Genomic DNA, 129,383 nt, shown 5'->3' with positions numbered 1-129,383 from the left:
CCAGCAGCTACTTTGCCCTTCATCCTTCTTCTCCCTCAGTCCACACCAATGGCATAGCCTGCAGAGCTTTACCCACAAACTGACAAATGTTTGCTGCTGTGCCTAGTGAGCCAACACAGTCCAGGCTTTTACTGAGCCACCTGGGTCTCCCTGACTACTGAAGTATTTCTGATGTATTTCCAGGGGAAGCATGAAGCAAAAACAAGATGAGAGACACATAGAATAATTCGGGGGGGGGGGGGGGGAAGAGGTTTTTGGAGGTCTCTAACCCAAACCCCTGCTACAAGCAAGGCCAGCTTCAAAGCTAGAGCAGGTTGTTTAGGGACTCTCCTGCTGGGTTTTGTGTGTCTCCAAGCACAGCCTCCCGTGGTAGTGCTGACCACCCTGGAGTAAAACGCTTTATTTCTGATAGCCAAGCAGAATTTGGGGGTTGGAACTTGATGACCTTAAGGTCCTTTCCAACCATAACTATTCTGTGATTCTAATTTCCTCATTGCAGCTTGCCCCTTGCCCTTTTGCTATGCACATCTGGAAAGGGTCTGGCTGCCTCTTTGTTCTCCAGACTGAGCCATTCTAGCCCCCCTGCAGCCCTGCTGCTGCCTTCTGTGGCTCTCCACATTGTGGAGCTCTGTCTCACACATCTCAGATAAAATCTACGGCATAACACAGCAATACGTGTGATCTGACAGAAGAGAATAAAAGGTCTGTCCTGCAAACAGCATCCCAGCATTGGGAAAGGCCATTGGAATGGGCCAGGGCTGCAGGCTGTCCTTGAGGAGGGACAGGAGAGAAAGGGGAAAGCCGGTGACCATGACTGTTACAGCAGGAAGAGTTTTCTTCCCTTGTTAATCTGCTTGGGTGAAGCTAATTGCTGTTTCCTTATTATTCTTCCCCATCTTGCAGCCTTGCCCACAAGGGACTTACACAATCCAGGCAGCCTGGGCTGGAAAGGCCCATTTAGATCATCAAATCAGTGTCCCCCTCAGGGTGAATACATCCATGTTTTGCATTTGTATTACAGACCACGTTATGCTCACCCTGCAGAATGCTTGCTGAGAAGATTCATTACCTGGACACCAGCCAGAATCCAGCAGTGCTCATGCTAAAGCACATGTCAGGACATTGTAAAAGCACTGCAGCGCTGGCACTATGATCATGGAAATCATTTGCCAATGGCGAACTCTACAGCTGGATGCAGTCAGGGTTGTGAAAGGGTCCCTTCAGCCTCCTCTGACTCATGGTAATAATTTGGGGTTAGATTTTGCATTTAGCTGCAGCTCTTAATAGAGGGTTGTGGAGAGCTCTGCACCTGCTGAGCTCTGTGCCAGCCCAGGGAAAGGGAATGGGGCAGTGTTGTGGTTTAAGCCCAGCCAGTAACTCAGAAACACATAGCCGCTCGCTCACTGCCCCCCCCCCCTCCTCCCCCCCCCCCCAGCTCCTGGAGGGATGGACAGGAGAATCAAAAGAATGTAACTCCCATGGGTTGAGATAAGAGCAGTCCAGTAACTAAGGTATAACACAAATCACTACTGGTACCACCAATGATAATAATGATAAGGGAAATAACAAGGGAAGAGAATACAACTGCTCACCACCTGCCAACTGATACCCAGCCTGACCGAGCAGTAATCTAACCCTTATGTGTAACTGTCCCCAGTTTATCTAGTGGGCATGACGTGCTGTGGTATGGAATACCTCTTTGGCTAGTTTCGGTCAGGTATCCTGTCTCTGCTTCCTCCCGGCTTCCCCTCCTCCCTGGCAGAGCATGAGACTCAGAAAGTCCTTGGTCAGAGTAAACATTACTGAGCAGTAACTAAACCCATCGGTGTTCCCAGGCCAAAAGACAAAAACACAGCACTGTACCAGCTACTTAAGAAGGAGAAAAAATGACTGCTACTGCTGAACCCAGGACAGGCAGTCCAAAGCACTCCTAATGTCCATCATGTGCCTTTCTAGTTATACCACAGGGATGCCTTTTCCTTACCTATGCTCCTGGCTTGTGCACATTTTACCCAAGGGAACGGGAGACTCCAGCCCTTCCTTGGCATAGCCCACATGCTCCACACTCTCTTTCCAGGGGCAGAGCTAATAGTGCATGGCCTCTTCCTGCCCTGCAGACCTTTCGGTTTGGCTGAATTCAGGGCAGTGACTAAATGCAAGGTGGTCTTAACACCTGTGCCAGTGGAATTGTTTATTTGATTAATTTTTTGCCTGTGAATCATTATTAAATCAGTTTGGGTTAGCTAACGGGCCGTGGGAGCAGCAGCAATCAAATAGAGAAGGAAAGAAAATGTGCGAGTGCAACTTGGGGACTGTCCAGAGCATGAAATAACCAGGCTGCTCACAGTGTTCAGTGTACAAGGGGAAGGACAGGGCTCAGCATCTTCATTGAACTTGCCTCATTAATTCCTCTAGGCCTGGAGATGACATCCTGCCCGTCTACAGCCAGTCCAAGGAGAGCAGCTACAGTGTGAGAGGAGATCTGTTCTGCCTCCTGGAGCTACCCTACAGCCCCAGAGTGAGAAGGGAGCACACCAGGATGATTGAATTTGATTACCTTTCTCTGCTTTGGTCCTAGATCAGGGCAGGAATAACAAGCACCACTATGGGCAGACTATCAATGTGATATTGATGTCTCTCTGTAATTTAAAACAAATTAAGCCACCACTGAGAACACCTTACTATATTGTTTGGTGACCAAAATGTGTCCTCATTCTGTCTTCCTGATCAAGATCTTGATTTAATAATGGTTAAAATAGAAAAAAGTCTGCATTCCCGTCTCCTAAAAATGTGCCAAAGGAAGCAGAAAATAGAAGGGAATATATTGAAGTCTGCAAGAGCTTCTTAGTTGCTATTGAGCACCAGGTACTGCAGAGCCATGTTGTGAAGGCTTCTGTACCCAGAGGTTACTTCTAACTGGTTCTGACTCATTGAGCACTAAAATTTAGACTAATTTTCTTCCCTTCCTTGTAGAATAAAGACATACTGATGAGTATTCTGCATGGGAACCTCATTCCAGAAGAGGAATGAACTAGTAAGAAAAGATGGATTCAGGCCAGAAAGCATTTTTCAGACATTTGATGAGGCTCATGACAAGTCCTCTGCTGTAAACAGCCATTTTACAGGTGGAGGCATGACTGTGCTCCATTGGATGGTGTCCTGCCTGTCTGCAGAGACCTAGGTCTAAACACCATAAATATCCCAGTACCACCAGTGGTCTGACCCAGCAGGACCCCCATTAAGCCCATGGATGAGCCTGGGTGGGGAAATGGAGAGCATAGAGGACTGGTGCTGAGACGTGGCTCATGCAGAGCCTGGTGGATGCCCACAAGACAGTGGATTGCTGCTAAAGGCTTTGCCCGGATGAGCACAGGAGGCAGCACTATTTATTTTGTTTGAATAATATATGACTATTAAGTTAAATAAGAGAAAGCAGAATGAGCTTTCCAGTTAAGCCAAAATGTTTGATGCTTGTTTCCTGGGCATTTGGGGTCTCTGGGAAGCTTTGAAGTGGCCCTAATGAACCTACCAATGTAGATAATGTAAAATACTTTAATAATTTATTTATCAGACAGTGCTGTCTGTGATACATAATCTGGAATGTATGAAACTGCCCTTTCTAAATGTCTCTTTGATCTCAGCTGAAATGGTTCAAGTTCTGTTGCAAAGGTGGTTTATGAAAGCACTTCAATCTACCTTGCTGTAACTAGATTGTCCTAATTGGGCTATCTTTTATGTTCTTATAGTGCTGTATTTGCATCAAATTATGAAAGAGGAAGAAAGATCTAGACAAGTAGCAACCAAACTTGCCCGAGACCAACCTCACTAAGTGACAGAGCCATAAACTCCTTTGTAATCTTTATCTGTATCAAGTGATCAAGGCTGGGAAATAAGCCATAAAAGAACTCCCTTTATCTTATCAACCCTCCTATACCCATGATACCTTTATTGTGGTTTTAACAATTCCATTCACCTTTTCCTGTTGGGCACATGTGAAATTCAGACTCCTGTTTTGCAATCTGATTTCCCAGGCTGACCTCTGCCCACCTCAAGCAAGCCCACAACCTTTTCCTGATTTGAGCTGTTTGACACCTTGGTGAGTCCGTGATATCAGAGGCTGACCAGTTTGTGACTGGGATGCATTTCTTTTGCCCCAGAGCAGCGGTTGTGGTGCAGGATGCTGTGGGAGACAGCAATAGGAAATGGGGATTTGTAGCATGGGGCTGAAGATCTGCATAGCTGTCGCTGAGGACTGGGTATGCTACAGCTCAGCTCACTCTGAGCCTGGCTTTTGGTCCTGCCAGTGGTGGGACATCTCCTGGTGAAAGGATTCTTTCAGCTCCACTTTCCCACTGCAGCCTGTGGGAATGCAAGGGCTGCAGCCATAGGCACCACTGGGCTCTCCCATTGACATGGTCCCACTGTTGCAGCCTCGGCACCGCTTCCAAGACAAGAAATATTTTAGGAGACCCACAGGGGGTTGGGGGGTAGGGGGGGATTGATCCCCCCCTGCCAACACAGGGCCAAAACATACTTTTTACAGTCATAGAATCATAGAATGGTTTTGGTTGGAAAGGACCTTAAGATCATCCCGTTCCAACCCCCCGCCATGGGCAGGAATGCCTCACACTAGACCATGTTGCCCAAGGCTCTGTCCAACCTGGCCTTGCACACCACCAGGGATGGAGCATTTACCACTTCCTTGGGCAACCCATTCCAGTGCCTCACCACCCTCACAGGAAAGAATTTCCTCCTTATAGCCACTCTAAACTTCTTACCCCTTGTCCTATCACTACAGTCCCTAATGAAGAGTCCCTCCCCAGCATCCCTGTAGGCCCCGTTCAGATACTGGAAGGCTGCTATGAGGTCTCCACGCAGCCTTCTCTTCTCCAGACTGAACAGCCCCAACTTTCTCAGCCTGTCTTCACACAGGAGGTGCTCCAGTCCCCTGATCATCCTCGTGGCCCTTCTCTGGACTTGTTCCAACAGTTCCATGTCCTTTTTACGTTGAGGACACCAGAACTGCACACAATACTCCAGGTGAGGTCTCACGAGAGCAGAGTAGAGGGGCAGGATCACCTCCTTCGACCTGCTGGTCATGGTCCTTTTGATGCAGCCCAGGATACAATGTTACACATGGCCAAACCTCCCCTCCCATCTGTGTGACAGCACCAGCATTCCCTGGACGACAACCAGCCCACTTGTGTTTGTGTTCCGCAGGCGCTGTCCTGCAAACTGTCACCTACAAGTTCTTTTACTCACAAAAGCCCTGCAGTGAGTTTGGTCACAATCATGCTTCTTCACCGGCTCAGCAAGCTCACATCCTCCCTGAGGCACACCTATACCCATGTGGGAGACACATACAGCAAGTATGTTAAGTCCTGTTTTCTTCCTATTTCCACCCTAGAAAATTACCTAACAACAAGTAATGATAGTGTTTTGGTTCCGTATAACAGCAGTGCTGTAATGTGCCAAGGCAAGGAAAGGCCTGAAAATGGTTTGACAGTAAACTGCTTGTATTTTAAGCTCTCAGCTCCGAGTTAAATGGAAGTTTCAAACATGTGGCACAAGTCCTTTTGGATCACGTTTAAAATAAATTCTGTGTGTTTGGAAACAGTGAAACTGGAAACTGCGACAACACATGGTGTGTTTGGGGGAAAAGATAGCAGGGAGAGAAGAAACAAGCCTATCTGGAGATCTTATCTGAGGTTTTCTTGGGAGGACAATTTATCCAGCCAGGACTGGAAGTTGATCATGGTTGGGTGGTTCCCAGCAGCTGCACTTGGAAAGGAAAGGGAGGCAGCAGCAGGCCAGGTAGATATCTGAGTAGTTCCACGTCTGCTCCCTTCAGTTAAATACCAGATGTTAGGAATTTGCTTGTAAACCATCAGTGACAAGAATGAAAATGAAGCGTTTGCTGAGTTCTCTGCCTGGCTCTGTTTCAACACCAAACTGAACACACATCCCTGCTTACCTGCACTTGCCTGTTTGCGAGTGAAATGTGATCCTCGTGGCCATTCCCAGCACTTTTTAGTTTTCACTTGTCTGTCCTAGCAGGACAAAAGATGGGAAAAGCTGGATGTACTGCATGCAAGAGGCCACAGTGGTCACTGGTACCCTGGTAAGTGATTTAGAAGATCATTTGTCCAGCTTGCATAAAACTCCATGCTGCTGAGGAGCTATATCCTGACAAACTGGATATATTTATGTATGTATTCCATATTTAAATATGAAAATTATGCTTATTGCATAACAGAGGCTTTTGTTCAGTTCATATGATACTATTCTTCCTCAAAGTCTTCGCTATCACAAACGATAACAGGGTGCAGTGACCTGCCTGTGTTTTGGCCAGACACCTGGGAAGCATTTTTATTACGCAAGGTTTCCTTATCTGCACCAGCAATAAAACTAATGGAGCCAGGTGCCTTTGCCTTCCGTAATGCTGCTTCTCTCCCTGTCTGCCCAGGAGGCAAGCTTGGGATAGTGGCACATCTCTTTCAGGGAACACTAACCCAAGTCTCTGGCACCTGGGATTAGCAGTGAGAGACCAGGTATGGATTTTGTTTCTAATGAACATTTGCAGTATAGTAGAAATCTAATTTTATATATATATTTATAAACATATATTTATAAACATATATTTTTATAAACATAAATCATAGATATTACATAAATATATATATATATGGACCACATGTTATAAGCCCCAACTTGCACCCAAAGTCACTGCCTTTGTGATCAAGACACACTCACCTGCTGAAAAATCCCTTGGGCCTGAATGTGTGGAAATAATTCGGTGTCCTGTGCTATGCAATATATTAAATGAATCACAGTACAAGAAACAGATGTTTATTCCAGTGGGTGCAGGAGTCCAGACACAAAGTATTGGGTTTCTGTCTGTCTCAGATAACGGGACAGAGTGGAAAAGTTGGGATTAAACATTCTACACGTATAAAGCTTAAAAATGCAGCCTGAGTCCTGTAACTGGCCTTACCCTGGCACAACCCTGTGTGCTGGCACATGCCCTGCACATTACACCAAACTCTGAGGCTGTTTGGGTGCTTTAGTTTGGTGCCTGGCCACACTTTTTAACTTCAATGCCCAAGGGACAGGGACCCATAGCCCACATCCATGAGATGTCTGGGACCATCCAAGACCACATCTGTGATATTTCAGGTCTTTGGACACTGCCCTCCTGAAATCTAACTGCACAACTGAGCCCTAGGCTTTCCAATGAGGTGTTTTCCTTAAAGCAAAGGCTCCTTTTGTTCGATCAGTTATTTTTACCTGTGAAACCAAAATTTGATTAGCAGTCAGAAAAGATGGTATTTTTTGCAAATTGAAACATGGAATGCAAGGAGCTCCAGAGAAGTTTGGGGGCTGAGGTGTCCCTGTCAAGTTAGCTGCTCGGTTCTTAGCAACTCAGTATGGAGAATGCTTATTCAGAACTCTGCAAGAGCAAGCAAGAGCCTGGAAAAGCAAATGAAGCAATGAAAAGGGTCCCTGTAGAAAGACAGTGCATATCCAGGGATGCTTCTTGCTTGCAACCTTTTCTGTCATGCACTGATTCTGTTATCATCAGCAGGATATCATTGCTCATGTGGGTCCTTTTTGGGTCATTTCTAAAAGACCTGTGGGTCCAGGTGGTGCTCTGTGCTTGGGGTCCCCAAGGGGCCACAGCCTCTGGTCCCACAGGGTGGCAGGAAAGCAGTGTGACACCAGCCCTCCAGCCCTCCTACCACCCACAACCACTGTCCTTCCCTGACAGCAGTTGTGGGGAATGAAAAGCACCATTTTTATAGTTTAAAATCAGTCAAAACAGAGTTTTGCTCAGACAGAGCTCTGCCTCCTCCCACATTTCACTAAGAGCTGTATCACCACCAGTGCTTCCTGGCTGTGGGAGCTGGGCTTCATTCCTAAAGAAGGAAAGATCTGCTGCTTCTCTTCTGTTCCTGTTTGCATCCCTCACAGTGCTTGAAACGTGCTGTATCCTGAGTTATTCTTAAACAAGCCTTCCCATTGTTCGAGTCATGGGTTATGAATTCCATCCCTTTGAAGAAATATGACCTGTGCAATGGAAAAGTGAGAATGATGTGAAGTCTGCACGAGATACTCATGGCGGTGACATACAGGAAAAGGATGAGTGCTTTGCACTGTCCTCATGAATGAAGCCACAGGAAGGAGGTGTGACAGGGCAGCGGGTGAGCTGCTGGGAAATTTCCATGGTTCCTAAAGCCCCACTGGCTCAATTTACATCCTCACCTTGCATTTCCATTGACTGAAAGTGTTCCTCATAAAGGGCTCCTCTGGCACTGAAAGACATGTCTCTACTAAGAGGTGGTGGGTTTTCTTAATACCTAACATGAGTGATTCAGACCTAATTTGTGACATTTGTGTTGTGATAGCCTGTGCTGAGCAGGGCACATATACATGAGTACACGTCTCTACCTGGGATGGGGTAATCCTGGTGCTGATCTCCTCTCTTTGGTGACCAGCAACAGGACACGAGGAGATGGAATGAAGCTGTGTCAGGGAAAGTTCAGATTGATCATTAGGAAAAGATTCATTACTGGAAGGGTGGTCAATGACTGGAACAGGCTCCCCACAGCACCAAGCATGTCAGAGTTCAAGGAGCATCTGGAGGATGCTCTTAATCATCTGATTTAGTGTTATGTAGTCCTGCGAGGAGCAAGGAGTTGGACTCAATGATCCTTATGGGTCCCTTCCAACTCAAGATCTTCTATGATTCTGTGACAGTCATCAGTCCTTTGCACATCTCCCCACATTAGCACTGCTCCTTTATTCTCATCAGTAAGGCCTGCTGGGTACTTGCAAGGGTGGGAGAAAACATTCGTGCTGCTAGAGACCAAAAGTGCCTCTCTGATGGCTGCAGTCTCCTCCTAAGGACACAGTTACCATCCATGCAGGGTGTATTTGCCACTGCCAAAGGCCTAGTGGAGGCAGGCACTGAGCACCACTGAATGCAGCCTGCAGCCTGGACTGTTTGGGGTTTGCTGCTGGGGCTCTGTGCCCCGCATTGTCCCTGTGGGCACTTGGCTATTTGTTCACTCAGCACCAGTAGCACCTGCACTTGCTGCCACTGGTTGCAATACCTATCGCCCTCAGTGCCTTGCTCCTGGAGGCTGCTATCATGTGCAAAAAGGAAGAAGAAAGCAAAACAAGCACAGCCAGGATCCACATAATACTGCCGCAGCTCTGCCAGGAGACGGACTGTAAAAGTTCCTGTATTTAAAGCCAGGAGATGAGTTTTATTGTTAGTGGTTGTTATAGCAACCCGAGGTGCCTGAGAGTAATACATGCTCAGCGCATTGCAACAGACTCTGACAAGTTCAAGGCTGTTGCCTTGCTGCTAAATCTTGTTGCCAAGGCAATGAAACATAAGGCAAGAGCCTAGAGAAATGAATACTGCTGACAGCTCGTGCCAACAGGCTAGGGCTGATTAAAAGGGAACTTTTGAAACTGATGTTAACTTAAACAGCGCAGCAGCAGCAGAAGGGAAATGGGAGCACAGAGATGGAGGAGAGGATCCAGAGGAGGAGCAGTGGGTTAATGTCAAGCAACAGGTAAAGGAAAGCATTTGATTAAAAAGCAATGTATGTGAATAGGATGTCTTAGCCTGTAATGCAAGAAATGCACCACATTCATGGAGGGAGTTAAAAACCACACAAAATTGTAATTTTTTACATTTGTTTCACTTGGGCAGTGCTGCTGTAACTTGAAGGGGAACTTTGGCTTTTTCCCAATGATGTTGACAGCAAAAATCAGTCTTTTTTCAGTCAATTTGTTGAGTGACGCAGGTATTATTGCTGCAATAGTAAAAAGCCAGGAAATAGCTCAGTTGACTTTCAATTTATGTTCATTTCCAGCCTTTTTAGACATGCTTCATAGCAAAACATTAGCTGGAAAAGAGATGAGGCTGCAAGCTGATTATTTGCTCCTATGATTCACTGTTAATGCTGACAGTATGCTCTGAGTTGAAGGAAGAGTACTACCTGAAGGAGCACAGTCAAAATAGATCATCAGTGCCAAAGCAGTCAGGTAATTAAGTTAACTTCAACTACCAATATAATATTTTGACATGTGCTATGGGATACTAGGATACTAAAATACAATACTACTGAAGTGCCTCGAATAGATACACAGTGATCTCAGATGAACTTGTTGACTTGTCTATTGATTTGTGAATAAAAGCATAATATTTCTTAAACAATTACTGTAGTAGTATTCTGATCCACTCTTACTTACGTCTCATGCATTTTACATTCTCATGGACTGTCAATAGCTAAAAACGATATCATGTTTTCCTATTCAAGGACTGTTTCATCATGTGCATCTTGCAGTACAGCAGCATACAGCAGTATACCTGGGACCACCAAATGCCCTATGGGGGAGTTTGTTCCCCTGGCACCTGGGAAAGTCAGGTTTGCAAGTACTTTGTACTATTTTAAAATGGAAAACTAAGACAAGGGAAGTGATTTGCCAATTGTGGAAATTTTTCGTGTACAATCATGGGCAGAGCCGTCTCTATTGACCTTCAGAAAAGGACAGCTTTTCATTAACTGTGAATTATTTTTGTACTAATTCAAAGATCTTAAGCCATGGGCCCGGAAGCAGGCAGGTGACTAGTCATATGCTCATGACCATCATTGTTTTCCAGCAGCTGAATTATATTCAAAGAAGCTAGCAGTCTGTTACTTGCAACCTTATAACTATGACTGGCATTTTTCCATGGTCACCATAGCTAGCTGTGAGGCATTATGTGGTCAGAAAGAAGAGAAAACCTGGTTCAATTGTGAAGGAAACATGACATTGCCCCAGAGGGTGCTTTAGTTTGAAGACTGTCTATTAGGCAAATAAAATAAGCATTTTAGAACTGGACATTAGCATTTTCTTTTTAATAGGAAAGCAAAAGGAAACTCTATTTTTAGTCTTGGTTGAATTTCTCTGCTGGTGACTCCACACATGGTGTTACTTCTTAATATATCCAGGAGAAGGTTTCAAAGCCTTCCAGTATATCCTTGCTTTTTCCAAGGAGATGCATACACAGAAGTCTGGCTAGTAAAAAGGCAAAACCATATGGACAGGTCACGCAGCAACACCAACACTTACTTGAACTGCAGGATCCCACAGAATTTTCAAGACCTGGCTCGCCTATGTGCAGGTCTCATCTGCCCTTGATGTTTGTGACAGTAGGACCCTTCTTGGAAGGTTTCCCAGACCATCTTTACCACCCCAAGCTTGTTGTGCGATGTCTCCTCCAGGACAGATGGGATACACAGCGGAAGCTCAGACCTCCCCAGAAGAAACCATGGCTGAATCACACTGCAGCTAAGTACACCTTGGCACACGCTCCTAAACATGGAGGCACAACCCAAGGGCATCCTCCTCTGCTTTCTTTTGCCTCCTACCCCTCTCCCCTGCTGTGCCCCTATTTAGTTGTTTGAAGGCCACCCCCAGAGAAGCAATGTGGAGCCGGGACAGTGTGTCATCAAGATAGCTACTGATAGCAGAGTAGACAGAGCTATTTCCAGAATGATTAATACTATTAGCACATGCTGAAGCTTAAGGCTGAACATAAGCTTTAGAGGGATGGATTTTGATGTAAAAAGTGAATAAATGAGACAACTGTCAGAACAATGAGTGATGAACCAAGTAAAGATCCTTAGCAAAGGAGATGCAAAGCACTGCCTACTGGCCTCTTTTCACTGCAGCTGCTGGTAAAATTCCTGTTGCCCTTCAGGCTGGAGAATTAGCCCAGCAATAGCATGTGGCACAGAAGTAACCCAACTAGCAGGCACGAACACTATTCCCACAATTAGCCATATGGCATTTTAGCAGGGCACAGCAATGGTAATGTCCCAGGATCCAAAGCACTGCTCCCCTCCCAGCCCAAACCGTGCACCACTGCTCCTGGAGCATGTTCTGGATATCTTTGTACTGCCCTTTATTGTGCATACCTGGAGTGCCTGCAAGAGTACCAGGCTGAGGGCTTGCCCTGTTGCTGAATAAAAAGCATGTCTTAAAAGAGCCGTCTGATTTACACTATCTTCTCATAATCCCCACTCCAAGGGTCTGAAATGCTGTAATTGAAAACCTGCTGTTCATCTTCTGAAAGTGAGGCTTAACCTGCTGTAGGCAGCTCCCAGAAGGACAGTGTTTTGCATAATCAGGTACATTACAGGGAATATGTTTAGCATTTTTCTGGTTTTCTCCTCCTGACACTTCTCTCACAGGAGAGCAAGCAAACAAAATCTAGTCATAGCTGTGCAATATCCTCTTCCCCAATTCCTTTTTTTTTAACCCCAATCATCGAGGCTACTTGTTTTCCTAAGAATATCATGTGAAAACCCAGAAATGGGGTTTCATTTCTGTTTTGAAAATGTATTCCTCTCTTTTTTACAGGAGATGTCTTAGCAATAGATGTCTTGAATGGATTCACCAAAATCTGGTGGGTTTTATGACCTTAGATCTACGTCTGCAAAGAAGTCATATGCACAGGGTGTTTCTCTGGAGTAGCTAATTCATCTTGGACTGAGCCATATGATCCCCTTTTCCAGTCTTGCCTTATGGCCTCTGTGGAATGTCACATTGGCTGCAAGGGAATTATTAGGTCTTGGCAAGACATGTTAATATCCTCAAAAAGACTTGTTAGGGACCAAGACTTCAGCCTCCAACTATTTCCTCTGATAAAGCAGAGCATTCACAGCAGTTCATTAGTCTTGAATCACCAGTTTGAGAGAAACTAAGGCTTCTCACAAACCAGAAGGACTCTGCAAGTAAAGCTGGCTGGTGTTGCCTGACTGCTAGCTGGTTTTGAAACCAAAGCACAAAGTGTTAAATCCCATTAGAGAAATCAGTGGCTTAGGACACTTCAGTCAAGGGTCGGGAATATGTACACCAAGGTGGAAGATAAGTTATGAATTATGGCAACACCTGATGTGCTGGGATTTGAAAGTCCATCAGAACATCTGAAAACTTCAACTCTCATACGTGGGGACGCACATTTGATGTTTTTTCCTGAAGACCATTCATAGACAAAGTTTGTAGCAGCAACAGAACTACATGTTCAGTCCCTTAGAGCTGTTGTTTTGAGTTGTTTTTTTTTAATACTCGGTGTTATCTTTCCATTAGTGTCCAAAATTACACTGATAATCCTGGAAAGCACCAGAGCATGAGTATCATATCTGCAGCTGGATCTTTCTGCTAGGAAGTCAGCTACACAGCATGGAAAGTATTTTTGTTACCTCATTTTGAATCACTGATAACAACATCACAAGTAAAGGGGCTGTATTTTTCATCCATGAGATGGGGAGGAGCTATTCCCACAATCCCAGCACCATCCCAAGCACCCACTCACAAGGCAGAGAGGCAGGATCTGAGTTATGCATTTTGTAAACCAGGAGGAGCCTTCTCAAATGTGGAGGGCACAGCACTGGTGCAAGTGACAGAGGGTGGATCACAAAACAGGTACCTCCATGCCAGCTTCCCCAAGCATTCGTATCACTGAGTTGAGCTTCAGAGCGTAGCACAGAGGACACACAGTAAAGGAACCTGAGAGCTGGCCCCAGCAGCAGCCACCAGGGTACTCAATCTGAGTAAGGGTATCAATCAGATGCTCAGAAACTCCCAGCTGACTCATGGCCCCATTTCTTGGCTGTGTGCTGGCCTCTTTACACCTCTGGTGTTGTAAAAGGAAGTGAAACAGCTGGTTCTCATGTTCTCATTCAACAGCTTTGAAACCCCCCCAAGTTGTAGAAAAATGAAGCAGAGCTGCAAGGTCTGGAGTTGGTTTCCTAATTGAAAGCCAGGCAGGATGCTGGATCCATAGCTGTCGTTTGGTTTGACAGAAGGCCAACTCCAACATCACCATTCTCATCTGCTTTAATGTCAGCTGAACATTTGTGTGCCATTTACCCACCCAGCAGCACCCAAACCTGTACCAAAGACTAAAGTACCCCCAACTTTCTGTGGAGCGATGGCACAAATTGCAGTTTTGTTCAGTGCCATTTGCTGTCACTCGATCCTTGTTTTTGACACAGGGCTCCAAAGCAGAATCCCAGTTCAGCAGCTACCCTAGGATGTGTCCCATTCCAGCCTCTCTCAGGCTTTGCATATCCATAGTTAGGCGCATGTTTAAATAAATCACTACAGCTATGCTTAAGCCTGGAGAAAAAGTATCCCAGCAGGACAAAGAACTGGCTTGGTCAACCATACACAATGAGATGTGCTCAAGCCAGCTAATGGGTAATCCCGTGTCTATGTACCACAAATACACAGCATAACTCACTGTCCCACTTGGCAGAAAAGTGTTATTGCCTCTTGGGAAACAAGCATTCCTCAGCAAAGACTATTCTTGTAGAATAAAAAATCAAACTAAACTAATGTGTGTATATATATATATATATATTTCACATGGATTTATATGACATGATGCATATGCTAATGTCAGTCCATCTGAGGGGGTAGAAACTGATGAGGAAGTTGTAACTACACGGAAAGAACAGGAATTTTCTGGTGAGCCTCAGTGTGGCAGACAGGCTGTTCTCAGAGGTCGTAAAAGACTTCTGCAGCCTGCTAATTATACACTAGCCAAATCTTATTACAAACAAGTAATAAGTACAGGCACGTTTGTTGGTTTTGCTAATGACATTAATGTCTTTTTTGATGATTTGCAGAGCTACAGGGGGCTACAGACTCAATTTGTACTGATTTATCTCCCACTCTGGTGAAGCTTAGGAGCTCTGTTGATGTTTGATAGCTTTTTGCCATCTATCTTTAAACAATCCAAGGTCTGTTTTCTGCACAGTAGTTTGAGCTGCTTCTTCTGCTGAATAACACTTACACACACTCAGACCTCTACTTAGATAGTGGATCTGTGTATTATTTTCTAGTATATAAGTGATGATACGTAGAATTACACACAACTGTTGTTAAAGGGAATTTTTTACTCGTCCATAGCTTCCTTATGTACCTTAGCAAAACAGCTGTGACACTGCAGTCTGCTGTGCAGATTCATTTATCTCTCCCTTGAGGAGTCCCAGGGAGTTCAGATACCCCGGTTAAAACCACTGACTTTGCAGTTTAGGGTAAGTCATCAGCAGGGAAAGAACTGGTTAAAACACTCTGCAGAATTACCAGGATTTGCCAGGCAAAGCAAAGGTTTTTCCTCACACACTATCCACATACCTCTGTGACTGATTTGTTTTGAGTTTCCAGTGTCTGTTTGCACAGACCTGATCATCAGTCCCGCTGCCTTTATCCACTTCCTGTCTGAGTACAAACCGAGACAGTCAGCAGCAGCAATCTCATGTCCTTTCGTATGAAACACACTGAACACAGTTTGTCCCGCCAGGGAAATCAATGCTTGAAATATGCGAGTAATCCACTGACTTCATAGGAATATCCCCCGATGGATTTTGAAGCGTGCTCTCGATGGCTGCAGTGACAGAAGGACATTGTGCTGAGCACACGCTTGCACGCTGCCGGCAGATGCCAGCAAGCTCTGCTTAGGCGCTGCTGGCCCATGCTGCTCTTTGGGGCTTTTGACCCGGCCATTCCTAGCATTATGCATCCCTGGGAATACGCTCAGAAAATACAGATGAGGTCATTCCCAAGAGTCTGCTTAGGTATTTGGGGCCCTTGACACTGAGAGGAGCTAAAATCTTGTACTCTATGAGTGGTTTTTAAAGGGAAAGTGGAACTCTTTTTATAGTACATTTGCCATTTGTTAATCTTGCATTGGTAAATTATTAACTCCTCTACAATTTGTTCATCCTTATCGTTACAGATTGTGCTAACATATGTTCTTCCTATTTGCTTCAAAAGAGGCTTTGGGAGTAAGAGTTACCTATGCACAATCCAAACATTATTCGTGAATTAGTAGTATTAACACGTATTAACAAATTTGAGGCTGATTTCATCCCTGTGTGGTCCTTTGAAGTGACCCGTCACAAATGAAAAGCAGCAGTTTGCCCAAAAGGCCCTGAATTTGACTTGATGCTCTAAACTTCAAAACTTTTGTCCAGGAAATTGCACCACATGCTCCTCTGCAGGGCCAGAGTTAGAACAACAAGCACAGCATGCAAGGAGGCATCACCACTGAGGGCAAGGGGTGACTCTAGCTTTGTCCTGTGTCCAATTTGTCTTGGGATAATGAAGAAGAAACTGGGAGCTTGCGCTGGAGTCCAGGATAGGTACAGAAGGCCTTGTTCAGAGCTACTGAATCAACACTCGCTTCCCCCAGCTCATGACCTTATGCTCCTGCACTTCCATGTTCCTCTCCCCAGGCAGTTGTACTGGCTTCCCACAAGGTGTGGGTCTGGGAACTGCACACCCCATCAGAAATGGCAATTCAGCTTCAGGTCACAGTTAACACGCTCACAAAGTATCTCTACTTTGTTGTTCAACCCACATAAACCTTTAGTCCCAGTGTAGATGGTGCCAAGCTGCCAAACGTGGGTTTCTTGATGTAAAAGGATGTGCTGTGCTCCAAATGCATCATCAGAATCACAGATTAGAGATGTCTTTTTAAAAATGTGCTCAGAACAAGAGTTTCTGCTTCCAAAAATAACTTGCATTTTACTCGTATTAGAAGAGCAGGATGTTCTTTCCTGTCCTGAAGGGATAAGGAGGAAATGAGAACTGTGGGGCTTTTATACGGTATGAGCTACTATTCTTCTGGACTAGTGCTGTGAGTCTTGATTTTTATTTATTTATTTTTCCCCTAGCCTTAGCATTTTATTCCCCACAGACCTCATTTTGCGTCCATTCATGCTGATGTTACCCCAGTGAAGCTCTCTTTGATTTCAAAGGCATTACTCCGTATTTACAACCTCTCCCATCCTAAGGCATTAGAAGGGAGGCAACGCACTGAAGAGAGCTAATGCTGAATGTCTCAAATCTGTTTTCAAATGAGATAAAGTCAGTCAAGAGATACAAGTGGGGGCAGAAAGCATCCTTTCCTGTCCTCTGTGTTTGAAGGAAAGCGGCTTGGAGGAAATGTGAACGTAATGGACTGTACGTTTGTGCCCCATTGTATTGAGGTCTGACAGGAAACACTTGGGGTTTGATTCAGGAAAAAGTAAATAGTATTCCTTTATAATACTCTCATAACCCTGCTTATCCTGCAGTATTTGACTACATCCCTGTCTTTAATGTATATATTCTCACAGCCCTCTCCAGATGACCAGAAGGAAATCTGGCCACCTGGGAGCAGGGGAGGCATGGGAAGAGACTGTGCAGCAATTTCCATCCGACAGCCCTCCTAAGTGACAGCAAAAGGTCAGCAGCTCTGTCCGTTTCAAACCAAAGAGACTGGAGCAGCTGCCATTATTGACTGCCACAATGGTGGCTCCTTATGGGAAGAAAGCTGTAACTTTGGGTAACATTGGGTAACATCTGAGCAGCCTTCACCAAGCCCATGAGAGCGCTCTCTCACCCTAGGATTTTGCTGTGACATATAGATGGTTGTGGCAAGATCTCCCACCACAAGACCCCAGCAGGCACTGGGGAATCCCTTGGCTAGAGGTTCACCCTGCAGCAGCATGGAAAAGGTTCCAGGCCTCATCATTTAGGAACCTTGTTCCTCATACAGCCATCTGAAGATGAATAGGTCTGTAAGATCAGTGCTGGACCCTGGATATTCCTTTCATTGCTCCTGAGGGATCCTGCCTCCCAGAGCGACCGGGGTCAGGGAGCTGTTACAGTCCTTTGTCCACAGGGAACATGCAGTACCACAAGTGTTTGGCATTTTGTTGTACTGCTAAGGAAGCTGCAAAGACTGCAAAAGAAACTAAAACACCACCCCCCCCCCCCCTCCACTCCATAACCCAGAAGAGACGGGTTGAGGACATAATGCCCTTGATTGAAAAAGGAGGCACCCAGGAAACCTTGTGGCATATATTTCTTTTTAAACTAGAGCTACAGTAATTTGGCATGCATGTCCCCTGAGCTCCTTCCTAAACCACAGCTGCATGAGGAATTATCTAGCTCTTAGCTGAAGTAACTCCTTAAAAATAAAACCAAAATCCACCCTCCATGTAGGTCGTTAAAGTGCTAATAAAAAATGTTGATGAATCTCTGAGCAGTGCTCTGATTATCTCTCTGTGGGGAATGAAGAACTCATTAACATGAGCTCCATGCCACTCCCTCCTCCTTTCTTAGAGTCTGGCATAGAGCAAGGAAACAAATGTTTGTGGTTTGGCCAAGTTTCTAATGAGTGGCTCAGCTTGGGCCAGTGATTAGACACATGGCTTTACAGAGGGTGAAAAGGCTGCAGCACCGTGTAAAGCGGCAAAGTATTTCTGCCAGATTGAGTCCCCAAAACTGAAACACTTTACCTGTTGTGTGGAGTTTTTTACAATATATTTAGCAGTAAATATACAGAGAGAGGGTTTCATTGACACCACAGACAGAGAGCAACACTGTGAGGTCCAGAGAGAGTAACAGAGCCGGATGGATGTCTGAGGACCCACTTGCCAAAAATGCAATGTTGGTGTAGCTTCCTATGGGTTTTGTTTCACTCGTTAAGTGTTTGGGGTTTTGTATACACTAAGCTATAGTCTGAACCCCAAAAGAACAGTCCTGGATGCCATCGTGTCCTCCCTGCTCTTCTACTCCACGGAAGGGTGCCTACACAGCAGCCCCCAGGCACCACAGGAGCCCACAGGCAGGCAGCACAGGCAGGGATCTCCATTTGCTGCATCACATGCAGGAGCTGCAGCACAGAGACCTGCCTAACTAGAACTGTCCCACAGTCCCATTGTCACAGTCACAGGCCAGTGACTCTCCAGGAGCACCTGGCAGTGTTTAAGAAGGAGGGAACAAACCCTCCAGAATTAATGGGAGAAGTTTCTCCCATGCAGGAAAGTTTCTTCTTCATCCTTGTAATCCATTTATAGCCTTATTTATGAGAACTTGTCATCTCCATAATCTTTCCAGGACTAAAGCAAAACTCATCCACATGCCCAGGAGAAGAAAACTCACCCTACAATAAACACAGAAAGCACCTACTAGGCTAAGCAACCTCTGGCTCTGAAATTCAAATCTCAAGGTGTGTGATCAATGTCATGCAGCACCTTAGCACTCAAATCAGCCTACCGAGACATGAAGTCTGTCGCCTGCTGTTGCAGACAATACATCGTATAATGACTTTAATAAATTTCATCTCAAAAGCAGTGAGATTTTTCCATTCCAAATACCTCCCCTGAAAAAAATGAAATTTGATTGCTCTAATGATTAATAACTCTCCTCTAATTTCCAGCTGAAATCTGTGTGTGGCCAGTCCATACCCAATTGCTCATGTGACAGCACGATCTAGCTAAGCAGTTGTCTGGGCCATACAGAGTGCAGAAACTGAAGCAAGTCCCAATCCAACAATTTCATTGCAGTATTACCCTCACTTTCCAAACCACACCTAAAACTTGCTATTTCTTGGCCTTTTAATAAACTTGTGAAAGTTTATTAAACACAGAAACTTGTGTTTAATGTTTTAATAAACTTGTGAAAGTTTATTAAAACATGATACAGATAATAGGAAATAAAAAAGAAGGGCTGAACATGCAAGGAACAGCGCTACTAATTCCATGAGTGAATAAATACACAAATGGGAGAAGCCAATTGCTCCTACCTTCATAGCACACTCCACACGTAAGTATATGTTCTCACAGTGCCCAAGGCAAGTTTTAATTTCCTACAACCACCAGATGGTTAGGGGCCTTTATTAAATAACAGATGCCATACCACCTCATCCCATTATTAGTGGCCAGCATTTACAGGTTTCCAAAGTGCTGGTCTGAGCAAGTGGGACCATCTCAGCGCTGGGTATACATTATGTTCTGCATCCTCTCTCTATGCAAACACCCCATGGCTGGATAGTTTGGTGCCTCAAGCACATTTTCCTCCAAGAACCTCTCTAACTTGCAAGGGACATTGCTTGCCTTTCTCTGATGGACTTGAATCTCCTATACTGATGTGATGGTAGCAGCCAGCAGGGCTGGATCCTCTTTGTTGACTCCATCAGAAGAGGGTCCTGGATATGTAGTGTCTTCACGTTGCCTTTGCTCCAGCCCTGCTCATTTCCCCATTTCCCCATGATCACAGTCCCCAAGGGGCTATTTAAAAGTGAGCAGTATGCAGAATGAAAAGGTTTTGTCCCCAGACCTCCATACACCTCCTTACACCTGTAAGCAATCCTGCTGATTTCAAAGGGAACTTTTAAGCCTTTCCAGTCTGTTTTAGACAACTTCTTACTTTTAGAGATAATTAAAACCGCAATTAAAGCACAGACATTTCAGCACATAAAGGACAACTATCATCCAGTGCTTCTGGAACTTCAAACGGCTGGCCAGAACCGCTCGGAAGTGAGCAAACCAGCCCTGAAACCAAGAAACCGGTAACGTTGGGTGGGGAACCGAGACAGGGATGATTTCAGCTGCGATGCAGAACAATTACAGAAAGCCAAGGGGAAAAAAAATGGGATAGCTTTTGCCAAAACGAGTTTTGTATTTTGTACAGCTTTTTTTAGCCAGGGCCGCGCTTTCTCCCTGCGGATGGTGACTTCTTGGCGGCATGAGCCATCTGGATAAGCCTTCTGCTGCCTTTCAGCCTCAATCTCTCTAATTCTTATCTCAAAACAGGTATTATTTTGCGTTTGGGGGGGTTGATTTTATTTACTGTTCCCTCATAATACACCTCATTTTACAGCCCGTCAGCGGCGCACCGGGCACTGCAGAGCCCACCTCCTCACGGCAGGCCCTGCTCGCCATGGGGAGACAAACGGTCCCCGGAGGATGCCTCGCCAGCGCTGCAGGTACAGCCGCGGCTGAGGCGCGGAGGCGGAGGCCGGGCCAACAATGGAGGGCAACCGGGGCGGAGGGCAGAGCCTGCGGCCACCGGCCCCCCTCACCCTCCTCCGGCTTCAAACTTGGCGGAGGGGTGGCGGGGGAAGGGCGGCGGGCTCGTCCCCGCTGGCTGCCAGATAGTGATCCACGGCGGGCGGGCTGGCGCTGTGGGCGGAGCCCAGGTGTCCCTTCCTGCCACATAGTGCACCGCCCCTTTCCCCGCCCGCCCGCTCTCCGCGGTGGTGCTGGGGCTCCCGCCGCTGGCGGGGAGGGATGGACTGAAGCACAAAGGCGCGGGCCCGCAGAGGTAACGCTCCGGCGGTACGCGGAGGGGAAGAGGGGGGGGGGGACCCTGCCCGCTCGGCGGGGCTGCGGCCGAGCCGCTGCCGGGGAAGCCGGCGGGAGGCCTGGCTCGCTTCCCCTGGTTCCCTTCGCCGCCTCACGGCTGCGGGGCGAGAGCGGGGCCGCGGTTGAGGGGGGGGCTGCGGTCGGGAGCACTTCTCTTCGGGTGTAGGGCAGCTCTCCGGCCGCGGGAGATGCTGCAGTGCTGTCGTTCTGCCTCGGCGCCGAGCTGGGAAGGATGGAGCTTTAAATAATGCGCCTCTCCGCTCCGAGACTGCTAATCGAGGAAAGCTTGGGGAGTCGTTATTACAGCCGCGGGCTGCCCTTGCTCCACCGCAAAGCTCCGCGCCCCCTACGAGGCTCGGGAAACTTGTTAAAATTTGCGTTCTTTATGGGTTTTGTTTCACGTATTTGATCGCGCACGGCTCCGCATTCGTTGCCGATAGTAGTGCGGGAGCCCGGGAAGGCGATTCCCAGGCGCCCGTATTCCGGTCACGGCGCTCGCCGCGCTCAGGGCCGCGGTGGCCTGGAGCGGTTCGGGATTACCGTCCTTGTGCGCTTGTATCAACCGGGGCGAAACTCACGCAGTTGCTGCATGAACTTTAGGCTCCAGAAATGAGGATAGCCATGGGCCTTTTGGGAGTTTGTTCCTCGTTTTCTGTTTCACCCCAAGGCAGTTTCCACCTCGCGTTAGAAAGCTTATTTAGGAATTCAGAGCGCATTTATCAACCGGTGTTCATCCCGGACTACAGGGCAGGCATACACTGCATGGCCAGATGATGTGATTTTTAGCAGGGAAGCCTCGGACTGGCTGTATAAGCAGGGCAGAGCATGCCTCAAAAGCAGCACTACTGCAGCCGGTCGTGGAGGTGGGTTGCTTCTGCTTCTGTCTTCTCAGCATCATTACATTACAGGCAGGTTGAGGCTGAATCTGCTGGTTTTCATCCACAGGTCCTGGAATCATGTCTGGAGGGTAGTGATGTGATACCAAGCAGAGGAAAACTGTGTAGGAATCTGTGTGGTGCCACTATGTGGAGGAGTTAAGTTTTAAAACAGGTAGATAAAATCATTGGCAGTGAATATCTGGGCAAAAAAATAGTTGGCCAAGGGTTATAAAAGCATGAATGTATGAAACTGCTGAATTATTAGTAGTGTGGGAGAAGCTGGTGTAAGTCAACTTTGGTACCAGAGGAATGAAGCTGATAAATGTGACCTCAGCCTTTAAAAAAGGGCTTTGGCACGCCTAGGGCAGCTTCAGGCTGTCTCACCTTGCTCCTGGTCCAGTTGCTGATGACTGGAATACAGCCCAGGTGTAGCAGACTATGGCTGTGGGTGATCTGCTGGGAAAAGGCGGTGGTGGAGCAGCGCAAGCTGGGGCAGATCAGCGCGTGGCTGCCTTGGCAGCAGGTCTGCTCTGAAAGGTTCCTTCCTTCACCTCCCTGCCAGGGTTTGCCAGCAGGTCTCTGGTGCCAGGTTGTTCTCTGGTCTGCACACCCTGTCACATCAGTGGCCTGGCTGGAAATGGTGTGTGAACTCGCTCCAGCCTCCTTGGTGGCATCCAGTACTTAGAGGGAAAGAAGGCTCCTTGGCTGTTATGATAAGCTCCTCAATGCTACCTTGAGTAAGGAGTGCATGCACTCCTCCATGAAACAAAATGATAATTGTGTGATTAATAGCGTGTACCAGTTTTAACTTCAGGAATTGTCATGTTAACACCTTTAGTGATACATTTGTTTTCAGAAGACGTTATTACATGTGTTTAGTTTTTGCTGGGAGATTGTGAAGCCCTGAGCATGGAGGAAGGGGTGGGCTATGTAGGAGCTGAGTGTGTAATGATGGAGGTTAGTAAATGATGATGATGATAAAGCACGTCCTTAATTCTTGACCAATAGATGGAGTGCTGCTACGCTTCAGGATATCTGGGGATTGAATGGTCTCTTGGTTAAATCAGTCATTATCCTTGACTCTTGCCTGAGGATTGAGGCAGATGACTTTTTTATTTAAGGAAATGATGATTTTAGGGTGGTGCCGTTAGGCTGTCATGATCAACCTAAAGAGGAGGTCCAGATGGTGCCATGCACACCAGAGACTTTGCATTGCTGGTAGGGTGAGTGGATTTGAGCAATATGGGTGGTTGGGGTTGTCTCACTGTGGATCTCAGAGGTGTACTGCAGCTCTTTAGTCCACCCTTTGCTGGATATGAAATGTGCATTGGGTGTTTGACAAGGCTGGATGAACCCAGCTGGATTCAGTGGGACTGTGCTGGAACTGTCCCTGTTGCATGTGATGTTAGAGGTGACATTGCATGTGGGGCTGCCTGCCTTTGTTTGGCTTGACTTGCTACAGGCCATATGACCTGGTGTAAGACACTATTTGTGTGAAAATGATCAGAAATTAACATGCAAGAGACAAAGCATGAAGACTATTTTAAGATGGGCCAGTGTTTGTTTCCTTTCATAAGTGTTTTACAGATCAAAAACTGCAATGAAAGAAGGCAGAAGGCTGCTAGATTTTCCCTTGTCAAAATCGTTGTTGCTAGTTAAAACTGCAACAGACATCCTTGCCACACTCTGGGTGATGTCGGAATGATAATCATTTAAAAAAAACGAAGTTTAATTCCAGAGAATAACTTGCGTGACTTTGAGCTGGTGAATAAAATTGCCTATGCTAGGTTTTAAACTGGATAAAAATTGTTGGTTCTTTAAAAAATGTCCTGTAACCTTAGCAGCCATCGCAACCTCTGGCTGTTATTTCCCTTGTAAATCAATTTTGCATTTTCATAGTGCTGCTGTTTCAAAAACAGAGTCTGTCATTGTTTTGGTATTGATTTAGAGAAATACAATCTATATTCTTTAATAACATTGCTTCCCATTACATCACAGGCTTTTCTTCAAGCGATGTTTTGCAATGCTGGTTGCCGTATGAGGGATGTGGACGATGGTGATGTGGCTTTTGGTTGGGTTCTTGGGGGGTAGTTGCCTTTTGTGTAGCACTTTTTGGCAGCTGAAGATGGATAAAAGCTCCTTGACCCCCAGGGAACAAGCAGTAATGTACTCATTGTGTTAGACTCTGTGGCAAACAGATCTACTCTGCTTCCTATATTGAGTCACTTGGTATATGAGGAAACACTTGTATTTCTTTTTTGTATTCAAGATAATGCAAATTATTGTATGTCATAGCAAATGAGATTTTGGAGGTGGTACTTTTAAAGTTATCCTCTCAAGTACAGGAGTGGTTTGTGGATAATTTGTGGTGTGGTTTATTAATTAAGACAAATTTGAATAAATTTGGTTACATAAGAAAGTGTCTTTACCTATGGCATGTTCTTAATCTAGGCTGAGGGGGAGGTCACTTCAAAATCAGCAGTAAACTGGAAAATGTTTGGTACTAAAAGGTTGAGATTTTATTCAGATTCATTGAAAAGTTAGTGAAAGAAGGCTTGAGATCTTCAAAGCTCAGGTTGTATTTTTCCCCCACTGGATCTTCACAGTTTAGTAAGTGTGACGTAGGTGTCAATTTAGTTAGGGCTGTGGGAGCATATTAAGTGTAGTATGTGTCTTATGGTAGCAATGTCAGTTCTGCTTGACAAGCATGCAGTCAGCAGTTACAACGTGCTAATTAGGGAAATGTTATAATAGCCTCTTTTATTGTTCCTGTCTCTTAAACTGTTTTGGTCTTGGCTAGGAAGAAACTCTTTTCTTGCCTTGTATTGTTTAAGGTATTGAAATCCTGGTGACATCAAAGCAGCAGGTATTTTTCATGCGAGTTATCAAGTTGAGGTGAAGATCAGTAAATCACAAGCTGGTATGAGAGTTCCAGCTTGCTCTGTAGATTTTCATGGTGTTTTCTTGACCCACAGCAGCTGATGCCTGGTGAATTGCTTCTCCCTTGTACAGCAGAACCATGTAGAGCTGAAGTACATGGCAATCTTGAATGCTACAGAGTTGATGGCAGCTTACTGCTGCTCTCATTTGTCGCTGTGCTGCCCTGAACAAGTACCTAGCACAGTATTGGCATTAATATTAGCTGGCGCTTCAGCCAAGAGCTGAACTGGCTGCTCTGTTGGCCAAAGAAAGACAATTCTGTGAATTGCTTTGAATCCTTGCTTGCTGTCTTCATCTATACCTGTAATAGTCACCTAGACCTGTAATTGGCTTCAAGATTTATTTTTTATTGTCGCAAAGAGCTATTACACTAAATAAAACATAGTTATGAGGCCAGTTGGATCTGCATCTTGTGTTTGCAGATGCACAGTTCTGGAAGCAGGGTGCTTATCACCCAGCCAAGTGTTCCTGTGCATGTCCTGCACAGACACAGAGTGCAAAGCAGAAAAGCTTGCTTGTTGGATAAGGTTTGCTTTACTTGTTCTAATACAGTAAAAACAAGAAAGGAAAAATGTAATTTGAAATGCATATTCCTGCCCCTGCAAATGTGGACTAGCATTTTCTTGAATAAATGCTTTTTTGATAGGTCTAGATGTCTTGACAGAATGCTGTGGAAGTGATTTTGTCTTTGTGATTCAAATAAATCTAGATCAATAAAAATTATTAGCTGGCTGGGTTCAGGGGAATTGCTGATAGGAACGCAAGTTGTTTCATGGAATCCAGTATCCCAGTACTTCTGTAGCAATCTGTATGACATTTTAGACTTAATGGATTTATACACAAAAAACTTTAAAGAGCGTTAGTAAGGCCACAAATTCAAGTATTTGAAAGCTGGGGAGTGCTTTCCAAAGAAAATATCCCCAACTTAAAATGAAAATTAAATTGTAACTTAGGAAAGCATACTTATGAGCCCTTTTGTCAGGAAGAGCAGAACTGTTCTGGCTCAGACACTTCAGATCTGTCAGACACTTAGCAGAGGCAACCTTCAGCCTAACATATGAAAAATTAGGTGAAAATGAAAATAGGATTTGGGGACAGAAACAGTGGACAATAAGAGACAGTGCATCCAGCTCTGGCTAGAATTGAATACAATGACACAAAAGTAGTAGCCTCAGAAGTACCTCTGTGTTTTCGTGACTCGGATACACAACCATTTTTAGGAGTGCTAATGAAGTGCATAACAATTTCGCCAGGCTCCTGGTCAGTGCTGAAACAGTAGTAGAATACATTTTGAGCCAGCTCTCTTTTAATATACCAGTTGTTGCTACACACCAGACAATATTTGCTGTGTATCCTAATCCAAGAAAACCAAACTTCATTCTTAGAACATACAAACTTTATTTGGTGATTGCATGTTACAGTAGCCTGTGGATGGTAAAATCAAGTAAGTATTCTCTTATGATTGTTTTTCAGCTGTAGTATCTGCAATTTCTATGATGGAAATATGCATGAAATTTAGGTGTGAAATTTGGGGTGCAAGATGCTGTGTACAAAACTAATACCTGGCACTCCCATGTTAACTGGATATGACATTAGCCCCTCTAATGTAGTATTGCTGCCATAATAAATGAATAAATAGTCAAATAGATATTAATAAACGAATAACTATTAAATAGATATTTCAATTATCAGGATTAAACTGGTATAGTGCCCACAACAAGCCTATCATCCTGTTTCAGATCTTCCTCATATCTGGAGTGTGTACTAAATACCCAGTAATTGTCTTTGTGATGTTCACAGTTGATCTGCACAATTTCTGGCTTCCTATGACAGCTGTGTTTAAATGCCTGTTTAAAAGTATATGTGAGGGCAAACTCTTCTCGTAACTCAAATGTTTTTTTGACCCCACTGTCAGAGTAGGAAGCAGAAAGCAAAGATTTTCAGCGTCTTTAATTCATTTACTAAATATAAGCTGTTGCCTCTTAAGACAAACTGTGTATGTTCAGGCAAAAGGTTGTATAATTTTCTCATTCTTAAAATTACAGAGGTTGTGAAAAAGAATCTCTGTGTGTGTGTGCATATATGCATGTTTGTGTATATATGTTCTTTTTTGTCTTTTCCATTCCTGTTGATGGACATAACACTGAATACAAATCTGATTCCTTACTGACATGCTGATTGTTATGGGGTGACTCTCCAGAGCCATTTGTCTTTGATGTGCAGCTGACTTGGCATTCTAAGGCCATGTGCATGTTCTGTGTTAAATGGTTTAAGGACTGGAGTGACACAGCTGGAGAGCTTGGTGGATACCTCTGCATGTGCATGATTTGGAACAGAAAAGTCCATCCTCTGAAGCAAAGTGTCCAAAGTAAATCATTCTGTCAAGTTTTCATAAATATTTTTATTGCAGAGATTTAATCCTGAGCAGCTGAGGAAGAAAACTGAAGTCATGATACATGCTTTAATATTGGTAGTGCAGTGTTTAGTAAAGCAAAGTATGTCTGTAACCGCCAAAGCCCTCTTTATATGTTTGGCTTGTTTCTTATCAATCTGATCAAAATAGTGGGTCTGGTATTGAACAAGAAGTAAGACGTGTGCAGAAGAATTTGCAAATACATTGAAATTTGTAGGATTTAAAAGTAAATAAAACAACCCCCAAACTTGGTGGTCTGGCAGTCAGGTTCCCCTATTTATTTAGCGGTTTTTACTGTTTCAGACTTTTAGTTTTGCAGCATGTGAAGGGATTGAATACATCTGGGTAGTGCTAACATAAGTGAATCTGCACTCAAAAACAGGTTAGCTTGAAAAAAAAATCTTGAAATGAATCCAGGTAGCTTCCTACTTAAAGCATATCAAATAACATAAAGCACGTGAACTCAAGGCAACTCAGTTTAACTATATAAAATGTTGAAGCTGTAAAACATCAGGAACATTTAAGCTGTAAAACATCAGGAGGGGGTTTTATAGATGCCTGGATAATTTGCCCATAGGTGGCAGGGGGGCAGTCGGTTCCCCTTCTGCATCAGCTGTTTTCCTGTTGCACCTGGGGGAAAGCTGAAATACTGCTTCCTCTTGAAATGGCTGTTGCATACAAGTTACGCTCTTTGTTTGTGATCGCTCAAGCCTAGATGTTTTTAAACAGCAGTGTCTCTTATTTTATATACCCTATGACAACTCCTGGTGAAGGGCTGATTTTTCAAAGGCTGTTTAGTTCTTCTCAAGCACCACACCATTCAAAGTAGAAATATTTGCTGTCTGGTCAGCAAAAGTTGTTCTTTTTCTTGCCATTCCTAATGTAAGCGCTTTATTGCATGTCAGTGCTTCTAATCAAATCAAGTGACTTCTAATGTATTGCCAGGTGGAATCCTGTGTGCTTTAAAATAGCTTGAGTATGAATGTCTTCAGTTGTCTGGATCAAGACACTGTCTCTTCGGTGACAGACCCAAAGTGGTCAGTGGAGACCATTAAGTATGGTGGGATGTCTTCTGGACCAGAGAAGTGCCCTCCAGCAAAGGCAGTCAACTTTTCAGGCCTATGCTTTCTAGCATCTTTGCAAACTGAGGACAGGCTTGGCAATCTTCACATTTAAGCAAACACATATGATACGACTCGGAGTGGAAAGGAGGGAAAGCTCTGAGTGGAAACACAGGAAGTAGGAGCACTCTGCTCCATAGACAAGGCAAGCAGGAGCCCCAGCTCACGCAGTGGTTCAAGTGCCAGCAGCTCTGGCTGCCCGGTCTTCTTCTGTAACTGGAAAAATAGACTGCTTAGCTCAAATGTGTCTGCAGAGCAATGTGTGTATGGGCAGCCCTTCTCAAGAACCTCAGTTGCTATATGGCACTTGTCTCTAAGCTTGGGTCTGTGAACTGTTTCACAGGAGCCCACAAGACAGAGCAGAGTATAGCAGTCTGGTTGCCCCAATAACTTGTGTAGAAGATTCTGTCTATCCATGGGAAATGTTCTCTGTTCCCCTGTCGAAAAGGGTTGAAATTCTCTCTGTTGAGAAGGAATAGCAAAAATTTTACAAATCAGCTATATTTCTTCCTTTCCTATTAATATGAGCTTTATGCTTAAGTTGCATAAAAAGCTTTACTGCATGTGCAATGTCGACTAAAAAGAATTAGCTAATGGTGGGGGCGAGAATAAGAGTGTCATATTTATAACCTGGGCTAGCCTTTAACAAGAAAAACTAGCTTGGGGTACACCATGTATCACTAGTGTCGCTACTATCACGCATGCTGAAAACATATAGTAACAGGTATTGTGTGCAGTAAATTTATCTTTGTAGTGGAAACCTGATGTTATTGCTATTCCCAGGGGGTAAGTTGAATTACATTATTACCGGGGCTGAGCTAACAGAGCTTTGCTTATAGTATACATACTATATATATATATGTATACAGACAAAATGGTTCTTCACAGAGAGGTGACCTTTGCTGTATTTTGGTTTCAGATTTCACAGGACCTATTTCAAAGTTTTTTGCTTCAGCCCACACCCTGCTGGCAGTTGGCTGTAAAACTGGCTTTGAAAAAAGGGTAAAAAAAGTCATTTACCCTTTATTACTTTCATCAAGTTCAATGAAGGTCATTTGTTTACTTTTTTTTTTAATATACGCTGCTGCCACTGTTACTTATCAATATAACTGATAGCTCAAAGATGAAATTAAAGCTGCGGAATTACCGGTTACAATGTGCAAATGCATAGTGTAAGTAATGCTATTTTTATAACTCTTCTGTTTATTAGTTAACTTGAAGAATGTGTGCTAGCATGTATTTGTGCTGGGGAAACTGTTACTGCATCATGTAGTGTACTCCTTCCAAGGTTATTCCACCTGCTCTATAAACTTGTTTCGGGTTACTCTCTCTCTTAAATCAATTCAAAGGAGCAAATTAAAGCCCTGTAACCCTATTTAAGAATCCAGTCAAATAAGAAGTCTCCATGTCACCATTCCAATAAATATAATGACCTCTTTAATACAGTCACTCCTCTCTAGGATTCTGACTTCCATCTGATTAGAATGTTTGGGTTGCACATTACAAACAGAAGAGGATATCCTGCTCTTCCCTCCTGGCCTTGTGATCCTGCCACATGTTCTCTTGTGTAAGCCCTGCTGCTCGCTTAACTTGTGCAATTCACCACAAATTGCAGTAGAATATCTTCCTCTCCCTCTCCCCCATCTGCTTTAACTCTTTGTAAGCTGAATTCGCTAAAGAGAGGGTGAGTGCTAGAGTCGGTGTGAGGTGTCTGAGAACCTGCAGGGAAAGGGGAACTGTCAGCATCAAGCTTCAGGTTGACTCCAGCCCCTTAATCCTTCAGTAGTGACAGCTCTGCAGGGTCCCTCCTGCCCACAGTACTGGGAGACAATGAAAAAATCTAAGTAGGTGTTTGTGAGTTGAGCTTTCTGTAAGGGAATTTCTTTGTAAGAAAGCAAGAATGAAAAAGCTGTTTCTCCAGGCTTTGAGATAACAGCATTGCAGCCATTCAGTTACAAGGTTCCCTTTACCCTCCACGTTCCCCCAGAATCTGAGGGGGAATCGGCATGCTTAACGATAAACTCTTTCAGATAAATGTGACGTTTTGGCTTTGAAGTTATTTTAGTTAAAATAATGTCAACATGCTGGGCTGAGCTGCTCTTTGGCTCCCATGTCATGCACCCATATCCAGCTCTGTGAAGCTACTGGTGGGTGACTGCTTTTGGGGGGATTCTATTTCGTAGTTGTGCATAAGAAATGGAGGCTATAGGAAAACATCATTATCAGGTAGGTCACAGTGTCTCTATGTTTAGGAACATACGGAACAAATCACTTTGAGAGGAAAGAATGGGGTTGTTCTTTTTTCTAGTAATCAGCTTATGTATATGTTTACAAGTAAACTTTTTTTATAAAGAAGTAAGAATTGCATTGAGGAAAATGTGAGGAATAAAAAAGAAAAGGAAAGAAAAATGGGAAGAGGGAGCTACCTCCCAAAATGTTGTGTAGCTATAACCTGCGGTCTCCTATATACCTTTGAAAATGGTATTGCTCACTTATCCATCTGTTCAGGTTCTCATCAGTTAAATGATCTGTAAGAAAACCTGGTGTTGCTACCAACAAATTTGGCAGAAGAATCATTGTAGAAGTGTATTGCTGAGTTTCCAACAGCAGAAAGCTGTTTGCTGTTTTAAGTTGACTGAAATTGTTCCAGTTAGCATCTGTGCAGGTGGTGAATGACACAAATTCATAGTGTGAATAGCTATCCCACAGCTAGCAATGTAGGGTTGACAGTGCTGGGTCCTCTTATTTTTTTTTTCTGGATCTCTCTTTCTTTTTTTTCTCTTTTCCTAGTTGCAATGACGCCTTGTCTTCAAAAGATTGTATTTATTTTGTTTGATGTGATATGCAGGCCTTAGTGTAGATACTTAAGGAGTCTTATCAAAATAATACTGGCTCAGTCAGAGTAAAGATGCTTTAGCTAAATAGACTATGGCTGTGTTTAAAAATAACAGCTTGGGCTGTGTCAGCGCTTTGGACGACCTGATACTGACTTCCAACAGAAAGAGCTCTGAAAATTACTTTGCCTGTTGCACGTATCGCCTCCAGTGTGAACTTGTTTTCCGTTGGTAGGATTTCAGTATGAGATGAACCAAAACAGAGCCCCTAAATTTTAAGTGTGATTAGCTCAATGGTTTCAGAAAGAGAGTGTTTTGTTGGGCATCTTTTAAATGCAGGAACAAGAGAGACAGCTCTCGGTCAGATTGTCAAAGCAGTGATGTCTAGGGTTGGATGCAAATGCCATCCTTGTATAAGCTCAGTAGTTTTGGCTTCTCAGCTGTTTGATTTCTGTAGGAAAAGGATGTGCCTATACTCTACAGCCTGGGTCAGTCAGTGTGTGACTGCCATGCTTACACACGTGTAAGCTTCTGCTTTCTTGCAGTACTGAAGCGTGTGGCTCAGTTCCCAAGCAATTGTCTCATCTTGCCCAGCCCTGCTTTGGCTCTGATTTCTGCTGCCTTTCTGAAGACTCATTTGAAGCACTGGTATGTCATAAAGTCTTGGTTAATGAGATCTAAGCCATATGCAGAAAGAAAAAAAAAAAAGGTAAAACTTTCTGAAAACATTATGCATATTTGATGTTTATTCCATTTCTTATGGTTCTTGTTCTTGTGTGGGTTTTCTGTCCTTCTTTATTTCTTGGCAAAGGGGACAGTATTACATTCTTGTACCAAGAGGAAGGGTATTAAGCTTACTCATAAAAAGAAGATTTATTATCAAATGTAGTTTTTCATTTTGTCCATTGGAATTTGTTGTTTTTTTTTTTTTTAAACCCTAACCATACCCAGATCACTGCCTTCATTCATAGGTCGTTGGATCAAGTTTGGATGCTGTCTTTGTTAAATTATGGCTCCTGAGGGTGTTCTGTTACAGAGGTTTCTTCAGTCAGGGGAAATGAGGGTATAATAAAGAGGGTCCAAGGACCGGACATAATGATTCTATATAACTGAAACAAACAATGCAGCATTTGGCTGATGCTGGATTTTCCATCAAACTTTATTGGCCTTTGTTCATTTTGCTTTAAACAGAGTTTAAGACTGAGGCAGCCTGTGAAGTAACCAAGAGGCCAATAGCAGATGATTTGGGCAATACTTGTGATTGCTGTATCCTATCTTCATGCATTTATCCTGAATTCTGGCTTACTCAGGAAGTCTCCTGGATTCAAATGCCATTAGAGCAGTAAATTCAACAGGAAACATCCAGATTCCCTGGAAGGATTATAACTGAAGCCAGTATAGACCTGGCTGTGTCTGAGGTTCGTGAAATCTCATTCCAAGTGTTGAGCTTGGTGAGAGGCAGTGCTTTCTGGCCCAGTGAGTACCTGACCTTCATGGCTGTTGCCTCTGGTTTGCTGCAACTGTCTGCTAGCTGCTGATGGTATGTTTTGCTTTCTACTACAGTTAGAAAATATTATTAATTGTAATATGCTAAAATAGGGATAGAATCATCGAAACATACTTAGGGGTGCAAGCAAATTTGCTGAGAGATTCTGTAAATAAATGACTGTGCCTCTTAGCCAGAAACACAGTGTGAAGCAAGAACAGAGAGTGTGCCAGTGGTTTTCTCTCTGATATTGAACACTGCCAGAAGAGGCATGATGCTGAATCCATTTCTCACTGCCTTTGCTATGCCAGAGTGTTGGTCTTTCAGTGTAGAGAGTGTGCAGTACTGCAGTTTTCTACAGATACTTCTTGAGGAGAGAGGAGGAGGAAAAAACAGAGTATTAGCTTTGACGTTTACAAACTAAAGCCTCTGAAGTCAAAACTGCAGCCATCATTTTAATGCCCTGTTCATTCTCTTGGAATGTTTTGGGAGTATTTTTCCTCCCTGTTTTTCTCAGTAACTTCAGTCTCCGCACATTAATGAATTTGGGTGAAACAATTGAATCATACCAAATACACAAAAGTGTTTCCCCATCTATTTCTGCACATGCTCTTCAACACACTTGATCCGTTTCTTTATTCCTAGAAATCTAGAAGAACCCTTCTTAATGCTTTCTCTCTTATTCAGATTCAACTGCGTAACTGTAGCTCCTTTTCTCTTTTTATGTCTGTCCTACCCATGTTAGAGGACACTCTCTGGTAAAAATGAAAGCCATTATTGTGACTAAGCGTGTAGCACTTTGGAGGATGGCAGCTGAATTCTTCATGAAGCAAAAAGTTGTATGTGATTTGAGATTAGCACTTGCAGTGCATTAGCACTATGCTTTATGATTGACTTTAGTAAACACAGTATTTTTAGTCCTTTTTTTTGTACCATAATATGCATGTGGTGCAATAGGATTCTGAGTGATCAAGAAAGCAAACTGACAAAAGAGGTAAAACTCCATATTGCCCCAGGGATAAACTTCTGGAAATATTTCTGTGGATTACAGCAATGGGTATTACATAAGAAAGAAAAAAGGATGCCCTGAAGTGCCTAAATTATTAAAGCATTTGTAAAAGTAGGATTTGTCTGTCTAGAAATGTATTGCAATGTCCACTTCAGACCAGAGGCAAAATGAGTGTGGATGCATTTTAAAATCGGTCATCCGCAGGACCCTCTGGATTTGGAGGGTTGCAAAGTTGTGTCACTCAGTGTGAACGCATAAAAGGTTACAGCTGATACCTTCAGATTATTTATTTGTCTTACAATTGTGTGAAATCAAGTTTCCTGAGGGGTCTGAGTGACGGTATTTAGTGTAAGAGGATCTCATCTTCTACTTGTTTGGCCTTTGTGGTAAACTGAACTAGCACAGACTTGCCCCACAGTGTGCAATTGTGCAGCTTTCTGATTGAATGCTGTCTTGAGTGTATCTGGTAGATGGGGGAGGTATAAAAGTAGAAAAGTAGAACTGGCTTTTGGTTGTGAGATACAGTGATTTCCTTGCAGCATCTCATGGGGGGTGAGTTTGCACTGGACTCGGATCCACAGCTACTGAGATTTTTCTCTTGAGCCACAACATCTTTGGCTTGGTCTGTAATGGAGCGGAAAGGCAGGAGGTGTTCACACTGCTCAGCTCAGCCAGCTGAGGCTTTCCCCTTAATCACACTCCTGCTTTGAATTGCTTTTTGGAGAACTCTGTATGGATGCCGGCAGCCTCAAAATAAGGCATACTCAGCTTGGGCTTGGCTGACAGATGAAGGTGCTCCTCAGAGTAGTGAAAGCACACTTAAGGTTATTCCTCCTGCATACAAATTCTGGATCTGTGAGTCCTCTCAGCTCTGGCTGCATGCAGATAACACCCAGATGACAATTCTCTGTTTAATTCTCAGCTTGTTATTGAGATTTCTGTCTTATTTAAATATCCCACCTGCACATTGGCTTAACTTCTGGAAAAACTTGGGCTGTGAGCTTTTTATTTTTAAGTTCTTAATACAAGCTGTGTAAATGCTGCAGTATTTTATCCATCTTATTTTATGATACGTTATCCCATTCTGATGCAACAGCTGCTGGTGTTCACCCTTTCTGGGGACAGTGAAACCCCTCATGTGAAAGTTAGTAACCAGTAAACGAATGAGGGTTTTGCCACTGATTCATTAATCAGTGTACAGAAACCACTTGTATGTTTTGGGTTCTCAAGCAGTTCAATTTGTTTGTCATTCTTCTTAAGAAAACAAACATTCATATGCATACTCGCTTGTTTCTTCCACCCTGTCACCCATAGATAGGCTTCAGAATCAGTCTTTATAACAGTCAAATACTTTCAAATTGGGGTTTCTTTTATGTTTGAAGAAAAAGCTTTCCCAGCAAGGCTTCTGTTATAAATAGTAAGTGAGGCTGTAGCAGTTGAAGCCTGTAACTAACTTTTAGGCACTGTAGATAGACACATGGGTGCCCACATGCAGTCTGTCTAACCCACCTTGACCCCAGTAGCTGGAAATGCCTGGGGGGAGTGTGTCTGAGCCCTGGTGCTAGGTGCTCCAAAACCCTCTCTCACTGAAATAGCCTTTTCCTCAAGGAAACAAGGAGCAGAAACAAGTGCTGTGCTCACCTCTGGGCTCAGATTACTTTGTTCATTGCCATCCTCACCAAATCTTCCTCTCTGAACAAGCTGCTTGAAATCCATCTGACTCCACCACTAAAGTCAGTGTTTATACAACTATATATATGTATTAATCCTTTGAAAATGATGCTCAATTCAGATGTGACGGATATTAAAAGGCCTTGTTAAAGGTTGCTTGGGACATCTTAAATAGTTGTAAAAAAAATCCGCTTGTCTGATCTTCCTGCTTCAGAAACAAATATGTACTTGTTGAATAGAAATTGGCTGGATTTGAGAGGATTTGAAAACTGCAGCTCTGTTCACATCATCTGACACTGTGTTTCTGGGTAAAAATAGAAGTTTTTCCTGCTTCAATTTTTATTCCTCAACCTTTTCATCATTTCATATGACCCTTTTAATACCTTGTTTTGGAAAGATAATCTAGATTAATCAAATACCTTAGCATGACCAATAAATGTAGGTGCTCCTAAAGGCAGATGTCCTCTGAAAGAGTTATTTAATTTTTCAAAGGCCCATAAATAACTTGGGGAAGTGAGTTGTTTTCAACTGTTATTTAAGTGATGTCACTAGTAGTAACTAACCCAGCTTCAAGTACTTTAATTCCTTCAATAAATACGTTGCCAATTGCAATAACCTCAGTAGCTATGAACTGTTTGGGTTTTTTATTAGTTTAATTTTACATGAGCATGAATGTGGAGTGAGAATAAAATGATTAAATAGAGAATTATTCTTAAACATTGGATTGTCTACTCATATGGATATGAATCATAGCATCCCAGACTGGTTTGGGTTGGAAAGATTCTTACAGCTCCTCCAGTTCCAACCCACTGCCATGGGCAGGGACACTTTTCACTAGACCGGGTTGCTCCAAGCCCCATCCAACCTGGCCTTGAACACTGCCCGGGATAGGGCAGACACAGCTTTTCTGGGCACCCTGTGCCAGGGCCTCACCACCATATAAAGAAGAACTTCTTCCTTATATCTAACCTGAACTTCCCCTGTTTAGTTTGAACCCATTACCACTTGCCTTATCACTACAGTCCCTGATGAAAAGTCCCTCTCCAGCATCCTTGTTAGACCCCCTTCAGGATTTGTCTGATTTAGCTCAGGAGTGCACTTGCTAAGAGGGCTGTCCTTAAATACTTTGATACCTGGACATCAAATATGGCAAAAGTCTTCTGGGTTTAGATGTGGAATGATGCAGTCAGTCTTTCAGTCTGTTTTTATCCTGTTTGGAAGAGGGTTTGAGTTTTATTCAGACTTTCCTGGGGTAAGTTGATAAGATTTTGTAAATTGGCAAGCAGGAAAGAACCAAGTTCTTAGTCAAACTTAATTAATTTTGTGTTTAAAACTTGTGTTTCTATTAGTTTTGCTGATTGATAAGGGTTACATCAGAATGAAACTACCTTTTATGTTCTAGGCAGTGCTAGAGCACACCAAATACATCTTTATCATATATTTGAGTTTCCTTACTGAGAGCTGTACACATTAATAACATCCTTACAGAAAACTTTACCAGTGATAAAAAAACTCCGGCACTTTGAAAATCAAATGACAAGTCAGGTGCAGTCTGAGGTTGGTTGTAGCAAAGTAGCTCATCTAGACTTAGTTCTAACCTGCAACATTGCTGTCTGGCAGCTGGTGTAGCAATGAGCTGCTACAAAGTAGTGTTTCCTCAGTAACGTGTTCAGCTTTTCTTTGATAAGGGTGTGCTTGAATTATTTTGGGGTGGATGTGTGAAAGGGGAGGGTGTGTAACTTTCACAGCTCTAAGAAACATTTTTTTGTGAGTGAAGTTCCTTAGAGAAAACACAGATGAGTGAAATAATTATACAGAGATAATTTTTCCTTAAACACTAGGTTCAAGATGTAGACCACATCTGTAATCATGTTTTTAGAAATGAGTCCTTATTAAACCAATTCTTTGCCAACAGCATGTGGTTGCACTTTATATGCATGTTTTCTTCCGGAGAGAAAGCAAACCATATGACATAACCCCAGTTGGAGAAAAATTATTGTTTTGAATACTTTGTTTATTTATATAGCACCACAAGATGAAATACGTCTTCATCTGAAAAACCTTGCAGCAGATTAAAAAGGTGAGCAAGTGACATCTGCATTTTCACATGGCCAGTCTGGGGTACTGTGTAGTGTGGTTAACAAGCCCTGCTTACAAGGATATCAAATTAGTAGCTGAACTGCTAATCAGATGGGGGTTAATAATGCTAGATGTCTTCATGGGCATCATCCCATGTAGTGGCCTTGTGATTCTGGTAATGCTCCTGGAGCATTGCAAGGGTTCAGAAAGAACTATACTCCGCAGTGATAAGCCGTCATAGACATGATGCATTTTAGGACTGGGAGCAAACTCCTGGTGCTGCTCACTATGTAAAATCTGGGAGCAGTGATTTGCTTTTAATAAAATACTCTGCACAGCAGTTGTTTGCATGAGTCGTTCAGACTAATTTCAGCAGGTTGATCTTGATTATGCTCTTGAAAATGGGTTATTAGCTTAGAAAACAAGCTGTCAGTGGGGCTGGGGAAGAGGTCCAGCTTGGATTCACCCTTTGGCTTCCACTTGGGAACAAGCTGAAAGATAAGAATTGGAAGTACTTTGCAAACATCAGAGGCATGATTTCCTGTAATAAAAAGAATGTTGGACTGTGATGCGTTCGGAGCAAGGGGAGCCTCACAGTGGGGTTTTGGCTGTTGTAATCTTAAACGATAGATCTCTTCAGCACATGCCTACCAAGGTGTTTCAGCATGGAAGTTGGGCCACCTGCAGCTGTAGATAAAGTAGTGTTTAGCTAAGCAGGTATGGTACTGTACATCTGATTTGGAACTATTTGAAAGGAGCAGTTTCAATGTAGGCCAGCAGATGATCATTTCAGAAGTAGCTCCTTGTGTCAATACCTCAATGGGAGCTTTTATGCCCTGCAAGACCTTGTGTGTCAGTGACAGATGTACTGGGGAGGGAGGTAAATGTCCTCTACTGTAGGGTTTATTTCTTCCCTTAACAGGCTCCAATCAAGTGTGCACAAGGAAAGGACATTTTGACAATTTGTACCCAGATAAAGCATCCTTGTGTGATTAATGGTTTCACCTGAGATCCAAAGTCTTTCATTCTGGATTTTAAGTTGATTATTTGTACATTAAAGTTGCTTAGAATATGCAGTGTCCAACAAGTAATGCTTTGACTCTTTTCATTTCAACTGATTAGCTTAGCTGGTAACAGCATAATTTTGCTTTTCCAACTCAGCCATGAGAATGGCAGTGGTTTAGAATTCTGTGCTGTTACAGCACCAGCAGAAAACAGGAACTTAAATACTGTGGCTATTAGACCTTTTAAAATTAGGCATCCTAATTGACAGAGCTAAACATGACTTAATTACTTAATGTAATTAACAGAATACCTGTTACCTTTTTAGTTGCTAGGCTGAAAGGTTCTTAGCTAAGTACAAGCTTTTGCTGTGCATGATGACCCTTGAAAGGCTTCTGGGACTCCATCCAGCTGGCAGCTTGGCATTGCTGAACAGATGTGGCTTGTCTCTGGAGAGCTGATCTGTACTGCTAGCTTTATTAATTCCTGACATTCATATTGATCTGTGGATCCAAACAAAAGTGAAGAGTCTCATGTGGAAGTGGCACAATGTGTAAGTTCCCGTTGGTCTCTTCCTGATACCTTCAGGATATGTTTTTTTTGTAGGTCTAATATTAGTCTTAGCAGCTCTTCTTTGTTGTTTATGTATGTGCATGTTTTACTGTTTCTTGGCTTCATGTTCTAGTCTTGGTGATTCATAGAGCATCAAAATGCACAGAAATCATGTTCTCAGCACTTTGGAAGACCTCTCCAGATAATTCTAAACACTGCTTATTCACGGGAAGCAAGTAGGCGTGCTGGAGGAGCACTCCAGTTTCCTGAAAGCGCTCATGATTACTAAGGAGCTGCTTTGCAACTCTCTTCTCAGAAGGGAGTTCTTCACTTCTTCCAAATACTATTTAATAATTAAAATCTGGAGGGTGGGAGGAGCTGCATTTTCCTGTAAGAAGGACGCATGGTGAAAAAGCAGTTAAAACTTTGTGCTGATGGATTGGAGTTTGATTTCTCTTGGAGTCTAATTTATGTCCACAAAAGGTGAATCATAGTAAATTGGGATTAGGATGACAAACTCAAATCACAAGGGGCAGATTTTACTCTGTTAATCTGGGGTGAGTTAGTCGAGTGTTCTGTGTATGGGAACTCTGTGTGGGCCACCCGTTAATGTATTATTATCACAGTACTAAATTGAAGTTGTGGGTTTTTTTTTTAATGCTTATCAAATTTAAGAGGAAACTTGATTTAGAAGTTTATGAATAAGAACAGTATGATCAGAAGCTAGTATGTTGGAGATGCAGATCACAGGCAGTTGCAGGCAGTGTGCTGAAGTTTATCAGTGAAGGATGCCAATGGGTCGTGAATTTCCCTCTTCACAGAATCATGGAATCATAGAATGGTTTGGAATAAAAAGGACCTTAAGATCATCTAGTTCCAACCCCCTGCCGCACTCCGGCACAAATAATCATGTGAATGACTGCACTGAAGGTGCTGCACTAGTGCATGTTGCTGACCTCATCCCAAGGAACGTACAGCACTAGCCAATTTCTGATATAACTTGGGGAAAACATTTATTTAAATACTTACTGAAACCAGATGTTGGAGAGGTTTTTGTGGGTATGTTAAAGTCTTTGAAAAAATGTAAAACTCATGACCTGTAATTATACTGGCTGACTGTTTATACCTTTACAGTCCCTGGTCTCTGAGGCTGTGCTTGCGTAATTCCTCTAAGGGAAGCACTTGCTGGTCAGAAAGTGGATTCAGATTGAGACCACCCAACAGTCACTGAATAGCAGTCATGGCAATCTGTATGTTTTCATTTAGTATAAACATTTGGAACTTAATGACTTCCTGTTTCTAAGGATGAGAATACTCTTGCTTTAAAAAGGAGGAGGGGGAATATTCAAACAGGAAACTCTATTACATGACTGCACTTTGCATCAACCTATAGGCTTACCACCAAACTCAGGAGAAAGTTCACAAGATGTTATGATATTACAACTTGCAGTCCCTGAGGTGTTTGGCAAGCAGTTATGGTTGTTTTCATACAAAGACCTAAACTTGTGCATTTTGCTGAACAGAAATGGATCAAGCAACAAGAGGTGCTTAAATGGACCAGCAAATGAAGGAGCAGATAGCTGGGAAGACAGTAAGGGGAGAAGATGTTAGTTAATTCTATCCTAGTTTTGCTTTCTTTACTTTGTACAAGTTCTCAACATGGCAGTGTTGTAGAAGCAGCATGTAAAAGTCACTGTTTTGTTTAGCAGTTTTAGCAGTGGAAGCAAAGATCGGTAGGGGCTTGTGTAAATTGACTGAGGTGCACATACTCAAGAAATCTGACGCTCCTGTAGTGCTGTTTTATTTTAGACCTGAACTTGGCTAAATTCTGCAGGCCTTTGACTGTATCTTGTGCAGTCTTGCATCACCATCTTATGCAGCACTCTGATCAGAGCACGTTTTCTTCCCCTTTGTTCAGTAATTTTTGTTTAAGGCATCCAAGTGTGTCCAATAAATGATGAAGTTGAGGATCTTGTTAGAAAGACAGCTGCTGAGAGGTGAGGAGGGGGATGGTTTGGTTTGAATTAACTCGGCAAGAGCTGGGATGTGGGAATCAAAACCAAATGAGGTCTCATCCCTCTTTTCTTGGGGGAGGAACATATAAAACTAAGCAGCATCCTTTTTGCATAGCAATAATTTACATTTGTACTGCTCTAACTGTACACTTGGGTATCATCTCTACTGATGTTTTTGAAGGAGGAAAAACAATCACTCCCAAAAGGGCTTTGCTAGAAATATGCTGGAGGAGCCTGTGGAAGTGAGTCAGTTTGGCTAAGTTGCAAATAATGTTCTGTCTCAACTGAAAAGAAAAAACCCCTTGATTCCTGAAGAGGAAAGAAAGGTTAGCTAGTCATGTTCTGACACCCTGGCAACTTCTATTTTCAAGGAGGCTTGAGCTGTGTATTCTGAAATGAGGTCTCTTCCAGATTTGAAACTTAAGAATTTGCTTTTGGTGGCAAAATAAGCTAAACTAATTGAGCAATTTTCTGAAGCTTTGCACAGTCCAGGTCTTCATCAAAGCAGGGATTTGTCTTCTGAATGTAAGTGAATTTGGGTATTATTCTTGTTTATATCTTCTGTAAAGTGACTGTAATACTTACATGTAGTTTTAATGGGATGGGTGGAGGGATTTTTTTCCCCTTTAGTAAACTGGAATCCCTGTGGTGAATGACAACCAAGGATTGCATCAGTAAACTTTGTTGTAGTAGCTATTGCAGCAATATCTGCAGGATCTGTCTTTTATCTCAATGTGGTGATCCAACCAGGCAAAACTGCAGCAGTATTTTCATTAGACAGACCCTAAATCTGTACCAGTTATCCATCACTTAAGAAATTGTGCATTTATTTTGCTGTATTGTTATTCTTCATACTTTAAAACTAGTACAGTCTCAACATGAAATATAGTATCTTGTGTTTTACCTGTAAGTGGTCAAAGGTCTTAGGAAGCAAATCCTGGGTTGGAAGTGAAGCCTGCTGTGCTATGGAGCCCATAGGCATTCTTGTTGCATTTGTGCATGAAATGGCTGATGTCATCATGTAGCCATTGAAATTCTTTATTTGTTCTTTTCCAACTGATAGCCTGAGTTTCTTGAGTTGTGGAAATATCTCATTAAAAGCCTAATCTCCCCTTGATAACATTGTCTTGAAGCGTGTTTTAATATGTGCTGAAATTTGGTTTGATAGCATGGTCAGTGTTACAGGGAATTTTTCTAGTACCAGGCACAAAGAGCAGGGCAGTGATTCTTGCTGCCTCCCTGACATGTCTAACCTGGGCATTCTCATCTACTTCTACCTGTTCAATTTTAGTCCTTCCTTTTATGTATGTTTCAATTTCTTCATGGCTTGCTTGCTGTGTAAGAAAGACATATCTGAAATGAAGACATTCCTACCTCCTAAATGTGCACGGAGATGTTAGGAGGTTAGTTACTGTCTGTGGGTGTGCCTTCCTTCCTCGCTCCAAAGCACTAAGTGCCCCCCTGCACAGGAACTCTTAAGTACAGCCTTGCTTTATGGATATAAGGGTTGTTCAGCCTGAAGAGAAGACTCCAGAGAGGCCTTCTTGTTTATTGTGGCCTTTCAGTACTTAAAAGGGCCTATAAGAAAAATGGGGAAGGACATTTTAGCAGGGCCTGTTGCGGTAGGACTTGAGGTGATGGTTTTAAACTAAAAGAGGGGAGATTCAGCTTGAATATAAGAAGAAAATTCTTACAGTGAGGGTGGTAAAGCACTGGCACAGGCTGCCCAGAGAGGAAGTGGATGTGCCATCATCCCTGGAGACATTCAGGGCCAGGCTGGATGTGGTTCTGGGCAACCTGATGTAGTTGAAGGTGTCCCTGCTCATTGAAGGGCAGTTGGACTAGATGACCTTTGACAGTCCCTTCCAACTGAAACCATTCCATGATTCTATTTTTTTAACAAAACCGATCATGCTTTGCTTGAACAGCAATGTTGCAGTAGAATATTGTTGCTTCTAGTGTTTTTAGCAAGGCAATAAGCAGCAGCATTCTTCTGTTTGGGGAAATACAGTTATTTGTCTCTATTGGAATATCTTATAGTATATGTTTTGTAAGGAAAGACTTTGAAACTCAACAGGAAAAAATACAAAATATATACCTCCCATTCAATACAGAACAGTATCTTAAAGAAGCATGTTCTTGCCAAAGACGAGATCAAAGTTATTTGAAGTTTCCACATTGTATTTACAGCTAAAACCATCACTCTGATCTGCATTCAGAGTGATGCATGTGACAGGCCATTATCTGCCTTATTCAATGTGTATAATTAGGCATTGCTTTCTTTTCCTTTCTGTGCAGGGGTTTAAAGATTTGAAGGAATAATGATCTGTGCACTTTCATGCAGCATTTGCATAATTAATTTGAGAGGTTGGTCACAAGAATTGGTTTTGAAGCTTTTGTGCCTAAAATAGGCTCTACTGATTTATAGCTAGAGATAAGTATTGACATGCATTCTGCAATGGAATAACATATGTCCTGTGGTAACGTTGTTGGGGTTTCAGGCATGGGCTGTGGTCTTTGGCCTTTAGGCAAACACTTCTGGAAGTAGGTTCTAACACTGATATTTTGGGGTGCATTGGCATTTTCCTTTTGAAAAGTAGACAGCTGTGCAAAAAGAATCCTCCCTGTCCAAACCAATGTAGCATGAGTGCAAACTGAGGATTGTTCATTCTGAAACTGCTTTAGAAATAATTTGTTTATTTACTGTGTCAAGGATGGATAACAGAACATGTTTTGCCTTTCGCAGGCACATACACACATGCAACCTCCATTGCTAAGCAGTGGGTTAGATAAATGGAAGGAATGTTTCGTTTTGAACTTTCAGAAGTGTACCACATACCCCTGAAGTTTTATATTCTCCAAAGAATTTTGGTTATTTTGGCCTGGAGGACCTCATCGTGTGGAGTCCCCTGGCATAGCTGTCCCTTGAGTATGCTGTATTGAGTGTGATCCCTGCCCACGGGCTGTAGCACTGGCCTGGGAGAGCATCTGATGGAGCCCTGCGCTGTTCAGGCCCATTGGTCTGGAGGTTTTGGGGGAAATCCTCTCTGAAATCCAGTACTCATCATGGCAGGGAAATCTACTTGGGTTCACGGTGTGGAAACCCCTCTTTTACCTGACCCCCTTTGGGTTCTTGGAAGGAAAGGTTTGCTGCCTCACGAGTTAGAAGCTTGTTTTCCCTCTGAAAGGGGAACCACAAGATGCAGGCAGCCCAAGTTGTTAGAAAGTCACAGAGGAACTGTGGCATGCATGAAGGAGCAGCCTGTATCAAGTGCCAACTGTATTCTAAGTTATTTTTAGTGCCTGTTCTTGTACTGTTGATGAGAGTAGTAGGCTGGGACTGGTGCTGAGCGGGTGCGCATCCTGCTTACACCTCTGTGTCTGTGGTCTTCCCGCTCCAGTAGATGGCTGTGGCTTGCCGGTGCCGTTGCTAGTTCAGGATGCTTAAGATTCAGTTCCTTAAACAATTTGGAGGCATTTTGCTTCATGTTCAAGACCGGGTTGGATGAGGCCTTGGGTGATAGGATTTAGCATAAGGTGTCCCTGCCCACGGCAGGGGGGTTGGAATTAGATGATCTTAAGGTCCTTTCCAACCCTAATGATTCTATGTACCTTTCTGAGCTGATGCTGTGTTTGCTACAGAAGCAGCACAAAACCAGAAATCTTGTTCCCTCAGATTCTGCCCTGTTTCCTTAGAAACTAATGTCATACCATTGCTGCAGACTGAGAGTCAAGTCACTTCATGTTCTCTGTATTAGGAACATGTAAAATCAAACTGATGCACAGTAAGCACAAATATATTGCTCTTCAATTCTTTTCAGATTCTTCTGTTCTCTGCAGTGAATCTTCTCATGGTGATCATTTTCCAAGTCAGTTGCATAGAGAACAGGGCTCATTGGGTAGATATTCCTTTGATTAAACTGCAAGGAGTTGTCATTGATGGAAGTAAAACTTATTTTTAGTAGCTTGCATGAAACATTCAGCTTGTCTCAGGAAAAGGAAGTTCAGCTGCCTGATGCATTATTGTCCATGTCTTCCCTTCCAAGAGAAACCCAAATTACCAGTTTGGGGGAAAATTTGAACAGCTTGAAATTGCATAAAGGGTGGGAAAAGTCTTTGTTAGTGGAGGTAATGCTCAACTGGTAACAGATCTCCTGGGGGGTAGTTTCTGATAAATAATTAGGCAATACTTCCCTGAAATAGAGATGTGTTGCATCTTCACTATGCTTCAGCTAATTTTGATGACAAACAGTGGTTATTCATACTGATGGCCCTTTGTGGGGTTTGGAGATGAGGAGGACCAAACTTGGAAGAGATAATGTTGAATCAGCCTAGAAACTGGCAACTAAAAATGCAAGGAAATGATGGCAGTAAGTTCTCATTTCCTAGATGTGAAAGAGGTAAATATTGGTAAGGGAAGTGTTTCTGTCCCAGCTGCTAATTATGCTTCTCCAGCACTGTGTGGCCACAGAGCTTTATGCAGGATTTTAACTATTTTGCATTCTTTTATATGTGGTAGTATTTGGGTGAGTTATTTCAGCAGTTATTTCTCACATAGGCAGCTTCAATTAAGTTTTGAATTCATTGTTATTTCTACACAGTGTATTTCCTGCTCTAATGAATTTACTGTGGTGGTGGTATGCAGCCTCCCACACATCTGTAATTGAGCTTCTACTCCTTGGTATTCCAGAAGAGCTGTTGGAGAGACAAGAAGATGGTTGATGTGATCATTAAAAATCATTACCCCTCTGAAGGGTCACTTTGAATTAAATTCAGAGGTTCAACTTGAAACTAAACAACAGCAGCAGTTCTCCTTAAGCATCCTTCTGGAAAGGTATTTTTTTCCTGTAGTACGTGTTTTCTAATTCCTGTTACAGTATAGTTCTACAATGGCATTTCCCCTTATCACAGGTATTAAATTAGCTCATTAAAACTGAAATGAATTTGGGGAATCGATCAGATGTTTGGGACAAGCATCACAAAGCATTGGGATCCTTCAGTTCCCCACTGAAGTTAGCTGCTCACTGCTTTCATTAATTTCTCTGTAACAAAGATGCCTATCTGGCTTTCATTTAAACTTGATGCAGCATTCTGGTGCATGTCAAGCTGCAAAATAGCTTTTAATGATAGGCAGGAGCTAACTACCTTTGATCAAAAAAGATAGTGTGCCTTGAAAAATGGGCTTATAAAATGGACTGAAAGGGAAGCATTATGCAGCAGCTCAGATAAAGCCAGATAAAAGTAGGTGGGTGTTTTAAGAACATATGGTTGGAAGTATAAATCAGTTTGAGGTAGTTGCCTGCCTTCTGCAGTTTGCAAGTCTTCCTCAGCACATCTCTGTCCACAGTGTTGAGAAGTGGGGTGGCAGTAGGGATGTTTTGGTGAGGAAAAAGAGGAAGAGAGATGCAGCAAAACTGTTGCTTTTACTGTCTAAATAACCACTTTGGTACAATCACTGCTATCCTCATTCATCATTCATTAATGTTCGTGCTGTTTGTAAGGGCGTTTGTGAAGAGAAGGTGAAAACTGAGGGGGGAAAATACAGTAATTTCTCTCCCTCTCTCTGGTAAATGGAGTTGTATGGCCTCAGCAGAGCTCACAAGGAGGATTTTGTGAGCTCCCAGAGGGCACAATAATTTTCTTGAGCAAATGAGAACTTAGAAAATAACTGTGCAGACAGGACAGGAAGATAGAAGGGGATTTTCTTTGTTCATGAACAAATTTAACTTTCTTCTTAGTAAAGTAAATACACTCCAGATGGCTGGAAAGTACAAGATGCTCCCAGGGGTTAGGGTGGAGGGTGGATGAATTAAGCTTTGTAGAAAGTCAAAAGTGAACAAGTAAGATAAAGTTCAAAAATAAAGAAGTAATGGAGTTGGTTTCTATTCTTTCTTAGGGCTGGGGATGGATTGAGCATTTCAGGAGAGGGATTCAATTAAAGAGTATAAAGAGGCAATGTTTCTGTTTAAAATATCAGAATGAAGCAGGAAGAGGACTGATAAAAATCTGGTTTTCTTTCAGTTTGTAAATAACTCGTAATCTTCACTTCCAAATACAGCTTGTTTCAATAAACAAGAGTTTGGGTACTTTGTAGCTGAGAAAAAGAAACACAACACTTAAAAGATTTATACACTTAAAAGATCCGTATGTGCACTGATCATTAGGTGTTATGAGTCCACCTAAGGCTTTATCCATAAATTAATGCTGGAGGAAAATAATACCATATATCTGAAGTTTGTGTTGTGAAACATCTGATCATCTGTTGTCAGGCACTGAGATTCCTCATGGGAGGTTGTGCCGTGCCTTGGTGCAACTCTGCTGATTGCCTCAATCACTGCTGGGAGTGTGGGTCCATCCCTCAAAACATCAACTGCAGGGCTTCATTTTTTTTTCTGTTCCTGTTTTCAGCCATGGTATGAGTCAAGTTTGGACTGTCTGAGAAAGATGCAGAATGCTGGTGACCTTGCTAGAAATGCTCAGAAGACATGTTGCTGAAGTAGAATAGGAGTAATGCTTGAGCTTCCTAGCTAAAAGAGAAAACTGTGCTAGGTGTAGGGGTGCTGTGGACTAGATGGGTTAGAAACAAAACCAAAGTAATATTAAAGGAAAAGATGTGATTAGGAAGGAATCGATGGCTGCTCGGGTGGTTGGAACATCATTAAAGCATCACTTCTTAGTAAAAACATCCTGACTGGACATTCTTTAGGAATGAAGTGGCAAAGACAGTTTGCAAAAAACCCCAAACTGCTGTGAGATGAAAAGTAGTGTGAGAATGCCATAGATCTTATTGTTATTTTATATGAAAAAGTGTGGAAAGATTCCCTATGAAACTTGCCTTTTTTTTTTTTTACCCTTAGGCAGACCACCATCACTATGCCAGTGCTATAACTGCAAATGTTTATTTTTTGCATGCAAACTTATGTTTATTTACACAAGAATGGCATATCAAAGGCACATACCTGAGTGACTTGGGGAGTTGGTCTTGTTTCCTTCTGTGAGAGATGGAGCATGAGGGGGCAGAGGTCTTGCTCCTTGAAGCGTCTACTCCTGTTTTTGAAGCTTTGATGCTGCGGTGGATGTATTGGGCAGAGGAGGAGGTAGATGGGCTGTGTACAGCGCTGAGAAGTTGCTTCCAATTGCACATTTGAGGTGATTAAAAATCACTTTAAATGAGTAAAAAATTTTTTTTTTTATGGGTTTCAGAGAATAACAAGGGCTAGCTAGGTGGAGGGCCCTTTCCTAGTGGTAAAATAGTGTATTTGTGTTTTATAGGAGGCTACCCAAAGCAGTACTTATGGGCAGCTCTCATACCCAGAGCACCCATGGCAATGGAAGAGGAGAAGCAGGTCAGGGATGAAGTGCTGTAAGTTCAGGGGATGGTGCTGAAAACTGAATGCAGAAGTAGGATTGAAGCATGAAAGGAGGGAGATGCAACAGGGGGAGGGTGGGATCACTTACAACCTTTAGCAGTCCTGGCATTTTTTAACAATTGTGTATTGCTGAGGGTGGGATCCCGCAAACCACTGGATCCCATCTAGGATGGTTTCTCGTGAGAAGCTGAGAACTACTTTTAAAACATGGGGTACGACATGTTAGTAGGTGAAATCTGAGGACAGTAATGAGGTTGTAGCAAAAGCTAAGGAGTTGGAGTCCACACTGAAAGACTGATAGAAAATGAGAGAGATCTTGTCTCGAGGACAAGAAGAAAGCAAGCAGGAAACCTCTGGCAACAAAAGGTGAGAAAGGACTCATACTGTGCTTTCATATTTCCTTTTCTTTTTAAAAAGGAATATAAGAGATTTTGTTTTCTTCCAGTAGAGACTGAAAATCTGAAGAATGAATACCAGAGTATATGTGGAGTGTGGCAAAAAAAGAAGTAGAGGGGAAAAAAGCTTAGGATGCAAGTTGGAACTGGGTGATCTTTAAGGTCCCTTCCAACCTAAACAATTCTATGATACTATAAATTCAGAGGCATTAAATAGCAGCTGGAAAATGCTAGGTGGGTTTTATTTCCTTCATAAGTATCCAAACCTGGGACATAGGTTGAAAATTATTTTGTTTAAATGTGTGTAGCTTTAATATATGCTTTGTCATTTTCCACAATGAAGGCTAGAGGAACACTGTCCATTTCCCCTTGGCAGACTTTTCGAAGCCACCATTAGCACTTCTATTTTGTCTGACTTAAAGTACCTGTCACTGAGACATAGCGTATGTGTGAGGTGTCCCTGCAGGGGTTTGGAACTAGGTGATCTTAAGGGCTTTTCCAATCCAAACCATTCCATGAATAAGGCTTGGCTAATGCCTTTCTCAGTAGAGACTTCATTTTAAGGGGATGAGGGGGGTTATGTAATGCTGAAGTTATTTTCCTGAGGCCAGCTAGGATGCCTGTTGCAGAACTGTACCAAGCATCCAGATCCTTAAGGCCATTCAGCTGATGTCTGAAACTGCCATTTCCCACTGCTTGGACTATAACTGTGAAAATTTAATAATGCAGTACTTAAAATAACCTACCTGAAACTGTATTTACAGTCTTGCTGAGAAACCAGGTAGATATCAGATGGCAGCTCTGGTCTTTACATCACTGAATTATTGAGCATTGAGCCTGTAGTAGTGGGATTTATCAAATGACAAAGGTAAAATGAAATAGCAAGCATTACTATAAACTGTAAAGTAAACGTGAATTAGCATCTTCATATTCATATGTATGTATTTCATCCAGAAGTCATAATTAAAGCTTTTTGGATACTCTTCAACAGCTTTGATTTGTAACATTTTCCCAAAATTTCTGCTTTCTTACCAACACCAAACTTCCACTGATTGTAGTGCAGTTGACTCAGGTACGAATGCTACGTAGACTCTGCCCACTAGTTTCTTGCTATTCTGATCATGCATCTTGGTGCAGTGACTGTAGACAAAAATAAATATGAACTGTGCATTTTAATGAAAAACAGCAAATCATTTCTTGCGTGGCTTGATATTGCTATGTTCTAATTGTGGAAAAATGTGGTGTGCTCTAGCTACTGCCTTGCCTTACAGCCTGCAGAGTTTGGGTAGCTCTTTATAGCCTCACCAGTAAGATGAAATTGAAAAGCTTTTTGATGCATGTTTTTCTCTAGGATGCTGATTGTTATAAGAATAAAAAATAGGTTTTGAGTAGCCTTTTAAATCTCAGCGCTGACTTTGGCATATCAGCCTATGTGGGGTTTTGGTTATTTAGTTAAGATAACTGAAAAAAACCAACCATTTTTTTGCTGCACTGTTTGTAATTAAACCAAGCTGCTGCTTTGTGTAATTTATGTTTAGATCTTAAGAGTTGTCTAAAAAGGCGGGGTGGGTTCATATGTTTGTAACTTTAGAAAACCTGAATTCTCCAAGACCGAGAGTGCGCTGTGATGAAAGGTCAGTACTCTGAGAGCTCAGCGTGCATCTCCCTGACAGGAAAGATCAAGAGATGGAATGGTTCAAATAAAGCCCTTGGAAATTTTAGCTTCCTGTTCAGTAACTCCTGGTAAATGGTTTTGTATGTGAAAATATTATGGGACACTTGCAATGGGTATCTTAGCATTTAGCATCCTGAAATATTAAAGTAGAGTGTAGGAACGTTTCATGTATGATGATGGCCTCTTCATCCATAGCACCATAGGGATGAGTTTGTTGTCAAAGCCTTGTAGCCCTGTTTGTCTGCACATGGAGCACCAGAGTTCCATCTCATTCTCCTTTTCAAAGAGCATAGAGGATTTTTCCGTGTTTCCCCCTAAAAGAGGAATTCCGAAAGTTGAAATCTTGTAAGATTGCAAACACTTCCAGATAAGCAAAGTCTTCTGGTGTCTCTGTCTGAAGTTAAGGCATTTGTTTGCCCTTTCTACTATCCAAAATTCTTGACTCATTTGGCACACTAACTCCATAAAGCTTTGTCTTTCAAGGCGTTTGATTGTTTTGGTTTTTCCTTCTGAAAACAATTTGGTCTCTTTTGTAGCACATTTCAGTTTTGTTCTGTTTTTATGACTTGTTCCCCGTGTTTTCCTTCAGCTGCAATGAAGAGAATTAAGTACAGTTGTAGCCCTGATTAAAATCTTGGCTTAATTGAGTTGCAAATTGCCAGTGACAGACACTTGTCAGGGGGCTGATGATTAGCACCTTTTAGCATTCCTTTGCCTTCCTGAATCTTCAGGATTCTGTCTGGTTTTACCATTGCTTATGCTCATTTCCACTGTTTTTTTTCTCTTTGCAGCATGAAGCTCTGCACAGGGTGTAAATTGCTTTCTCCATGATAGTGACTTGTTAATTAGCTGTCAAGAAAATTAAGTCTCTTTGTAAGGCCTGTCTTGCTTTTCCCTGGGGTACCTTTGATACTTGGTCTCCTAATGCACGGTCTGAAGGCTGGTTAGAGTACGAAGACTGACATTGCCCATACTGAAATGGCAGCATTTTCAACTACCTTTGAAGGGATTCATAGTGTCATTTGGCATTGCTGAAATAATAATCCTAAATGGAGAAGCTGACAAGGAAATCTATCAAGGAATCATGGAATGGTTTGGGTTGGAAGGGACCTTAAATTTCATCCAGTTCCAACCCTCTGCCATGGGCAAGGGTACCTTCCACTAGACCAGGTTGCTCCAAGCTCTGTCCATCCTGGCCTTTGAACACTGCCAGGGATGGGGCTGCCACAGCTCTTCTGGGCAACCTGCTCCAGTGTCTCTACACCCTCGCAGTAATTTATTCCTAATATCTAATCTGAGTCTGCCATCTCTCAGTTTAAGAACATTCCCCCTTGTCCTGTCACTACATGCCCTCATAAAAAGCTTTTCTCCAGCTTTCTTGTAGGCCCCTTTAGATATTGAAAGGCTGCTCCCTGGAGCCTTCTCTTTTCCAGGCTGAACAAGCCCAGCTCTCTCAGCTTGTCTTCCTAGGAGAGGTACTCCAGCCCTTGGAGCATCTACAACTTTGTCTGGATTTGCTCCAGCAGCTCCATGTTGTCCTCCTTTTGGATACCCCAGAGCTGGATTCAGGATTGCAGGTGGGTTCTCACGAGAACAGAGTAGAGGGGGAGAATCACCTCACTCAACCTCCTGCTTACCTGCTTAGCTCACTAGACTAACATGGGAGACATTGTATAAGGTACAGGCAGTATATTACCAGTAGTAGTGCTTTTTCTTCCACATGCAAGTTGAGTAACAACCCATGTTTCCTTGCCAGTCCTCTCTAGCATGACTTGCCTTACTGTCAGGGGATGATGCAGGACTGATTCTTGTTACTGATATGCTGAGTTATAGCTTGGGCTGCTGGTCTGTTGATAGAGATGCTAACCCTATTTTAGGGTAATCCAACAAATATATAGAAATTGCAATAGAAATGTAGATTTTGATTAGACAGAGATGCTTAATAATTAAATATAAGTGCTCCTTCTCTCTTTTCTCTAACCCTCAGGAACTATATTCTAGCAAAGGCTCTCAGGTGCTGAGTTTCAGTTGAGGTACCTTGTGGCCCTGGTATGACACTTCTGTATCCAATTATATCATCTATTTTGTATGCTGAGCCCCGAGAGTGGAAAAGATGGAAACATGGGTAGATTGTCAGTTGTTTCCAATGAAGAAATCTCTGTTTGGTGGAACTGTTTGCATTCCTGTGGTCAGTGGTATAAGGAAATACCATGTTATGAAAAATTCCCAATTGTTTCCTTAAGGGCTCTTAGAGTTACACAATCTTTTGATGATTATTTTTGTTAAAAAAAAAAACAAAACACAACAAAACCTTCAGTTTGGAACTCAATTCTCTTAATTATTTACTAGGGCTGTTTTTTTTTATACTCGAGGTTTGGATCCAAACCAGAAGTGTATTTTCCTACTACACACTGATCGGCCATTCTAATATGAGTAGTTGAAGGAAATTGTGTTTTCATTCCAGGACGTGTTTCTTTGGGATACCCCATCCCCTGACTCTCTGTCATTGTGATTACTTATAGTTTCTCTCTGATGATAGATGCAGTCTTAAAATGTTGCTTCTCAGAGTGGGAGAGAGCTCTCAAATAACTAAGTGGCTTTTACACTTTAGTTCTAAGAAGATAAATGATATCTCTGCCACACACACACAAATCCTGTTGTCCTACAGACTGAAGCCCTCATTTAACATTTAATTTGTCTTTGCTTTTTCAGTATCCTGTTCGGATTTGTGTAATATGTCTGATTTCTGACATGTGCATTTATTCAGATGTATTCCAAATTTGTTGAGGCTGCTCACATTCAATATTTACTGCTGTCATGTCTTGAGTTAAATCCATCTCTCCTCCTAATTTATTCATCCAAGAATGTCTTTCAGTTGTTATTTTCCCTGATCTGAGAGCTGGCTTTGAGTTGGTTCTTTACTGTGTTACTGTTACTCCTCTTCAAATTTTCTTTTTCCCATTCTTTATGCAATCCTTATCCTTTGTTGCTGAATGTATAATATTCCTTTTGGCCATACAAGCATTTAATTAATGACTAAGAGCTGAGAATATGGCCTAAACAATGCTCAGTGTAGTGAAGACAACTGCTGGCCAGTATTTACGTCAGCATTTCTTATCCATACTCAAGGGCTGGGTAGAGTGGGATAAAAAGACCCCAGTGGATTAAGCAGAGTGAATTAGGTCATGGTACCAAGTGGCAAGGGGTTATTTTTGTTGGTTTTGGCTTTTGTTTGTTTTGATAATGTGAATTTTGAATTGGTAAGGGAGGAAGAACTTGCGAAAGTGCATTGAGTGATACTAGGGAGAAGGGATGTGAAGAAAGGGATTGTATCCAAAGAGTTTGTGACAAAGGGCAGGAAAAATATCTGCTCAAAAGGATACGATGTTTGGAGTCTCATGGTTCCTGGCTTCAGCTGTTTTCCCGCTGCCTTCTTATGCTGAAGAGCTATAGGGTCTCCAGCTTCTCCAGTGGCAGAGGTGAGCAAGCTGGGCATCACTTATGCAGGGGTACACTGGCCTTCATGGGAGTGAGCAGTCCTTTGCAGCTCCCAGAGAGCTAGCTAATGTAGTGTTAAATGCCATCATAAATGGGCATCTCTACATTCTGCCAACTGGTGCTGTTGGACCAGGAGGGAATATTACATTTTCATGTCTGAGAGTGGTCTGGCAATGCCCTCTAGAAAGAGTAGCTGTTAGGCTGCAAGACAGGCTCTCTGCTTGTGGGTGACAGCTGCGCTTAAAATAACGTATCGAGAACTCGCATAGAAATAGCATTCCCTTATCTCTAGCAGTGTGAAGTAGATGAAAAATAAACCCTACTCATGCCGAGAATAAGTACTCACATTAAAGTGTTTAAATTCCTGATGCTGTGGAGGGCTCCTGCTCTAGCACGACGTTATGATGCCAATATGTTTTCTCCTCTTTCCCCAGTCTCTGCCATCGCCTGGTGTGCTCTGCCAGGGAGCACTTGGCAGCACAGCAAAATGAGCAAATATGGCCGAGTCCCACGCAGAACACCTGGCTAGAGCCAATCCTGTCCCCTAAATTTGTGTTCCTGTCAGATCTAAAGGTAGATGAAATAGTTTTGTGGCTGTTTACCTGTATTAATACTGAGTACAAATACATTGTTCATTCCTAAATAAGAACTTGCTGAAGACACTGCCGTATTTATGGCAACATTTATTTTTCAAGGGCGCAAGGAACAGACTTTCTGTGACAAAGTAATTCAGGGAAAAGAGACAATTAGAGCACACATGCAATAACATCTTATTTTTTAACCATGGTTCTCTTGGACACTTTTTGCTTCAGAGTATCTTGTGACTGTAATGTCTCACAGTAATTTTGTATAATTCTACTTGCCTTCTTTTGGTGAAGGCTGTTTTCTTTTGAAGTCAGTTCTTTACTGCTGAAGTTCATAGAGCACACTGAGTAACCCAGCCTTTAGTGCTGATGGGGAATGGGATAGCCAGCCTGCTGAAGTGTTGAAACTGGTCAAGTATTTGTAGTACAATATACTGAGAAGACCTAAGCAGCGATGTTTGAAGTTGCTGTATTAAAGTCATGAGAGACTGGAAAGAAAAAGCGCATGATGGTTGAAAGAGGCTGTTACAACCTCATGAATAGCAACAGGTTTGCAGGTTGGTGAGAAGTGCTGCTTGTGTCTGATGGTGGGCTGAGCTCAGGGTTTTTATAATGCATAAAATGTCTCACTTGCACTGTATAGATCTTAAAAAATAAAATGTAGCATATATTTTGTATGCATGTATAAAATCAAGGAGTCTGGCCCCTGTTCCCCAGGAAATAACTGCTTTTCTTTGGAGGATTGGTCAAGGGAAAAGGGAAGACAATGGAAGTACATTTGTCAGGTTCGATTGAACTTGTGCTCAAAGACTTAGAAGACAAAAGGTGATAGAATTAAGCAGTTACTATCTGATTTACTCATCCTACTTTCATGTCAAAGATGAAGGCAAGCGGAAAACCCATAGCTACTCAGTGGTGTGAAAGGGTCAGAGCAAGGTGGGTGTTTCCTTACGAACTTTGCACACCAGCAGTTGTCAACCTTCAAAGAGAAGTATTGTGTTCCTTTCACTGGCTTCCCACCCAGCCCAAGCCTGCCTGCGGCAGCTCCAGAGTTCAGCTTCTGCTAGGCAACAACAGGAGTTGTGGACTGGGTCTGTGAGGCTCTATTTTAACAATGCAGCAGGTAGACTGGGTTCTACTTTGATTTGTAACCCAGTGTGCCTGGGGCAAAATGGTGAGATTCCCAACTAGCTGCTCTTAAATGAGACTACCCTACAAAAGAATCTTTTGTATGTGAAAAATGCCTTCTATGATAAGACAGTAAAATGTAATTCACTAAAATACTCTGAAAAACAGTTCATGAAAATAAATGTTGTGTTAATGTGTTCTTAAGTTTTAAGTGTACAGTATATTCCAATAATACTGAAAAGTCTAGCAGGAGTCAATAATCTCCTTCTTCTGTTTTACAGGTCAACTACATTACTAGAGCAAGGAGAGCTGTGGAAAAAATCAAGGTACCTAAAAAACATTTTACTGTCTGAATTCTTGGCTGTGTGGTTGCTCCTCGTTTAGTGTAAGGATTTTAAGGGGGAGGAGGGGAACTGGATCAGCAAACTGCCACATTAAAAAGCAGAGACCAAAAAAAATCACAGTAACTTTAGTCTCAATGTTGTGCAAAATACTTTTGTGAGATGAAATTGTGCTTTAGCATTAGTGTGTATGCAAGAGTCTGAACAACAATCCATAATATTTAGAATCCTAGGATCATAGAATAGTTAGGGTTGGAAGGGATCTTTAGATCATCCAGTTCCAACCCCCCTGCCATGGGCAGGAATACCAGATATTTGCTCCAGATATGTGATGGAGCCTCTTAGGTATAAAGATATCAAGGTGTCCTGCAATTTCCAGCCACAGTGAGGTGAATATCACCTATTTATACTACTGGGTACACCGACCAGCTGATAGGTATCATCAAAGATGAGTGAATGTGATGCTTGAGCTTTGACATTCATCACCAGTCATCAGCGGATTTCACTTTATTTAACCAGGACGTGTAGAGTTCCTAAAGATGCAGAAGGAGGTAGACAAAGACAGCCAAACCTGAGCAGTAGCCTGTTTTTTACAGCTGAGGAACTAGGGGGTTTTGATACCTTTTTCAGACAATTCTAATATGTCCTACAAGTGTTACTATGGTATTGCTAGCATATGTTGTGTTGAGGTCTTCATTTTTATAATAGGCAGCAAGCATTCCTGCAGTGCAGTTTCTTAGGGATTTTAATACCTAATCTCTTATCTGAAGTATGGTTTTTACCAGTGTTTTCTACAGCTCCCCAGTCCTTGATTAAAATAATACAGAGTGGTATAACTTACGTTTTCATGCCTGTTATGTAACTAAACCTGCCTATATTAAAATAATCCTGTTGCTAACACCTGGCTGTGATTCTTTTGGGTTTAGTTTTGGGGGGCTTTTGGAGTCAGAAAAGTTAATTTTCCCTTATTTGCTGTGAAATGTTACCTGGGAAATGCTACACATGCCTTACAAATGCAGAAACATTATAGGGCAGAAACAAGGAGCCAAGGCATTATCACTTCAGCAGAATATAAAGACAATGGCTTTTATTAATAAAAGCTTATTGAATACCTTTGTGCACTTCAAGTTGAATACTGCTGAGCTGCCTTCTTCCATTAAGAGTGCATGAATTTTTTACTAGTTGCCGAGAAGAGCTGTGGCTGTCCCATCCCTGGCAGTGTTCAAGGCCAGGTTGGATGGGGCTTGGAACAACCTGCTCTAGTGGAAGGTGTCCCTGCTCTGGCCAGGGGGCTGGAACTGGATGATCTCTAAGGTCCCTTCTAACCCAAACCATTCTGTAATTCTATGACATGTTCATTGATAATGCCTTTCATTTCGAGAAGCAGCTTCATTTCTTGGTTCTTTGATTTTTTTTTTTACTTTTAAGATCATTCAGGTGATCGCTTCCACCTTTAAATCTGATGCTTGGGCTGTTTAAAATACAAGTTGTTTTCCTGGGATACTGGGTGACTGACAGCTGTACATGGAGCCCCAGCGTGTCTGCGTTCCCTTTGGTGTTAAATTGGCCTCTCCCGCAGGCTCCTGGTAAGATGAGAAGCTGGCAAAAAGCATAAAATGGAATTCATGTGTGGCTGGAAAAAAGATACAAGTGAGTCTCAGACTCTTTATCTGGCGTCTCCAGTGCTGAAGGAGAGGTTTCTATCTCTTTGCTCAATTTAGACAGAGATTTTGCTCCAGACTTTTTTTTGCCCCTCACTGTGCAAAACCTGTCAGATCCTTTTCCTGACACTTTCTCCCCCATCAGTCCCTCAGAAAGACTTCAAAAGAGATTTTTTCCCTATTGCAAAAGGAGCCAGACATGGCCTTTCTCATTCACCCTGCATTTGAAGCATTGATAAGTAACATGTGGCTGGCTCCAAACTGGAGACTTTCCCAGCCATTTAAGAAAACACTGTTAATAGTTAAGTTTTAAACAAAACTATAGGATTGTTCTCCCTTCTTTGCAATTGCTCTTTTATGTAATATATCCCAAGAGTTTTGATTCTCTCCTGTCTGAAGCAGTCAGAATTCACTACTGTCTTTCTGATTAACACATATTGAAAAGAAATGTCAATTCTAAAAACTTTTCCATATGGGAAGGGTTTCTTTATTCATAATCTGTGTCACGCTGTTTAAGCTGTAACTTTCTTTAATGCCTTTGGATCATCACTGTGTGGAACACTTACTGCAGGAGTGCCCTAGCAGAAAGAAAAACATTATTTTTAAAACTTGAAACTGACTAAGAGGAGCCTGGAATGGAAATCCACTGTCCTGCATAATTGTTTAAACCTGCTACACAGTTGTGCAAAGGTATGAACTGAGAGGCCTCCGCCATAAAATGGAACTGGGACTTCATCTTCAAAGACAGGGTATGCCTGAGGACAGCCTCTGGTCCTTTTAATACAAGTAGAGCTCACTTGAAAGGCAAGGCTGCAGATGAGGAAGAATGTAACCTGGGGGTTTATGAGCTTATTCAGTAAACTCCAATCCGGTGCATCGCATTATTGCTGGGAGAACACAGTAAAACAACTGCCTTTTTATTTCCTGCTCTGCCTAAGGAACAGTTTAAAAGCAAATGGTATAAAAATACAGGAAGATGGAAGATTAATCTAAATCTGTGTTCAAATATACCACCTGAATTGATTTTTCTTTTAAAATAATAATAAAGCCCCCAAGCTCTCCCTGAAACACAGAGACTGGCTGCATTATCCCCTAACTATTTAACCTGGTTAAGTCAAATTCAGTGTTGGCTCTTAGCTGCTGGGCCAGCTGCACTCCCTGCAGCTTCTGTTGTCCCACGTGTGAGGAGGGCTCAGACCCTGAATATTCAGGGGACCTGTTGGGGCCATTTTCTAAAACCACCTCACTAAACTCTAAGTAGATTCAGCAAGTTTATAAAGTTGATTTTGGTTGGTTTTTTCTCCAGTGCCTTTCTCTGATATGAAATGCATTTCTACACCCCATTTAGCATTCCTTATTTGGCTAGAAATTAGACTTTTAAAATCCCCTTACACATGGTATTGGGGAAGAAGTGAAGGTAGGGCAGAGTGAGACAGTTACCAAAGTAGTTTTGCATATTATCAAAGTAGAGTTGACAAAAAATTTTGTCTCTATCCTACTTAAAGTGTCAGTCCTTACTGTCCCATTCCCCAGCGTGTGCACACACATGGGGGCATATCTGTTTTGCAGCACTGGTGAGGGTTGTGTTTCTAACCAGGCTGCTGTAGTTTTGGTACTTTTGAGCCTCTGAGTTTTCTAAGCCTAGAGGAAGGCTAGATGTTTGTGGACTATTTTAAGCATGCTCTTAAAAGCTTCCTCCCCACCCCTTAATGCATCTTTCAACACGTCTATCTCCATTTTCCTGCCAGCCCTCACTCCCCCTTTAAGTCCAGCAAGGAGGAAGTGGGATGAACATTGGCTCAAAATCCATTTTGAGAGTGCACCCCTTCCTAGGACTATGCAAGTAAAACTGTTCAATAGGTGTTTACTTCTGTGTATATCGCATTTCATGCAAATAAGGAGAGATTGTATTCCCTGTCTTCTGTCAGTTACCAGCCCTGACAAAACCACACTTGAACGTTCTAGAGGCCTGGTATCCTTTACTGGGGTCTTTATTGTCCCCTCTGATCCTCATGGTCAGCGTGAAGTTTCTTATTTTGGTCAGGTTTTTAACTGGGGCTATTTAAGTCACCCAGGTGGGGCTCTTCAAGCATCAGTGGCTCTACATAATCCTGTCTGCATCAATGATGAAGCAGAACATGGGATACAAGTGCATTTCTGCCTTAAATGCCTGTTCCTAGTAAATACTCATAAAAAGAAGTTGGTCTAGCAGTCTGATAGCAAAAACGAAGTTAAACGCACAGCTGGGCTCATGCACATTTCATGGAATCATGTAACCCGATATACTTGGCTCTCCACAATGGATCAGTTTGAAGCTTTTTTTGCTCCTAGCATTGAGAAGTTTCAGTGCAAAAAAGTCTGTCTTTGACTTAATCTTCTCACTAAATAGTTATAGTTGAAGAGAGTAAGATTTGTGCATGCAATATCTGCATTCTGCATTTTTTCATATTGGAAAAAGATCACTACGTTCATCATGAAGATTATTGCATTTTTCTGGAGGCTTTCATTTGTGGGACTTTTTCTCTCCTGTTGAGGTAAAGAGACTTTCTGGAGCTCAGTTCCTGTTTGCATGGCTGATCTCAACCTTGTCCTGTACTGGACGTGACGGTTGTGCTGTATCTCCTCCACCTCTTCAGCTTTCCCTACTGGTGGTAGTGCTTGTGCCGCACTGTGACCGCTTGCATCAAAGCCCTGGAACTCTGCCCAGATGCTCATAAACAAATGAACTACAATGTGAGACGTATATTTTGCAAGCTAAAGTAATCAAAGAGAATATTAAAAAAGAGATAAAAGGAGATCCTGTTCAACATTTTTACAGTTGTTGCCTTTCTCCCAAAAAACACTTGCTTTTTGTGTAGCTCTTGTTGCTTTGTTACATATGTGAAAGGGGTTTGTGGTTGTTGATTGTTTTTTTAATTATTATTTAAAAAACACCATCATTTTCAGCATAGATTGCTATTATAAAATAGAACCGGTTATCTGTACCCTCAGTACCAAGCTGGTGATCGCTTGTCTCACAAGAGCCAAACCCAAAGCTTCTCTGGCATGCTCAGTATAAACTTGAGCACTTGCACCGCTTCTCTCTCTGATGGAAAGCTGGAGGAGGAGAACCCAGTGGTTGAGGATGAGGAAGCTTTTAAAGTAAAACAGGAAGTCATCATACTAGGATATTTGCAGAATTGCTGCTACTTCGGTGATCTACAGTAGTAAGGAAGGCTTATCCAAAATCACTCAGCCTTTTTAAATGGGAATAGAGCGCTTGAAACAAAGACTGCTTCCACATGCATGCTGCTAATCCCTGGGTTTGAGCAGGATTTTTGTAGATACTACTCCTGTTAGGAGAGAGACAATTCAGGGTTTCCCAGCCAGCATATCTTTTGAAGGCATTAGTTTAATTATATTAAAATCCTGAATTATTGGTGTCCTTTTCTTTCTGTGTTCCCATGAGGGCCTGGAATGTGTTGAAGAGTGTTGGATTGCTCTTCACAGTTTTCCCTTTCCGATGCCCCTATCGTGGAAACAGTTTGCTGGCAGCAGATAAATTTCTGTATCTCATTGCCTGTCAAATTCCTCAGTCCGTGTGATAAAGCAGTTTCATGCGAGACAGAAGGAGGAAGAGGACAGCATTCATGTAAAGCCTCTCATTGTAGCAGGGTTGGAAGAGCTTGGTGGGTATCTCCAGAGGGAATTGCAGGGGGTGGGTGCTGCCAAGCACAGAAGTGCTGGAGCTCACCAAATAAAACCCTTGTCCTTTTCCAGTTGACACAAGTAGGCTGATAAAAGTTAGTAGTACAGCTTGTGTTATCAAATCCTGTTAATTGTGAATTAATGAAGAGCAGCTCTGTGAAAAAGAGTCGATAGAATTATTTGCAAGCTTGTGACATGGTGATCAGATTTTCAGCTCTTTCAGTGTGATGCTGGAATTAAAATGCTGATTCAGAATTGCAGACTGACATATTTTAAACCAGTAAGCTTATAATACAAGAGAACAGACATAGCTTAAAAATTCTTTCCAAAAGGCAAAATCATTCTGTTCTGCCAGCACTAGAACTGTTAATAAATGGGTTTAAATGTGTCACCCTACCTCTACCACGATGTACTTAATATTTTAAATTGCTCCATAGCTTAGGAGTAAGGCTGGCCTTGATGGTTTAAAAATGCTGAATGTTTGAGAGCACAAAAGAAGAAGGTAGCTAGATGTGTATCAGCTCAACCCTGTGACTTTACCATGGAGATTGTTGGGTTTTTATCCAGCCTAGTCTGGCTTGGCTTTATTCATAAACTGAGTGCAGTGAATGAGAATAAATGTTTGAAAGTTTTACTTTTTCCAAAGTAGTTACAAGCCTTAAAACTCTCTTCCACTCAATACTGACTTAATAATTTCAACAACAGGCTGTGCTTTTAGGTTTTTTTTGCCCCTGTTCAGTCATTGAAGTGTATTCAGTAATGGTACCTCCTTAGCAAATGCTGATACTTAGAAAGCCAGTTTAATAAACACACAGCTTTTTGTTTCCCCTTTGCTGAGGCTGGATTTACTTCCAAACAGCTCAGTTCTAGTAACATGAGGGGTTTCTGTGTGCTAATAACCAGTGACTCTTCACAGAAAAGAATCTGTTAAATGTGGAACTAGTTTTAAGCTTTGGCTTAGCTGTGCACCTTGCCATGGCAGGTGGAAACAATGCAAGTCGAGTTATTTACAGCTGATGCTCTCTTAATTCTGTTCCTTCTAAAGGGCTTATGCTGTTAACTGAGACTTTGTAACACCACAGTCTGCTGGTTATCAGTGTGGAGTGCTAGGAAACGTGATTTGTTTTGTGTTCTCTTTAGGCTGAGGAGAGTTTGGGTTGCAAGGGGTTGCGGGTAGAACAATCTCTGACATAGTGTAAGTGCGAGGGACTTGTTCATGCTCTGCATTCAGGATCTGTTTTCAGTGGGCAGCAGTTGCTGCTGTTGCCCGGTTTCTACATCTTAATGTAGAGATACGTGGAGCTTCATGTGAAACAGTTCGGTTTGAAGCTTGTCTATACAAGTAATTAGAGTAACCTGTAACTGGTTCTCCTAATTTTAAGTTCAATTTATCCATGTTTCTGTGTTAACAATAGTGTAGCTACACAGATCAGTGAGAGATGGTTGCTGAACCAAATGCATTTATTCTCAGCTAGCAGTCTTTAAATGGTCTCGTGCCATCCTTACAATTATATTTGACGCAGGCTGTGACTTCAGATTGAGTTTATTCTTCTAAAAAGCTAAAGCAGTCAAGCTCCCCGGATATTACAGTCTAACAACAAACCAACCCCCCTTGTTTGCTTTCTGTTTGCAGTCTTTGAACAAGTGCACTTTAAAAATGAGGAATTACGAAACACATGGTATTATGAAACATAACTGTAACTCAGAAGAGTTCCAGTCCTGGTTGTTATACATTGAATAAATTGCCTTGGTGTTTGGAACAGTAACCTGCCACCATGAAGATACAGGAGTTGGTTTCATGAGTGTTTTCAAAGGAGGAAGCCTGTTGATGCCCTTCTTCTTAAGCATGTAGAAGGCAGTCACTTCAGTGTCACTTTCAGTATGGTGGCCTATGGGGTCCAGGATGGCAAAAACGGTTCTTTACCTGGCTCTCAGTCAGTATGATTGTATGGTTGAACTGAAAGTTCACTGGTGGCATCTGAGCCAGGGAACTGAATGGTGCAGTTCCCATGCCAGCCTTCTGCCTTTGCTATAGTCATAAAAGTGAGAATACTTGTTATAGGGGAGTTGAAGCTTGCAGGTGGTAAAGCAGCTTTTAAAGACTGTGAATTAGAAGTTGGATAAAACATATACCATCTATCAAAGGCATCCAACTTTTTGTTGTGGTTGTTGATACTTTTTAAGAGGGTAAGAGGGTTTTCTAACAGAGTTAAGGGATCCCTTAGAAACAAGGAGGCATCTTTCAAAAGTTGAAGCTATCTCCAAAGAAAATAGGAGGAGAAAAAAAAGTCTCACAAATTAAATTTTAAAGTATAAGAAGTCTGGCTAAAAGATATTCTGAGAAACAATTTGCTAAATATATGGGAGCCTACAATAAGTCATTTGAATTGAATCATTTCAAGTACATCAGAAATGGACATTTTTCCAGACAGGCTGGGGAGCTGATAGATGACTGAAGTGTAAAAGAAGTGCTCGGCAAAGATAAGGTGCAGAATGAAAGCTCAATCATTCGTATCCAAGTTGACTTTCCTGAGAGATTTTAATGCAGGAGCCTTGTTTCATAGGTGCTATTTTGAGCATTGGTCTGAAATTGAAATGTTGGTGGAAAAGATATTTAAACCTAAAAGAGAGCAGCAAACTGCCAGGAGTAGATAACGTTTGCCCAAAAGATCTTGAGGTAACTGCATGCGACAGCACTGATCTGGGATCTGTTACTTCAAACTGCTGCAGGATCCGAGGCAGGAAAATAGGCAAACACAATTTTAATATATTAAAAGCATTCCAGAAATAGTCAGGGTACCACAGAGCAGCAGGTCTGTACAGGCAAGTTGATATGTTTCAGTAGGAACAAAGACCTTGGAATTGGTAAACACAGCATTTATCTCATGGGTTGGGGGAAGGTGCACATGTGCATTTCAGATAGATGGGCTTTAGCCTTATGGTGGGACATGGAGTTAACGGGTGTCAGATGCAAAAAACACAATCATTTGTTCTGTAATCATATAGGTAAGTATATTTTCCACAAAGTTATAACCTAGAAACAGCATGCTATAGCACAATGCATAGGATAACTGGATGTCAATATATAATTGGATCATAAAAACTAGTGGACTGACATTAACCCCATTGCATCAAGTATACTAAATAACCTGTATAGAGTCAAAATCTGTGACTCACAATGTATATTAATTTACATGTGAATGTTTGTTCAGTTCTGGTCAAGTTCTGACCACAAGATGCAAATGAGGTTTACTTTGTGGTGTATGTGGCCTGGTCAGTAAGTAGACTGCTATGGATTCTGCCAAGTCTGAATTTTCCCCCGTCTTCATGTGCAATTGGCACAAATCAGACTGGATGTGTGTGACTTTTACACTGCTGGTAACACACACTTCCTGATAAGAGAATACAAAATAAATAAAGTAGTGTTATCCTGGCATCAGATACAAGGACTGAGGAAAAAAAGGTTGGGTTTTTTTTTGCCTAATAGTGGCTTCATGCAAGTTATTCCATGGGTACAACCTCTTCAAGGTGTCTAGCCGCATTGCAGGCCAAATATGGTTTAAGTTTCTTCAGTGTAAAAAGTTTGCATTGGAATAAAACATCAGTTTCTTTCCTACTAGTTCATCATAAGTGTATGAATTCATGACCTGAATGAGGAAATGGGCATTTTATGAACTTCACTTTTGCTACAAAAGAGAAAAATACCTAATTAAAAAAAAGAGCTGTTTGATAATGCTTGTTTCAATGACATCTCCCTTGAAGGAGTAAACAGTTGCACAAAGCAGTAAAGCTGTGTGCTGTGAGGATTGTTTGGTTTTCACTTATTTATCATCCTAAACAGGAAGAACTTCCATTTCACCAGTTGTGTTTAAAGTTGCTGATGACCTGTGGATTCTTGAAAATAAATAACTGGAGGGGGGGGGGGGGAACCCTTAATACCGATCTGTGTGAAAAAAATTTAATACCTTAATGACTGTGAAATAGCTTTAAAGTGAAACATTTACTAGAACAGCCAAAACTTCTTCTGCATCTGTCAGCTGTGTACTAATTTTATAACCAAGAACTATAAAATATGAGGAAAGCTTACCAAAAAGCTCGGGTTACAGCCGTGGAAACATTTTCTTTGGCCGAATCTGGCTTTGGGGAGGTAGGCTGTAGATAAATTCATGCTATTCTTTTTCGAGCATAGAACACCAAGTTTGCACCATTGTTGTTTTGCACACATTGTGTCATATGGAAGAAAGCATCTGTTTGTAGGTGGGTACTGATACGCTTGTGTGACTTGGAAAAGTATTCAGAAATCGTCTTCACCATAACTTACAATGCTATGTGTTGGCCATGAATCATGCTGATTCCACCCCAGATCATCTAGCTGTCGTACAAGGAGGTGAGCTTAAATTAGCGTTTACCAAACACGTTTCAGTGGAGTGCATTCAATACATTCCACTGCAGTGAACTCCATGTTACAGTGAGTATAGCAAGGGGTCTGTACCTGGCTGATGGGTATGGGGGGTGGTTGAAGCTTTAACTCAGCTTTCAATATGAACTGGCTAAGGATTTCTAGTGTGAAGGAGGACTTTTCTTATTTGCCTGTCATACCAACATTGAAAAGTACAGGCTTAGTACCATGTTCATGTCCAGAAGTTTGAGTTGTGTAATGCGTTTGCCCATTTTTGGCTCAAATTCTTTCATGATGGCAATAATAAAAGGCAGAAGACAGTCTTTGTACAGTAGCTTTGAGCATTTACTGGGAGAGGGAGGGGAAATATCATTGCTTTTGATCTTTTTTATGGGACTTGTTAAACACCATTTCTCTTAAATTTGTTTGCTTTATAGTAGTCTCCATGGACATGTATTTTCCTAGTTAAGTGAATTTGTATTTTGATCACAAACTAAATAAAATTCAAATCTCCTATGTTTCCCTCATTCCTCCCTTCATATTTCCTCCTGCTCTATTCCCTGCATGTTGAGGGGCTTTATGTTTTTTAAGGGATTGGACATGTATTTTCACTTAATGCTTGTTATGTTAGCAGCTCCTGCACTTGGTATTCTGAAAGCTTGTTTGTGCCTGCTGACATATTCTCACAGCATATTTTAGTCTACACTCACACTGCTGCTGCCAGATCTTGGTATTTCTTGGTACTGCTAAGTACTCATTTTATACTGTGTTATATTACAGTGCAGAATATCAGTATGTGATATGGCTTGTTGACTGGAGCAGTGTAAAAGACCCTTTTGCCTCTGAAGTTATAGAGATGCTTAGAAAAATGTACTACCTGTCATGCTGTGTGAATTGCAAGATTCTGATGAGTAGGCTTTTGCTTTTAAATCCATCGTTTGCCATTTTTTCCCCCTTCTTGGTATCTAAAATAGCAAAGTTATCTCTTCTTGTGTGTTTCCTCAGTCTTGCATGTAGCTTGCTAGTGATTTCGAGCAGCATGTGTCTTGCATAACTTGAGATGTCTGCAATATGGATGTCTGCTTGTGAATTATGTGCCTCTGTTGTAATTGCTGCAAGTCTTCACTGCAGTCAGTGGAGTCTAGAAAATTATTTGCTTCATCCTAGAGAAACTTCAATTAGACAATCCAAATGGAAATAGTTGAAGTTAAGCAAAAAGAATCACACTCTAGGACCTAATGATTTCACAAACACCAATGTTGATCATGAAGATGTTAAGTTTCAGTAGTTCATACACAGTATGAATGATAAATGAAACCCATTACTTTAGGACTTAGGAATTTTCTTTTCAGACTGTGAACTTTTAGACATTGAGCAACTTTGCTCCTGATTCAAATTCTGGAGAGAGAAAAACTTAAATCATCCCAAGTGACTCACAGATTATTTAACAGTAAAGAATTAACTCCTCTTGCAAGTTCAGATGGGCACTATTTATCCGTAAACATTATGTAATGTTAATATTTCTAGGCACTATCACACTCCTTCCATGTATCAGTCAGTATTCCAAGGTATGTGATAAGTATTGCCTGTTTGTTCGCTAGTACTTTTTCAATGTAAGGGAAACTTCCTCATGTTATGACTGAATGCAGAAACTAGAGGTTTTATGAACCCCTTTTGCATTATTTTAGTGTAAAATTCTTTGCTGTGTAGCAACTCTGAGAGCTAGGCACCACTTAAAACCTCACTACTACTCGCCTGTTAGTCTATTTTGGGATGTAAGTGGTACACAGGCTTCGTGCACTTTCTGCATCTGAGTTTTAGTCTGAGTCACTTGAATCTCCAGCTTGAAGCCTCATGCCTAAATCTAAATGGTAAATCCTTAAAAGCAGACAGATTGTGTCCTAGAAATAAATACCAGACCTTCCCTGCTTTTAAGCAACGCATAGATTGTGGAGAGATTTGCTGCACAAGAAAGAATTTTGCTCTGGAGAAGTAAAAAGAGAAAAGACTGTTCAGCAAACAGTTGTGTTTAGTTGACAAGCATACACGTGCGCGGTTCACTTGAAGGACTTCTGTTTGTAGTTACTGATGCAGTGAAATTTATTCTCTTGGCACTTTGAACATCATCAGTATTTTCATGGCCTTTTAGTAAAATATTGCTGAAAACTGAGCCTGAGAAACAATTCTTAAATCGATAACTATTCTTTTAATAGCCATTATAAGAAGTAAGTTACAGTGAGAGTCATTTCTAAGCTACAGCTTACTGTCGCCATCCCTTAGTTTGCTGAAATATCTTAGATTTTGCTGTAGGTCTAATAAAGCCTTTAATTCCTCTGTGATTTTTAGATTAAAAACTTCTGTTTTGCTGCTGAAGTATAGTTTTGCCTCATATGGCCCAATATTTAGGATGAGTAATATATTTACCAATATATAAGTAATAGTAGTAGTAGTATCGCAGCATTAATGTGAAATGAACTAAGCCCTGGAGAGCTGACCTGTGTGCCTTGGAGGTCTTGACGTTGTTCAGAGAAACTATTCCTGTGTGCCCTTGCTTCCACCTCCTTCCCCCCATGACTTCTCCCGCAATGTAAAACTGAATTGTTCATATACAGGAACTTTCTGTGTATGTTTCTAATATGTGAGAAAGTAAGAAATCACCCCCCCCCCCAATGGATTTGCCCTCTGTGGAGTAGCTGCAAGTGAAATTACAGGAAGAATGATGAGTGCTGTTCTTGCTTTCAGGCAGCAGTGCAACAATACAGCAAGATTACTTGCTGCCTAAAATGTGCTATACTTCTGATTTAAAAAAGTTATGCTGCTTCTGTTTACCTATTATTGAGTCCTTGGTTCCTAGGGAGTAAAAAGAGAAGGTATTTTAAACCACTTGCACAAATTCATACTTTTCAGGTAGCCTCAGGGGTTTGTATTTACTTTCCTTGGGAAACTGATTTACTGGAAGTCCCCTGGTTTTGCGTGACAACACCACATGCTTGCGTAGGTGTAGAGATGATGCCAACCTTCCAAAAGCATAGGTCTAAACTTGAGATCTACATTTTAAAAGGTAATGTTTAAATATTTCACCAGTCTTTGCTAAAAGAGTATTGGTCTCACATTTGTTTCATTACTGGAGGGACGCAATATCAGAGTCTTACTTCTGCAGAGTGTTTTTCTTTCACACACTGGACACAACCCTGTGGTTTTAGCAGACCCTGTTTATTCAGCAAAATACACAAGATGGGTACTTCAGCGTGGCTTTTGTAAAGGGAATAGCCCCTTAATAGTTACTTTTTACCTTAGGTACTGGTCTTGAAAATGATCAAATGCAAATATTTTTTTATTAGTGTTATTTTCCTGAATACCTGTGCACTTTGAGCTGTTGCCCCTCAATGAGTGGTCCTGCAAATCAAAAGTGACCTGCTATTACTAAAGATCAAAGGAGCTGTTTTTAACTGGTGGTGGAGCTGAAGAAAGAAATGCCAGTAATATATATTAGAAGAGTCTTGCTGTGTGTGGCTTTACCCAGAGAAAAGGAATCCATATGGATAACTTGGAATTTTTAAATGGGGCAGGCTTGGCTTAAGGGAGGAAAAAATACATGTTGTTTTGGGGTGGTTTTTTTAGGGGTTAGATGGAAAAGGTGAGCTGTGCATGTAGCTTCGTCGGTTTATTCCAGAATTGGATGAAATTTCCAGGCACTCAGAGGGACAGGGTTTCTAGATGTTCTTGATTACATAGAATCATAGAATAGTTAGGGTTGGAAAGGACCTTAAGATCATCAAGTTCCAACCCACCTGCCATGGGCAGGGACACCTCACACTAAACCATCTCACCCAAGGCTCTGTCCAACATAGCCTTGAACACCGCCAGGGATGGAGCATTCACAACTTCCTTGGGCAACCCATTCCAGTGCCTCACCACCCTTACAGTAAAGAACTTCTGCCTTATATCTAACCTGAACTTTCCCTGCTTAAGTTTTAACCCATTACCCCTTGTCCTATCACTATAGTCCCTAATGAAGAGTCCCTCTCCAGCACCCTTATAGCCCCCTTTCAGATACTGGAAGGCTGCTATGAGGTCTCCACACAGCCTTCTCTTCTCCAGGCTGAACAGCCCCAACTTTCTCAGCCTGTCTTCATACAGGAGGTGCTCCAGTCCCCTGATCATCATGGCCCTCCTCTGGACTTGTTCCAACAGTTCCATGTCCTTTTTATGTTGAGGACACCAGAACTGTACATAGTACTCCAGGTGAGGTCTCACAAGAGCAGGGTAGAGGGGCAGGATCACCTCCCTTGACCTGCTGATCTCGCTTCTTTTGATGCAGCCCAGGATACAGCTGGCTTTCTGAGCTGCGAGCACACACTGCTGGCTCATGTTCATTTTCTCATCAACGCCCTTGATTTATATATTCTATGCCTTTCCTGGAAACCGAAGGTTGGCATGAGGGGATTTTATTCATAGGAAAGTCTGAATTCTTCCTTACGTTCTGGAGCTTCAGGGTGGCAAGATTACTCACCAATTAAGTAGTAACAACTTATGAATAAGCCTTACTTTGATGTGGATGGAGCCAAGTCTCTAGCAACTTTACTGTAAAAGCACTAATCCCAAATAAAAGTAACGGCTTTCATGAAGTGCCCTAAGTTTACATGTTTGGCATCAGCCAACAGAGATGTCTTGGCAGACATGGTATCGACACTTGAGTTTCTGAGACTCTCCCACCTTGCCCCAGTGTGGGTAAGTAAACATGTTGTGTGTCCTGCATGCTGAACCTGGCTTTGCTGGCAGCTCCCTATCCCCTACTCCCGCCGCCCTCTCCCCCAGATAACTTTACCCTCCTAACGCAGATAGGCAGCGCTCTGGTCTGGATTTCATTTCTTCTTCTTCAGCTCTGTGCGATCCCGCGCGCATTCCTAACGCGTTACCAACAGCCCACGGCTCTGAAAGCGCTGTATCAGCTTTCAGTGGCAAAAGCTCGGAGAGGAAACAGGCCGGTTCCTCTGTGTGCAAACAGCTGGGCAGTTGTGGATGGAATTAATTGCTGATATACACTGGCTGTGTTTTTCTTCTTTTGTCATTTCCTTTGCAGCTGTGAAAGCCTTTGAAAACAGCACAGACTCTCTCAGCAGTAGCGATGCAAAAGTACTGAAGTACATGAGCTTATTAGGATTTGTGTATAAAATACCGCCTCTCCTTAGCTGTGACAGCCAGCACTGTTGACATGGATATTCAAATCCAACTGCACCTTCCAGAAGTAATTTCTGATTTTGGACTTCCAGCTTAAAAGTCTACTGCGGAGTTTTGTCTTTCTGAAAGCAACATTCAGTGTTTTCTGAAAATAGGAGTCAAAGTGGAGCACTGGAAGTAATCCGTTCTGAAAATAGTTGGCTTCCATCTATAGGTTTGGAGCTATTATATCAAATAGCCTGATGCTGCTTTAGCCAAATGTGAAACAGTCAAGTTGCTGAAAGTCATGTTCCTGGCCAGCAGTTATGGGAAATTTATCACGAGGTTGGAAAATACACATGTTATCAACAGGGCTGCATGTCTGCCTCCAGGCTTCACCCAGCCCCTAACAATGCAAAACAAACCACCCATCACAAATCAAAAAGTGCTGTCAAAAGTAGATTCTGAGCACTAATGGTGTCAGAAGCTGCAGAATGCTGGGTTTAGTTGTAAAATCAGTGGAAAAATGCGTAGTACCTATTGTTGAAGATAATATTTTGTTAGCTTCCACCCTTTAAACTCCACAGATATTTTTCCTCGTGTTTATTAAGCTGTTCTAAAAACACTTCTGTTCTATGGAATTGTTAGGCATCCCCTACTTAGCAGGCTTACTCTGCCATGCAGTTTACTCAGGGGAGCATCTCTAAGCTCTTTCGCCATAAAAACTACAGCTCTCCTAGGGATACACCATAATTGCACACTGTAAACTTATAAATACCCTGATACCTAGAATGGATTGCTTATTGAAATAAATGCTAGAGAAAGTTTTTGTTGTTTTAAGACCTGGTCCTAATAACTAAATAAATGAAGTTGTACAAATATGCTGAAAATGTCCCTACCAGCTTGTGTTGTGCAATTACTTCTACCACAAGATGAGTATTTCAAAGGTCCCACTGAAACCACGGCCATTATTTGTGGTAAGAAATACTGCACAGAGTGAGGAAGGGCTGACAGACCAAGATCTTAAAAATCAAATAATTTTTTAACCAATAATAGAAAAATTAACATTACACAACTTGTGGAAGGAGCCAGGCTTGCAGTCACAGCATCCATAGCAGCCAAACTCTTAACATCTGTGTGCTTGTACTTGCAGCAAAAACAGGGAAGTGCATCCTAGTGTTTTAGCCTTTTACCCAAGGGATTTCTGCTGTGCCTTCATGTGTGTCATAGCTAATAGCACATAGGGAGACACCAAACCAAGCCTGGCTCGCATGGCACTCCGGAAGTTCAGCTGTAGTAACTTGATTGTAAATCTGAGCTGGAGCGTCAATATGTTCAGACTGTGGCTGTTACTTCAAAGAATACAGGCTGCCTCTTTGAAAGGCTTCTTGTTTTTATAGTTACACAGAAGTTAACTATTACATAAGTCGTATGTTATACGTATGTGTGTAGGTGAGTATATATATATGTACGCTGATATTTAAATATACATGCATCATGGGCAGCCTGTCCCACTAAGTATTTTTTGGCAGGTAACAATCATGGAAACAATTAAAATTCCTGTGCAGCATCAGATTAGTTATTTTTTGGGGAGAGTGGGTGGTATTTTGAGAGGAAAAAAAAGCAGATCTGTTCTTTAGATCCAAAGTGTAAAAGCATTCTGGAGTCTTTTTTACCAGAAGCTCTCTGTCAATTTGTGTTTTGACAGAAAGGTCTGACCATCAGGAATACAGTTCTGGTGTTTGTACTGTGGTATATTATTAGTAAATACTTAAGAAATGATGGAGCTGTAGTTGTTTCTATGGCCAGTAACCAACTGTCCATTTCAAGGCACCAAACAATGGATGAAAACAGTGCTCTGAACTGCCCTGTAGTGCAAGTTGTTAAAGTTTAGAAACTCTTTGCTTTCTTCTCTGGCTTCATGTTATTTCCTGATTCACTTCAGTCTAGTGTCTCTCTGACTGAGAGATTGAAAGGGGCAAAAACCCAACCAGTTTTTAAGAACTTGTACAGTAGCTGGGCAATTTAATTTCATCCAACATTGAAGATCCTGATCCCTGTGGGGTTGCGTGACAAGTTGGTGGCGTGATTTGCTTTGCAAACCTATAAATGAGTTTGTGTTTGTGAATCTCTCAGGAATCTCTCAGCTGTGGTTTCTTTCTCCACCCTTTCTCATGAATAAACTTGAAAAATATTCAGGACAAGATTTCTCTGGACTCGCCACATCTGATGATATCTTTTTCAACTGTGGTCTTTATATACATGTACTTCTTAAACAATTGGGAGGTATGGTGGAATGTGCTTCCTCAGAGGGAGGAACTCTGTTAGTAAAGATGACTAATTCTGTGGGAAGAGTCAAGCACACAAAATGCTAATGCTGTAGCTGGGAGGAGTCTGTAGCTTTGGTTCTTAATTCCCTTTGGGTTTTGACAGCGACTTGGAACAAGGAAGTATTCAGTCAGTTATGGTGAAACATGGAAAAGATTTCAATCCTCCTGCCAACTAATATACTCTCATATTATATATACTTTCAATATACTAATAAGTTCAGTGTCTTAATCAATCACCTGACTTGCTACATGAAGTAATTACATGCAATTAATAAATATTTCAGCTTGTTCTGCATGTGATTTATAAGCCTTAGTTGACTAATCCAATGCATCGTTGCGTGAGCTTTGTGTAAGAGGGGGTTCATTCAATAAAAATAAAAGGAGCATTTAAAGAGCCTTTTATTCCTGTCATAAAGATGCTTTGTGCTATTGCCGTTGTGTGTTTGACAGCACAGTTGGGGATGGATGCTGCAGAAATTTGTCTTGTATTTTGGTTGTCTTCTATTTTGAGACTTGCATGATTTTTATCTTCAGTGTCGTGCCATGACTGGTGAGTTACCATTTCTGTGCTTGAATGGGGTTTTCCTGTGGAGCTAGCATCTGTGTCATCCATAAATCAGTTACTCTGTTTCCCTCAGTTGTTGTGCATATTACAGGGGTTTGGTTTAGGAAATGTGATTGGATTCTTCTTCCACTTATGTCTAGGAGAGCACCAGCCTCAGCAGAACTGGGCTCAGTGTTTTCAGTATATACTGGCACCTAAAGTGAGCACAACCACATCGGGCACAGGGCTGATTCTGCTGTGGTGCTGCAGTGGCCTTTGAGGTTTTAATTTTATGAAGCAAAATAAATCAAGTACGTATGGTTTTGTTTAGTGGTAGGGTTTGGCTTTGTTCTCTTTTTTTTTTCAGCTGATTATGAATAGGTAATCTTGATTTAATTTGGAAGATACATTTTAACACTTGGCTCTAAAACATAGTGCAGCACCAGTCACATGGTTATCGCTATTGTTGCACTGTAGTTCCCTATCTCAGTTTATTGTATCCAAGTAGTTCAACTTCTGTGAATATGTGTGCTAATGGACTTTTATCACGTGCATGAGTAGTAGCAGGCTAGACGCTCTCCTGTATTAGTCATTGCAGTGAGAGATGATAGACAAGTCTGTTCTCTTTTAAAGCTATAGCAGAATACATCAAGCAGCCTCATTAATCTATACTGTAATAGCATCCAGTGCCTTGGATTACATCAGATTCTTATGATAAACACATAACTAGCTATGGAATTCAATTTTCTGGTGTCCAAAAAAGGCGAGACACCCAAGTATTTTGCAATAAGCAAACTTGAATTAGGGAGAAAAGATGAGGAAAACTCTTCTAATTTCCAGTAGGTTAATCATGCTTTCAACATCTGGAATTAAGGTTTCTCTTAAGTGTAGTTTTGAGATCTGCAGTATTAATCCCAGAGTTTTTCTGAGGGCATGCAGAATTTAGCCTAGGAGTTGGATACTCAGTCCTGGCACTTGTTTTCTGCATTGTTCCCACATTCTGGCACTCCGCTCCCTTTCCTCGCCTCACTGAGCACTGAAAAGGACATAAATTGACATAACTGGATTTTTCTGCCTGATGCAAGGGAAGCAGCCTGGAAGATAAACTTTAACCTATCATCCTGTCAACAAATTTGCATTGTTACAGAAGCAAGAATTTATATACTGTGGAGTCAAGAATAGCGTGCAGGGACAATGCATTGAGATAGACAAAGTGCATATCTGAAGTTGTATTATTTTCAGCCTATAAATAGGAGCTAAGCATCCCACTGTTCGGTTTGCTTTCCCATAACTGTAGCATAAAAAAAGTTCTCAGTATTTCCACTGGCCTAAAGTGAGGAAATCCTAAGAACAACCAAAGTTGAAGAATTAATGGGAAAATTATGGAAGCATTTGGCCTGTCAGTCATGTTGGGATGGCTGACTTCTCCTAGCAGCCTATACTGTGTCTTCAGCATGCCACAGCTCGGTTATGCAACCTTGGGAAATTTCTCTCCTGCTGAATGCACTCCTCCTTTATTAAGGCTAATGGGAGTCATGTGTTGGCCTCAGTGGGAAAACAGACCCTTACAAATCTTTCTGGTAGATTTGGTGGAAACAGAGCTCACGTTCATTATTTCTGTGTTCTGGGCGGTTGGATGGCTCATTAGCAGGATGTTAATGATGTTCAGTACACTTCTTTATTGGATGAGAGGATGTGGCGAAAATATAAAATTAGTGACTTCTCACTCTTTTAATTTCCTGTATTGCTGGATTAATTTCTTCCTTTTGTGTCCTTTCTCTCATCCCAGTACTTAAACACTGTTCCCTGTAACCCTGTGGATGTGATACTGGGGGTGCTCCAGCCCCGCTGTTGGGTCACTTTGCCCTAAGCCTTGGAAACTTACTACAGCTGAGTAGCAATCATTATGTTTTCAGTCCTTCTAGAATTAAATGCAGGAAGCATAAACATTGATCAGGTAGGAGCCAAATTCTAGTGGCGGGACTATCATGTTAATATCATAGAATCCCAGACAGGTTTGGATTGGAAGGCACCTGAAAGCTCATGCAGTTCCAACCCCCTGCCAGGGGCAGGGACACCTTCCACTAGACCAGGTTGCTCCAAGCTATGTCCAGCCTGGCCTTGAGCACTGCCAAGGATGGGGCAGCCCCAGCTTCTCTGAGCAACCTGTGCCGGAACATCACCACTCTCACAGTAAAGAATTTCTTCCTAAAGTCTAATGCAAATCTTCCCTCTTTCAGTTTAAACCCTAACCTATTACCCCTTGTCCTCTCACTACATGCCCTGTAAAAAGTTCTTCTCCAGAGTTCTTGTAGGTCCCTTCAGGTATTGGAAGGCTGCTCTAAGGTCTCTCCGGAGCCTTCCTTTCTCCAGGCTGAACAAGTCCAGCTCTCTCAGGCTGTCTCCATAGCAGAGGTGCTCCAGCTCTTGGATCATCTTCATGGCCTCCTCTGGGCTTGTTTGAGCAGGTCCATGTCCCTCTTGTGTTGAGGGTATCTATAGTGACAGCCACACGCAGAGGCAGTAAACCTGGTTTTGCACGGATCCATAGGGCAGGGCCTGTGAGGAGCGACAGGCGAGAGCCACGCCGCTGCTTCACTGAGCAGATGTCCCTGCAAAGTGGCTGCTGACAAAAACAACCCCAGCAAGTCACAGCCTGGGCTGCCCCCCCCACCTCCTCCTCCTCGTGACGCTGAGCCCTTGGCCAGTGGTGGGAATTCGCTTCCCCTCGGAAGACGCCGCTTTCGTTTTATCTCGTAGAGGCCACCGCACGGGAACAATAGGCTATTAGAGCGTTAGAACAACGGGCTCTGACTGACCTCTCATTGCTTCATTGTGTAAAAGGAGAGGCTGGCTGCCCTCGGAGCTCATTTGGTGGCCAGAGCCTGGGAGCCTGGGCTGTTGGTGAGTGTGAAGTGAGGGTGGCCACAAGGGCGCATAGAGGGGCTGCCCCCTGTGAAAGGGAAAGAAATAAACACAGAAATGGTGTTGGCAAAGTACAAGTGGTTTGTTTGGTTTTTTTCTTCCTGGTATAAAATCTGTCTTTATTCTTCAGCTTTGAAGACAAAGCTATGACATGGTTATTTTTGTCACTGCAATAGTAAGAATGGCTGGAAATGGCTGAATCACAGGCACAGAGTTCAGTCACCAGCAAAAAGGTGCTGGCGTCCCAGTTTCACATGGAACAGGACAGACAGGGTTTTACCCCCCATACCTGATTTTATCATGAATGCAGCCATCATTCTCCCCAAAACTGTGCACATCTGTAAGCAATTAGATAAATGATGCTATTGATATCATAAAAATCAGAGTCAAACTTGCTGTCCTAGGAATTCATCATTTCAGAGGAATAAGCGTAGATGGGAATACTTTAATTTCAAAAAAGGTATGCTTCAGGTATATGTGCCATTAGTCTTAAAGGTGCACTTTTATTAGAAGTACTCTTATTTCAATGCTGGTGAAGTATATAGAGCTGAAGAGTGGACATGTGTTTTGAGGAAAGTCAGATGGGGCACAACATTCAGCTGTTTGCCAGTGGCTTCTCCTTTGTAAAACAAATAGTTTCTTAGTCCCTCTGCTTTCACTTACACACATACCCTTCACACCACCACCAACAAAAAGAAACCAGCCCTCCTGATGACATTTCACACTGTCTTGAGGAGAATTTTCCTGCCTCTGTGGCTGGAGGAGGAGCCCATGCAGTATGTGAGTTATTTGTAGATCAGTTGATCTTTCCATGATGAGAAACGCGGTGATGAAACTAGTTCTCTTTTCTGGACTGGTGTACCTGTCACATGCTAAGAATTTTGTGTGCATTATTTTAATGTGTTTTCCTCAAAATGCATAATAATGAAGAATTGTGGTTTTCCCTTTCTGAGTAGTTGTCTACTCGTTATGTAAATATATTCCCCAGCACCATGAGTTGAGGCTTCCCAGTTACTGCCCTCACTCTGCATCTCCTGGGTTGCATCTGATAGTCCAAGTACCAGAGGCTTTCTGACCAGTTTGATGGGGGTCAAACAGGCTTTCCATGCAGGAGGAAATATTTCATAGTTATGATATGCACCTCTGTTTATTTGTGAATGAGCTGGGGACAAACAAGTGATGGCAGCAGCTGTGCCATGTGAGTGAGTGTGTCATGAGCCTGCTGGGTAAGGCATAGTGAAGAGCATTATTCCGCTGGGAGGTTGGCACTGGGCATGGCCCTCCAGACTTGCCACAAAGGATTTTCTGTTTGACATGGAATGCAACAAGCACGTTCAGATGTTAGCAGAGGGTTGCCATGGAAACCATGTAAACTGTGATGCTAGCAGGCAGAGGCAAAGGTTATGCTGTTGCACAGGCCCTTTTGTTTTCTGTTTAGATGTGTCAGAGCAGCTTATTTCTTAACTCATACTCTCAGCCTATGTAACAATTTGTTCAGATTTTTGGTTTGGCTTTATTTATCTTTTAACCAAGCATTTGTCATGGTTGTAGCAAGGAAGTCAGATGAGCTGCAGGAATAACAATGAGAATGTGTTTTGCTTTTTTTTCCCCTTTTACTTAACAGGGAATAACTTTGAATATCATGATTTGAATCAGTTCATCTTTTTGTCAGTGATAATAGTGCAATTTGAAATGGAGCAACAGGGCACACAAGAAAATAAATCAAGCTGTTCTGCTCCTCTAGTGCAGTTCCCAGTTCTGTTGAGTGCTTTTATTGCTCAGGTAGAACTCTTCCAGGTTATCCTTCACTGTCACTTGGGGAATTTTGAATGCTTGTCTGTCTCCTCTCAGAAGTATGAACTTATGCTGCTTATAGATACCAGTTTTAACACTGATTAGCCTTCAGCTCATGCTGCTTTTAAATTTATACTACAAATTTAAATTTCCAGACATATCTATTGCTTTGTGCATGTTTCAGGAAGGGCTACCACCCTGGACATTATTATTACTAAAATAAAGAGAAGTATTGGCTCTTCCATACCATTGTCCAAGTTCCCATTTGATAGTCCATGTTTCCATAATTGTGCCTGTTCATAGGTTCAGCTTAATTATTGTGAGAGGTGGTTTTTTGAATGCCTGAACTCAGTTCTGTGCTCATGCTGCATATCAGTGAGAGGTCCAGGTACCTGCTTGTTCACCTGCTGAACAATGTGATCTTACCTGATCACACTGCATGGTTGGCATGGTTTAGTCTTGGGTGACATGGTTTAGTGTGAGGTGTCCCTGCCCATGGCAGGGGGGTTGGAACTTGATGATCTTAAGGTGCTTTCCAACCCTAACTATTCTATGATTCTATTCCCTCCTGCCACTGAACTTGTGAACCTATTGGATGCTTTAAGCCAAACTTGATACAGGTAAAAAATAATTGTCTTACACATTACAAAAGTTAATATATGGTTAAAAGACAAAGGTGTGGAATTTTGGTGCTGAGGTTGAACAGAGGTACGAGTTGCTTGTTCCATCTGATCATAGGGTAATGACTAAAAAAAGTCAATCCCGTATAAGTGTAATTAACTGAAATTGTGATCAGTTTGCAGAACCAAGAGACAACTTAAATTCTCAATTTTGAAGCGTCTTATAATTTGGTACAAAAAAAAAATGTTACCTCTTAGGTGTATGTGTCCATCTAACATAGGTAAGTAACCTATAGGCATTAATTGTGTTTCCAAACAATGTAGTTTTGAAAGGTTGTGCTGCCGCAATACACAAAGCATCACTTAGTCATTACTCTTTGTGTATGTCCCATAGAAGGATGAAACAGCTGACTTGTAGCACTTCCTGTTGTGGACAGTAGTTTCTACTACAGAATGGAAAGGGGAAATGCACCCTTGTTGCATTACTAGGATAGTTGTTGACTTATTTTTGGGCAGTGAGACATGCCCATAACCTCCTGCACCATGCCAGGAAGGGATGGACTTGTTTGTTTAGTTATTTATCTTTCTCTGTCTCATGTTTTGTTATTTAGATATCAGATGTATAATTATGAAAAGCTTTGTATCCAGTGCATCATTAATGTGACAGCTAAAAATAACTTCAAAGCAATAAACCAGTTGGTATGACTCCATCTGTTTTTTTGTCTTCTAGAAACCACTAGTCTTCCAGTCCAATATCACACAATTGCAAACAGCACTTTGAATATAACATGAAAGTGAACACAGGACAGACATAACAAAAACATATCTGCAGGTTCCCTATAGGATAGCTGTATAATTGTGTTCTGTGTTGGACAGGGGTTGTGCACCAGGTAGGAGTGGTTTTCATGATGAATTCCAGCTTTCTCAATTTGAAGCCAGAAGTCTCAAGAAAACATCTGTTCACATAGCACATGACTTTGCATGCTTTTCATCACTTTTGCCTGACTGCTTTGCAGTACAAACTCTGATTAGTTTTGATAATTTATCACAGAGCCAACATAATACTGATGAGGCAGGCAGAAATCAGAATCCCATAGCAATTTGCCAGAGAATTAAAAAGAACAAAAGGACAAACCCACAGCAACCCACAAATGGCATCTTAAATGCTTGTTCCAATGTATTCTGGAAGCATCACTTAATAATTAAGATTTAAAAAATAGAAATCCAACCATCTCTCTGCCCAATCTAAAGCAATAACTTAGCAAGTTAGAACAATACATCTTAAAGGTGGGAAATCTTATTACTGCCCAACTCTAAAAGCAGCATCCATGCTACTCCTTCAGAAACCTTTGAGACCAGAAGCTGAAGACCAGATTCATCCTGCAAATTCCTTTTCCCCTTTTTTGGATTAAGAAATGAGTTCCAAAGAAGATGTGGTTCATCCACATCCCCAGTGTGGCTAATGCAGAGCTCTGGCTGCCCTGGGTCAGCAGCGTCCTCCTCAGCATTCCAGCACGTCTGTGGAAGCTGTCATGAACAAGCCTTTGGCAGGCCTCTAATCACCTATTATCCAGCACTTGATTAATCAAGTTTTGTGGTATTCTTTGGCATGTTCTTACTTTAATACAGAGATCTTTAATTCCTTGAACAGTGTTGGGTTTTTCAGATGTTTTAAAAAAAACAACCCAAAACACATAAGCGAACAAGATAACTGAAAGGCATAGATGTGATTTACTTTCACTCCTCAAGCAGATGTAATCTGTGTGGCCTCAGATGGTTTTTTTTGGTGCCATCAGTAATTTTCTTACGGTATAAACTGAAATACCTTGTTTGCTTAGGATGGTTTCCATGAGCTATTCAAAACTAAGCATCACCAAAGCTCAGAACATGGTATCATTTCTCTATTAATTGTTTTTTAAACTGGGTGGTTTTGATTCTTAACAATATAACTGAGAGAGAAGTTTGTCCCCTCATGTCTCTGCACTCATACTCTGAACTCCAGCCCATGGGTAACATGTCTGATACTTGCATTCAACATAAACATAGGCAGGTTTAATTGCAAACAGGCAAATACCATTTTCAGGCCAGGTTTACAAACAAGCTTTGGAAATTCAAAGAAAATAACTTTGATGTTATTAGTTTTATCTAAGAGGCAGATCCATCTAATATATTTGTTGGCTTCAGAATATTCTTGAAACCACAAACAAAAAAACCAGTAGAAGTCAAAACTGAAAGACTTGTTTGGAGAAGGACTTGAGGGAGAGTGTTTCATACTGCATGTGTGACTGATCAAGGGCTGCTCGTGCCTGCAGAATTACAACCAAGGAATGTGCAATTGGGCTTTGAGTTGCTGGTGCTGCAACTCGTTCAAGTACCTGGTTTGTTTCTCCTCCAAGAGAAACCATGAAACAGCTTTTCTTCACTTAATAGAAAGTGTCTTCTCAAGCTGTCTGTGGTGGATGGTGTGTGTCTGTGCTGCTTTGGCTGCTAGGAAATTCTGCCCCTGGTACATTGGGTTGGCTCCTCTTTAGATGTGAAAATATTCATGCTTCATGCAACTTCTTGGGACAAAAGAGAGTATGGTTTAAGTCTCTAGAAGTGTTCAGTGTCAGGCTGACTTTGCATTCTAGAAATAACCATCACAGATGTTTGCGAGTCCCCAGGATTTTGTGTAGCATGCCAGGATGCATCCATGCTCTGTGATACTGGAGTAGTGTGTTGTGGAGTGTTCTATTTTATCCAGGCCTTCAGTGCTCATGGAGAAAGAGAATTATGGGATAAAAGTAGGTAACTGCTTGCTTGCACTGGAAAATAATAGTAACCTAGTTTTGAAGTATTTATATATTCTGCTTTTGGCATTTAAAACGCTACTCTTGGTACTGTGCTTAATGCTGACTCACCATAGCCCTCACTGTGAGTCCTACCAAAGCTTTTGTTGGTAAATCTTCAGCACTTGTTCAGGAACATGCTGGCTATGGCTCTGTGCACATCTGCTCCCTCTGTTCAGTGCTGTGGTTAAGTCCTAAATGACCTTCTGGCTTCAGACTGCCTACCTTGAAATTCAGTGGAGTAATTTTCCATTCCTGAAGGTGTAGAAGACCTTTGGCTCTCTACGTTCAACTGCTTTTCTGGTACCATGAGCAAAAGGTGGCAGAGACGAAAAGCAGGTCAAATGCAGGCCAAGTCAATTGAGATTAATGTACATACTTATATAGGTTAAACTTTGACTGCAAATGGAACTTTTTGTATTTACTAGTTAGGTAGTTGGTTTGGTTAGTTTAATTATTTTGAAGCAAGCTGAAGACAATATGAGCAATGTGGGTAAATACAGACAAAGTGTTGCTATGCCACTGTAAATCCTAGGGATTCCCCTGGGAAGGATAATTAAAGCAATATGCTTTGAATCCAGCTAAAGAAGCAGCAGCCTTTTGAACTTTTAAGGAGGGCCTGGCTTTGCCCTGAACATCCATGTGGGTTTCTCTGCTCCATACTTTCCCCTGTCCTCTTCCCCTGGATTACTTTTAACCCTGATCCCTTTGTGTATCCAATTTAGACCATAGCTTCATGGAGAGGTGTACTAGCACAGCTAGGGGATATCATTTTGAGAGGTGGGGAGCTGAAACACCCGGGTTGGAAGGGGCCGGATCTCTTCAAGCCAGCCAGGAGAACATGAGAAACTGTAGCATACGTTGTTCTTAGCTCTAGTCCTCTACAGGTGATCGTTTTGTTTGTAGTAGGCATGTGCCCATAACCTCAGTCGAATTCTGCATATTGGTTAACTTTTTTCATGTTGTGTTTTAGCATGATTAACATTTACGTTTCCAAATGGTGCAAGGAAGGGAAAATTTGTCCTATATGTTAAGTTAAAACTAATTCCAGTAACAGAATAAAGGAAAATCCTTTGGATACTGAATGAGGTGAGAAAATTGTTCCCTATGCCATCTCATGGCTGAGACAAGCTGTTAAAGTCCCACCAACAGAGCCCTCCCTCTAAACCTCAATTTGTAGCTTGCTTTTTTGGAGCATACATTAGAGTAAGTGTGGAGCTTTCTTCTCAAGATGCCTCTGTTGTTTTCCATGCTTCTCATGGCCAGGCAGTAGCAATGTGCCTGTGCCTGGGATTAGCTGGCATAATTTGTCTCACACTTTCATTGATCCCTAATATTACTACTTTTAAATTACAATAAAAACCCTTAAAACAACCATAGCATTCTCACTATGCATGTTCTTCATGTGTGAAATCAGTACATGTGACTGTCTTGTTCTATCTAAAACATTCTTAGTTTTTGGGTGTAACTAACAGAAATCAGTGCTGTTGTTTTCTGTTTAAAGTGAGAATGTAAGCACAGGTCAGTAAAATGTTACAATTCCATTTTTGAGAAGCCAGCCAATGTATTTTGACCTCATCAAGCTGATAGTGGTGTCATAACGCATATTATTGCTCCTTATTTAAGTTTACGGTAGACTTGGTTCTGAGTTCCCCAGATGAACTGGGGGGAATCGTGCAGGGTGTGGTGCCTAATATAAATAAAGATACAATTTGTCCTGCAGACTTTATGATTGAAGGCCTGGCACAATTTCATCTTTTCTTCAAGTCTCCAGTTACAAATGTCCCCACTGAGATTAGCTGTTGGCTGGGTTCCTTACTCCTGGCTTACAAGTTATGAAGCTCGCTGAGCTGCAATTCTGCATGGTCAGTGTGTGGTGGTGGGATTAAATGGGGTCTACACTGAGCTAGTGGTGGTGGTAAAGATCAGGACTCAATGTGAAGAGGGAGAACTCCAGGGGGTTGGGCTATAAAAAGGTTTGGATGTATGCTGCCATGCATGAGATGGGTTGTTCGTGTGAACATTTGTAAAATCCAGCAGTTGCCTCGTGTCCATCATCTGCGTTACCCACCACTGCAGCCTCTGACCCTCCAGAAAAACACAGGAGGCAGCTGCTTTGGCCATGACATTTCTCAGGATAATGAAGCTGCCATAAATCAAGAAAGCTTTTGATGTGCTCTGGGATCAATAAGAGTTTTCCCTGCTCTCTAATGTCACGCATGTTGCCAGTGACCAAGGAGGGCTCTTGGGTTGCACAGAAAGGCTGTGAATGCTCCATCCCTGGCGGTGTTCAAGGCCACGTTGGACAGAGCCTTGAGTGACATGGTTTAGTGTGAGGTGTCCCTGCCTATGGCAGGGGGGTTGGAACTGGATGATCTTGAGGTCCTTTCCAACCCTAAGTATTCTCTGATTCTATGATTCTTGCAGATTGCTGGGATTAGCCCTTGTTACTCCAGTGGTGCTTTCCAGGTTGGTGTAAATCAATGGGATTTTAAAAAAATATTTGCATGACAAACTTGTTTCTTCTACTCCATAACTCTGTAGATCTGCATAAAGGATGAAGCTGCTTCCCCCTGCATCTGTGCAGTTCAGAGGCACCAAAGGAAGTTGGAGGGTTTGAATTGCGAGAGAGAAAGAGTTGCAAAATGTGAACAGTTTTAACTGCAATCACCTTTTATAGTTACATGTTTTTCCTCACAGCTAAGTTCATAGTTTATTATGGAGGAACCTAGGTTTCATCTTTTTAAAGGAGTGAGGCAGATTTTCCAGCCATTGCTTGTCTGTGTGTGGGGGTTGCATGTTTGCGTACTTTCACAGCTTAATACGGATAAGTACTAACTGAATGTAATCTTTTAATTTAGCTCTCTGTTGTCTACTGACTCGTGAAATATTTTTAGTTAACTTAGCCACAAGTGCTTATGGAGATAAGCAGAGATAAGACTTAAAAACAAAAGTTAGTTGAAGCTGCTTTGGTGCTGCAGCATTTTGCATTTCATCAGAATCCTTAAAACCATAGTGAAAAGCAGTTATTCCTTATTTATGTCTTACATCTTCATTTCTGGTTTTATAATAAAACTGAAATATGCATTTGGGGTTAAAGCTCCCTAACATTATTTTGAGGGGTTCCATGGCTCAAGTTCAAACACAAATAATTTACTTGCAGAGCAAATATCAGACTTCACTTGTCTCCCTTATTGACACTGACTCGTCAGGGTATCAGTTAGTATTGGGAATGGATAAATACAGGACATTAATTCCCAGCAAGTGCTGACATCTCTGATGGATTATTTAAATACTCACTAATAATATGTATTATTTTGTTCCAGGCACCCAAACAGGTTTGACATGGGTGGGTCAATGCTGTCAGCTGTAAAAGAAGGGTAACAAAACAAGGTCAGCAAGAGCTGAAATGCTCTGCTGGTTTGGGAGAGCCCATCAGGGCCGTGCTGAGCCATGGTCCAGCTCTCTGAACTGTGCTGTGCTGCTGGGAGCTGCTCAGGAGTGCCTGGACCTTCTGTGGTCTTATGGCCTGCTGTCACGCTGGAGTTACACATGTGTTCCTGTGATTCCATCAGCTAGAACTACTGTTTAGAGATGATTCCCTGCCCATAGCAGGGGGGTGGAACTAGATTACCTTAAGGTCCTTTCCAACCATTCTTCATATGCTTTTAAAAGTGATTAAATTTGGATGCATAGTTTATTCTCTATGATGTCTAAGCTTTAAGGTGGTGTTAGGAAAGAGCTAGTGCTTTTATCTCATAAAAGAGAGAGGCTTTCTTTCCCCTGGCAGCTTCTGTACATGTCCTTAGCTTTCTGCTACAGTGAGGACAGCAGTCTTGCCTTTGGATAGAAGCAGTGTTCAGGTATTTTCAAGTGATCTCATATCCTGTGCATGAAATTTTAATTTAATGCTGCTACAGAAAACTAGCTTAAACCAAGATAAACTTACATCCTCATAACAGAACTCATTTCTATTGTGCTTTTTCATGAACTTCAGTATAACCTAAAAGATGAAAGAGAAACAGAAGAAAAGTGGGTGTGAGTTACGACTGACACACTTTTCAAGTCCAGTGAGTACAGAAGCTATTTGCAGTTTAACAAATAATTTAAGTTTTTAGCTGTTCTGGTGGTTTTACTCAATTTAAGGAGGTGATTTATTTTAAATTGCCTTAGAAATAGTCCCTGTCCGCAGACTCAAAACCATTTCAAAAGACAGTAACCCTGTGCACCCAAGCAGAGGTGACAAGTATCAGCAGTTCATAGTGCAGGTTTCAAAGTATGGGTACACTCAGATACTTAAATAAAACCTACATATAAGCAAAATGTACCCCAACTTTAAAGCTGTTCCTGGGAAATTGCATTGAAACAGGTTGTTATTAAAAATAACAAGTAAATAAAAGGAGGAAATGTAGCTATGAAAGAGAAAATTTCCTTTTAAAAGAACAAGTTCAGAAAAAAGGAAAAAACACAGCAGTGTAATATCTGTGGGTGACTGACCTCTTTCTCTTAAAGCAAGGGTTTAGTGACACAATCTATTGTGTCTCTTTTAAGTTACAAATGAATAGTTCTTATTTGCTTATATCATACTGTCATAGATAACTGGCATGGCAAACTCTATCCAGCAGTAGATGAAGTTTTATAGCGAATAACCAACATGTGACATGTTGATTTGCTACTCTGACATTTCAGTGTTTTCTCATGGTGCAGCCGTCCCTTTCTTGCTGCAGTGCAGGAGCACCTGTGTGCGTCATTCCACCAACAAACTCTGAGTTCCTCCTCTGTTACTTCTCTGTCACCAGTTTGCTTGTGTGGCTGGGTTTGTTCTGACCTGACTCTTGTGTAAAGAACATTATAATCTCAAAATGTTCTCGTTGTCAGCACAACCTGAACATTATGCTTGTAAAACAAGAAACCATCATTTTATGGAGCGAAGCAAGGAAGTCTCTACACTGCTGACTGCTTAAGGGTCACATAATGCAGCAATGGAAACAGCCAAGTTACATACAGCCTTTCCTCAGCACAGGAGGTTCTATACTGGGCAAGGTGAACCTTGGATCTGAACTCTATGGAGGTTGTCCGTATGAAACTGGTTTTGTCTTTTCTCATACTATCATCCAGAAAAGGGTAACCGAATAGGTCCCACATCAAGGGAATCATTAAGGATAATTAAAAACTGACAGACAGCAGTGAGGGAATACCAGAATCTGAACGGTTAAAGTACCCTGGGTCTATAGAGTTAAGCATACAAGCTCATTTATGAGATTTAACACATGCAAATAGCACTTATGGCCATGTGGTAGAGCATATTGGATACATCAGTCCATCACTCTGGGCTTGGGGTTATTTGCCCTCACTGCTTGCACTGCAAAATGTTGGCAGGCTGGCCTGCAAATGTGGAGGTGCAGGCTGCACCTACTACAGGCTGAGTGCATGATAAGGAGTCTTTGTAAGGAGTCTTCCTTTCTCCTTAGTTGAAGAAAAAGATGTTGCATCTTCAATTAAAGGTGCAGGTATAACCCCCGTATCGTGGCTGGCTGTCAGCAACCTACTGTGTTATCTTACTTTTTGACAGCAAAGAGTAGCTGGCTCAGTTCCGGTTTATACTGAGTAACGTGTGAATTGCACAGCTTGAATATTTATGTTGACTTTAATATTGCACTATATAATTGGGAAAAATTGCACTTTAGATTTAACAGAGAAACACAAACCCAAGATTCAAATACACCCAAGGTCTTATTTCTTAGGAAAAAATATATCCTGTTGTCACATAGTCTCTTTAATGTGCTGTCTGAAGGGGCGTGATGGTTATTTTATTAGCTTGCTCTGTTTAAAAGCAGAAAGACTTAAATACACAGCACTGGGTTAGAATATTTGGTTTATAACCAGCTGGGGCTGTAGCATGACAAATTGTTTATGGCTGCATTGCCACTGGAAGAGGCAGTATTAGACACCCCTGTATCATCCCTGGTTTTGTTTCAGAACAAACATTTGTGTAGATGTGCAATTAGCTGGCAGGGAGAACTGATGCAGCTCAAAATAAATCAAGTTAAAAAACCCTAAACAAACAACATAAAAAAACAAACAAACAAACAAAAAAAACAACAGAGAAACCAGCACTTTAAACTCAGCCAAAGAGTAAGTTTCTCCTACAAGTTCCATCATCTGGCTGTACAATCACCTATTGGTATGAACCTGAAGGGAAGATGCAAGGAGAAAGACTGAACGGGTTGGGATAAGGTGAGACTACTTTATTTTTTTAATGCAAATATTACCTTGTGTAAATATAAGAGTGCAGTTTGACAGTTCAACTTGAGTGCTAGTGTACAGGATCACCATGTGTTAATAAAATCAGTGAGTATGATCTTGAACAAGTGCTGCCTATCTAGTGGAGCAGAAGTATTCTCAGTTCCACAAATGGCGTTTAGAAAGTGTTAACATCTGAATTCACACCTTAATCATCTTACCAGTGTGTAACATGAGACTGGCAAATGAAACCCAAACCCATTGGTTTGGGTTTCAAACAAAAATGAATATGCTAATTCATTGTCAGATATTTGTGGTATTTAATGTCCTGATCAGGAGAATAAAAAAATGAAATGAGTTTTGAGGTCTTTATCCAAATATATATATTTTTTTTTACTCTAGAACAGATGCAATTACTCAGTTATACCTCATTGCCAAAATTTAAGGAAGGAGTAAGAACAGTTGGCTTTCCAATGCCAGAAGACAGTAATGGTGACCCTCAGTCCGTATTCTTCTACATATTTTCCTGTCCTTCTTAATCATTCCCTCAGTTAAGTGTTTTTCTTTCTGCCAGCTTACGTATGTAGCTGGCAGTGTTCCCTAAAGCCAAATCTTTGATTCAGATTGGGACCTGCCTGTTTCACAGGGAGGCTGGAACTGAGATCAAGAGACACCCATTTTGCTTCCAACAAGTCTCCTGGCAGACAAGATACAGGAGAGGGGGGAGAAAGAGCAGACTGTTCCTTAAAAACAAGCAGGCGAGAAACAGAAAGAGCAGAATAACACAACGTGCTCCTGAAAAAAGAAAGGCTCAGATGTGGTGTAGTCTAGCTCGAGTGCTCAGACCTGAGATTGGCTGTAGCGGTTAATGATGCAGTGTACATGTTGCTGGTTTGCCGTGCTGGAAACTCTCAAACTGATGGATTGTGCTGCATAGAGGAAATGGGGATGTTTGAAACCAGCCATAAAACATCAGCATAAAAGGTAGGTTAATGATTCGTTGCTAGGTGAGCTAATGATTTGATCCCTTTACTGTTGCTCCGTCTTTCTCTTATGGTAGTATTTATTTTTATATGCATTCTGTACATTATGAAAGCTATAAATACGCAAAGTCAGTGCTTTCTGGGGTGTTCTTGGCAAGGTAGATTTTCCTTGCATTTGGTTTCTTGCTCTTTTTTTTTTCTTTCCTTGTTTCTCTGACCTCATTATTATTTTTGAGCTGTTTTTGTAATGTGACATTGAAAACAGTTATTCCAACAAAAGCGGCACAGCATGTTACTTAGACTTTACAAAGTATCAGATGGAAATGCTCAGAATTTAATGTTGCAGCCTAAAACCAACTATTCCAAGATCCTGGGATAAATCGAAAGCTTTTGTTAGGTAGAACTTCTAAGTAGAGATGTGCATAGCCTCCTGACAGAGGTGAAATGTGCTACTTTCTCTCTCTAGCCCAGTTACAGGTACAAAATACAGAACAATATAGAGGCCAAACCCATGAGCTATATAAGGCCTCAAAGCACGAGGACATGACCTGTTTTCTTTTGTAGCAGTATCAGAGTTCAGTTCATCTGGAAGGCGTAACTAGACAGGAGGAAGCAGAGTTAGATGAACAAGTTACCCTGTAGCAAGAGCTTGAGCTTCGTTTCACAGGCCCCTAAAAGACTTTTCAGCAGATTTTACAGGGATTCTCTGTAGAGAAGAACTTACACATCCTGCGTTGCTCTTTTTATCTTTCTTTTCCCCTCCATCAAAGTAGTAGAAGAGCAGTTTTCCCATCTGTAGTTCCCTATATTTTGAATCTCTTTTTGGCATGACAGCAAAGTTCGTGTTAGGCCAAAACGTGGGCTAAAATGGGTGTGTCAACTGAGCAAGAGTGATGGGTGGTGCTCACCAGGACAAAATCAGATACTAGTTTAGGTTTGATTTCACCGTGTTTGTCCTTTCTGACCAGATGTAGTGCCTTGTTGCTGCTGGGGTATGTAATCTCTCATTTTCACCTGTGCCTCAGTCTCTGGAACCACTTATGGAGTGTAGCATGCAAAAGGAAGCATTAGCCTGTACTGCTTACTTTCTTTAATTCATGAACATCATGGGAAGGTGTGAAGGCCAAAAATATCCATGCAGCAAAGCTGATTTTTCTTCTAAGCAAAAGAATCTAATGAAAATAAATGGGGAGGGAGAGAGAATACTCTGTCAGAATTCACAGATTTTGAGATCTAGGTTTTCTGTAAATACTTAATTATAAGTCATTGCCTGTTCTGTGCTAAGAAAGAGGTATGGAGATTTAAATCCCCAAAAGCTGAGCATATTTTCAACAAATGTCCTCTTTTCTAAAATATATTGCTGCAAGATACAAATAAATTATAAAAGAATGGCTGATTTGTTTGAAAATTTTCTAGCTGAACAGTAGGGGTTATATGAGAGTCAGCCTAAGCCCAACAGAGCGGGCATTGAACCAGACCTAATAAGAACAACTGGACCCAATACCCATATTATGTTCAGTAACGGAGGGTTTTTTGTAGTACAAGGACTTTAATGTTGTAATCATAATGGCTAGAGGTAACAAACCAGTCTGAAATGAAAGAGGGGGAAAATGAAGTCCAGAGCAATTAGAAAAATCTCTTTTGTGGGATTTTAGATATTGCCAGGCACATTTGTGTCTTTTTACAGATGAATGGGCTCTTCTGTCACTGTAAGAATGAATTGTAAAGTAACAGACTTGAACTAATTGTGTCCTGTAAACCTATAATAATAAGAGTTAGATTTTTGAAGTTCAGACATGCGTGTAGTCGGTCCAACGAACCGAGTGGGTCAGCAGTTGAGCAAGTTTGGCACTTGGGGTTAATGGGATTCAGGGGCATTTGGGGAAAACAGTTGGATATGGCAGCTCCTGGGAAGAAGTAACAGAAGAGCAGAAGTCACAGCTGGTTGCCGATTCGAGCAAGGATCTTGCCATCTGTATTTCTAGAGTGCTTTCAGCTCCCAGCAGGTGCTGGGAGGTGGCTGTTCTGGCTTGGATGGAGGTATTTACCCTGACACAGATGGAGAACAGTGTAGGCTTGAGAGGTTGCAAGCTCTTCATACCTTGTGGCATTTGAAGAGTGAGCTCATTGTTTTGTGTCTTGTTATGATGCTGTTTTCTTCTCCTAATTAAACCCCACCTTTCTCCTTTCTTTTTGTGGGGGAAAGGGAGACATAATACATGGTTACATTTATAAGGGTATCTGTTCTAACCTGAACAGAGGGAAGCCAGGCTGTGATCATATCCCCAAATGCTGTCCCAAGACGCTTATCGTTCCGCTTCAGTGCTCCCAGCTGGAAAAACACAATAGTTCATTCTTTAGAAAAAAAAATAAGCTGTTTTCATAGTTCTGGATATTTCCCAAACCCTTATTTACTTGCAGCAAATCCCTTGTCTTCTCCCCAGCATCCCCAGGTTGAGCACACATAGCAGGATTCTTGATGGTCAGTCAGCAAATACAGAATGAAATCGTACTGCACCCAAGCAGCAAATGCAGATCTCATTGGTATGATTCCAAAGCCTCTGTAATGAAGCGTCGGAGTTCATGGAGCATTTTCTTTTAGAAGGGTGTTAGTTGTATTTCATCTCAATCCCAAACTGTATCATAATCTGTAATATACAAGCAAATCATAGACATGCTTTTTCTGTATCTTATCTGCTAATGCTGTCCCAGCTTTGTAGGTGGTATCTGTCTCGTTTTCTGTCTGGAGCTTCAGATTTGGTGGCAGGGCTGCAGTGTCCCAGGATTTCATTCTTGTGCTGAACCTGCAGCATGCCAGCAAAGCCATTTGGGCGTCAGTGTGGGAAACTGGCTGCAGAACAATTTGGATCTTCCTGCCAGCCTGGTTCATGGCGTGACTGCACAGCAGAGGGTTCAGAACAAGGACCAAAAGGGCTTGTTGCAGCAGAAGGAGGGCTTGTGCTGCTAATCTGGTTTTAAGAGGACTTCCAGATGTTTCATCTGGGAAATATACAAGGTAATAGTTTGAGGAGTTCGGGTGCTCCATGTCAGATCACTCACTGTTCACAGAATACCCCGAATAGTAGTTGCACTGACCCAAATGAGGGATGGGTAAACTGTACCATAGAGCACAAGGACACTTTAAACCACTGATACCATAATGTTAAACCACGCTGCTTAATACTGCTTGACAACTCTCATTCTTTCAGGTTTGGCTGTTTTTCCTCTGAAGATGTGAATTATTTACATACCAAATACATTTGCATGCAAATATTTTTATATTAAATTTATTATTGAATGCAGATATTTGCATGTTAAGGTGCATTTTCATAATACACTATCTCTTCCTACAAATCTTACTTCTCTTTGTTCCTCAAACCTGAGAAAACATCCCTCTTCAGGACCTGTTTGAGGAATGGTACTCTTGAGTGTGCTTCTGAGCCTCATTCTTTGTATGAAAATTCAGGTGTCTGCTTTTTTGCTTTTGATCCAGTTCTGTTTGTGTTTACAAATGCTTATCAGGTTTTTTAATGAGATTTTAAGCATAGCTTTCTACCAAGACATGAAAGTTGTTGGTTGTTTGGGGTTTTCCTTTTCCTAATGTAATGAGATTCAGTGAGAATCTTTGCGTACAACTGCACGTAAGAGGAGAAAAGCTAAATCTCCTGCAGCCTCAGTCCTGTGCAACCCAGCCTACGTCCTCTTCTGCAGTTCCGTCAGTGTCTCCAAGTGTCTTCTGAAAGTGCAGGCATCAGCCAGGGCTCTGCAGAGATCCCCTGGCAGTCTTTAAGCATCCTCATGTCTTGTCTTTAAGCTGGGGTTATGAGATGCTGCGGAAATGCTCTGATTGAGGAATGTCTTCATTTGAGCTTGAAGATGAACTCTGAGTGGATGTTAAACAGAGGCCTCGTCTTCTGACCATGTTCGGTTGAACATGTCAGGAGGGAAAGCTATGTAAAAACTTTGGGGGGTGATGAGTGCAATGTAAAATGGTTCAGGAAAGTTTATCATAAAATATATTATGGTCATTTTGAATGTCATAATTGTATGCCGTTGGGGATTTATTTTAACTTGAGTAGAGCTGGTTATGCACTATCATAAAACTGTGGTTTTTAAACAGTGTTCTAGAATTTTTCCTCAGCTTTCTGATTGTGATAATAATTCATTTGTTCCCCTTTCATTTTAGATGTTGTTCTGCAGAGATGAGTAACAGCACCATTTGTGTCCAGACTTGGAAGTCATATTCAATGCCCTTCTTCTAATTGTTAATCATTCTTCCCCCTTTGTTATTTGTTTCAGGTGAGGTCTACCACCTGCAGCGTTGAAGCATGAGTACTGATGCCAGCCAGGTGGTGATCACTACTCCTCCCTCAGCCACGATGCCTCACAAGGAGCGGTACTTTGATCGCATCAACGAGAATGACCCAGAGTATATCAGGGAGAGAAACATGTCTCCTGACCTGAGGCAGGACTTCAATATGATGGAGCAAAGGAAGAGAGTCACTCAGATACTGCAGAGCCCTGTGAGTGGGATTGAGGGGGAATGAGAATAAAAGAGTGTTACTTTCTGAGATTCCTGATTAACTTTTTGAGACTTAAAAAAGAGAAACCGATGTCACAGCTAGCTAGAATATCTCTGGACTATCTTTTAAGAAGAGTCACTAAACAGATTATCCAGCATCTTGTTTGCACAGTGTTTTGTCTGTGAACAAGCAGCCTTTATTGTGTTGTTTTTCTCCTGATTCTCTCATGCTTCATTGCAGTATTGTAAAAAGATCTGGCTGGCTGCAGGGGGCTTAATGAAAACTTCGGGGCAGGGAAGAGAGTGAAGGAGTCACTGGTCAAATAGGAACAAATTAGGGCATTACATGGTGTTCTGCTTTCTGGGTTTGAATATTAACCTATCATTTGCATCAGGAGTGGTTTAATTAACATTCATAATTGGGTTAAGTTTGTTTAAAAGCTAGACTGTATGTTCTTTTCATGTCCATGGGGTGATCATACCAGTACTTGGCCATATTGGTGCTCATCTTCTGGTTGTGTAAGTTCAGTACTTGTGTAGGCTACGTAAAACACTATTAAATCTATTGAAACACACTCAGCTGAAATTTTTATTTTAATGTATGCTTTTATTTTAACCTGATGAATACATTCAAAAGTAATACTGTTACCTTGAGTATTTTGAAGCCATAGAGAGTAAGGTCTGTGTGAGAGTGAGCCTTTGGGGGTATTGGGGTATGATGTGAGTAGTGAGGGTAACGCAACTGGGAAGGGGTTAAGCAGCTTTACAGATCCTTCTCCCTTCAGTTCCACTGTAAGTTGGGGTGCTTCCTCTGACCTTGACACGCTTGTGAGCTGGGCTGATGCCAACCTTATGAAGTTTAACCATGCCAAGTGCAAGGTCCTACACCTGGGTCAGAGCAATTCCAGGCACAGCTACAGGTTGGGCAGAGAAGAGATTCAGAGCAGCCCTGCAGAGAAAGACTTGGGGGTGTTGGTTGATGAGAAAAGGAACATGAGCCAGCTTCAGTGTGCGCTCACAGCCCAGAAGCCAACCATATCCTGGGCTGCATCAAACGGAGCGTGACCAGCAGGTCGAAGGAGGTGATCCTGCCCCTCTACTCTGCTCTTGTGAGACCTCACTTGGAGTATTGTGTGCAGTTCTGGTGTCCTCAACGTAAAAAGGACATGGAGCTGTTGGAACAAGTCCAGAGAAGGGCCACGAGGATGATCAGGGGACTGGAGCACCTCCTGTGTGAAGACAGGCTGAGAAAGTTGGGGCTGTTCAGCCTGGAGAAGAGAAGGCTGCGTGGAGACCTCATAGCAGCCTTCCAGTATCTGAAAGGGGGCTATAAGGATGCTGGGGAGGGACTCTTCATTAGGGACTGTAGTGACAGGACAAGAGGTAATAGGTTAAAACTTAAACAGGGGAAGTTTAGATTGGATATAAGGAAGAAGTTCTTTATTGTGAGGGTGGTGAGGCACTGGAATGGGTTGCCCAGGGAGGTTGTGAATGCTCCATCCCTGGCAGTGTTCAAGGCCGTGTTGGATGAGGCCTTGGGTGATGTGGTTTAGTGTGAGGTGTCCCTGCCCATGGCAGGGGGGTTGGAACTGGATGATCTTAAGGTCCCTTCCAACCCTAACTATTCTATGATTCTACGATTCTATGTAATGAGATTGCAAACAGCTGTTAGTAATCACCCCATTATACTCATCCATGAATAACAGGATTGTTTGCTAAAGTGTTGTCCTGGAGTGCCTCTTGGATCTGTGTGGTGCTCTGAGTATAATGTGAACCTGTTGACTAAGGAATTTATTACTTTCAAGCCTATTTGTGCAAGCTTGGGTTTGCAGCCAGGTCCTTTTATAAAGAAAATACTCTAAGGAAGTCTTGCATAACTTTTCAATCGTGATAATTTTATGTTAACACTCGACTGTAAAATGCGATCGGAGCATGCTGCTTCCTGTTAAAATATTCACATTGTGAGTAGCCAGAACTCACAGTAAAGACTAGATCTTTAGCCTGATAGATAAAGATAAGGTTGATCTTGTCTGGGTTTGTATGTGTGTTAGGTTTTGGTCCTTTTGATTGCAGTATTGAATTCGATGAGCATAACTACTCCAGCATTTTGGAGGACCTTTTGCCAAGTCTGCCAAATGTAATAGATGTCCCTTTGCCGCAGTCTCTGTGGGTATTTTTTTAATGGATGCAGAATCAGCATGCAGATTTTAGGGAGGGCGATGAAGAGGGGCAACCCTTGAGTCTAGGTAGGTGTTTTAACTGGAGGCTGGGGGACGAAATGCTGCCGGGCTGCTGTTAGTGTCCTGCTGCAAGAGAAGCTGAGCCCAGCACTTTTCGGAAAGTGACTGTTCGGAGCTGCCAATAAGTTACAAGTTTTTGTTGTGCGAGGGAGCAGTTGTCCAAATAAGCCAGGGCCCTGCTCAGCTCTTGGCATCTGCCAGGGAGAAATGGGAGCGTGGGAGCTGAGTGTGTGATCAGGCACGAAGAGGAGGTGTCTGAACTACCATTTTTACTCAAGTATCTCCTTTTAGAGTCTCTTTTCTAGATATAGAAAGTTTAGAGGAACCCTGCTGTGGCTTCTTGTGTGAGGAAATAAAAGAATTTTTAACACAGTGACTCTATATCTATCAAGCAAATTTCATTTTCGGATTTGGGAATAGAAACTGCATTATTTCTTCCAGGTTCCAGTGTTCATGAGAGTCAGGATAGAAAACAAGTACCTTGTCTCCTCTTGAGTATATTTGTCATAAAAAGGCCAAAAGCTATTTTTCCTGTTACCAGTCTTTGTAACACAGCTTCAGGATTGAATTAATGGGTATTGCACATAGTGGTTTTGTTCTTTTTGTTCTATAGCTGCAGAATTACACTGCATTAGCAGTTTGCATAGAGCTTTCTTGCTTCTCTGGTTTATTCCAGTTGGCAAGAAGGAAATAGTTTGAAGATGTTTGGAAGGAGAGGACAAGAGGATATCAGACATGTTTTAAAGAAGAGCTTGTTCAGTCACTCACTCTTAGATATACGCATTCATATCTTTACCCAGTCTTAATATATGCCTTCAGATCACAGAAATAGTCATTGACTCATCTTCTGGCAAGTATTAGTAAATATGAGATGTAGGTATTATCCTTGCTACATTTCTTAAAAATGCACAAGCGTGCATGGACTTGAGGTGGGCTTGTTTGAACATGCGCTTTCTCTGAGTTTATGGTGTAAAACTAAAGGGTTAATTTCTGTCATATACTAGGAAGCTTAGGTACTGATTCCATCTATTTCATTAACAAGACTTTTCCTTTCAAGTAGGAAAATTAAATCCTTTAGCAAGAAAATAAATTAGAGAATGTATTTCAGGAACCATGGTATGCTTTGTGCAGTGCATGTTATTGTAAGGGCCACAGCCCTGGCCAGACATCTTCAGACATCAAACTGCTGCATCTCTCTGATGTGCTGTTTGATGCACATATTGATGTGCAGTCTGACTACTCCTCTATGATGTGCAATTTCCCTTTCCTAAATTAAATCATTTAAAAGCTACTGAAACGCTATTCTTATTATCTCTGATGTTTGCTAATGTCTTAGAGTCTGTTTGTAATAAGTCTTAAGCAAATTATAGGAGTTTTATGACCTCTGCTCACAAAGAATGTCCTGACATTATCAGTGAATTCTCAGACTTGTTTGCTTAATACTGTGTGTAACCTGTGAGCATCTGATGGCCTGGAGAATCTGATAGGACCTGTTGTTTGTTGTTCTGTGTGTGTTAGAAAGGTGGAAGGAAATTAGGATCAGCTGGATGTGAGCAGCCTGATAGCATCCAGAGGTACTGCTGGCCAATCTTTAAGATAATGCCATATAAGTTTAGTTCAGTAACATCTGCAAGCTCAGAAGGTTCGGGTACTGTGTTGTTATTGTTAAAAGACTCGTGTTATTGCTTTATGTTGGATCTGAGAAACTTGACATATAATTTGAAAAGATTGGGGTGAGGGTTAGATTTTCCAGTTTAATTCTGAAATTAAAACCAGTTTTGTCTTTTTATATGCTGAACAGTCATACTGTTTGTTATACAGAGTAACTGCCTTTTTCAAAGAGGAAACATTTATTATCTGTCTCATCAAAACACTTCTTTCAGTTATGGTATACAAGTCCTCCAGGCCTTCATCTCTCTCTGGTGCCCTTACCATGGCAACTAGAAGAATCAAAAACACTTAGTTAAAAACAAAAAAGCAATGGTTGAGCAGTTTTGGTGTGTGAAGACTGAAGAGTAAGTTCAGCATTGAGGAGCTGCATGAACATACAGAAGGGAGAAGTTCCCTGCAGCTCCCTGAGCGGCCAGGGAAGGTGTTGGGTGCAGCAGTGCCGCACTGCTCCCAGTCGAGTGAAATCATGTGAAACAGTTAGCTAACCAGCAGGAAAGCTTACTACAGGCTTTAGCTAACAGGACTCTGTGTGTAACCTGAGAGGAAATTAGAATCACTGCTTAAACTGCACTGAGGAGTACCTTATATCCACTTTATATCACTGTATTTGAAGAAAAGCTACAGGTCAGAGTGGAAGAAGATGCGCTCTTATACAGAAGACATACTGATACGAGATACATCTTGTTATTGTTACTGATGTAAGAAAATGTTGGAGTAGTCAAATCTATGTATAAAGTGATGAGTTGAACAGCTGAAATATGTAAATATAAAAATGCCCAGTTATTGGAATTTTAATGCCTGGGTTATGTTTTCAGTTTACCAGTGAAAGTTTTGTGTGTCTTGTCAAGACCCATTGAATATGCACATGCTATTTTTACCTATGAAACACGGTTATTTGGAGCTGTTTGGTTTGTTGAGTGCTTCACTGGCAGGATCTCATTATGCTTTGCTTTAACTTCATGTTGGATTTAGACAGCATTTACCAACTCGTCAAGGCTCTGCAGGTTGTTCAGGGCACATCTGGCTCCGCACTGCCATTACATGAGGGCACTGGCTCAGGTCTTAGCCATCCAGATTGCAAAATCAGTGTTGTTTTGCGCTGAGGTTAAAACTGTACTTCTCTCCTGTGCCTCTCTTCCTTCCTGCCTTGTACATGCACACACCCCCTGCCTCCCACGCCAGCTGCTCTTGCCCAGAAAAGAGGGGAGATAACAGTCCAGCTTAGCAACTCATCTATTCAAGGGTCTGCTCCAGCATGCAGGCAGATTCTTCTCAAAAACAAGCAAACCCACCCACACTTGAATTTTTTTCTCTAGCGCTGTTATTTTCAACCCATCAGGACAGAGATGAAGAGTGGTTTGATTAATTTTTTCCTTCTCTTTGCAGTTGTCTGGCTCACTTTGGTTTGTATTGAGTGAACATCCAATATTTTCACACCACCACTCCCTTTTGGGCAGTTTATTTTCTTAAAATATCAAAAGTCCTTTTAGTTCCTCACATATCCGCCTCTCGCATCTCAGCTCCCTCCTCCGGCTTTGGTTTTCTCTGACATCTTTCTGACTTCCTGCTGGGGTCATGACTCTCCTCTCATCACAATAGCTTATTTAATCACATTCTTTCATCATATGACCTGTGCAGCATCTCTTTCACCAGGGGAGATGAGCTCAGCTTGGCACGTCATTTAAGACATGCCACAAAATGTCCCATAAAGATCCCCCTAGCTGTGACAATATCCATAAGAGCCTGGATCGGGGGGCTGGGCAAGTTCAGCATTTTAAGTGAGAGGGAATTTGTGCTCAGGGGAATGCTGTCTGAAATCAAGGATATCCACTGTCCTCGTGAGAAACTAAGAAATCGCATTGCCTAATTTCCATTTCTCATGATCTTTCATACTGGTGTCCTGCACCACAAGTGCAATTGTGAGTTTTTTCTCTGCTTTGTTACATTAAACATGAGTTACCTTTCACTTCTCTCTCATTTCCATTTAGTTTGAACTGTGGTTTCCATTAGATATAAATGCCAACAGTTTCCAGATTGATTCCACCCCCTATCTGCATATATAATCTTCCTGCTGGTTGTTAACTGCTTGGGTTTAGGTTTTTGTTGCCTTCTGGGAGGGGGGGTCTGCACATCCTGTGGTGCTTTTGGGACCATGTTCTTTAGGTTATTCAAATTGTCAAACAATCAGATCCATCTTCCTTTGCCTGATGACTTTCCTATGGTCCTATGTGTATTTGAAGTTATTAATGGTAAATAACACTGATCTGAATTAAATCCCTAATTAATTAATAATAAGTGATAAGGAGATAAAATGCAAGATAACAAAATCTACAAGTTTTCTTTCAGTCATTAGGCTTGTAACTTCTGTCTAACAAAGACATCAACTCAGTCTGGTGAGAGCAGGAAGGGGGTTTCCATTGCAGTACATATGTAAAAGGTAAAGGGCCTTGATTATCTATATTAATTTTTAAGCCTTTTTGCCTGTTAAATAATCCTGGAAAATCATGACTGACGATTTTCCTCCCTGGCTGCAGGGGCATGGGCATCCAGAACACCCTGCAAGAGCTCTGCCCATCATTTGATGGTGCATTGCCACCATGTGTGCTCCCACATTCCCTACTCCTGTGCTTACTGAAAGAAGTTAATTCTGTTTGGAAGTGTTTAAGACCCCTGTCAAGCTGAAATTTTATTTCTTCAAGCATTTTAAATGTTGGCAGCTCCATTCCATCTAGCAAGATGTGTAGCTTTACTCCATGAGTAAACACGAGGGAGGAATGCAGAGCAGCATTTGTGTAAGTGTGGGGATTGCTGGTGCTGTGGGAGTTGGCTGTGCTGAAGATGGCCTTTGCAGAGGAGTTCAGTGCTTCAGGTTTTGATTTAATCATAGGGTATCTCTGGGCTGCTTATCGCAGGAGTAAACATTGCTTCAGCTCACAGGGGGGAACTGGTGTGGACCAGAGTCAAGGAGCCAGAAAAACTGGTGCAGGCTGAGCAGTGTGTGTGGACTGGCTTGCTGTCGATTGAGTCACTGAATCCAGCCCAGATACCCACATGCTTCACTGCAAGTGAAGGGATTATTAGAACTTTACCTGTTTCCCCATATTTATTATTGAGCCCATTTCTTTTTGTTGTAACACAGAAGCTCCCCACCCCTCCCTTTTTTTTCTTTTCATGGCATTAACAAACACTTTGTGTGACTCTTATCTTCTCCCCACCAGCCTTAACTCACTGGCGGTTTTTTTGTGGCCAGCTCCACCCTTTTCCACTTAGGGCACCGGTTGTTTGTATCTGAACTGCGGTCTTGAAGCAGCCTGTCACAAAGCCACATCGGCTCTTTCGGTGAAGGTCTGTCGTCTTCTCCCCAGGCTGCTGCATTTCCAGCACAGGAGTGCTCTCAGGAACAAAATACCAGTTAAGCTCTTTTAAACCTTTCCTTCAGTGGTGGTGATTTGGCTTAGAGACTCAGTGTGAGTGCGTTTGTATGTAGCTAAGTTGAATTAGACCGTGTTTAAAAATGGATTTAAAGTATATAAACTCTGATCAAAAATGGGCAAGAGTGAAAATGGATGAGGGGGTTTCTTTTACTCTTCTGCAGCTTCTAGGCTAACAGCAGTGTTGCTATTAAAGGTAGGGACCTCACATTACTTTTCTAGCTACTTTCCTGTAGACTGACATATCAAACTGTTTGCACCTTACTGTAATTACTCCTGATGTGAGCATGTGCTTTCTCCTCTTACATATTTGCAGTGGTGTGGAGTACTTATAGATTACCTGTATACCATTGTTTTGTCCGTTTACAAAGACACTTGTTTTCCTTATCATTTTATTTCTACTTCTTTTGAGTGAATAAGGAGTACATGGAGAAACCAGTGGTCAACAAACAAGAAACAGCATAGAAAGATATAAACCTGCATACTTCTTAATGTGCTCAGAGATCTGCCTACCAAGCCGAAGAGATTAATACTACAATTTTCTAGCTACATTCTTATTTTGTGCTATATATAGAGATGTGTATACAGGTAAAATAGGTTATTCTAGCAAGTTGGTTATTCTGGTTTTTCTTCTTATGTTGACTGGAAAATACCAGTTGTCAACTAGGACATGCAAATGTTGTTTTGATTCTTAAGAACCCACATCTACACTGTCAGCTCACACTTGGACTGTCCTGAATGAAAACGGAAGTAAGTGAGTCAGAACTGAGGCTTGTAACTTTACTGTTGAGTTTTGGAGAGCCCTAAGGTCTGAGTCAAAAGATTTTGCATCTCAGCTGCTAGAGTTTATGATGTGTATTTGGAAGATGATTGCAACTATTTCTGGAGACACAGTTTTACGATCTTAGAAAGACCTTGACCTAATCATGCAATTAATGACTCAGTAAGAAAAGCTGTATCTGTTCTGCAGGCTGCAGTAGCATGCAAGCCTATCTAAGCTGGTGTAAAAGAGCTGGGTGGAGTTTTAGAAGCAGAAAGTTTAGAATCAGTGGAGTTCTAGAAATGGGTTTAGGAACAGGCTGAGCTGCCCTGTTTATTTTCACTCTAGTAGCTCATGTCTCAGTGCAAGGTGGTGGAATGGCATTCAGAAGATGGGTAAGCTGGAAGCAGACCAGCTTAGGGTAGTTGGGCCAGCAGCTGGTAGGCTTGGCTGTGCAGGAGGTGCTTTGGCTTATGGTATAAATGCAAAACTATGTTTTCCTCTGGTGTAACGCAGTGTAGTTCAGCTTACTGCAGTTTTGGAGACAACCACTTCAGCTGGTAGTAGTGGAGGGGAGTTTGCAGACTGCTGCATATGGAGGTCAGGCTATTGGGTGTGCTCCCAGGTGAATAAAAGCTCTGCTCAGCATCCTCCTAGTTGTGCATCTTGTCTGAAATGTTGCTTTACCTCCTTTCCAAGAGCTGTCAGGGGCCCAGTTTCCTTACCATAGGCTGTTTTCTATGCAAACTTGTAGCAGGATGCTCAAAGCGCTGTTCCAGCACAAACAGGGGGAGGGATACTGGTGCTTAGATGTGCAGGTGAGCTCACTGAAGGCAGAAGGATGCTTGTGCAAACAGAAAATGATTCTCAAGCTGGCAGGGTGGGTTACCCAGGCAGCAGCTTTGCTGTGGCATCCATACAGGCACAGGCAGGGTGGCCCCAAGTCCGGCAGTGGTGCAACCATGTTGATGAGCAGCCATGAGGTGCTGTGCTTCTTGCTTTGGGACTTCGACTCCACTGTAAAAAGTGACTGCTCTTATTGTATCATCTGATGTCTGAAGTTTTAGTGGTTTAAAACAAACAAACTATAAACCCCACAGGTACCCAAAGAGCTATTTAAATCCCAGAGCTGAAACTTTATTGGTTTTGAGCAATGCTGAGCACACAGCTGAATAACATAATTTTTCATTCATCTGACAGTACAGTTTTGTCAGCATTTTCTTGTCAAATACTACATCTGAAATTACTAACGGCCTTTCTGCTTGAAAAATATCAGCTTTGTGCCAGAGCAGAGTGCTTGTCATCTTTCTGAAAACGTCTCTCTGAAGCATGACTTTTACTTGGTCACTTGTGGGCAGTTGCAGTGTAATGCCATATATATATGTTACAGTCTCATGAATTAAAGCAAAACCAAACCACTTGGTCTCCAGGCTGTGCTTAGGTTTTCAGAAGCAGATTCCTGCTGCTGAGTGGGTCAGATGCCAAAATCAAAGCCCTCCATGGTAGTGGTTTTACAGAAATCAGTGTTGTACAGTGAAAGCTCCAATAAATGTTATTCATGTAATGGCTAATATTTAAGGTAAGTTGTTGTCCAGAAGAAGGTGTTGCCCTTCATATAAGCCTGTCCTTCCCAAAGGTGGAAGGTTATGTTAGCACATGAGATGGTTATCTAAGGACATAGAAAAGTCCGAGTTTTAAAGGGCTGTAGCAGTAAACAAAAAGTATTGAAATATTCATAAATATTCATGGAGAAATGTGCATGAGTCATGTGTGACACTGAAAGCTGCAGTCTGCTAGAAAACATGGTTGCATGCTAGCACATGGATAAATAGTGTGCTTTATTTTGATACACTTCATCCATAGCCTCACCTTATTATACCTCATCCCAAACCTCCGTATTTGCTCCTTATGTGTAGTAGTCTCAGCAAGTGTATAGTATATTGCTGTTAACATTAAAGAGCCAAAACAAAGCTCAGAAGAATGACAATAGCATGAAATACAATAAGAAATACAAATCTTTCTGATAAAAATTGCCTGAAATACACTACACTACCATTTTTTGCTGCTATGGAAGCAATATTATTCGTACAGGTTTAAAAAAAGTAAAATCTGAAGATGACTAATAAGAATTTACTGTGAATGCTTTTGCAGATCCTTTTTATAGTCCTTGTTGAATTGAAATGAAAGAGATTTAATGTAATGCAGATAACTGTTTTTCTCCACCTCCTCCCAAGCAAATACTTCCATGAATTTCATGTATTCTGTCTTCCATATGGCCCCCGGGAGACTACAGATGTGCAGTTTCCTTGTGTATGTATTATAAACAAGAGTGAAAGAGCATTTGATCTGTGCAGTGTGAAATGGCAGAGCTCTCTTGCAGGGGGCCTCTTTCAGGAATATTTGAGAAGTAATTGAATATCTTGGAATGACAGAATTTGAAAATGAGTGTTAGTGTAGCTTGCTGCTGAAATATATTGGCCAGTTTTTCTTTCTGCAGTCTTAACAGATCACAGGAACAGAAGGAGAAAGTGCCATAAAACAATGGCTTCGTGGTGAACCATTATCAGAAAAGCGAGCTGGCGTTGGGATGGTGGCTGCTCGGAAGTGTGGTTTATGTGTAGAGGAGTAGGGGGAACCTTCTGTAATGTGGGGGATATCATGTGCAAAGGGCCAAGGACATAACCTCTGTTATTTTATCGAAGTGTTTGCACTTTCAGGCAGGTTGGTAGATCATAAAGGTTGGACCTTGACTCCTTTTTCTATCCACTGTGAGCTGTTTGACCACCAAAATGCTTTCTTCTAGTTAAGTGAAAAATCCTTGTGTCTTCTACAGGGGATTGTCTAAATCCCACACATCCAAATTTCATTCAAACCCACTTTGGTTGTAGTGCGAGTTGCTCAGATTCAGGTACCAGCCAACCATAAGGATTTAAACTGGGATGCCATGGGTGATTCTCAATCATTGTTTACCTGTTCTTGCAGATTGTGATCCTCTGTGTATCCACCTTGTTACCCTGAGGTATGGCAGCATGTTGAACACACAGTGCTGCACTTGAACTTGCACCAAGAGGTGTGCTTTGAGTATGTAAGAAGCTACAGTGCTCTGCAAATGGACCTCTGGTCCTCTCAGAATGAATGTCCCAGACTGGTGGAATCATCCGAACTCAAACTCCTTGCTGCTGTTCTGTGGAAATGATGACTGGGCCCTGCTGTACCTTAAAGGCATGTTTCAGGGATTAGTAAATTAATGCTTGTGAAGCACTTGGATTTACGGTAATTATCTGCCCAGAGAAAATCTGAGATAAGCAATAATTGTCACCTCAACAGAGTATGTGTAGCATGCAAAAAAGGCACAGGGCCACATGCTGAGCCACAAGAAGAGAAAAATACACTAAATTTCTTCCCTAGTGAGAACTAGTCACTGTGTGTCAGATGAGGCATGGGGACAAGACAACTGTGCTATGCTTAAAAGATAGTACCTGTGTATTGCTGCGTGCAATTAGTACCTGTGCGATTATAATCTGTGTGCAAGAGGGGCAAAGAAACATGCTCTGCATGTAGTGACTTCTTGTGGCCACTTTCGAGTTCTGGGCTGGGCACAGTGCTTGTTGGTTTGTCAAGTGAGGATGGCACCCACACTGCCATTGGAACACGTGGAGTCATGGTGATAATGGCCATCCTTGGAGCTGTTTCACAGTCACCTGCTGAAGGATGAAAGTCAGGATGTTTTCTCCAACCACTTGTTGTTTTCCACAAATCCTTATTTCCCTTTCTGGCAATTACCTCCCCATAATTACCTCCCATCAGTTTCTCTTATGTGCTTCTAGTGCTGATGCACCTCCCATACCTCCACTTACTTCCTTTCTCCTTGTCCCAACTAGGTTCCTTTCCTCACTTGATTCCGGGTTTGTTCTTTCCTTTTCCCCATCTGCTCCTTTCACCTGCTGCGTAGATCTTACCTAGAGCAGCTGCTAAAGAGAAAAAGCTGTATTTGCCCATGTATCTTCAGGCCAGCAAGAGGTTGTTTAGTTGTGTGGAGGATGTTGCATGCATAGTCTGGTCTACACCAAGAGATCTGTGTAACAGATCACGGCATAGTCAGTACGCATGAATTTTAGAGGCTGTACTTGTGGAAATCTGGTGAGTCTCGGGTACAAATGATCCCAACAAGATTACTCCAAGAAAGAGCATGACTGTCTGAAAGCTTGGGTATTAAAGTGTAGTTATAGATGCTAAGCTGTCCAACTGGGAGGCCATATCAAGCAGAGTCTTGAAGATGTTTTATTGGGGTGGCACTCTCTCAAAACCTGTTGATGAAGTGGCTATGTCATGAGATTGGTGGATTTTACCCAACAAAGTGGGTGTTTTGGAGCACTGAATTAAAATTCAGTGAAAAATTACATTTACCATGTAGAACTGTTTTCTGTTCTTTAACTGAAAGCATGTACTGTGATAAGGAAGGCAAACTGAAAGGAGCAATTACATACAGGGAATAGCCTGGAGTTATAATAGGAGTCAGCTGTGTGGTTAAAGACACCAAATGTCTTTCTGTAATGAACCAGCAAGAGCATTCGCAGTACACCTCAGCTCGTGTTGTGTGCAGCTTTGCATACTGCTGATTCAGACAAAAGCTGGAAGCTGCTGCCAGGAAATCATGAGAGGGTTAGAAAATATAATCCATAAGGAAATTCTGAGGGAACTGAATTTACTTAGTCTAGAAATGTCGGGACTGGAGCAGTCCTAGGACAGGTGTTTGTTGTGGATAGTGGTTAATCTGTCATCTGGAAGGAACAGGCTTTGTCCACAGTGCATAGTGGATTAAATTTGATACTGTGAAAAGCTTTCTCATGATGTATTCTGCAAGAGTTTATTTCTTGGACTTCCAGACATTTTCTACAAGGGGGAAGGTGTTTTCCCTCTGGGAGAAGGAGAGAAATAGGGAGGAGGTGACATCCCAACTTCCCTTCTATTTTTTTACATGTCTGTGATACTACTTGAGCGTGAATGAGCTCCAGTTTTCCAGTTGTTTATAACTTTATCACAAGTTGGATGGATTTTCAGAAGGATTACTGAATTAAAAGAACATCCAGCACTAAAAGCTGATTGAATGTCAAGTACCTCTTCCAAAATATGAGAAACTCTTTAATTATTGATAAAAATTGGTTTTGTTGTTATTTACAAAAATACATTTTATTTTGTTAGCACTCTGTGACCGAATTCCTTCCTCCCGCCCCCAAAATTGCCAGTACTTAACATACAAAGTTTAGGTCGAATGGTTAAAAGTTTGGCAAACTTATAAGCAGATAAAAACAAGGTCTAGGGGGAAGTTTCGTGTAGCATTAATAACAGGCAAAGCTACCAGCCCCACCTATAATTTACATCTATCAAAGCCAGGTTGCCTTGATGATTCTCAAATGTTTCTACAGGCTTTTAGAGAAGATCTGGAATGCCTTATTCAGGAACAGATGAAGAAGGGCAATAACCCCACTGGACTGCTTGCGTTACAGCAGATTGCTGACTACATTACAGCAAGCTCTTTTGCAGGTTTTTCCGCATCGTCACTCAGTAAGTGAATTATACGTATAATTGCACTTTTGCTCTTCCTTTTTTTATTATCAGCAGGATTTAGTAATGCTGGGTTTTCCTCTTTCTTTGAATGAAAGTTCTGTCAAAGCTTGCTTCAGCTGTGAAGAAGTACAGATGGTGGCCTTAACTTTGCTTTTCAGGCTTCTTTCTCTCAAATTCCTTGATTTGTGTGGTGATATCCAAGATGTTTGGCATCCTCACACTCGGTTATTCTAGAATTTGCTAATAAAAGTTAAACTGAAGTAGGGAACAAAACACTGTGCCTTGTTACTATTAGCTGTTTAACATGAGCACAAACTGAGATGTGAAATACATACCTGTTAAGATTGTTTATTTTCCTACTCTTGCATATAAATTGTTATTTAAGAAAAAGAGGGGAAAGAATAGACTGTCAAAGTGAATCATTACATAAACAGCTCCCACAGTTAAAAACAGGTTGTAGTATGCACTCTAGTTACAAAGATGTCGCTAGGATCTTGCAGTAAACACCCAAGTTCTTCTTTCCAAGTCATGAAGAGCTGAAACATTAAAGTCAATTTGAATACTGTGGGTGGACATCATATGGGAGCTTACAAGTACAGCAGCAGCTGTCAGCATTCAGAATCTTTTGAGAACTGGTCCCAAAATGACACTTTGGAGTTCATTTAACAAAACAAGTAGAAGAGAACAACAGAGAATCCAAATAATCTCATCCCCATGTCTCTGTTTGGTTAGTGAGACTGTGGGTCCAGCTGTTGCGTCTGCTGTGTTTGCCCAGGGACTCAGACAGGCAGCCTAATCTCCAAGTGCATACTCTTATTTGTTGAAAACCAAAATGATTTTTAGCTCTTCTGGTTGTAACTTTCCCTGTAAGCAAAGGTTGGAGCTCTCAAAGGGATATCATACATTCACGAAGGGGAAAGAGACATGTTTGTGTAATCACAGTTCAAAGAAATAGCTTGATCTCAATAATTTGACTGTTAAGAAGTGATCTAAGTGTTTGAGAACTCTCGTTTCTTCATTAGGACTAAATTTAAGTGCTAAGACTGAAACATCTTTTCAGATTAGTTTTACTGGTGTCACAAGTCCAGCAGGAGTGTGTTCTCCTGTCATTTTCAAAGTAATCTGTAAAAATACTTCATTAGTGACAAATGTCTTATAGCACAGTTCCAGTCTTAAATAGGATGTTGAATTAGGAGAGAGCTTCAAATCTGAGTGGTGTTTCAAAGGAAACCTTTATTTCACTTCTCTTGTCTTTGAAAAAGAGATGAAAACTGAAATTTGGGGTATGATTGCTGCTTAAAATAACAGAGGGTTTGGTAGAGATCTTAGAAATCCCAGCAGTGCAGTTCCAGTGTATGGATTGTTGGTACTGCTATGCTACCAATCAAAATACATGCCTTCTGGAAAGTCATGGTATAACTAGGAGTTATTTAATTGTCCAACTGGTCATCATCTCTTTGGTTTTTAATCTGTTTTTCAGGCCATGGGATGATTACACCCATCAATGATCTACCTGGGGTAGATACCTCCTCGTTTGTTAAGGGAGAAAAACTTACTCGCTGCAAGTTAGCCAGTTTATACAGATTGGCAGACTTGTTTGGGTGGGCACATTTGCCAAATGCCTATATCACAGTAAGTATTTTAGAGACCAAAACCTGGAATCTTACCTACTCATTCAGTTGAACTTCCCCCCTGAATAATCCGTATTCAAAAATAGATCATTAATCCATTTTCTTCCTCCTTTGCAGGTAAGAGTGAGCAAAGAACATGACCATATTCTAATCATTCCAAGAGGTCTGTCCTTTTCTGAAGCTTCAGCTTCTAATTTGGTATGTGATTCACCTGCTGCAATAACCAGCAAGGCTTAACCTGTTACCTAAAAAACTTTAGTAGCTGCTGAAATGGTCTTCTAAACTATAATCATGCTGTTATTTGGGTTTTAATGTTTACCCACCAGATGAAAAGCTGATGAACTATTTAGATACTAGCATCCTTTGTCCTCAGCATTTCTTCTTGGGTTTAGGTTCGCTTTCTGGTGCTTTGTCTTCAGCTTCAATGTGGAGCAGCAACGTTTTTTTTTTCCCATCTGATGAAGCTCATCAAATATCCTCAGTGGAACAACAATTTTTTTTATAACCTGACAATATGGTAATACATATGAAATGACTCTGCAGGAGTAGTGTTAGTAGAGTCAGCTCTTATCTTTATACGTGGGGAAATAAAGTTGAATAATCTTCTCCAGGCCAAACAGAGGAGCTGGGTGAAGTTACAGACTGGCATTTAGGCAGTGGTAGCTGCTAAATCATGAATCTTTTGGTGCAGAACCTGCCATATGTTCTCCATGTCAGTATGTATCTGTAAAGAAACTACCTCCTTGAAAGGGGTAGCAGATTGAGACTGATAGCATTACACCAGCAAACACAGAACCAAAGTACAAACAAGAGAACAAGACCTGGCATAACCCTGCTGTTGTTTTTTGCAGATCCTGAAATTATTATTTTAATGTTCCCATGAAATTAAAAATTCCCTGTGCATTTAATTTTCTTATTGGAAATTTCTCAGAGTCTGAACTGTCTTCATCTTTAAAATGTAGGAAATGTTAATGAAATTGTTTTGAAAGTCAGAAACAAGGAAAGGTCAGTTAGACCAAAGAGGAATATATATTGTAGCAGTGTCTTACCTTCCATGGCTGGACTTCCAACAGCTATCAAGGGTTTGGACAGCAGGATGGTTTATTGACACACAGAGTCATGGTTTCTCCTATTTTTTTAATGCTCTGACCCATAAATATGTGGGGGGAAATTTGGTACCAAGTGAGAAAGTTGTCAGGTTTTGCAAACTGTTTTAATTACTGTTCCTTTGTTTGACTTTTCCAGGTTAAAGTAAACATCCTGGGAGATGTAGTTGACCAGGGAAGTACAAGTCTCAGTATTGACAATGCAGGATTCAGTCCACATGTGGCCATCTACTCCACACGCCCTGATGTCAGATGTGTAATACACATACATACCCCTGCAACAGCAGCTGTAAGTCTTCTTTCTCACATAAAAAGTAAAAGAAAGCAGGTTTACCTCATAACTTAGAGCACATTTCTGAATCTGAATCACTGCTCACAGCAGTTTTGGTTTTGTTCTAGCATTGACTCTCCACTGGTCAAGAAAGGTGTGAGGTTATCAAATAAACGGAGAAAGAGGGCTAGGCCAGCACAGTGAAATGGGTGCTCAGGTACAAGTGTACTTGGGTTAGGCGCTGTAAAGTACATAGTTTACACGGGATTCATTTATAGCATCTTAGCCCATATAATGTGCTGTATGCATCATCATTTGTGGAAAAGCTTTTGGATTCTCTGCTTTTCTGCATCATTTGCATTCTGCAACTTCATTTTTAAGTGGCTTAATTAGTAGTTATGTTCAGTTTGGATTACCTCGCTATTAAAAATCATAGTTAACATAGAAGCTTAAAACAGTCTGTATAACAATGATAAAATTGTAAGGAGACTTGAAAGAATTGGTTTGAGATAAATAGATAAATTCATATTATTTTATATTTAAATGCATATACATGCATTCCTTGACTGCGGAGAAAAAAAGGAATAACTTCTTTTATACTAGCTTTCTGAAGTTATAAATGTGGGAAAGAAGGAAGAAACATTAAGTAGGCTTATACTGACAATTATACATAGATACAAATCACAGCAATTAACTTAGCTGGGATAATTTGTCTTTTCTTGACTGTTCCTAGGTTGGGTAGCAGCAGCTCTGTCACCCTATTGCAAGTTAGATGGGGGGGGGGGGGAAGCAAAAAAAAAGTATTGTTTCTAAGCTTAAACTATAAAGAGTTTGTATGTCCTCTAGCAATACATCCTGCTAAGGCTTGGGTGGTTGAGATGTGGGGCTTAAGGATTGCATTTTTTGCTAATTATGAGTAAGTAATTAATTTTCTTGAAACAGGTTTCATCTATGAAGTGTGGCATCCTTCCAATATCACAGGAGGCTCTGATTCTGGGAGATGTTGCTTATTACAACTACCAGGGATCTCTTGATGAGCAGGAAGAGCGAATTCAGCTTCAGAAAGTTCTTGGACCCAGTTGCAAGGTATTCAACCTCATTCACGCTCTTCATAAACCATTTTCATGTACTGTGACAGTTTCTACCATTTAACATTAGTGTCTTCATTTACTAGGTATTAGTATTGAGAAACCATGGTGTGGTAGCACTAGGAGAGACACTGGAAGAAGCATTCCACTATATTTTCAATGTGCAACTGGCCTGTGAAACACAGGTGAGAGAGAATTTATCTGTATCTTGTTTCAATGATTTCTGCTGTTGAGTTATAAATTACATCCAGATGGGAAGAGCTCTAATATTGCAGAATATTTGTGATTGTGGAATCCAGTAATCATATACCAAGTCAGAGAAATTGGAACAATCAGGAAAAGAGAAGGAAGAGCACAAATACAGTCTTCCTAGAAAGAGTGTCACTTTAAGTGACACTCTGAAGGATACAGGTTTTGTTCCATGCTGTGGAGAGTGAGCTTCATGCAGAGAATCTGTTGGATAATAGATTCAGTGGTGCTCTCTGCATGTGGGAAGCATGTGTTAAGATCTCTTGACATCCAGCTTGTTTATCAAAGCTGAATGTTGTGACAAGAAAAGAAGCTTCTTACTATGATCACAAATATTTGTAAAACCAAATAAACGAAAGGTCTTTGGAGCAATGGTAGAGGATAGGGTATTTGAAAAGAATGTGCATCCCAAATTATTTCTGTTTTGTCAGGTACCTAGTTAAGTATCTAGATATTATTTATAACGTGGGGAGAAGGGTCCTCACCTTCTATAACTCTTGAACACACCCCCAGAAACTTCATCCCTTTGCTCTTACTTGTTATCCAGTGACCCTGTCCTCCCAAGTAGGTGATTGGAGGTGCAAATGGCAGTCTCCCACTCCTTTCCTCCCTTTTCCTGATATTTATGTTGCGTTTGATCACTCATACATGTTGAAGTAGATATAAAAATGAACAGTTTTTAGTCTTGTGATGCAAGGAAGGACCTTTTTAAGGTACTCTGGAAGCTAGTGTCTGAGTCCACTCCTCTTCGAGTGCAATTTTTAGCAGAAATTATCATCCTTTCCACAAGAATCACTTGCTATATGTTTTAATACATTTTTGCACAGTAGAAAACTAGCTTGAGAAACAACTGCAACATATGTTTAAGTGTGTTTCTTCTGTGAACTCAGAAAAGCAGAGAATCCAAAAGTTTTTCCACAAATGAAATATCCTCATTCATGTCTCTAGGTTCATGCATTAGCTGGAGCAGGTGGGATAGACAATCTCCTACTACTGGATCTGCAGAAGTTCAAGCCTTTCACACATGGTGTGGCAGCTGCTGGAGGTGGTGGGGTTAATATGGCTTCGCAACAGAAATGGAAAGTTGGGGAGCAAGAATTTGAAGCACTCATGCGGATGCTGGACAACCTGGTGAGAGCATGTTGATGGCATTGTCTGTATAGTCTCTGTAAGCTCTGAGTGTAGGGTTAGCTTCTGTAAAGCAAACAATTGTTTCTGGTTTCATTGTGAGTTTGAAAATGAAGACGTAGTAACTATTATTGTATATGAAATCTCCTTGGTTTAGGTCTTACTTTGTCACTGTATCTGACAGTAGTATTATGTCTTGATAAGAATTTATAATGTTTTGAACTTAAATTTTGTCCAACCCATCTCACAAACACATTTGCTCTTTATAGTAGCTTAACAGTAAAAATGTTTTAATGGCTACCTAGTAAATAGACTGAGCAGATTCCATTTATATTTTTTTATTCACTCTAATATTAGGGAATAAGAGGAAAACTTATTATTTGTTTGAAATATCCATTTCACTCCACTCTGAATTCTGGAACAGCCTTTGATACAAATAAGAGTGAAGGGTGTGGGAGAGTGTCATCAATGAGGATGTGCCATTTTTCAAGACAGATAAATGTCCTCATGAATGCTACCTAGGTCACAACCTGAGCAGGGCGTCATTTGGTGGTCATGCATTCACAAAGGTAGGAGGAAGGTGAAGTGCTAGTTGGGCCCTGTCCAGCTGCTGCTGTACTGTATTTTAAATGGGTCTCTTGAATGCCAATACTATGAATGAATGATGGGCAACACCACTAGCCTGTTCTCCGAAGAGCTCACTGGACCTCTAACGCATATAAGAGAAGCACACAAAGCTTCCATGACTTTTTTTGGATACCTTTTCCTGATTTTTTTATTTTTTTAAACATTCTTTCCTTTTTTTCTTCCTCCTCCATAGGGATACAGAACTGGCTATGCCTATAGGCAACCACTAGTCAGGGAAAAACCCAGACACAAGAGTGATGTGGAGATCCCAGCCACTGTGACTGCCTTTTCCTTTGAAGATGATACAGTCCCGCTTTCCCCCCTGAAATTCCTAGCACAGAGGCAACAAAGAGAAAAGACAAGATGGCTGAACTCTCCAAACACATACTTGAAAGTTAATGTGCCTGAGGAGTCCTGGAATGGGGAAACCAGTCCCAGGACTAAGATCACGGTAAGTAGATTTTTTTTTAGGGGGTCACATAGTTTTTGCAGTACTTGAAAGTAAATTACACATGGTTTATATGAAGAAATCTTTAACAGGATTAGCAAATAAGCGTATCCAGCAAATAAAAATAGGCGTTGGGGAGACTTAATGACGTTAGTACTAAAGGCTCCCTCTGTTTGGGGCAGGGGGGTTTAACTATTTGGAATAGTAACAGTTTATGATAAAACCTAATAATGATTTCCTTCTTGTTACTAGCTCTTATGATTCCTGAAGTAGAAAACAGTTTTTCTACCATATTTTTCTGTGCTATTAATTATCCACCAAACATAGTAAGGTTTTAAATCACCCGTGGGTTGTTCTGTTCTCTACAGATCTGAGATACAAGCTCTAATTCATCTCTAATTGCCCCTTTCCTGTTTGTGAGCCTACTGAAAACAGACTTTGAAGAGTCTGTTCATGCTCCTACTTTTAATGATGATCAAGATTTTTCCTCCTCCTTTGGCTCACCAAGATGCTTTCACTGTGTTTGCAGCATGGAGAGAGGTCGCTCTTTTGGGACTGTGAAGCATGTTTGTTGTCAGGTTACTCCCAGTTGCATAGTACAACTGTAAAAGCATCAGCTCCTCCTGCTGGCAGGCTAGTGAGCTTTTAAACTGAAGTTCGGGAGAAATGCCCTTAGCGACTGATTTAAACCCCTCCATTCTTAAGGAATGTATTTCACTGTTTACTGAAAGCAATCTTGACAGTACATGTTCAAGGCGATTTAAATCCTCTTGGCAAACGTACAGACCTGCAAGGAGTTGGGATTATTCTGTGGGTGGCATGTGGAATTGAGAATAAAGTCAGAAAGTCCTTTCTCTGTATCTCTTTTTTAACTCTAGGACAATGCTGAAAATTGTTCCTCCCCTTCATGCTGGTGTGTTTAGCTTTTTTTGGTTGTTTTTTTCTTTAAGTGGATGAAAGCTGATGACTCCTCCAAGACTAGTGGAGGAACACCAATCAAAATTGAAGATCCAAACCAATTTGTTCCTCTAAACACAAACCCGAGTGAAGTGCTGGAAAAGAGAAATAAGGTAAAAGTGTGATGAAATGAAAGTTATAATATTCCCAAATAAAATTATACGTTCAAGCAATGATCCAGCACAGCAGTAAAATAACATGTTCAAATGTTCTGGTTTTGCTAAGAAGTTTCTTACCTTTTTTTTGGCACTAACATGCATTTATTTAAATATCTGATATACATGAAATCCATAAATACATATGCTATATATATATAAGTTTTGAATGAAATAGTTTGATAAATGATAAGTATTAACTCTGGAAATGATAGATTGGGAATGGTAAGGCCTGCTATTTATCATTATATTTAGTGATTAATAGGTGTCAGCATGAATCAAATTGCTGTGTGTCATCTAGAGCACGATTCAGTCTCAGACTGTAATGTCACTCTGTTCGGTATTAATTTGCCTAGCAATTATTAAGGTGGAGCTTTTATGGTCCAGTCTGCTTCATAATGGCAGTAAAAAGACAAAATGGGAGATCTTTGTTGGACCTCTCTCTAAACACAAATATCTCACTGCTTTTCCCTTCCAGCACGTAAGACACTGACTGTCAGAATGGCCAAATACTCCACCCTAGACATAACTATATTAACAGATATTCAGGACACTTTCCATTTGATTACATGTTCTTTTCTTTCGTGGAAAGCACCATATCAATGTCTGTGGGGACTGAACTGGAGCTAGAAGGAGAAACTCCCTTCTTTAGAAGTGGAAAGGCGCCCACTAATCATCTGGAGATTAATAGTACAAGCCCCAGAAAACGATTTTTGGATTTATGCATGTCACTGTCTCATTAGATAGTTTATTCCTATTTTTTGCTATAGATTTTATTTTAATACAGTCTGTACTTGTATTTACATCTGATCTGTCAATCTCTTAAGCACTGACAATGTGAAACTAGGGCTGTTTATCTGGGGAGAATAGTGAGCTAGTCGCAAAAGGAAAACTTTACAAACCTTTATGACTGCAGAGATCTCTCTAGTAGCTTAACATGGGTCTTTTATGGGATGGAGAGGACAGGTTCAGAGACACACTGTTTCTTGGAGCTCATTTCTAAATATTGGCTTCCATGAAGTGCAGGAGCTGGGACGAGGGTGGATATCTGGGAGTACTCAAAGGACAAAACAACATATGCAGTGTATCCGGAGGTGGAAGAAGAGTTCCAAATTTATAGGTGCAGCAGCATACAGCTTGATCCTCCAGCCATTCACTGCAGCCTGTGTTACTGGCTTTGTGAAGGTGATGGGCATGGGATTTGATAAAGATAAATATCTGTTTCTAATCTGGTTTATTTTCTCTATATAGATACGGGAACAAAACCGATATGACCTAAAGACAGCAGGACCACAGTCTCAGCTGCTCGCTGGGATTGTTGTAGATAAAAAGCCAAGTCCGGTGAGTAAGACATAATTCATTGATTGACAAATGTTTGGGTTATTTAGCTGCCTGTCTTTTAAACATCAGTTGGGGCCATTTTCTTTCCAAATGCTTTGTTAGAACTGATTATTTCAGTGCCAGGTTCTGGATGCGTAATACACTTTATTCATGTTTCATTTCAAAGGCTTGAAATGTTAGTTTCAAATGGAGATATGCATGGTAAGTTTGCCTATTGTTAATATTAACGAAGTGGGACCCCTGCCTAAGACCATTTAAGCTAAAAAGGATGAACATTGCAATGCAGGGTGCCAAAAATCATCTTTTCATCAGTCTGTGCAAATTCTGCTAAAGGAAATAATACTCAGAATAACTGAATTTAAAAGGTGGGATGGGACCACATAGAAGGCAGCTTTCATTAGAAACGTTCTTCTCTTTGGGAGACCTGTCTGCACTAATCTCTTCTTGAATAGAATAGACTCACTTCCAAACAGTACAGACATGCCTAATAAGGCTATCTAACAAACTGCGATGAATTGTAATTGGAATTCTATAGATCTACGAGGTTTCCAACTGTCCATGAAATAGTACATCTGTTTCCTCATTTTGGTTTCCAGTATTCTTTTGCCATAACCCTGAGTTTGCTTATTTATTTCAGGCAAGAAGAATATTTTGTAAACGAGTATTCTTTCTTCCTCTCGGAAGAGCTCTTCCAGTTAGATTCCTAAACTGGTGAATGAGCAGTTACTTTCCTACAAAGAAAAATCCTAGAATTTGGGGCATTTGCCAAAAATATGAGAAACCTTATTTTTTAATCCCTCTTGCTAAAGGAGTTTTACTTCTCTGAAGGGTTTGTTAGTCCCTGAGGTGTAAGCTGTTGAGGCAGATCTCTACTTTAAATCTGTCCCCCTTGATACACAAAGCCCCCCACCCTCAAATATGATTGTTCTGCTGCAAAAGGATGGTGATTTAAAGCTCAGTACTTAATACTTATTGCTATGTGAATGTTTATTAAGTGGTTAGTTTTTGTCTGCATACGTCTTACGGTTTTCTTCTGTATTCCTTCTCAAGCTGGTGTCACCAAAATTTGGGAAAAAAAAAGAGACATTAACCACATACGTCCTGCTTGGTCATTTGCTGCTTTTGTGTTTTTCAACACATTTGTTAAATGTCATGATTTTCTCTTTCCCAGCCAATGCAATTTGAAGATGATGAGCATGCACCACCAGCACCACCCAACCCATTCAGCCGTCTCACAGAAAAGGAACTGGAAGAGTATAAGAAAACAGTTGAACGCAAGCAGCAGGGGTTGGAAGGTCAGTAGTGTGTTTTTAAGTGTTGAGATTGAATGAGTTAATTTTTACTGTGTAATTATTAGTTATTAGTATGTACCATTGACAGCTACTTTGAACTAATCATTCTTTGAGACAACAGATTTGTTTTGTTAAATATTGGTTTGGGGTTTGTTTTTTTTTCTTCACGTTGGTTGGTGCTAACATTAAAGCAATGGAAGGTTTACACGGAAATGGGGTTGATAAAACCACACTAACATAATGACTTCTTTTGTCAGAATCATAGAATAACTTAGGCTGGAAGAGCCCATGAAGTTCATCTTAGTCCAACTTCCTCCTCAAAGTTGCTATCAAAGTTAGATCAAGTAGTTCAGGTCTGTGCCCAGCTGAGCAAAATTTTACTGAGATGTTTTGTCTTGGGTTTTTTAGTTTTAATTCTATTCTCCCAATGTGCAGACTCATTTACTTTCACTTTTTACATCTTCCAATACTACTGTTGCACAGGGAATTACTAATTCAGGGTTGATTTTCATATATATATATTTTATTAAACAATAACACTTACTATACATTCTTCTCCACTAATATTGTGTAATAAAACTATGTTACTATATACCACATTCAGGGCATAGTGTAATAACTTACTGTAACAGCAAACTGTGTGACTTAACAGATAAAACAGCTGCTACTTGAAATGCAACCCTGCCAATCTTTTTAATGTTTTCTATTAAAGAACTAACATATAATGATTGTTAGCAGATAAATGTGTAAGTCTGTAATTCTGTGGAGTTTAAAGTGTGTACTGTAACTTCTTGATGTTGTCAGCATGAACAACACAATGCAGAGCTGTAAATCCTGTAGCACTAGCACTGACATTCTTGCTTGATTTTTACTTTGCATGGCTACTAATTCAAATCTTGTCCTGCAGATGCGGAACAGGAATTATTCTCAGATGACGGTTCATCTGTGTCACAAATTCAGTCACAAACTCAATCCCCGCAAAATATCCCAGAAAAATTAGAAGGTATTCCATGCAATTTCTGTACAATGCCAATGGCTCTGATAACCTGAGTCATCCACTCTTCTGCTGCATTCTTACACTTGCATGAAGCCAATTGAGCTAAAAAGAGCCCACTTCTGTCAAGTCTGGGTGGGACTCTGTCCAGAAAACTGTGTTTCTCAGTTCTTTCCTGATGCTTAGTTGTGGCAAACAGAAACCAACACAGGTCTAAGTTTCAACTTAGATATTAATAAGGTGGAGGGAATCGATTCTATTTTTATTTTACTGGAAGTGTTAAGATAAGGATTTTTTGCCTAAGACTTTTCCAGCAAAGTCTAAGAAGGCATTTTGAAAGGCTAGCTCTTCAAGAACACCTGTATGGAATGGCTGCATTTTCATAAAGTAGTCTCTTGCAGTGAAGTGGAATTCTGAATGTGCTTGAGACTACATGTATATGCTATATATGCAGACTGTATTTGTATATACTCTCTATAGCTTGAGCTGTACGTATACCTGCCAAAGATAAGATTAGTTTTTTCACCCTGTTTTCCTTTAATGACCCTTTCAAAGTATTGTCTGCATACAACAAGTGAAAGTGTGGATAAAGGGGAAAAAAACACATCTAAGCACTTCGGGTTTCATTCCTTGGATCACAGTCCAGACTCACAGGCTTTGTTTCAATACTGGGGTTTTCTGCATGATAGTGTACAGAAATAATTGCAAAATTGTCTGTTCCTTCAGAAAACCATGAAGATCTCTACACCCAGAATGCTAACCTAATATCTGTGGAGCTGCCAGTTGTGGTGGTGAACGGCAAGGAAGATGCACATGACATGGAAGAAGATCTCACCAAGAGGGTCAGTCAGCTAACCACTAGTACTGTGGAGAGCGTGGAGATCACAATTAAAAGTTCTGAAAAGATAGAAGAGGCCCTGTCCCCTGAAGGGTCACCTTCCAAATCCCCTTCAAAGAAGAAGAAGAAATTCCGCACTCCTTCTTTCCTGAAAAAGAGCAAAAAGAAGGAGAAGGTAGAAGCGTAAGTGCAGTTCCGTTGCGAGGAGACATTGCACATTTTAAATGTTTAAGTTGACCATTAACAGCGTAGTGTTAGGGGTGTGCAGTAACTGGACTTTTAACCTAAACAAAAAGGAACTGGAAGAGGTTTTGCTTTAAGAAAACCAACTAAACAAACAAAAAAAAACAAAGAAACCCTTTCATGGTAATTGAAAGTTAGTTCATCTCTCTCTTAACTGTGTCCAAAGTTGCTATGAGGATTGGAAACATCCATTAGTTTCATATAGAACTACACTGGCAGGTGCTCAGTTCCCATCATAGCAAGATCAAATACCATCACAGTATGCGGCAGCAAGTTATGCTTGGAGTATTTTGCAGACCTTAAAATGATCAGTACAGCTAAAGTCTTCATTAAAGTTGCTGTTGAGTGATCATAGGACTTTTCAAAACTGCTGTCTCATTTGGTAACCAGCTCATACATTTTTGTATTGTGATTTTGACCATATATTTGGTTTCTGTACCCCTGTTTGAGCGGGTGCGTATTAACAGCACACCTTTAAATCTTTTTTAAGATTAGATCATATAGGACTATTATACACTGGCACATAATATTAGGGAAAAAACTGTGTAAGAGAAAGTTTATTTGGAATTATACAAAATGTCTAAAGAATTCCATTCTTCAATAACTTTTTTGCCAAATATTTCATTTTAGTGAAATATAATTTTTGAAGACTTCTTTTTTATTCTATCAGTTGGGGGAAGGACACCCTTATTTTTCGAGAAGGGGGGGTTTTATACACTTAACATTGATAATTTAGTTTAACTGGCAAAACAAAAAGAAGATTTTATATGTTCAAATGTTTGTATACCACTCAGTATAAAGGTATTATAAGCATGTGAACCAAGCATTTAATAGTAGAGTGTATTTAAGAATGCTTGGGTTAGAGTATACTTAAATATAATTCAGGAATCCAGGGACTTAGGAATCAGAAAATAAAAGCATATAAAACTGAACTGGATTCACGTTTAAAAACTACTTGTGGGTTGTTTTATTTTTCTCTCATGGTATTGCTAATGAATGAAGAAAAATAATCTCTTAACAAAACCAAATGAAGGAAACAAAACTGTTAAAAGGGAAAGTGAAATAGTAAGAAAATAGGAAGAGACAAAAGAAAGTAAAAGTTTGGTGATTATTTTTTTTAAATATATGCTATGGATTGTGGGATATTTTTATTAAATCAGCAAAGTGACATTTCCATATTAGACGTTTGAAATCATTTGTATGGATTCATGCGGAGTGCAACACTTTGGGTTTCTTCTTCGCTTTCATTTGAATTGTAAAAGGGTCTCATGAATCCGTGTTGTCCTTTGGGTGAACCCAGAGCAAACCAGAGCCTAGTGCCATGGGTAAGGGTGGTACTGCCACTTACTCATTTTTACTGATGTTGTCATTTTAGTACTTTTACTGTATTGTAAATACAAACTAAACATAGAAATTAACATAGGGTTTTCTTCGCTGTGTCAAATGTCTGTAAATCAGCCATCGCAATAGGAAGTACATTTTAAAGATCCATGTGATTCCCAAACTGCTGGTTGAAATATTATACCATATATAATTGTTAAATATGGCTGGAGAGTGGTTTGGCATGCACAAATGTTGATTATAGCATGTTTGGGGGCTGGTTAGCTTTGACCGTGTAAGTGTGATAACGCAATGTTGGAATGGATCCTGGAAACAATTTTCTAGCTATCACTAAATACTGGAATCAGTGTTTTTAATCATAGTGGAAACTTTCAGTTGCTTAACTTTTGGGTTTTGTTTCTTTTTACGTTCTACATTACTCGTGTTGTATTACACCAGGTGTAGAAACAGTAACCTGTGAACGACGCTTTTCATAACTTTTTTAAGAATATATCTTAAATGAATGCAATGTGCATAAATATTTTTTAAAATGCAACCCGTGAACTATTTGCACCTTTTGCTAATGCCTCTATTTCCTTGCTTTGGCATAAAGAATGAGCCAGCCAACTCTTGTGTCCTGTGGAAAATATATAAATGTTATCGGAAATTGCTCATAGATGTAATGCTAATTAATGTTAAATCACAAATAAACAGTATTTTAAATAGATGGGTTGTGCAGAGCGGCCTTTTGTTCCTGCAGCACTCCCACATCGCTCACTTGTTTAAAAGATGCTTTGATTATGCACGTGACTCCTTGAGAGCTTATCCTGAAGGTGGCTTCTTTCTTGTGCTTGTTCTGAAAGCCGTGCAAGAAACCAGTCTGACTGTATTAGAGAGTGGTTGTTTTCTCTGTCACAGCTCCTGGAGATGAAAGGGGACAGGCCCGTGGTAAAACAACACCATGCTGTCAGGCAGCAGGGTTGAACCCGAAACCCAGTGAGTGTGTGCTGCGGGCTTTCTTCTCCCAGAGCACACTGACCTGTCTGCTTGGTCTCACTGCGCAGCATGGGTTTAGGTGTGACAGCCCAAGACGCAGCACTGGGGTGGTTTAAGTGCTGTCAGTACAGAGCAGGGAGATTGCTTGTGGAAATCACCATTTTTTTTCACTTTATTAATGAAAACAAAGTTTTTTTCTGTCGGGGAGGTTTCTAATGCAAAGTTACTTGAAGACATCTGTGTCGTGCCCTGCCAGCATATGGTATACCTTGGACTCGCAGAGGCTGCAGTGTTGTGTTTGTATAGCTGCATCAACTGTGTGAAATGTCTGTAAGGAATTCAACACATATTTATTTTCATTGTCCTTCCACAAATCAGCCTTTTTGTGCCCGTTGACAAGAAAGTAAAACTCCAGCCCCCCGAGCCTGTGGCGGTTTCATGAGCACAGTCCCTGCGTGAGACATTCATTTTGATTCAGCATCTTAAATAAACCAAGATTCAGACTGTATCTTACTATTGTTTGTCTCCAGGAGCATCCACGCTCTGTTTCGTGCTGCACTAACTTGAAAGCAGACACTATCAAAACAGAGGAGCTAAAGCTGTGTTACACCAAGTGCATCTGTAGTTTTCTTCTTTGAACTCTCTCTATTCCTATGAGTCCATGAACCACAACAGACCCTTCATTTTTACTTAGATCTGACTCTCACAGTGTTACACGAAGGATCTGAGACTCTGCAAGCCAACGCATGGAAATGATGTTCCTAACAGGCATAACATATATAAAGGCTTAAATCTTGGGAAGTAGGAGCACTTGGAAAGATGAGCTTCAGAACAGGTCATTGACATGATAGGAAGTAATTAGTACCATCAGGATGCTTAACCCAAGAAACAGCAATACAGAGAAGCAGCAGGGTATGCTATGGGGAATTACGTGCAAGCTGCCATCTGAGAACTTTATAAAGGAAGACAAAGGGTTTATAAGGCTGTGTATCTTTCTAGCCCACTTTTGTCTACATATGGCCATGCTAAAATCTGCATTGTGACCTGGGTGATCACCTGCTGACTTCTCTTACAGACTGTGAAAACCTGTTCTGGAGATAAAGGTTACATGGCAAACCAGATTGGGCTTGATCTGCAAAAGTTGCCCAAAGGGGTGTACTTTAGATACTTGAGCCTGATCTAAAGTATCGGGCCTCTATCACAAGGAGGCATGATAATGTCATGGTGAAGGCTGTAATAGGCCATTTGGACCAGTGTTTTCCTGTCTCGCCAGTTGAGTTATTGTAAAGTGCTGAGCGTGTAGGATAAATCCTTGTAGGAGTTGAGGATTTTCTATTCTCTGGATGTCCCGTTTGCAAAACCGTTGAGTTTTCGCTGTTCCACCCTGTGGAAACTTCTCAAATACAATGTACTGCTAAGAAACCAAGGGCAGGGAGACAGAGCCACCGAGTCCCACACTGGGCATGTGGATCTGGTGGGAACTTCTGGCACGAGCACTGATAATGTTCCTCCCCTTTCCTGCACACTGGTGGGGAAATGCATCCCCCCTCCCACAGGGTTGATGTGTGGGTCCGTGTTTGTTCCTTTGGTTATCCAGGATGTTAAATGAGGTGGAGGGCTCATAGAAAAGCACTAATGAGAAGTTGCCTGGTACTGTCTATGCGGCTGCTCTGTGGGCACTGCCACCTGAGTGGCTTATGTGGCACAAGCAGCTTGGTGAGGATGCCAGGAGGGTGTCTGGTGGGGATTTTAGCTGTTGCAGAGCCTGTGTAAACTCCTACATTTAGAGACTTGCAGATTGGCCAAATTTGCACAGACTCTTTGAGGAATAGTAGAAAGCCCACCCCTAATATTAAGGCTTCTCAGCTCTTTGCCACAATCCCAGTTGCAAAGTCAGCAGCAATTCAGGTTTCTAAGAGAGAAGATTGCCAGAATTTAATGTGGAGAAACCTGTCTTTTCCTGCAGGCCTGTTCTTTGGAAGCTTTACGTGTTACCTGTGCCAGCAGGACCTGCAAGCGCACCCAAGCAGTTTGCACTTGGAGCAGAACACAGCATGGACAGTTTCAGTCAAGTCTGATCACCTTGTGAGCAAATAAAGCGAAGTCTGAAGATGAGAGCTGGAGAGCAAACGAGTTCACTGTGAAATCGTGGTTTAGAATCCCAAACGCAGCCTTTGAACGGTGAAACCTCAGGCGGCCTTTAGATGGCATCAAACTCTAACGTTTGCTGCCTTCGCTCCCTGCAGCCGGAAAGCCATTAACAAAGAGCTCTCAAAGAAAGTGTTTCGGTGGAGATTCTGTGGGCTTTATTCCAGTTCCAGCGGAACGAGATGAAAGCAGACATCTGGCTGCTGGGCTCGCTTTCGGTACTGGTTCATTTCAAAACCCAGCAATGGAGCAGGCGAGACTCTGCTCCCCTCAGTCCTCCCGTGCTTTCTCAGCTAGTGAAGGATGTTTTGAAGGGGGTTTTGCACTTATAAACTCTCTCCAGAGAGCAGAATTCCCTCATGTTCAGTATTCCCTCCCTAGCAACCTCACCCATCGACTGAGGGCTCTCGGCATTTCTGGATGGTTGGGGCAGAAGTGATGGGAGACCCTGTGGAAGGTGTGCAGTGGGACAGGGCTCAGAAGCCACAGAGCTTCGGGTGTCTGGGGCTGGGGCAGAGCCTCGCTGAGCTCCTCCTTAGGTGAGTGGTATCTGAACCACAGAATCCCAGACTGGTTTGGGTCAGAAGGGACCTTAAAGCTCATCCAGCTCCAGCTCCCTGCCACAGGCAGGGCACCTTCCATTAGACCAGGTTGCTCCAAGCCCCGTCCAACCTGGCCTTGAACACTGCCAGAGATGGAGCAGTCCCAAGGCCGTTGGTGAGGTGACCCAACACCACACATGATGGGCACCGCCAGCCCTTTGTGCTGAAACCAAACCCGTGAAAACCCACTGGATGCAGGCGTGCTCCCTGCCCAACCCTGCCCCGCGCGGGTTTCACCCAGCACGGTCAGAGCAAAGCCATAAAGGAGAAGGTGCCTGTTTTGCACCGCCTGCCCCAGCTGCCGTGCAGATTGCAGCTGTTTGTGCCAGGCACGTTGGAATGGAGAACCAGGAGTCATGGAAGGCACACCTCTGGGAAGATCTACACTGAAGGAAGTAGTTTTAAACCATCGGGAAACGCGCTGCTGTGGAGGAACCACACCAGTTCTGGAGGTTGTGCTGACTTCCCGTAGCTCTTTACAAGGGAATGGCAAGGGAACGGCGTGCTTTGCCACTGCCAACCCACTTGTGTCTTCTTGCCCTTCAGCAGGCAAATTCTGACGAAGCCATCTTGTTCCCTGTCTCTGAACTGTGCGCTGTTGGAGGCTGAGGGCAGGGTCTCAGGCAGCATCACTGTGCGCTCACCCTGCTTTTATGCATTTCTCCAAGTGTCCTCCCTTCACCTTTGTAGGAAATGGGATATTGGGCGAGTTGGCGCTTCATTCTCATCTGTTATAGCCGGTTTTCTCTATTAGTCAGTCTTGAGAAGGGAGAGTCAGCTGCTTGTGCTGTAACTGCTGTGCATGGAAAATCAGAGAAAGGGGAGAAAAGGGAGAGAATGGAGATAGATAAATGTTATTTTTAATATATTATAGAGAGATTATATTATATACTATTCTATCTCTCATATATGATGGTCAAAGGGACAGATGCTCTAAATTGTCTCCAAGAGAGGAAAAGACATTGACTTCTATAAAGTGTAAGCTGTTGTCAGTGCTTCTTACTGGGGATCTGCCTGTAAATGAAGTGCATAAAGGAAAATCAACAGCTGAAAGCAGCCAGAGCACGTTTCACAGAGCTTCCTTTTCAGTCTCTCTTGCCTGACTTTCCCAGTTTCTCCTTCCTATCCCCGGTCAACGTTTGCACTGGGGAGAGAAAACCAAATGCTTGAGCTCACATGAAACAGATGCTGACCTTCCCCCCTCGAGGATCTTATGCTTTGGGGTGACATTAGTGCATCCCTATTACGCAGGTCCTCAGCTTTCACCTCCAAACCAAGCTGTGCCATGCCACAGACCTGGTGCTGCGGGATGAACAGGGAATCATGCAGCATTATCCTGGCAGAGCCCCTGGCTGTATTTCACACAGGGTCTGACCACGGGGTCACTGTCACAGCCTGTGAAGATGCATCACCCAGAGGTGGGCCATGCTCCTTGTTTTGGAGGGCTTTGGGAGCAGGGGAAGCAGACTGTTGGGATGAGCACCTCACCTGGAAATGTTTGCTGTAACTGCTGACACCAGCACACAGGGAAGGGGATGTCCCCTCCTGGCTTTGTGTCCTTGTCTCCCTACCTGTGGAGGCAGTGTTTCCTGTCAGTCCCAGGTGGGATGTCAGATGGAGGCGAGTAACTGATTTGAGATGTTTCATCCCAGCTGCGCCAGAGCTGCCCAGCCCCTCACCTCCACTGACCAGAGGACTGAGGGGCTGCTGATGGCCCTTCCCAGGGCTCACTGTCTCTCCAGAGAGAGACAAGCAGAATCCACCAGTGCCAAAGGATCCTGCACCTTTCTGTCTTGCCTGCTTCAGTGCCATGGTTTCCAGGTGCCTTTCCTTTTGCATTTGCAGCAGTACTTTGGTACAACTGCATGTCAATGGATGTAGCTTTTGCAACGTTTTCATGTGCAAATGTTATTTGCAAACCCAAAGCTTGTCCCCTGCACTATCGGGGTGCTGAGCAGCCCAGCTCTGCAGGGGATAACTGAAACGCTCTGGGCAGCAGTGCTGTTCTGGGCATGGCTCTGAGCAGGAACCTCGTGCTGGTTGTGACCTTCGGCATGTCGGCTGCTCTCTGCCCTCCTCGCCAGGCACAGCACTCATCCCTCTGCTCCCAAAGGTACAGAAAGTGCAAACATCGCCTGAACTGAGGCACTTGGCTCAATGGCCTGGTTTTACTCAACGGGCTGAGCATGTTTGTGTGCTATAGAGAGCTGCAGAAGAGCAAGCGTTCAGCCCTCAGCTTGATGCATCAGGAGCTAAATGACTCCTGAGCTGCAGGGGGAAAGCAGCCCCCAAACCCAGCAGCATGGCAACCAGATTGATCACCTTGCAGGGATCAGTGTCCCGGTGAACATCCTGGCACCTGAGCCCTTTCCCTCTCTTCCATGCTCCTGCGGGGATGGGAAAGGGGAGGTTGCTGTGAGTGGCTGACCTGTATCCACGGTGTTGAGGGCAGTTAACTGACCTTAATGAACACAGCCCTTCAGGGTCTCTGAGTGCTAATGGTGATGCAGGGACCTGACCCAGCACTAGCTGGCCCTAGGGCTTGGGGACACTTGAAGTCCCAGTGGCCAAGATGCAGTGAAGCAGGGGACATTACCCCCTTCCTTTCCCCTCTGTCCCACAGCTGAGGAACAGAGGTGCTGCAGACTTGCAAACCCCATCAAACCTGTACGAACCCAGCCCCAAGCTGTGCCTGCCGGTGCAGGGAGCTTGCAGGGAGGACAAACACAGCCCAGCCCCTATTGGCTGGGTGTTGTGGGGTGCAGATGGGGTGTACCTGGGCACGTGCTGCACTGGGGCAGCTGGAGATGCTCCAGAGGACCAGAACCTCATTATATCCTGAGTTACAGCTTTGTTGGGTGCCAAAAGTGACCTACAGGAGCTGTTGTGAATACACTGCAGTCGCTGTGGTTTATACACAGCCCTTTGCCCTTGGATGTCGGACACTTCCAACCTCAATTCTTCTTTACGTGGATGAAGAAGATGGAGAAGTTGTCAGTCAAGTCCACTCAGCAGAAAGGGAACACAGGTCAGTAACTCCCTTCCCAAATATCATCCACCAGTTTCTTATAACAGTGACTTTAAGCATCCTTCCCTCTCTAGTGGGCAGTAGCAGGGTGTTTTCAGCTCTTTCCACCTGCCTAGACAACCCAAACACCAATACCTATAATTACACATATTACGTATATTGGTATATACATATTATACATGCTAATTATATCTACAGAGACATTAAATAATTGACCCTGCCTGGCTTCAGTTTTACTTTAAAGTTGGCAGGAGTCAATATTCAACCAGCACTAGGAATATGCTGTATAAATAAGCAGAGTTTATTTAGATTTATTCAACAGTGTTTACATATAATAAGTTCATCCATTTAAGCACTGATTTCCTGGCTGGCACATCACCTACCTGGGATCATTCAGCTGGAGCAGCTGGTCCTTCCTGGGTTTAATGGGGCCAACTTCACAAATGACTTGGAAGAGGCACATTGGCACATTTCGCTCTGCCATTGTCTGTGTAATGTGAGAGTGTTTGGGTATTGGAGTGATTTTGTTATAAGCAGATGTTATCATGGAACCATAGAAGAGTTAGGGTTGGAAAGGACCTTAAGATCATCCAGTTCCAACCCCCCTGCCATGGGCAGGGACACCTCACACTAAACCATGTTACCCAAGGCTCTGTCCAACCTGGCCTTGAACACTGCCAGGGATGGAGCATTCGCAGCTTCCCTGGGCAACCCATTCCAGTGCCTCACCACCCTTACAGTAAAGAACTTCTTCCTTATATCCAATCTAAACCTCCCCTGTGTAAGTTTTAACCCACCATCACTTCTGTCCATGATGAAGAGTCCCTCTCTGGTATCTGTTTTTGGGCTGACTTACTCCATTGGGTTTGATTCCTGTGTCTCGTTTGCTTTATGGCACTAGAGAAGCCCCAGATGTTCTCCCAGGGTGAGGACAGAGGCTCTTTGTCAAGTGCTACTGGACCATCCTGCAGGCACCCTTGTGCTTGTTGGCCTGTTGAGGTGCCAGCCCCTCACTGGGGGCTGCTGAGCCTTTTATGAACACTCCAAGGAAAAACAGAGCCCTGACCCCTCATCTAAATGAGCTTTGTGCAAACTGGGGGGGGGCAAGGGGAAAGGTTCATGATGATCACCAGGTTGGACGGGGCTTGGAGCAACCTGGTCTCATGTAAGATGTCCCTGCCCATGGCAGGGTGTTGGAACTGGGTGAGCTTTAATGTCCCTTCCAACCCAGCCCATCCTCTGATTCGATGATTTTCTTACATGAGGCATTTTAGGCTTGAAAGCAATGTACAAGTGCACGAGCAGGTCAACAGCTGCCCTTGAGGGACTGGGCTCCCAGAGGGCTCCTTCAGCCC

General features: G+C 41.9%; 1 protein-coding gene across 5 annotated transcripts; it reads left to right on the top strand.

Moving 5' to 3' along the window:
* Positions 1-21,028: 21,028 nt before the first annotated feature.
* ADD3 (adducin 3) lies at positions 21,029-121,981 on the top strand. 5 transcript variants are annotated; one of them, XM_061458798.1, is made up of 16 exons: positions 21,029-21,168; positions 56,141-56,185; positions 93,674-93,897; positions 107,425-107,563; positions 109,047-109,198; positions 109,315-109,395; positions 110,443-110,592; positions 111,517-111,660; positions 111,749-111,847; positions 112,860-113,042; positions 113,860-114,117; positions 115,065-115,184; positions 116,478-116,567; positions 117,739-117,862; positions 118,767-118,862; positions 119,580-121,981. In XM_061458798.1, exons 3-16 carry the CDS (start codon positions 93,703-93,705, stop codon positions 119,876-119,878), a joined length of 2,130 nt encoding a protein of 709 aa, XP_061314782.1. In that variant the 5' UTR covers positions 21,029-21,168; positions 56,141-56,185; positions 93,674-93,702; the 3' UTR covers positions 119,879-121,981. The 5 variants fall into 5 exon arrangements, with proteins under 5 accessions (XP_061314782.1, XP_061314787.1, XP_061314785.1 ...); XM_061458803.1 differs by lacking the exon at positions 118,767-118,862; XM_061458801.1 differs by lacking the exon at positions 56,141-56,185 and having other exon boundaries at positions 21,081-21,168.
* The last annotated feature ends 7,402 nt before the right edge of the window (positions 121,982-129,383 follow it).

This window comes from Pezoporus flaviventris, unplaced genomic scaffold (assembly GCF_033815535.1).
Source record: "Pezoporus flaviventris isolate CSIRO_AGI_PZ_B2104156 unplaced genomic scaffold, CSIRO_AGI_Pfla_v1 ptg000029l, whole genome shotgun sequence".
NCBI classification, from domain to species: Eukaryota; Metazoa; Chordata; class Aves; order Psittaciformes; family Psittacidae; genus Pezoporus; species Pezoporus flaviventris.
This window is presented reverse-complemented; position numbering and strand designations above follow the sequence as displayed.

Bases quoted from the DNA above. Each gene is read 5' to 3' on its own strand.
- ADD3 (XM_061458798.1), top strand. From the start codon at position 93,703: ATGAGTACTGATGCCAGCCAGGTGGTGATCACTACTCCTCCCTCAGCC. The intron at 111,848-112,859 runs GTGAGAGAGAAT...TCATGTCTCTAG, and splicing joins AACTGGCCTGTGAAACACAG to GTTCATGCATTAGCTGGAGC. The intron at 114,118-115,064 runs GTAAGTAGATTT...TTTTTCTTTAAG, and splicing joins GTCCCAGGACTAAGATCACG to TGGATGAAAGCTGATGACTC.